We start from the raw sequence: 144,179 nt of genomic DNA, 5'->3' as shown, positions 1-144,179 counted from the left end.
CCTAGCAAATTGCAAGGAACTGAATCACTCAAGAGCAGGGAGGCTTCAGTTTGAAAGGGTCCAATTCAAACTTTAGTGGGAGTTGTTTCCAATAGGGGGTATGATATACCCCCTAGACCAACTCCCCTAATTGTATTTTGAACGGGGAGATTAACTTCACTGGATTTAAGAACGGAACGAGCTGCCCCGGTGTCTACTAAACAATTTAGGGTCTGATTATTCAGTTGCATTTGTACATAAGCACTTCCTTGCTCATTTTTCGAGATTACAGGTAACACCGGGAGCTCTCCCTATCACTTGGGGTCTCTTTCAAATTCCTTCCCAGGCCGCAATGGCCTACTTTGTCTTGGAGCTCTACACTCCCTCTTGAAGTGTCCTGGTCTGTTGCAGTTGAAGCAGACAGGTTTCCTTTTCTGTTTTAGGCCAAGATCTGCACTGTTCAACTTATCAGTGACAATGCAAATCTTGTGAGGTTTCTGTGACTCCCAATCAGCTATATTCCTTTCAATAGCAGTTGCAAGTGACAACAAAGAGGAGAGGGGCTTATCTCTCCAGTCTGGATTTGCAGTCATTAATTTTTCCCTGATCTTTCCTCTCAACCCAGTAATGAAGCTATGTACCAACATAGGTGATAGGGCACTGTTAGTAATGTCCCCACCAGCTGATTCCACAGTTTGTTTAAAGTGATTGTAGTAAGTCATACAATCTTCCTTTGACCCTTGGGTCACTCCAGACACCTTGGTCCAAGACTGGGGAGGATAGACTGTTTTAATCAATTGTGCCAATTGTTTGGTGAATATACATCCTTGTTGGCTGGAGTCAACATACAGGGTCTGAGGAATATTAGTTTTACTGAGGATTTCATCAAAGTCCCCATCTCCACAAACCCTTTTCATTATTTGAAGCATATCACCCCAATTTGCATTGTAGCTTGCCTGGATGTCCAGAAGCTCTTTGGCAAATTTAATGGGATCAGTCCTTGGATGGGGGATAACGCTCAGAAATCCCTTCATCTCAGAAGGAGTCCATGGTACATGATGCGTCATCTTTCCAGTGGAACTCCCACTGTTATCATAAATTACCTGCTCTCTTACGGGATATACAGATAGGTCATCTGAAAAAGATATCAACTGTTGATTGGTCTTTTGGGGTTCTGTCACAGAATCCCTGTAAGACTGGTGGTGATTGTTGCTTCCAGGTTGGGGCACTTTATCTAACTGCAAAATGCCCTGAAGGGTGGCATTAACAGTCCCATGGTACACAGGTGTGCCCACGTTGGGTGTCATTTCCCTGTTAGAATGACACCACACAGGTCTTTGCTGTGGGGTACTAGTCACATGGGGGCGTAAGGGTACGTACGCAGTGTACCCAGTAGCAGAGCTGCCAGTATTGCACTCAGCAGCAGAATTGCTCTTTAACTCTTCTCTAGGAGAGAATGCTGGTTCGCAGCCAGTAAATGGGGGATAACTGTATTTCGGAGGATCTTCTGTCAGAGGGGCAGAAAGTATCCCTTCTGACTGTATATGGTCTTTGGTACCAGGGAGTCTTTTCTCCCTTAATGCCTGCATTCCCTTCTCCTGCCTTGCTGCACTGTCTCTCCCTTCTTGTTCCAGTGCCCAACAGAAAGAGTCTTTCTGTGCTTCATTCAGGGTTTTAACTGGGGTGTCAAACTTGGCTGCAAGATGTAGCTTTCCCTTTTTGTTATCTGCTGATAGATGACAATTCATATCAGCTTTTGAGTAATTTGTTAACAAGGACCTGGCAACTGCATAAGGCCCCAATCCTGATAATTCCTCATCATCCCCCTGATCATCACTGTCACTGTTCTGGGGTTTTGGCTCTAGTGGCTGTTCCTGCTTGTCTCTATTTCTAAGGGTCATTTGGTGTGTCTTTTCCTTAAATCTCACAGGAAGAACTTTCACATCATCAGCCCTATGTGTGGATTCTATCATCCATGCACTCCAAGCATCTCTTTCTAATGGTCGTGTCATCTTTTTATGATGATCATACCAGAGGTCTTCCCAAGTCTTAGGTTTAAAAATACCTCTTTTAGAAAACTTAATTCCAGTCCAGCGCTCCCAATCATGTATATATTTAACTACCCAGGGTCCATATTTACTGATCATCTCTTCCCTTGGGGTCATTTGAATGGGCTTACCATACTTAGACACCCTTTTTGAGTTGATACAGTTTCCCATCCTTACGGATACCGGACCCTGAAATAGTTTCCCAACCTTAAGCGGTTGCCCCAACCTTAAGCGGTTGCCCCCAGAGGTAACTAATCTCTGGCCAATGATTGGGTTGACAGGTACCGCCCCTGTCACCGTTGCTGCTTTTCACTACTTCTCAGAACAAACTTTTAATTTATCCCTGTTCTGAAGTCCTTCAAACAGCCTGGGGATCACCCGAACTTGATAGTTCAATCCCCCCCGTGAACTTTTCTAAAGTATTCTAAAAGATTGCTCAGAGTAGAGCTATTACTTGTATTATTTAAAAAAATTAAAGCAAACTTGGAAAATCAAAACATTTATGAGTGCTTGGAGTTCATTAGACAGTTAATTGAGGCACAACTACTTGCAGTATAGTTTGTGTAGTTACAATATAGCTGTTCACAGGTCTAAATATTCACTTACAGTCCCCAGTTAGTAAATTACAAAGGATAGATTCATACACAACAAGATAATTCAATGTGATTTAGGCCCACAGGTGCGTTTCAATCGCAAAGATTGGGAAGCGTCTTGACCAAAATCTCATTCGAGAGTCAACTGAAAACCTTTTGGCAGAATGGCACAGATCCTACGTTTTATTTCACTGCCTCCAAGAATCCAGTCAGATCTCTTTCATTCAAACTTACACTCTGCTGCAATAGGCGCACCAAGCAGTTAGGATTAGAGATGAGCGAATCGAAGTAGGCGAAGTGGAATTCGTTTCGAATATTAGGAAAATTTCAATTCGCGCCAAATCCGAAAATTAGTAGACTTCGGATGCGCGAATCGAAATTTTTCCTAAAATGGCGGCGACATGTGCGGCGACGGAGCGGGGATGTCTGGGAAGGCGCGCAGACAAGGCGCGCTGACCCATAATGCATTCATTCATGACATGTGATCGCATTAGCCAATCAGCAGCCAGCCAGCACTGTGTAATGGTCGAGCTATAAATAGCGGCCATTTTAGAATTCTCCATTTGCCTCCAGTCATTCAACAGAGGCAGACCTGGCTGTATTCAGGGAGAGAGTTAGGGACACAGAAACGTTACTTAGGGACACAGAAACGTTAGTTAGGGACACAGAAACGTTACTTAGGGCCACAGAAATGTTACTTAGGGCCACAGAAACGTTACTTAGGGCCACAGAAACTTTACTTAGGGACACAGAAACGTTACTTAGGACCACAGAATCGTCACTTAGGGCCACAGAAACGTTACTTAGGGCCACAGAAACGTTACTTAGGGCAACAGAAACGTTACTTAGGGCCACAGAATCGTTACTTAGGGCCACAGAAACGTTACTTAGGGCCACAGAAACGTTACTTAGGGCCACAAAATTGTTACTTAGGGACAGACACAGAATTGTTACTGAGGGACACAGAATTGTTACTGAGGGCCACAGAACCGTTACTTAGGGCCACAGAATCGTTACTTAGGGCCACAGAAACGTTACTTAGGGTCACAGAATTGTTACTTAGGGAGAGACACAGAATTGTTACTGAGGGACACAGAATTGTTACTGAGGGCCACAGAACCGTTACTTAGGGCCACAGAACCGTTTCTTAGGGCCACAGAAACGTTACTTAGGGACACAGAATTGTTACTTAGGGACAGACACAGAATTGTTACTGAGGGACACAGAATTGTTACAGAGGGCCACAGAACCGTTACTTAGGGACACAGAACCGTTACTTAGGGCCACAGAAACGTTACTTAGGGCCACAGAAACGTTACTTCGGGCTACAGAAATGTTACTTAGGGCCACAGAATCGTTACTTAGGGCCACAGAAACGTTACTTAGGGCCACAGAAACGTTACTTAGGGCCACAGAATTGTTACTTAGGGACAGACACAGAATTGTTACTGAGGGACACAGAATTTTTACTGAGGGCCACAGAACCGTTACTTAGGGCCACAGAAACGTTACTTAGGGCCACAGAATCGTTACTTAGGGCCACAGAAACGTTACTTAGGGCCACAGAAACGTTACTTAGGGCCACAGAATCGTTACTTAGGGCCACAGAAACGTTACTTAGGGCCACAGAAACGTTACTTAGGGCCACAGAAACGTTACTTAGGGCCACAAAATTGTTACTTAGGGACAGACACAGAATTGTTACTGAGGGACACAGAATTGTTACTGAGGGACACAGAATTGTTACTGAGGGCCACAGAACCGTTACTTAGGGCCACAGAAACGTTACTTAGGGACACAGAATTGTTACTCAGGGACAGACACAGAATTGTTACTGAGGGATACAGAATTGTTACTGAGGGACACAGAACCGTTACTTAGGGCCACAGAAACGTTACTTAGGGCCACAGAAACGTTACTTAGGGCTACAGAAACGTTACTTAGGGCCACAGAATCGTTACTTAGGGCCACAGAAACGTTACTTAGGGCCACAGAAACGTGACTTAGGGCCACAGAATTGTTACTTAGGGACAGACACAGAATTGTTACTGAGGGACACAGATTTGTTACTGAGGACCACAGAACCGTTACTTAGGGCCACAGAAACGTTACTTAGGGCCACAGAATTGTTACTTAGGGACAGACACAGAATTGTTACTGAGGGACACAGAATTGTTACTGAGGGCCACAGAACCGTTACTTAGGGCCACAGAAACGTTACTTAGGGACACAGAATTGTTACTCAGGGACAGACACAGAATTGTTACTGAGGGACACAGAATTGTTACTGAGGGCCACAGAACTGTTACTTAGGGCCACAGAAACGTTACTTAGGGCCACAGAAACGTTACTTAGGGCTACAGAAACGTTACTTAGGGCCACAGAATCGTTACTTAGGGCCACAGAAACGTTACTTAGGGCCACAGAATTGTTACTTAGGGACAGACACAGAATTGTTACTGAGGGACAAAGAATTGTTACTCAGGGACAGACACAGAATTGTTACTTAGGGACACAGAATTGTTACTCAGGGACAGACACAGAATTGTTACTGAGGGATACAGAATTGTTACTGAGGGACACAGAACCGTTACTTAGGGCTACAGAACCGTTACTTAGGGCCACAGAAACGTTACTTAGGGCCACAGAAACGTTACTTAGGGCTACAGAAACGTTACTTAGGGCCACAGAATCGTTACTTAGGGCCACAGAAACGTTACTTAGGGCCACAGAAACGTTACTTAGTGCCACAGAATCGTTACTTAGGGACAGACACAGAATTGTTACTGAGGGACACAGATTTGTTACTGAGGGCAACAGAACCGTTACTTAGGGCCACAGAAACGTTACTTAGAGACACAGAATTGTTACTCAGGGACAGACACAGAATTGTTACTCAGGGACAGACACAGAATTGTTACTGAGGGACACAGAATTGTTACTGAGGGACACAGAATTGTTACTCAGGGACACAGAATTGTTACTGAGGGACACAGAATTGTTACTGAGGGACACAGAATTGTTACTCAGGGACAGACACAGAATTGTTACTGAGGGACACAGAATTGTTACTGAGGGACACAGAATTGTTACTGAGGGACACAGAATTGTTACTCAGCGACAGACACAGAATTGTTACTCAGGGACAGACACAGAATTGTTACTGAGGGACACAGAATTGTTACTGAGGGACACCGAATTGTTACTCAGGAACACAGAATTGTTACTCAGAGACACAGAATTGTTACTGAGGGACACAGAATTGTTACTGAAGGACACAGAATTGTTACTGAGGGACACAGAATTGTTACTCAAGGACACAGAATTGTTACTGAGGGACACAGAATTGTTACTGAGGGACACAGAATTGTTACTCAGGGACAGACACAGAATTGTTACTCAGGGACAGACACAGAATTGTTACTCAGGGACAGACACAGAATTGTTACTGAGGGACACAGAATTGTTACTCAGCGACAGACACAGAATTGTTACTCAGGGACAGACACAGAATTGTTACTGAGGGACACAGAATTGTTACTCAGGGACACAGAATTGTTACTCAGGGACACAGAATTGTTACTGAGGGACACAGAATTGTTACTGAGGGACACAGAATTGTTACTCAGGGACACAGAATTGTTACTCAGGGACAGACACAGAATTGTTACTCAGGGACACAGAATCGTTTAATTAAAGAGTATGTCAGACAACATGCAGAGGAGTGGCAGAGGAGGCAATGTTTTAGGAGCGAGCAGACGTGGCAGCAGAGGAAGGGGTCGAGGCAGCACTAGTCGCAGCCAGAGGCCAGTGCTCCCGGTGTCATCCAGCGGTCGTGTCTCCACCGACAACCCTGCCGTCATCGATTGGTTGGCTCGGTCGTCTTCCTCTTCCCAGGTCACCTCTGACACCTACAGCCAACGGTCGGTGGGTACGTCAGACACAACCATTAGTTGGCATGGCCCGGGAGCAAGCCCACTGAAATCACGTGTCCTCTACCTGTCCCTGTCCTTTGGTGTTCCCTCACCAAGCGAAGTATCACATGCTGTGGGCTCAGCCCCACTGTACAGTGAGGAAGAGCTAACAGAGGGCGGTCAGGAACGGGGGGAGACATCCGCCTCTTCAGCAGCCAGGCGAAGAAGTAGTGGCGAGGAGAGTGGCTCGGTAGCCGGTCTAGAGACAGGTCTGTCTCCTGACCCACACGCAGCCGAGGGGGCTAGTAGTGAGGCGGAGACCCTAATTGATGATGATGAGGCTGATCGTACTTGGCAGCCTCGTCGTCATCAGGCTATTGCTTCCGCATCATCAGGAGAAGAGGGTGGCAGCTTGGCAGCGAGCAAAACAGTCGGTGGGTTGCCCAGGAGGCAGCAGGGTCGCAGCAGTGTCAGTGGAGGCAAACGGCCACGGAGTACAGCACCAGCTCCACTGCAGCCTACCACCACGGCCAGTAGTGGTGCCGGTGTGCACGGAGGAAGCAGCAGTCAGCCAGTGAGGAGTATCGGGGGCAAAGTTTCCTACTCGGCGGTGTGGCAATTTTTTGTCAAGCCGCCCGAGTAAGTAAACGTAGCCGTATGTCGACTATGTGGCCAGAAAGTCAAGCGTGGCCAGGGGGCCATTGTTGGGACTACAGCGTTGCGTCAGCATATGCAGCGTCGCCATTTGGTGGCCTGGGAAAACCGTGATAAAGATACGGCGGTTCTGCCTGCCCCAGCCCCCGCTCCATCACCCGCTCCGTTACTTGCTCCGTCACCCGACGTCAATCGCCCTCTATCAGCCAGTCAAGGCTCCAACACCTCTGCTGAGGGGAGTTGTCGCTCGTTGGCATCTTCCGCTCGTTCAGATGTTCCTTCTCCTGCTACTCCTCTTCACGGATTCCGTCAGCAGTCTTTCTTGGAATCCGTTTCCAAGAGACAACAGTTTGCGAGCACGCACCCGACGGTGCAAAAGCTGAACGTCCTCCTGTCCAAGTTGCTGGTGCTGCAGTCCCTCCCTTTCCAAGTGGTGGACTCAGCACCTTTCCGAGAAATGATGGCTTGTGCCGCGCCGCGGTGGAGAGTGCCAAGCCGTCATTTCTTCGCCAAAAAGGCAGTGCCAGCCCTGCATTCACATGTAGAAGAGATGGTGGGCCAGTCTTTGAGCATGTCGGTCTCTGCCAAAGTGCACGGCAGCATCGACGTGTGGAGCTGTAACTACGGTCAGGGACAGTACATGTCATTTACGGCCCACTGGGTGAACGTGGTGCAGTCACAGCCGCACCAGCAACTTGGACAGGTCACGCCGCTTTTGCCTCCACGTTTGCACGTCCTTGGTCCGGCAAAGATGTCCGCCTCTACCACCTCTTCTTCCGCCGTGTCCTCAGCCGCCACCCCCGTGCCAAGTCCCATTACCCGACCGGCATATCACATGTGCAGGGCGCAACGGTGTCACGCTGTGCTGCACCTGGTATGCCTTGGTGAACGTAGTCACACAGGGGAGGAACTTCTGAGTGTAATGAACAGAGAAATCGACAGATGGCTGTCTCCGCGCAAACTGAAAATCGGAACCATGTTGACCGACAACGGAAAGAACATGGTGTCTGCTCTGCGTCAAGGAAGGTTGTGCCATGCGCCATGCATGGCTCACGTGTTCAATCTGGTTGTCAAGCGGTTCCTAAAATCCACCATCCCACTGCAAGACATCCTTAAAATGTCACGTAAACTTTGCATGCATTTCAGCCATTCCTACACCGCAAAGCACACCCTCCTTGAGCTGCAGCGGCAGAACGGAATTCCACAGCATCGCCTGATCTGCGACGTTGCAACAAGGTGGAATTCAACCCTACACATGTTAGACCGCCTTTACGAACAGCGAAAGGCCATCACCGATTTCCTGATGTTACAAACGGATAAAGGTACTCCCCTGTGTAACTTCGATGTCAGCCATTGGCAGCTCATGCGTGACACCTGCCGCTTGCTCAGGCCCTTTGAGGAGGCCACGCTATTCGTGAGTCGGCAGGACTATGGGATGAACGACGTCATTCCTCTGTTGCACGTCCTGGAACAAATGCTGTTAACAATGGCTGGTCAGGGTGCGGTAGACGTGGCGCACAGATCTCAACGCCACATGACCCCTGTGGGGGCAGGACAGGAAGAAGAGGAGGAGGTAGAGGAGGACATTTGTGCTCAGGAATTATTGAGTGAAATGGGTGGTTTTTCCACTCAGCGGACAGGAGTGGAGGAGCAGGAGCATCTGGTAGAGGAGGAGGAGGAGGAGACAGAGGACCCAGACGCACCGTGGCAGTATGCTGTGGAGATGGAGGCAGGGAGTCCCTCGCATTCCTTGGCACAAATGGCCCATAGCATGCTCGGTTGCTTGCGTAGCGACAGCCGAATAATAACCATCAGACAGAGGGATGACTTTTGGCTGTCCACCTTGTTGGACCCTCGCTACCGTTCAAAAATGGTGGCCTTTTTCACACCTGCTGAGAGGGAGGCCAAAATAACGTACTATAAAAACCACCTATGTAGTCAGTTGGTCTCTGCCTTTGTGCGCCAACGTCCATCCTCAGACACTGTGGGCCCTGTGCGCTCGCGTTCCGCTGCCATGGCAGCAGGGGAGGGGTGGGGTGGTAGGAGCAGTGGCAGCTCCACCAGCAGCGGCTGCCTCAGTCTGCAGTCGATGATGAGTAGCTTTCTTCACCAGCACAGTGAGGAAACTACTAACCAGCCGCAGCAGCAGCAGCATCAGGTGGACCTGGAGCAGGACCTCAAACAACAGGCTTGGGCCTACTTGGACAGCACCCTGCCAACCGAGGTGGACAATCCCCTTGACTACTGGGCAACGAAACTTGACCTTTGGCCCCAACTAGCTGAATTTGCCCTTGAAAGGCTGTCATGCCCGGCCAGTAGCGTGGCATCGGAGCGCGTGTTTAGTGCGGCAGGAGGTATTGTAACTCCGCGGAGGACACGACTGTCCACCCAAAGTGTGGAGAGACTCACGTTTGTGAAAATGAATCAGGCGTGGATTAGTCTGGATTTCAAACCACCAGTTCCTGACACAACTGACTAAATCCACCATGAATCATGCCCCAAACATGTGCCACTTTCAGGTCTCCTCACACTGCTGGTGTGTTCCATTTTTTGTCATAGGGTGCTGGCAGATTACGGGCCTCCCATAGCTGCTGCCAGGCCAATAATCTGCCATGGGCCCCTATACCGCCTCCTCATGCTGCTGCCAGGTCCAGAGTCTCTCATGGGTCCCTGTACGGCCTCCCATTGCTGCTGTCTCCATCGCCACACTCTGCCATGTGCCACTTTCAGGTCTCCTCACACACTGCTGATGTGTTCCATTTTTTGTCATAGGGTGCAGGCAGATTACGGGCCTCCCATTGCTGCTGCCAGGCCCCTAATCTGCCATGGGCCCCTGTACCGCCTCCTCATGCTGCTGCCAGGTCCACAGTGTCTCATGCCATGTGCCACTTTCAGGTCTCCTCACACTGCTGGTGTGTTCCATTTTTTGTCATAGGGTGCTGGCAGATTACGGGCCTCCCATAGCTGCTGCCAGGCCCCTAATCTGCCATGGGCCCCTGTCAAGGTCCTACCTTTCTTCAGAGCTTGTGCATCTCCATGAGCTGGCCTCCATCTTGGTTTTCTGCAAAGCATGGTGGGAACCTTTATGCCTTCAGGCTTCTGTGGCTCCTCCTCAGAAGGGTGTGGTTGAGCACATTTAAACCTGCTGTCTGCAAGTGTGCTCTGCACTTGTGTCCTGTATGTTGCCCTGTTGCAAGCTCTTGTGTTGTTCCCATTGCTCTCCTGGTAACCGACTCGGCTTGGACAAGACTACTCTCTGCGTTAACCCTTTATCTGACCTCCCGTTGTTGAACCCGGCCCGTGACCTGAGTCTTCTTTGCCTACCGTCTAGTACTGTCTGCTCCATTGTTATTGACCCGGCTTGTCTGACTACTCTACTCGTGATCCCATCTAGCTCCCACCAGCTGTACGCCATTGGCGGCAGTCGTTATCGCAGCTGGGGTCACTCGGGGGCCGCGACCTGGTCTCAGGCTGCGTCAAGTCCATCCCCACCATCAGGGGCCCTGGTGAAGGGTAGCCTGGGGCTTAGACTCCGCGCCTTGAGGGACTCTGGTCTGTGGGTAGTGGCTGTCGTCAGTCGCAGCGTGACCGTACCATAGGCCTGCCTGCCCATTCCATCGTTCCTGCCCTGACATTACACAAGTGCCATGAATCCTGACGGTGCAGGTACGCCTTCGATCCCTATGTTACTCGCCAGACTCGACCAACAGGATCGCTTGTTGGATCAGTTCGCTCAGGCGTTGCGGGCTCTGCTTGCACGCACAGCGCACCTTACCCCTGGGGCTATTAGGTCAGTTGTTACTCCGGTGGACTCTCCCACTGTTGCTCCGGTTGTTGCACCTACCTCTGCATCTGTTGCGGAACCCGCGGTACCCAGAGGTATGACTGGTTCTGCCTCTCTTCCTCAGCGCTTTGGGGGGGAACCGAGTCAGTGTCGTGGTTTTCTTAACCAAGTGGGGATTTACTTTGAATTAATACCTCACGCTTTCCCTACTGAGAGGGCAAAAGTGGGCTTCCTAATCTCGCTGCTCTCTGATAGGGCCTTGGCCTGGGCTAATCCCTTATGGGAGAGGAACGACCCGGTGATTCACGTGTTTACCCGTTTCGTTGCCTCCTTCCGTACGGTATTCGACGTACCCGCTCGCTCCGCTTCTGCTGCCAAATTGCTCATGTCCATGCATCAGGGTTCACGAACCGTTGCCGAGTACGCCATCGAATTTCGTACTTTGGCGGCAGAGGTGGGTTGGAACAATGAGGCTCTAGTGGCTGCTTTCTCTCATGGTCTCTCTGATGCGTTGAAGGACGAGATTGCAGCCAAAGAACTGCCTGTGGAGTTAGAGGCACTCATCTCCTTCCTAATCTTGATTGACACCAGGCTCAGAGAGAGGCCTTCATTTAAGGAGCGGCTGCGGAGGCCTCCTAACCGTTTGGCGCCTACGTTTTCTGTCCCGCCCGTGCCTCCCTCTCCTCCCACGCCTCCTGGGGATGGTTTGTCTGGTAGTGAGCCCATGCAGCTGGGGTTTGCTCGCCTTTCCGAGGGGGAGCGGGCCTCTCGGCGTCGGGAGGGTCGCTGCCTGTACTGTGGACTCGGGGGGCATTTTCGGCAGTCCTGTCCGGTCCGTCCGGGAAACGCCCGCACCTGAGATCCTGTCGGGGGCAGATCTTGGGTGGAGTTTCCTCGTCCCCGGTTTCCCGTACAGATAAACCGCTTATCACCGTTGTCCTCTCTTGGGCAGGAGGCTCGGTGACGGCCCAGGCGCTGGTAGACTCTGGGGCTGGCGGTTTGTTTATGGACAGTTCATTTGTGGCCCAGTACTCCATTCCTCTGCAGGCTCGAGAGACTCCATTGGTTCTCGAGGCGATAGATGGCAGGCCCTTGCAGCCATCGCAGGTTACCCACGAGACCCTGCCGGTGGAGGTAGCTATTGGGGCTGTTCACAGGGAATTGGCCTGTTTCCAGATAATTTCTTCCCCGCACTACTCCGTGGTTTTGGGCTATCCCTGGCTTCAGGCGGTTAAGGTGCTGGAACTTGCAGCCATCGCAGGTTACCCACGAGACCCTGCCGGTGGAGGTAGCTATTGGGGCTGTTCACAGGGAATTGGCCTGTTTCCAGGTAATTTCTTCCCAGGTAATTTCTAAGGTTAAGGTGCTGTGCACCTCCTCGGACTCTGTGCTGCCCACTGAATATGGGGAGTACCTGGACGTGTTTGACAAGGTGCGCGCCGGTGCCCTGCCTCCTCATCGTCCATACGATTGTGCCATAACCTTACAAACTGGTGCCACTCCTCCGCGTGGCAGGGTGTATCCTCTTTCGGTGGCAGAGAATCAGGCCATGGAGGAATACGTTGCGGATGCGCTTTCCCGGGGGCACATTCGCAAGTCTACGTCTCCAGCAGGAGCGGGGTTTTTTTTTGTGAGGAAGAAGGGAGGTGAGCTGAGACCCTGCATTGATTTTAGGGGTCTCAATCGGATCACGATTAAAAATGCTTATCCTATTCCGTTGATCACCGAGTTGTTTGACCGCCTCAAGGGAGCAACGGTCTTTACTAAGATCGACCTTAGGGCTGCCTACAACCTTGTACGGATCAAGGAGGGCGATGAGTGGAAGACCGCGTTCAACACCAGAACCGGCCACTATGAATACCTGGTTATGCCCTTTGGGTTGTGTAACGCACCCGCGGTCTTTCAGGAGTTTATTAACGATGTCTTACGTGACTTGTTGCAGCAGTGCGTGGTGGTTTACTTGGACGACATCCTGGTTTACTCTGCGTCTATGGAGACTCATATCCAGGATGTTAAGCGGGTGCTGCAACGGTTACGTGAAAACGAGCTTTTCTGTAAGCTCGAGAAGTGTGAATTTCACCAATCCCAGGTTGCCTTTTTAGGCTACATCATTTCCCCGATGGGTTTTTCTATGGACCCTGAGAAGGTTTCAGCGGTTCTGCAGTGGCCTCGTCCCAGTGGTCTTCGGTCCATTCAGCGCTTTTTGGGATTTGCCAACTATTATCGGAAGTTTATCAGGAACTTTTCCACATTGGCAAAGCCTCTCTCAGATCTGACCAAGAAGGGCAGTAACCCTCACGAGTGGTCACCCGAGGCCATCTCAGCTTTCAAGGCTCTGAAAGCCGCCTTCACTTCGGCCCCAATTCTGTCTCATCCCAATCCTGGGTTGCCTTTTGTTCTCGAGGTTGATGCATCTGAGACAGGAGTAGGCGCCCTCTTGTCCCAGCGTCGGTCACCCGAGGGACCCCTACTTCCTTGTGGGTTCTACTCCAAGAAGCTTTCCTCTGCAGAGTGCAACTACCAGATTGGAGACAGGGAGTTGTTGGCCATTATTCTGGCTCTCAAGGAATGGAGGCACCTGCTTGAGGGTTCTGTGGTCCCGGTCCTAGTTCTCACTGACCACAAGAACCTCACATATCTCTTGGAGGCTAAGAGGTTGACACCCCGTCAGGCCCGGTGGGCTCTGTTTTTGTCACGTTTTAACTATGTGGTCTCTTACTTGCCTGGTTCCAAGAATGTCAGGGCTGATGCCTTGTCGCGGCAATACTCTGAGCTGTCCAGGGAGGACACTGAGCCGACCTCGGTCATTCCTCCAAACCAGATCCTGGCTGCCATTCGTACCAACCTGACTTCTCCCCTTGGGGAGCAGATTTTGGCGGCTCAGACTAACGCTCCCCCTGAGAGACCTGCTGGAAGATGTTTTGTACCTGAGGGATTGCGTACCCGCTTGCTACGTACCTACCATAATGCCAAGACTGCCGGTCATCCTGGTAGGAACCAATTGTCCTGGGTTGTTTCTCGGTTATTCTGGTGGCCATCTCTCCGTTCTGACATCGCCTCATATGTAGCAGCTTGTTCGGTCTGTGCCCAGAATAAATCTCCTCGGCACCTTCCATTGGGCCTTCTGCAACCCATTCCCAATGGGGAGCGTCCCTGGTCACACCTGGGAATGGATTTTATTGTGGATCTTCCTGCGTCTCAAGGTCATACGGTCATTCTTATGGTGATCGATCGTTTTTCTAAGATGTGCCATTGCGTTCCATTCAAGAAATTACCGACTGCACAGGAACTGGCTACGGTTTTCGCCAAGGAGATCTTTCGCTTGCACGGGTTGCCCAAGGTGATTGTCTCGGACCGTGGGAGCCAGTTTGTGTCCAGGTTCTGGCGCGCCTTCTGCTCCCAGTTGGGTATCGAGCTTTCCTTCTCTTCGGCCTACCACCCTCAGTCCAATGGGGCTGCGGAGCGTTCCAACCAGGCCCTGGAACAATTCCTTCGTTGCTATATATCGGATCATCAGGACAACTGGGCCGATCTCCTGCCATGGGCAGAGTTTGCGAGGAACTCGGCTGTCAACTCCTCCTCTGGGATGTCCCCCTTCATGGCCAACTATGGGTTCCAACCCGCTGTATTGCCTGAGTTGTTCTCTCCACAGGACATTCCGGCTGTGGATAACCACCTGGCTGCTCTGCGCTCCTCATGGGGGCAGATTCAGAGGTCCTTGAAGGACTCAGCACAGCGCCAGAAGCTCCAGGCTGATCGTAGACGGTTGCCCGCTCCCTCATACCAGGTCGGAGATCGGGTGTGGTTGTCCACTCGCAACCTCAAGCTTCGGGTGCCCACACCAAAGCTGGCCCCCCGTTTTGTTGGTCCTTTCCGCATTCTTCGCAGGGTGAACCCGGTTGCCTATGCCCTTGCTCTTCCTCCTGGGATGCACATCTCCAATGTCTTCCACGTATCCCTGTTGAAACCTCTGATCTGTAATCGCTTTACTGCCTCTCTGCCTCGTCCTCGTCCTATCAGGGTCGACGGTCATGAGGAGTATGAGGTGAGCCGCATCTTGGATTCTCGGTTGGTCCGCGGTCGGGTACAGTTTTTGGTCCATTGGCGTGGTTATGGTCCCGAGGAACGTTCCTGGGTTCCTTCCGCGGATGTTCATGCTCCTGCCCTCCTCCGCGCTTTTCACGCCCGATTTCCTCAGAAACCTTTTGTGGAGCCACGGAGGGGGAGGGGTCCTTGAGGAGGAGGTACTGTCAAGGTCCTACCTTTCTTCAGAGCTTGTGCATCTCCATGAGCTGGCCTCCATCTTGGTTTTCTGCAAAGCATGGTGGGAACCTTTATGCCTTCAGGCTTCTGTGGCTCCTCCTCAGAAGGGTGTGGTTGAGCACATTTAAACCTGCTGTCTGCAAGTGTGCTCTGCACTTGTGTCCTGTATGTTGCCCTGTTGCAAGCTCTTGTGTTGTTCCCATTGCTCTCCTGGTAACCGACTCGGCTTGGACAAGACTACTCTCTGCGTTAACCCTTTATCTGACCTCCCGTTGTTGAACCCGGCCCGTGACCTGAGTCTTCTTTGCCTACCGTCTAGTACTGTCTGCTCCATTGTTATTGACCCGGCTTGTCTGACTACTCTACTCGTGATCCCATCTAGCTCCCACCAGCTGTACGCCATTGGCGGCAGTCGTTATCGCAGCTGGGGTCACTCGGGGGCCGCGACCTGGTCTCAGGCTGCGTCAAGTCCATCCCCACCATCAGGGGCCCTGGTGAAGGGTAGCCTGGGGCTTAGACTCCGCGCCCTGAGGGACTCTGGTCTGTGGGTAGTGGCTGTCGTCAGTCGCAGCGTGACCGTACCATAGGCCTGCCTGCCCATTCCATCGTTCCTGCCCTGACAGCCCCTATAACGCCTCCTCATACTGCTGCCAGGTCCAGAGTCTCTCATGGGTCCCTGTACGGCCTCCCATTGCTGCTGTCTCCATTGCCACACCCTGCCATGTGCCACTTTCAGGTCTCCTCACACTGCTGGTGTGTTCCATTTTTTGTCATAGGGTGCTGGCAGATTACGGGCCTCCCATAGCTGCTGCCAGGCCCCTAATCTGCCATGGGCCCCTATACCGCCTCCTCATGCTGCTGCCAGGTCCAGAGTCTCTCATGGGTCCCTGTACGGCCTCCCATTGCTGCTGTCTCCATCGCCACACTCTGCCATGTGCCACTTTCAGGTCTCCTCACACACTGCTGGTGTGTTCCATTTTTTGTCATAGGGTGCTGGCAGATTACGGGCCTCCCATAGCTGCTGCCAGGCCCCTAATCTGCCATGGGCCCCTGTACCGCCTCCACATGCTGCTGCCAGGTCCACAGTGTCTCATGCCATGTGCCACTTTCAGGTCTCCTCACACTGCTGGTGTGTTCCATTTTTTGTCATAGGGTGCTGGCAGATTACGGGCCTCCCATAGCTGCTGCCAGGCCAATAATCTGCCATGGGCCCCTATACCGCCTCCTCATGCTGCTGCCAGGTCCAGAGTCTCTCATGGGTCCCTGTACGGCCTCCCATTGCTGCTGTCTCCATCGCCACACTCTGCCATGTGCCACTTTCAGGTCTCCTCACACACTGCTGGTGTGTTACATTTTTTGTCATAGGGTGCTGGCAGATTACGGGCCTCCCATAGCTGCTGCAAGGCCCCTAATCTGCCATGGGCCCCTGTTCCGCCTCCTCATGCTGCTGCCAGGTCCACAGTGTCTCATGCCATGTGCCACTTTCAGGTCTCCTCACACTGCTGGTGTGTTCCATTTTTTGTCATAGGGTGCTGGCAGATTACGGGCCTCCCATAGCTGCTGCCAGGCCCCTAATCTGCCATGGGCCCCTATACCGCCTCCTCATGCTGCTGCCAGGTCCAGAGTCTCTCATGGGTCCCTGTACGGCCTCCCATTGCTGCTGTCTCCATCGCCACACTCTGCCATGTGCCACTTTCAGGTCTCCTCACACTGCTGGTGTGTTCCATTTTTTGTCATAGGGTGCTGGCAGATTACGGGCCTCCCATAGCTGCTGCCAGGCCCCTAATCTGCCATGGGCCCCTGTACCGCCTCCTCATGCTGCTGCCAGGTCCACAGTGTCTCATGCCATGTGCCACTTTCAGGTCTCCTCACACTGCTGGTGTGTTCCATTTTTTGTCATAGGTGCTGGCAGATTACGGGCCTCCCATTGCTGCTGCCAGGCCCGTAATCTGCCATGGGCCCCTGTACCGCCTCCTCATGCTGCTGCCAGGTCCAGAGTCTCTCATGGGTCCCTGTACGGCCTCCCATTGCTGCTGTCTCCATCGCCACACTCTGCCATGTGCCACTTTCAGGTCTCCTCACACACTGCTGGTGTGTTCCATTTTTTGTCATAGGGTGCTGGCAGATTACAGGCCTCCCATAGCTGCTGCCAGGCCCCTAATCTGCCATGGGCCCTTGTACCGCCTCCTCATGCTGCTGCCAGGTCCACAGTGTCTCATGCCATGTGCCACTTTCAGGTCTCCTCACACTGCTGGTGATTTCCATTTTTTGTCATAGGGTGCTGGCAGATTACGGGCCTCCCATTGCTGCTGCCAGGCCCCTAATCTGCCATGGGCCCCTGTACCGCCTCCTCATGCTGCTGCCAGGTCCACAGTGTCTCATGGGTCCCTGTACGGCCTCCCATTGCTGCTGTCTCCATCGCGACACTCTGCCATGTGCCACTTTCAGGTCTCCTCACACACTGCTGGTGTGTTCCATTTTTTGTCATAGGGTGCTGGCAGATTACGGGCCTCCCATAGCTGCTGCCAGGCCCCTAATCTGCCATGGGCCCCTATACCGCCTCCTCATGCTGCTGCCAGGTCCAGAGTCTCTCATGGGTCCCTGTACGGCCTCCCATTGCTGCTGTCTCCATCGCCACACTCTGCCATGTGCCACTTTCAGGTCTCCTCACACTGCTGGTGTGTTACATTTTTTGTCATAGGGTGCTGGCAGATTACGGGCCTCCCATAGCTGCTGCCAGGCCCCTAATCTGCCATGGGCCCCTATACCGCCTCCTCATGCTGCTGCCAGGTCCAGAGTCTCTCATGGGTCCCTGTACAGCCTCCCATTGCTGCTGTCTCCATCGCCACACTCTGCCATGTGCCACTTTCAGGTCTCCTCACACTGCTGGTGTGTTACATTTTTTGTCATAGGGTGCTGGCAGATTATGGGCCTCCCATAGCTGCTGCCAGGCCCCTAATCTGCCATGGGCCCCTGTACCGCCTCCTCATGCTGCTACCAGGTCCAGAGTCTCTCATGGGTCCCTGTACGGCCTCCCATTGCTGCTGTCTCCATCGCCACACTCTGCCATGTGCCACTTTCAGGTCTCCTCACACACTGCTGGTGTGTTCCATTTTTTGTCATAGGGTGCTGGCAGATTACGGGCCTCCCATAGCTGCTGCCAGGCCCCTAATCTTCCATGGGCCCCTGTACCGCCTCCTCATGCTGCTGCCAGGTCCACAGTGTCTCATGCCATGTGCCACTTTCAGGTCTCCTCACACTGCTGGTGTGTTCCATTTTTTGTCATAGGGTGCTGGCAGATTACGGGCCTCCCATAGCTGCTGCCAGGCCCCTAATCTGCCATGGGCCCCTGTACCGCCTCCTCATGCTGCTGCCAGGTCCACAGTGTGTCATGCCATGTGCCACTTTCAGGTCTCCTCACACTGCTGGTGTGTTCCATTTTTTGTCATAGGGTGCTGGCAGACTACGGGCCTCCCATTGCTGCTGCCAGGCCCGCAATCTGCCATGGGCCCCCGTACCGACTCCTCATGCTGTGACGTTGCAACAAGGTGAAATTCAACCCTACATATGTTAGACCGCCTTTACGAACAGCGAAAGGCCATCACAGATTTCCTGATGTTACAAGCGGATAAAGGTACTCCCTGTGTAACTTAGATGTCAGCCATTGGCAGCTCATGCGTGACACCTGCGCTTGCTCAGGCCCTTTGAGGAGGCCACGCTATTCGTGAGTCGGCAGGACTATGGGATGAACGACGTCATTCCTCTGTTGCTCGTCCTGGAACAAATGCTGTTAACAATGGCTGGTCAGGGTGCGGTAGACGTGGCGCACAGATCTCAACGCCACATGACCCCTGTGGGGGCAGGACAGGAAGAAGAGGAGGAGGTAGAGGAGGACATTGGTGCTCAGGAATTATTGAGTGAAATGGGTGGTTTTTCCACTCAGCGGACAGGAGTGGAGGAGCAGGAGCATCTAGTAGAGGAGGACGAGGAGGAGGAGGAGACAGAGGACCCAGACGCACCGTGGCAGTATGCTGTGGAGATGGAGGCAGGGAGTCCCTCGCATTCCTTGGCACAAATGGCCCATAGCATGCTCGGTTGCTTGCGTAGCGACAGCCAAATAATAACCATCAGACAGAGGGATGACTTTTGGCTGTCCACCTTGTTGGACCCTCGCTACCGTTCAAAAATGGTGGCCTTTTTCACACCTGCTGAGAGGGAGGCCAAAATAACGTACTATAAAAACCACCTATGTAGTCAGCTGGTCTCTGCCTTTCTGCGCCAACGTCCATCCTCAGACACTGTGGGCCCTGTGCGCTCGCGTTCCGCTGCCATGGCAGCAGGGGAGGGGTGGGGTGGTAGAAGCAGTGGCAGCTCCACCAGCAGCGGCTGCCTCAGTCTGCAGTCGATGATGAGTAGCTTTCTTCACCAGCGCAGTGAGGAAACTACTAACCAGCCGCAGCAGCAGCAGCATCAGGTGGACCTGGAGCAGGACCTCAAACAACAGGCTTAGGCCTACTTGGACAGCACCCTGCCAACCGAGGTAGACAATCCCCTTGACTACTGGGCAACGAAACTTGACCTTTGGCCCCAACTAGCTGAATTTGCCCTTGAAAGGCTGTCATGCCCGGCCAGTAGCGTGGCATCGGAGCGCGTGTTTAGTACGGCAGGAGGTATTGTAACTCCGCGGAGGACACGACTGTCCACCCAAAGTGTGGAGAGACTCACGTTTGTGAAAATGAATCAGGCGTGGATTAGTCTGGATTTCAAACCACCAGTTCCTGACACAACTGACTAAATCCGCCATGAATCATGCCCCAAACATGTGCCACTTTCAGGTCTCCTCACACTGCTGGTGTGTTCCATTTTTTGTCATAGGGTGCTGGCAGATTACGGGCCTCCCATAGCTGCTGCCAGGCCCCTAATCTGCCATTGGCCTCTATACCTCCTCCTCATGCTGCTGCCAAGTCCAGAGTCTCTCATTGGTCCCTGTACGGCCTCCCATTGCTGCTGTCTCCATCGCCACACTCTGCCATGTGCCACTTTCAGGTCTCCTCACACACTGCTGGTGTGTTCCATTTTTTGTCATAGGTTGCTGGCAGATTACGGGCCTCCCATAGCTGCTGCCAGGCCCCTAATCTGCCATGGGCCCCTGTACCGCCTCCTCATGCTGCTGCCAGGTCCACAGTGTCTCATGCCATGTGCCACTTTCAGGTCTCCTCACACTGCTGTTGTGTTCCATTTTTTGTCATAGGGTGCTGGCAGATTACGGGCCTCCCATAGCTGCTGCCAGGCCCGTAATCTGCCATGGGCCCCTGTACCACCTCCTCATGCTGCTGCCAGGTCCAGAGTCTCTCATGGGTCCCTGTACGGCCTCCCATTGCTGCTGTCTCCATCGCCACACTCTGCCATGTGCCACTTTCAGGTCTCCTCACACACTGCTGGTGTGTTCCATTTTTTGTCATAGGGTGCTGGCAGATTACGGGCCTCCCATAGCTGCTGCCAGGCCCCTAATCTTCCATGGGCCCCTGTACCGCCTCCTCATGCTGCTGCCAGGTCCACAGTGTCTCATGCCATGTGCCACTTTCAGGTCTCCTCACACTGCTGGTGTGTTCCATTTTTTGTCATAGGGTGCTGGCAGATTAGGGGCCTCCCATTGCTGCTGCCAGGCCCCTAATCTGCCATGGGCCCCTATACCGCCTCCTCATGCTGCTGCCAGGTCCAGAGTCTCTCATGGGTCCCTGTACGGCCTCCCATTGCTGCTGTCTCCATCGCCACACTCTGCCATGTGCCACTTTCAGGTCTCCTCACACACTGCTGGTGTGTTCCATTTTTTGTCATAGGGTGCAGGCAGATTACGGGCCTCCCATAGCTGCTGCCAGGCCCCTAATCTGCCATGGGCCCCTGTACCGCCTCCTCATGCTGCTGCCAGGTCCACAGTGTCTCATGCCATGTGCCACTTTCAGGTCTCCTCACACTGCTGGTGTGTTCCATTTTTTGTCATAGGGTGCTGGCAGATTACGGGCCTCCCATAGCTGCTGCCAGGCCCCTAATCTGCCATGGGCCCCTATACCGCCTCCTCATGCTGCTGCCAGGTCCAGAGTCTCTCATGGGTCCCTGTACGGCCTCCCATTGCTGCTGTCTCCATCGCCACACTCTGCCATGTGCCACTTTCAGGTCTCCTCACACACTGCTGGTGTGTTCCATTTTTTGTCATAGGGTGCTGGCAGATTACGGGCCTCCCATAGCTGCTGCCAGGCCCCTAATCTGCCATGGGCCCCTATACCGCCTCTTCATGCTGCTGCCAGGTCCAGAGTCTCTCATGGGTCCCTGTACGGCCTCCCATTGCTGCTGTCTCCATCGCCACACTCTGCCATGTGCCACTTTCAGGTCTCCTCACACACTGCTGGTGTGTTCCATTTTTTGTCATAGGGTGCTGGCAGATTACGGGCCTCCCATAGCTGCTGCCAGGCCCCTAATCTGCCATGGGCCCCTGTACCGCCTCCTCATGCTGCTGCCAGGTCCAGAGTCTCTCATGGGTCCCTGTACGGCCTCCCATTGCTGCTGTCTCCATCGCCACACTCTGCCATGTGCCACTTTCAGGTCTCCTCACACTGCTGGTGTGTTACATTTTTTGTCATAGGGTGCTGGCAGATTAAGGGCCTCCCATTGCTGCTGCCAGGCCCCTAATCTGCCATGGGCCCCTGTACCGCCTCCTCATGCTGCTGCCAGGTCCACAGTGTCTCATGCCATGTGCCACTTTCAGGTCTCCTTACACTGCTGGTGTGTTCCATTTTTTGTCATAGGGTGCTGGCAGATTACGGGCCTCCCATTGCTGCTGCCAGGCCCCTAATCTGCCATTGGCCCCTGTACCGCCTCCTCATGCTGCTGCCAGGTCCAGAGTCTCTCATGGGTCCCTGTACGGCCTCCCATTGCTGCTGTCTCCATCGCCACACTCTGCCATGTGCCACTTTCAGGTCTCCTCACACACTGCTGGTGTGTTCCATTTTTTGTCATAGGGTGCTGGCAGATTACGGGCCTCCCATAGCTGCTGCCAGGCCCCTAATCTGCCATGGGCCCCTGTACCGCCTCCTCATTCTGCTGCCAGGTCCACAGTGTCTCATGCCATGTGCCACTTTCAGGTCTCCTCAGACTGCTGGTGTGTTCCATTTTTTGTCATAGGGTGCTGGCAGATTACGGGCCTCCCATTGCTGCTGCCAGGCCCCTAATCTGCCATGGGCCCCTGTACCGCCTCCTCATGCTGCTGCCAGGTCCACAGTGTCTCATGGGTCCCTGTACGGCCTCCCATTGCTGCTGTCTCCATCGCCACACTCTGCCATGTGCCACTTTCAGGTCTCCTCACACACTGCTGGTGTGTTCCATTTTTTGTCATAGGGTGCTGGCAGATTACGGGCCTCCCATAGCTGCTGCCAGGCCCCTAATCTGCCATGGGCCCCTGTACCGCCTCCTCATGCTGCTGCCAGGTCCAGAGTCTCTCATGGGTCCCTGTACGGCCTCCCATTGCTGCTGTCTCCATCGCCACACTCTGCCATGTGCCACTTTCAGGTCTCCTCACACTGCTGGTGTGTTACATTTTTTGTCATAGGGTGCTGGCAGATTACGGGCCTCACATTGCTGCTGCCAGGCCCGTAATCTGCCATGGGCCCCTGTACCGCCTCCTCATGCTGCTGCCAGGTCCAGAGTGTGTCATGGGTCCCTGTATGGCCTACCATTGCTGCTGTCTCCATCGCCACACTCTGCCATGTGCCACTTTCAGGTCTCCTCACACACTGCTGGTGTGTTCCATTTTTTGTCATAGGGTGCTGTATGGCCTCCCATTGCTGCTGCCTCCACCGCCACACTGTGGCTCCACACTCTGGTTTTGGCCCCGTGACTGCCCAAATGAGTGAAGTGTGCGGTGATTCTAAGATCGACGGCACTCATCTGCATGTCATACTGACTGTCAGTATTATTTCTCTTCCCCAGCAGACTCCAAGGGCATTTAAATTAAAGGTACAGTGTTCTGCACTAATATAAAGGCTCTCTGAAGCCTAGAAACACCCTTTTATAAGTTAAATTCGCAGCGAATATATTCGACTCGAATCAAAATTTTTTCACGAATTCGCCGAATCAGTCGAATCGAATTTTTGAATAATTCGCTCATCTCTAGTTAGGATGTTTACTCATACACTCTCAGAACAACAGAACAATTTCATTTCAATTATACTGTTTTTAATCAGTCTCATCAAAAGTGTTAGTGCAGACAAAAGGTTAAAAAAAAAAAACAATGTTCAAAGAAGCTTACTTGTCCAGGTGTTCAGGCAGGGGAGACAGAGGTGAAAACATTCAAAGGCATAAATAAATGCTTACCGTTCTGGAGTTAGAATTGCCTGGCTCAGCTCTGTCTTCCACACAAGACGTACCAATCACCCAAACAGTCAGGCTTCCTCACCAAGGGGCACCAAATGTTTTGGCGGTTTTTCTCTCCCACACCTTTTTACTTGGTTCTATCGATTACAAATACAATAAGTGATTACAACCTTTTGCCACAACAGAATCAGGCCTTGTTGCCTCTCTCTCAGTTGTAGATTATTTCTAACCAATAACCACTGTGCCAAATAAAAAGAAAAAGTAAATCTAATTTATTTATACAGAAGACAAATAGTTACTAATATAGTCAATCAATTGATGTTACATGAAATAATATATTAGATGTTACAGTATAGAGAGATGACTATAAGAAAGGAAGTTATAGAAAATAAAAGATAGAGCATGGCTTATACATTACAGACACCCTGATGTTGTTAGGTCTGGCTCCTGGAAGGCACACACGATAAAAAGAGGGCTTATCCTTTGTCCTAGGTGTTTTATGCACTTTACAATAGACCATCCCAAGAACCACCCACCCAAGTTATCTTCCAATGGGTAGGCTTCAGAGCAAGGTACACAAAGAAGCTGTTGCCTTCCCCCTCACCTCCATTGAGTCTTTTGTGTACTCCCCCTCCCCCCCACAGTCACAGTAACATACATGGAGGTGTGTTGAGGTGATACAACAGATGGTAAATATGTTGAAAATTATTATAGGCCCAAAATAGCCACCACATCACCCATTCAGCTGTATGTTTTTCCTATCTTGCAAAGCAAGATTTACTCACCTAGGTATATCGTCTGGATCTCTTGCTGGTGCCAATTCCTGGAAGCTGGTAATCAAGCGCTGCAGATATGCTCATGCTTGCCAAGCCCCCCCTTTGGTCCCCTTGCAATGGTGTGAACACTGAAACCCCTCTTTCGGTTTCTGAGAGAGCCCCATCACTGGACAGCCATCAGCAACCAGACATCAGTTTTAAGTAAAGCAAGCTATTCCTAGCATGTCGAAAGAAATACAAAAGCCAAAAACAATGGTCTTCACATCCTATCAACAAGGTAGCATGTGCGGATTTCTAACTGGGAGTTTTACAGCCAGGCTTCTGGGGGTCCCAAATGGCATACAGATAAAACTTTAAAATTAATTAACATTTTCCAAAGCTGCAAAAGCCCCTTAACTGCATAGGCTATTTTCTGGAAAATGTGAATTTAGCCTTTAAACAGGTTTGTCTCAACCCTTTAACATGCCACTTTTGCTGGACAGCTTGGTCTTTTAAAGCGGGACTAAAGGGGTTAATATTAACCTTTTCCATTGTTCCTTCACTGGCATCTTCTCCTGTGTGCCAGCCTTCGGCTGTCTTCATTGGCTGGCGCGAGATGGCTTCACTCCTGCACATGTGCTGGAGGCTGTCATTCCAGCACATGGAGACTGGCTCAGTGCTGTAAGCTGAGCTGCACATATGGTGCTCAGTTTTTAGTGCTGGAGAAAACAGTGAACAGGCAGGTAGGGGCATTTATTTGCAGAAGAGAACTTCCGTTCCGCTTTAAAGAAAGTTGAAAAATAAGAGCCTTACTGGCTTTTTGATCACCAGGTGATATTAAAGGAAAAAAAGTCTAAAAAAAAGAAAACAAATGCAGACACCACATCTAAGAATAGGTAAGCTGCTCCCTTACCACCAAACTGTGTTGGGATTTGATGTGGAGCACAACTCTTTAGGCTGTATTTCTTATGATATAACATATGACTTTGTATCCCCATTAGGTAAGGTAAGTGAAATATATACAGCTGATACTTTGCAGAATATGCATTGTATTAGTTTCTAATAAGTGTTTTTTCTTTGTATGCATGTATTTTTACATTCTTAGATAATAAAAAGCAATTTGAAAAAAGAACAGGAAAACAGCAAGCAGGATAGTGAGGGAAAATATTCTTTATGCTGGCTTCTGCTAGTTAAACAGATTACCATATTTCTTTCTTATTGCCTTATTTTTTCAGTGCTGCTCATTGCCTTTAATCTTTTTATGTATTTTTTTCCTCTGAACTTCTATAATGGATATTTTGAGAATAATATTAAATGTGGTGCTAGTAACTTTTAAGGGAACATTGAAATGCACAAATGTGGAACCAGTGATTTTGAAAGGCTGTAATGGCAGCAACCTCTAGCAGTCTCAACTAACAAAATTTAATCTGGGAATAATTTTATGTAGGCATTTAGTGGTAATTGTGCTTTAACCACTTGCCCTCCCAAGGACGGGTAAATCCTGACCAGGCTATACAGCGCTGCACTATTTCAACTGGTAATTGTGCGGTCATGCAATGCTGTATCCAAGCAAAATGTATGTCTTTTTTTCCACACAAATAGAGCTTTCTTTCAGTGATATTTAATCACCTTTGCGCTTTTCATTTTTTGTGCAATAAACAAAAAAAAGACAGAACGTTTTGAAAAAAAAAAAACAATTACAAAAACAAAACAAACAATATAAAAAAATATATAGTAAACTTAGTTAGTCATAAATTTATGCAATAACCAAAAAAACGTATTAAAGGAATACAATATAATAATCTATTGCTGCCACCTCTATAATATTTGATATAAACAACGTATCCCTTAAGTGATTCAGTAGCGCAAAATATCACAAACATATATTTCAAAGTGAAAACTCATAAAAGTGAAAAAAGTCCAAAGAAAAGTCCTTTTTTTATCCCAAGATGATTCAGATTCTTCAACTAAAATCACCACGTGAGTAAAATATATAGTGTCCCCCTCTCGGGTGTGCACTCACCACATGGATATGCCTTCCATTCTCATGGTTGGCCTAATGGCTTAAGAGATGTTATCCACAAGAAGATCAACTTATATACTGTTTGACAATCACCTCCTCAAATTCACCACAATATCTCTTGTTCCAGGGTATCCCAATGACATAACATACAGTTGCAAGAAAAAGTATGTGAACCCCTTGGGATTACGTGGAGTTTTGCATGAATTGGGCATAAAATGTGCTCTGAATGTCATCTAAGTCACAACAATAGAAGAACACAGTCTGCTGAACATAATACTACACAAACATTAGATGTTGCCATGGTTTAATTGCACATAACATGTAAATATTCACAGTGCAGGGAGGAAAAAGTATGTGAGGCCCTAGCTTAATGACTTCTCCCAGAGCTAATTGGAGCCAGGAGTGAGCCAACCTTGACTCCAATCAGTGTGATGATATCGGATGTGTTGCTGACAGCTGTCCTGCCCTTAAAAAACACACACCTGTTTTGGGTTTACTGGTTTCAAGAAGCACTGTCTGATGTGAACCATGCCTCGCAGAAAAGAGCTCTCAGAAGACCTACGATCAAGAATTGTTGACTTGCATGAAGCTGGAAAGGGTTACAAAAGTATCTCCAAAAGCCTTGATGTTCATGTGTCCACGGTAAGACAGACTGTCTACAAATGGAGAAAGTTTAGCACTGTTGCTACTCTCCCTAGGCGTGGTCGTCCTGTAAAAATTACTGCAAGAGCACAGCGCAGAATGCTGCATGAGGTAAAGAAGAATCCCAGAGTGTCAGCTAAAGACCTACAGAAATCTCTGGCACATGCTAACATTTTTGTTGACACATCTACAATAAGGAAAACATTAAACAAGAATGGAGTACATGGGAGGACACCACGGAGGAAGCCATTGCTGTCCAAAAAGAATATTGCAGCACGTTTGAAGTTTGCAAAAGAGCACCTGGATGTTCCACAGCACTACTGGCAAAATATACTATGGACAGATGAAACCAAGATTGAGTTGTTTGGGAAGAACACACAACACTATGTGTGGAGAAAAAAAGGCACAGCACATCACCAACATCAAAACCTCATCCCCACTGTAAAACATGGCGGAGGGAGCATCATGGTTTGGGGCTGCTTTGCTGCCTCAGGGCCTGGACGGATTGTTGTCATTGATGGGAAAATTAATTCCAGAGTTTATCAAGACATTTTCCAGGAAAACGTATGACTATCTGTCCGCCAACTGAAGCTCCACAGAGCATGGGTGATGCAACAGGACAATGACCCAAAGCATACAAGTAATTCAACAAAACAATGGCTGCAACAGCACAGAATACGCCTTCTGGAGTGGCCCAGTCAGAGTCCTGACCTCAACCCGATTGAAATGCTGTGGCATGACCTTAAGAGAGCGATTCACACCAGACATCCCAAGAATATTGCTACACTGAAACAGTTTTGTGAAGAGGAGTGGTCCAAAATTACTCCAGATCGTTGTGCAGGTCTGATCTGCAACTACGGGAAACGTTTGGTTGAGGTTATTGCTGCCAAAGGAGGGTCAACCAGTTATTAAGTCCAAAGGTTCACATACTTTTTCCTCCCTGCACTGTGAATGTTTACATATTATGTGCAATTAAACCATGGCAACATCTAATGTTTGTGTAGTATTATGTTCAGCAGACTGTGTTCTTCTATTGTTGTGACTTAGAAGACGTTCAGAGCACATTTTATGCCCAATTCATGCAAAACTCCACGTAATCCCAAGGGGTTCACATACTTTTTCTTGCAACTGTAGCCAATTGAAATAAATAAATAGACACCTTTTTGTACCAGTGTCGAGCTTTCTGGGAAACTGAGCTGTGTAAATACAGGCACAGGATCTAGCTGGTTCTTCTCTTCCTGGAACCATTTTGTTCCAGAGACAGAAGACATCACACGTGAGTAAAAGCAGCACACTGCACCCACACATGTTAGATAGAGACATTTTAACCCCTTAATTGCCACATTTAACCATTTGCTTGCCCCCTGCCAGTGCCACTAGTACAGTGTCAGTGTACAGTATTTCTCACTGATCACTGTATTACTGCCACTAGCGACGTAAGATAGCATCAGGCTCAGTTAGCGTCCCTCCCAGCTAGGGTCAGCTAGCGTTAAATTGCCCGGACACTATTGCACTCATGCTATAGTTCGCTGATAGGGTACGTTGCTTTGCCTGCAGCTACCTCCCGTTTGCAGTACATTGCGGGCAGACAGGTGAGAAGTGGTTAAGCAATATCTCCTCAGTCTTCAATAAACAAGATTTCAATATATTTTAAAATTAAACTAAAGACAAAAGTTTTTACAATTTTGGAGCGAATGTTAAACTACTTACCCGATGGTACTTGGTTCCTACGCGGCTAGCTAAAATGTATCCATCGGTGTCTCCTCTCTGTTTCAGGGGATGTGGTATGAATGAATCCATGTTTCATGTATGATGTGAATGTCCATGGCTGAGAGGCTTTTGGAATGGTGTATTCGCTATTTTACATAGAGTTACGGGGCTATCCATTCCTCAGACTCCTTCAGTGACTCTACTTAATGCAGGAATTAAGGATGCCCCTCGATATCTACAATGCTTGATTTTCTTTGTTCTACTGGGGGCAAAGATAACCATTGCTAGGGCATGGAAGCAGCCCTTCATTTCTGTGGCCCATTCGAAAAAGAAGATCACCTGGATTATGGTGCAGGAGAATGCTGTTAGTATACTTCATGATACCGTGGCTAGATTTGAAAGTACGTGGGAACCGTGGGTGAATTTTATGAAAGTTACTGTATAATTGATCTGTAGGGACGAGGGATGTAGGTCACTTACTCATCATGCTCCGGACATGTCTTTCTGTCTCCCTTCTCTCCGGTAGTCTGTTACCAGTCTCAAGGAGTATTTGAAGCAGGCATCTGAGGTTTCTGGTGCCAGAGGTTCCCTTTCTTGGAGATTGTGAAGTGATACATAGGGGATGATGAACATTGTTCTTCTTTGATTTTGTTTGAATTTAGCTATCATAGCTACACACTTGAGGTATGTATGCACCCCTATGCATTCTTATAGGCTCCTTATCTTCTGTTATCCTGTATTACTCATTTTTTAAATTGATGATGGTTATTTTTTGTATTTTGTTAAAACTTCAATAAAAACTTATCGAAAGTAAATTTTGGGTGAAGTAGAGAGGATTAGAAAACTTGTTTTTATTGCTGTTTGTGTCCCCGTTAGGGAGATTGTTAGGTATCCGGGTGTGACCAGAAATGTGTGGACTGACACAGGGAAGTAGCAGGCTTCAGGAACACAGGCGTAGTCAGGACTGGAGAGATGGAATGATCAGGCGGGCCGTAAGGTACTGTCAGGCACCGCCCGGCGGGATCTCTAGTGACCCACAGACCAGGATTCCCGAGGGCGCGGAGTCTAAGCCCCAGTCTGCCTTTTCACCAGAGCCCCCGATGGTGGGGATGGACTTGGCGCAGGACTGAGACCAGGTCGCGGCCCCTGAGTGCACCAGACTGTGGTAGAGCGGTCCGCCGAGGGTATGTACTGGGGGAAAGCCTGATGTGAAGGGGCTGGTAGGTTTGGACAGTAGTGACTGGATCCGTGCGGGATGGATGGATCGTCTGGGTAGCGTCAGGCGTGGTCAGGCAGGCCAGGTCAGCAACGTGCGGGCAGTGAGGTACCGGAGGAGCAAGCAGAGAATAGTCAGGGTCACAAGCCGGGTTCAGTAACTCACGGGCAGCGCGGTACAGAGGATCAGGCAGAAGGATGGTCAGGCAAACCAGGGGTTCAACAGGAGACGGTCAGCAGAGGTCAGGATCAAAGCAGGGTCAGCAACTAGGCAGATAGGCAGGAACACAGGATACCAGGTACAGGGGCTCATGGGAAACATACACCAAGGCACTGACTGCAGGTTTTGGCCACTCCTTAAATACACCTCCTGCAATCAGCCCCAGGTGTTGGCTGATTGCAGGAGTGAGCTTCTGGCTGCTGAGAGCACCCGCTGGTCAGCCCTGGTACTGCAGCCCACACGTCAGGTGAGTCCCACCACCAGTGCTGAGTCCATTCCTGACAGAGATTCACCCTCTCTATCTCTCCTGTTTACCATTATCACTTAGAGTGGAGGTAAACTAAAATCCCACTATTTAAATTGTCGCCAGAACAGGAAAAGAGGGGAGATCTTCCAATGATGACACCAGTTCTGATGACAACCAGGTTTTTTCTCCATTTAGAGGGATTTCCTCTCTCTTCTTGTTTTAGCTATGGGACAGGAAGTGAAGGGAAATGTCTATAACTGGACACAGATAGCATATATAAACTGACAGGAGTTATTAGTTTTGCCTTGAATTCTATTTTATACTTAATATGGCATCTATAGATACCTACAGTGTCGTTTTCTTGAAATGTCCAGCTTAAATCTGTTTGGGGTAGATTTACCCTTTTAAATATGTTAAGTGTTATGACACCTGTGAGTTTCAAGCGTATCACATTCTTTACTGCTAATGTAAAGCATGTGATTTCCTCCTTTGCAAAATTTAAACAGATGTTTAGTTTTAAGTTCTAATGCAGTCACAATGCGCAAATAATTAGAATATAGAAATCATACAGAAAGTTGCTTCAAGGGCAAGAAAATCTGTTTATCCGCTTATATTTTCGATATTATTCCCAGATTGATTTTATATGTGTCTGAAGATGAATGTCTCTTTTCCTTGCTTTCTAGGAAAGGCAGCAACCTAATAACGTTCAAATTTATTAGCTACACATAATAAGTTATGTATTTGTACACAGGTCTAAATAAGGAAACATTATTTCCTATCTTTCCCTAGGCTAATATTTAAGCCCATGACTGCCAGATACTTTAAAGCTATTGTACAACCTAGGCTCATTGGTTTATTGCATATGAGCATAATTACAGAATGCGGAGAGACATGTAGAACGGGATTTAGTAGAAACCTCATTGCACGCAGGAATGCAGAAACAGGTCTCATATCAAGTATAGCATTTTTTAGCACTAATATTCTTTCACTAGGTCATTGTATCTCTGTAAAGGGGCAAGCATCACCAAGGGAGCGATAGCACACTCACATTGTATCGATATGGATGTTTGTTATTGCGAACTTGTTCTTTGCCCTAATTGACAATCAAGCTTAAAGAGATTCTAAGGCTCCATGCACACGGGGCGTTTTAATAACGCTGGTAATGTTAGCTGTGTAAAGTCACGTTAAAACATGAGTTTTTCAGCGTGTTTGCATTAGCGTTTAGCGACGTTTTGCAACGTTAGCGTTTTTTTTTACCAAAAAAAATATTTTTTTGTGGTTAAAAAAAACACCCAAAAATGTCAGTTTGCCACGATTTACTGCGGTTTACCACGTTTTACTGCATTTTTCAGAGTTAGAGCATTTTTACAGCTAAAAAATTCCTCTAGAAACCCACTAGTCCTGGGTTTTTTTCCAGCAAAAAAATGCCCCTGCCAAAAAACATGGTTACAGTCTACAGTGAGGAACAGAAGTATTTGAACACCCTCCGATTCTCCCACTTAGAAATTCTTTGGAGGGAGCTGAAACTCCGTGATGCTCAACGGCAGCCCCGAAACCTGACAGATCTAGGGGAGATCTGTGTGGAGGAGTGGGCCAAAATCCCTGTTGCAGTGTGTGCAAACCTGGTCAAGAACTACAGGAAATGTTTGACCTCTGTAATTGCAAACAAAGGCTTCTGTACCAAATATTAACACTGATTTTCTCAGGTGTTCAAATACTTATGTTCAGCAGTGCAAGACAAATACATTCTTTAAAAATCATACAATGCGATTTCCTGAATTTTTAAAAAAAATTCTGTCTCTCAGAGTGGGAATGCACCTACAATGTGAATTTCAGACCCCTCCATGATATCTAAGTGGGAGAACTTGCAACATTGCAGGGTGTTCAAATACTTCTGTTCCTCACTGTATGTGTGCATGTACACATAGGTTCACTGGCTGTAGAAAAAAACGTCAAAAGCCAAAAACAGCAGCTGTAAAAACATTAAATGTGCATGAGGACTAAAGGTTTTTTTTTGGAAAATAACAAACATGCTATACTTACCTACTGTGTGCAGTGGTTTTGCACAGAGCAGCCTGGATCCTCCTGTTCTCAGGTCCCCTGGAGGCTCTTCTGGCCCCTTCCTCCTGTCAAGTGCCCCCACAGCAAGCAGCTTGCTTGCTTCGTGTGTCCATTCACACACGGAACCGTGACTTGGCCCCACCCCCTCTCTCTCATTGGATGCATAAAGGTAAAAAACCTTCAGCCTTTACAACCACTTTAAAGTGTAATTCCAGTAAAAACCTAACTAAGCTAAAATCTACTCCCACCCTCATTCTAAGCCTATTCTATCTACCCTGTAAAAGGAAAGAAATCTATACTTACCTATTCTGAAGTGGCTGCTGTTCGGACATATTTGATCCCAGTGCCGTCGTCAGTGTAGAGGAGGGACAGCCGACAACGCATGCCCCATAACAAGCCTAAAGGTGACATCATCTCCCATACTTTGCAGCTGTTGTTGTTGCTCTCTCCTTTACATTGAAGCTGAAGAGATCATGTGACCAGACTAGAGCGACTTCAGAATAGGTAAGTGTACAGATCTTTCCTCTTACAGGGTGTAAATGCAATGTCAAAGAGGAACTCTAGCCAAAGGTTTATTTGAGAAACCTGACAGATTCTAACCTTCCCATGCTCTATCTATAAAGACAGAAAAATATCCTGGCTGGATTTACACTTTAGCTACTTGACCTCTGGAAGGTATTACCCACTTCATGACCAGGGTATTTTTTTTGCTATTCAGCACTGTGCTACTTTAATGTATTACTAAACCCAAGACTCTTCATTCACTATATCTGGTCTCCCACAGTACACAGAACATGGAAATGCAATTATTTTAGTAAATATAAACTGCTAAATACCTTTTCTCATCAGCAGTAAGAGCAAGCTTATAGCTTCTATTAGTGTCCAGCAGAGCACTGGTTTTCATTCTCCCCTGACTGTCCTACGAGGCTGCAGTACCCCTGATCCTCTGTCTGAACAGCTCTGATTGGTCCTGTGCTGATCATATGCACTCTCAAGAAAAAAAAAACAACTCTCTAGCAATACATACCAAACTGAATATGTGCAACTTACCCCCAAGGCTCTTTTCTATCAGCAGATGGATTGGGGACAGTAGAAGAAAGGGAGGATCAGAGAAGATAGGATCAAACATTCTTTTTACACAATGCAGAGGATTAACCCCTTAGGTTCCACAGTTAGTATAAGAAGCATGCTTTACTGCATATAAAGACTGATTTTACTGTTATGGATTTAACACTTTAACTGGCACTTGCTTGGTCTTGCAACATTGTACCACAATGAAATTTATTTATTTTTTCACACAAATAGAGCTTTCTTTTGGTGGAATTTGATCACCACCAGGTTTTTTATTTTTTTATTGTATAAATGAAAAAAGGCCAAACATTTTGGAAAAAACAACAACAATATTTTGTGTTTTCTGTTATAAAACATATCCTATAAAAAAAATCAAAAATTTAAATTTCCTCATTTTGTAGACCAAGATGTATTCTGCTACATCTTTGGTAAAAAAAAATCCAATACATGTACAATAAGTGACTTATGTGAAAGTTATAGTGTCTACAAACTATGGTATACATACTGGAATTTACACAGCTATAGACGCTGTACTGGCTGTGATCAGCGACTTATAGTAGGACTGTGATAGTGTGACAGGCAATCTGCTGCCAACAGACACTGTCTGGACAGGACACTAACTGACACTGAAGTTGCTAGTGACAATAATACAGTGATAAGATATAATACTGTACACTGTACTAATGACACTGGCTGGGCAGGGGTTAACATCAAGGGGCTAACTGCATGCCTAACAAGTGTAATGCATGCTGCTTTCACTCACAGATCTGGCAGTTTTTTCTCCCTGCTTTTCAGGGAGAAGAAATAGCCAAATCGCTATTCTGTTTACACAGTTTTGTTTGTAAACACAGAACTCTGTGCTGTGATTGGATACAGCCAATCAGCAGCTTTTAACCAAAATCATTAGCTGAAACCTGCTGACAAACTCATGTCCAATCACAGCAGGTGGCAGGGGCACGCATGGCAATGTACATGTACATTCTGGATTTGGGGTGCACATAAGAGGCGAGCCATCCCCATATCTTTCCAGGTGTCAGTTTTAGTCTCCTCAGAACACCAGGGAGTGCAGAAACATACCAAACGTAGCACAAATGCTTTCTACTGGTGATCTTTTTTCAAGTTACTGATCACATTGTTTTTCATTTTTCTACTTTACAACCACTTGACCTCCGGAAGGTTTTACCCCTTTCATGATCAGGGCACTTTTTTGCTATTCAACACTGTGCTACTTTAACTGGTGATTGTGCAGTCATGCAGCATTGTTCCCAAATGAAATTTATTTCATTTTTTTCAGGCAAATAGAGCTTTATTCTTGTGGTGTTTGATCACCAATGGGTTTTTCTATTTTTTGCTACATAAACAAAAAAAGACCAAAATTTTGAAAACCAAACATATTTTCTGTTATAAAATATATCCAATAAATAAATCCAAAAATCTAATTTCTTTATAAATTTAGGACAAAATGTATTCTGCTGCATGTCTTTGGTAAAAAAGAATCCAATAAGTCTATGTTAATTGATTTGTGTAAACGTTATAGCGTCTACAAACCATGGTGTATATATACTAGAATTTACACAGCTTTTACTTTCTGACCGCCTATCACATTTCCTGAGGTGCTAAAATGCCAGAACAGTATAAAAAAACCCAGATTATCCCTTTATGTAAAGTAGGTACCCCAAGGTATTTGCTGAGAAGCATGTTGAGTACATGGAAAACTTTATTTTTTGCCACAAGTTTTTGGAAAAAACTTTCACAAAGTTGTCACTTTAATAAGAGTTGTCAATTTAATGTCAATATTTTTCACACATGCCATGGGTATGTGTGGAATTACACCCCAAAACACATTCTGCTACTTCCTTCAAGTATGGGGATACCACATGTAAGAGACTTTTTGGCATCCTAGTAGGGCTGGATCTAGCCTGATCTGATCTAGGGGTGCAGTAAAAAAAAGGTCAGGGGGCATAATGTCAATAGTGTGACAGAGATGCATGGAACAAGTGTTCCTTGTTCACTCAGCACGCTTCTGTATCACAAAACCCGAAAGTAACGTCTGGCAAGTAGTGCAAAGGAGGTGCAGGAGTGAACAGAGAACACTAGAATGTATTAGGATGATTAAGCAGTACCTGCGCCACCTTATATTGGGTGATCCTATAAGTGTCCCCCCTTACATCAGGTGTCCTCATCAGAGTCCTACCTTACATCAGGAGTCATCCTTAGAGTTCCCCTTACATTGGGGTTCCTATAATTGTCCCCGTTTACATAAAATGTCCACATCAGGGTTCGCCCTTAAATCAATTCCTCCCCTCAAAGTGCCCCCTTACATCAACTGTCCCCATCAGATTGCCCCCTTTCATCAACTCTCCCAATCATAGTGCCCCCTTACATCAACTGTCCCCTATCAGAGTTCCCCTTAAATCAATTGTCCCCCTTAATTCCCATGGATCAGTTTGATCTCAGAGATTGGGGGGGGGGGGGGCGGGGGGCATAGCCTGCCTCAGAATCCCCCTAGATCCGGGCCTGCATCCCAGTGACATACAGGCCCCCAAAATCCAATGACCACCTTCAGGCTTTAAAGGGGCAGTAATTACATATTGGATTTCCTTATTACCTATTACATTTTTGGAGACCCTAAAATGCCAGGACAGTATAAACACCCCATAAATTACCAAAGTTTGGCAAGCAGACACCCCAAGGTATTTGCTGTGAGGAAAATTGAATCCATAGAAGATTTTATTTTATATTTTGCCACAAGTTTTTGGAAAATGCCAAAAAGCAAATCTTTTTTTACACAAAGTTGTCACTATAATGAGATATTTCTCACACACACCATGAGTATATGTAGCATTACACCCCAAAAACCATTCTGCTACTTATCCTGAGTATAGGGATACCATATTTTTGTGAGACTTTTTGGGAGCCTAGCTGCGTACAGGGGCCCAATATCCTATGAGCATCTTCAGTCTTTCAAAGGGTGTAACTTTCGCATTTGATTTCCTGACTACCTATCACCATTTCGGAGGCCCTAGAATGCCAGAATGAAAAAAGAAAATAAAAAATACATTTTTGTTTTCTTTTTTCCTTTCCCAAAATCCTGTGGAAACAAATGTGATCTGAAAAATATGCACCATTCCATTTAGCAAATACCTTGGAATGTCTACTTTCCAAAAAGGGGTAATTTATGGGTTGTGTATAGTATCCTGGCATTTTAGGGCCTCCGAAACTGTGATAGGTAGTTAGGAAATCAAATGCGTAAGTTATCACCTTTGAAAGTCTGAAGCTGCTCATTGGTTTTGGGCCCCTGTATGCAGCTAGGCTCCCAAAAAGTCTCATGCATGTGGTATCCGCATACTCATGAGAAGCAGCAGAATGTGTTTTTGAGTGTAATACCAGGTATACCCATGATATGTGTGAGAAATATCTCAGTAAATTGACAACTGTGTAAAAAGAATACATTTGTTTTTAATTTTTCAAAAACTTGCGGCAACAAAGAATCAACATGCCTTTCAGAAAAATACATTTGGGTGTTCTTTCCAGAGGAGTCCAAAGGGGTAACCTGGGTGTTGTTCAGACACTATACTAGTAATAGTGGTGATCAGCAACTTATAGTGTGACTGTGATAGTGTGGCAGGCAATCTGGCACTGACACTGGCTGGGAGGGACAATAACTGACTCTGGTGCTATCTGTGATAAATACTGTATACTATACTAATGATACTGATGACAGGGCAATCAAAAGATTAAATGTGCCCAACAAGTGTATGCAGGGGTATATGTAATGTTTTTACTCACACAATATCTTGCTTTCTTCTCTCCCAGAATGAAAGTAGCTCAAGGAGCAAGAAACAGCAAGATACTGTGTGTTCTGTTTACAAACACACACGGCTGTGCTGTGATTGGCTAGAGCTTATCACACTGATCAGCAGGTTCATGGTCAAAATCATTTGCCAAAATCTGCTGACAAACTGGTACTGTAGCCGATCCCAGCAAAGGTCAGCAGGACCCGGAAGAATGCCATCAACATACATGTACGTTGCCGTGCCTGCACCTGCCGCCCGCACACAGTACATTTACTGTGAGCGGGTTGGCAAGTGGTTAACCAGTTATAGAATGTGGTCTTCCCATGCTAGTGATTAACACTAGGTGTAGTCGGCATGATAGATTCATTGTAAGGAGGAAGCACCTGAACAAGAGTATGACCAGAGATGTGATCAAGATCAAGACCAGCATGTGACCAGATGTGGTGCTGTGTTGCTGGCATGCTATGGACTCCAGATGATTAATGGGAAGCTGGAGGCTACATCACCATATTTCAAAAACTACCATGGAAACCCAACTGGAACCAGCATTGTTGCCTGAAGGACTGTGGTGAAGGAGCTGTTGTGCCCTTCATGCACAAATGCCAGAGGTTGTGTAAGCAAGTACATGCCTGGGCATAGTGTAACGAATGCAGGACTTTCCTATTTGAGGCACTGGACCTGGAGCCCTGAACAGGATGGATTGGTGAGGCTGTGTGCTGATTCCCCCAAGCTGCAAGGTGGTTGTGTTTGTGTGTGGTGGATCCACCAAAACACCAGCTTTGCCAGAGCCTTCTATGGACCCTGATCTGAACCATATTGAGCAGGAACCCACTCTGACCCAATTCCAGTTTACTGCAGAACAGAACTTTACAGTGGCAGGAGAGATTGTAGCCGTCTCCGCCTGCCACTGCCTCAATGCATGAACCAACAACCCAGGGCTTTCAAACATGTACAGTGAATTGTTGTCAGGGCTCCCAGGTGTGACCAGAGGTGTGTGACTGACGCAGGGAAACGCAGACTTCAGATATGTGATAAACAATATAATTTATTAACACTAACCATACAAACATAAACGCAGTGCAATACTAAAAAATAATACAGTGCAAACAAACCAAACCAACCACCCACAGATAACAGTACATACAAGCAAGCGTCGTCAGGCAGGCCGGGTCAATATCAATAGGGCAGGTAGGTACAGGGGGAGCAAGCGGAGATGGGTCGGGGTCACAGGCCAGGTTCAGCAGGTAGCTAGCAGCGTAGTACAGAGGGTCAGGCAGAGGGATGGTCAGGGTCACAAGCCAGGGATCAGAACAGGTAGCAAGCAGCGTGGTACAGAGGGTCAGGCAGAGGGATGGTCAGGGTCACAAGCCAGGGATCAGAACAGGTAGCAAGCAGCGTGGTACAGAGGGTCAGGCAGAGGGATGGTCAGGAGCGAGCCGGGATCAGAGCAGGAGAAGTCAGCAGCGGTTCAGATCAGGCAGGGTCAGCAAAGGAACAGAAACAGGATGCAGGACAGAGACAGGGCCCAGGACAAACACAACACCAAGGCAGAGTCTGCAAGTCTGGCCATCCCTTAAATACACCAGTATCATCAGTTCCAGGTGTTAGCTGGCTGAAAGGTTGAGTCTCTGATTGCTGGGAGCACCCGCTGGCCAGCCCTGGTACTGCAGATCAAAAGGCAGGTGAGTCCCACCATTGCTGGCCAGTCCATTCCTGACAATTGTACTTAGGTACATAAGTTTATGGACAGTATTGAGCTGAGCTGGTATGTCCCAATGAGAGCCCAGTCATTCTCCAAATAGAACTGAGGAATGGGTGAGCTGGCCTGATACTTCTTATTATTATAATACAGGACTTATATAGCGCCAACAGTTTGCTCAGCGCTTTACAAAATGAAGGTAGACATTACATTTACAATACAATTTGGTACAAGAGGAAACAGAGGCCCCTGCTCATTAGAGCTTACAATCTAGAAGTAATATTGCCCCATCATCAATGTCAGTTGGAGGAATGGTGCCGCATCAGTGGGAAGAATAGTGCCCTATCATTGGCGTCATTAGAAGGACTAGTGCCCCCTAGTTGGTATCAGTGGGAGGAATAGTCCCCTGTTGTTGGTGTTAATGGGGGGAATATTGTCCCATCATTGGTGTCAGTGGAAGGAATAGTGCTTCATCTTAGTGTCAGTGAGAAGAATAATGCCCCATAGTTGGCTTCAGTAGGAGGAATAGGGCCCCATTGTTGGTGTCAGTGGGAGGAATATTGCCCCATCATCAATGTCAGTTGGAGGAATGGTGCCTCATCATTGGCATCAGTGGGAGGAATAGTGCCCCACCATTGTCATCATTAGGACTAGTGCCCCCTTGTTGGTGTCAGTGGGAGGAATAATGCCCTGTTGTTGGTGTTACTGGGAGTTATAGTGTCCCATCATTGGTATCAGTGGGAGGAATAGTGCCCCATCATTGGTATCAGTAGGAAGAATAGTGCCCCATCTTAGTGTCAGTGGGAAGAATAATGCCCCATCGTTGGCTTCAGTGGGAGGAACATTGTCCCATCGTTGGTGTCATTGAGAGGAATAGAGCCCCAAGTGCCAAAAAATAGGCCAACAAAGGCCTGATACTGACTATTATATTTAATTATATAACATTTTAATGCTTTCCATTGTATATGTATAGTTATGGAATGTCAGGTTTTCCTGTTTGACGCTGTTCACTTACTGTCGATGCCTAAGTTATTGCACATTTCCCTTCTAAATGTGTTGCTGTGTAATTAAGTGTTCTTGCATGACAAGACCACTTACTGTTATCTCACATAGATATTCTTATTATTATAGCCAAATGTACCACCCTAACTCCTCCCACAGTTTTTACACTACATAGACAGTAATATACCGAAACGTGCTGATTGTTCCCAATTGGTGTGCTATTACTTTGTGGAATGTTTCGCCGAATAGTTCACAAAATATCTGAGTTTTTGTGGTGAAATTGGTCCCATGGGAATGAATGGCGGAATGTTCAAAACTAGAGTGGGAGCTGACAAAAGCTAGAGTGTGAGCTGAAAAATCAGGACATAATTTCTAAACTGCCATCACTCCCTCATTTTCAAGCCCACCTACACAAATCTTATATAAAAACATTCAGCTATCCCTGCTGCCACTAAAAATGTCCACGGCTAAGCCATAGTCCTGATAGTTTTCACAATATGACCATTTGTTTGCAACTCACGCCGCCCTTTGACATTTATTGAAACTCCACTCTAGCCACCTCAAATTTGAAGGGCAATTTCTAAACTGCGACTGTGCCTTCATTTGTAATATTTCAGAGACATACTATGCATCAAAAGGTAAGTCTGGGTCTTGTGATTCTCACAATATAAAGCTCTTCGGTGTAGGATTTATAATTTGTAAACTACAACCGTTTGAAGATGGCAACCACCAGTGAAGTGAGCAAGTTGGAGCAGTTTGTTTTTAACCGCTCTTCTTTACCCTTGCTGTAGAGTGAGCTACCATAGGAACCCAGGTGTATGAGCAGGCAGCAGAGTGACAAGCCACTCCACCCAGTTACTCCACCCACTCCAGTTGTAGACTACTGGTGGAGGCAAGAACACTTCACACAATTTCCCCAGAAATTGTAGATTTTCTAGTTACAAGGTTGTTATACAATATATTGTTGGGGATTGTTTACCGAATGTAAACTTGTGTACTGTCATTTATATTTTTCATTCAAGTCCATGGTAAGTGAACAGTTTTCAAGCATTGCACTAGGTGAAAAGAACACACAGCATTTTATGAATGGAGGGAGTGCCATGATCCTGTGATGTCTGTACTACAGTCGGAAATACAAGACTCAGTGCCAGGTGTTTAGTGCCAACAGAGGAGTGAAAATTGAATAAAAGCAAAAGTTTTACAGCCTATTCACACTTGTGCAACTTTGGGGTCCAAACCAAAAGACAAGTCGCACCCCATGTTTCCCATTGAGTACCATTCATATCTGTATGACTTCAAGTCGCAGCAACTTGAAAGTTGTTCCTGAAGTACTTTGGTCCATCTTTCATGCAACTTGAGGGCCATAGACTTCATTGTGAACCCTACAAAGTCGCATGAAAGTCACACCTGAACAATATACATGTGACTTGTATGCAGCTTTGTACAGCACAGATAATCATCCTTGGTCAAAGCCAAAGTCACACTCATCAAAAGTCACACAAGTGTGAATGGAGCCTTAACAAATGCTACAGCATCCAGAGAGGACACACTTTATTGGAGCTAACTTGCTTTTACTGTGGACCATACTTCAGCCCCCTTACTGCCCAATTGAAGCTTACAATAGTTGGAGAGAGCTGTTCACATGTCATAGCTGTGATGCGTTGTGTTGTGGCTGCAGAGAATTTAACGCGGCATGTCAGGTTGACAGGCAACACCATCTGTCAATCTTTCTCATTCAAATCCATAGGGCTGAGCCACAACCGGGAGACAAGCCCTTAGCTCACAGATGTGGCACATTAGTCCTAATAACATTTCATTCAGCGAAAAACAAACAGGCAATCAAGAGGTGACAGGAGTGCCTCCTGAATGCCTGACAGTGGCTGCTTACCTGTCCTTTAAAAAGCAATGTGCCAGGGAAGTGTGAACTTAAAACAGAGCTCCACCCAAAAGGGTACATTCCGCTCTAACAACTCATCCCCCACTCCGTTAAGAAGGATTGGTACCTTTGGAGAGCGGGGGGAGCGGGTACCCTGATTTTCTCAGGTACCCACTCCCATTGCCTAAGTGATCGGAATCAGAAGTTCTCCTCCCTTCCTCTCCCGTCTTGTGACCTTCTAGGACACGGGACAGTCAGTCAGATTGCGAGGGCCTCTCCTGTGCACAGCCCTCTTCAGATCACCCCACAGATTTTCGATCGGATTCAGGTCTGGGCTCTAGCTGGGCCATTCCAAAACTTTAATCTTCTTCTGGTGAAGCCATTCCTTTGTTGATTTGGATATATGCTTTGGGTCATTGTCATGCTGAAATGTTCATGTTCAGCTTTCTAGCAGAAGCCTGAAGGTTTTGTGCCAATATTGACTGGTATTTGGAACTGTTCATAATTCCCTCTACCTTGACTAAGGACCCAGTTCCAGCTGAGGAAAAACAGCCCCAAAGCATGATGCTGCCACCACCATGCTTCATTGTGGGTATGATGTTCTTTTGGTGATGTGCAGTGTTGTTTTTTTGCCAATAATATATTTTGGAATTATTCCCACATGCTTTTGGGAGGCTTCAGATGTGTTTTTGCTAAATTTAGCTGGGCTTGGATGGTTTTTAGTAAGAAAAGGCTTCCATCTTGCCACTCTACCCCATAGCCCAGACATGTGACAACAATCTCCCGTATTCTTCATATGTACCACACAGCCAGTACTGGCCAGATATTCCTGCAGCTCCTTTATTGTTGCTGTAGGCCTCTTGGTTGCCTCCCAGACCAGTTTTCTTCTCATCTTTTCATCATTTTTGGAGGGACGTCCAGTTCTTGGTAATGTTACTGTTGCGCCATATTTTCTCCACTTGATGATGACTGTCTTCACTGTGTTCCATGGTATATCTAATGCCTTGGATATTCTTTTGTAACCTTCTCCTGACTGAGACCTTTAAACAATGGGATCTCTCTGATGCTTTGGAAGCTCTCTGCGGACCATGGCTTTTGGTGTAGCATGACTAAGAAAATGTCAGGAAAGACCTACTAGAACAGCTGAACTTTATTTGGGGTTAATCAGAGGCACGTTAAATGATGGCAGGTGTGTGCTGACTCCTATTTAACATGATTTTGAATGTGATTGCTTAATTCTGAACACAACTACATCCCCAGTTATAAGAGGATGTACACACGTATGCAATCACATTATTTTAGTTTTTTACTTTTACTTCCTCCCCTAAAAGATTTCAGTTTGTTTTTTAATTGAGTTGTACAGTTTATAGGTCACATTAAAGGTGGAAAAAGTTCTGAAATTAATTATCTTTGTCTCATTTTTTTAATCACAGAAACCTGACATTTTAACAGGGGTGTGTAGACTTTTTATATCCACTGCAAATTGCAGATTGCATACTTTAACCTAAAAAAAAATTGTAGCTAAGCAAGATTTTAAATTTAGAAGCGATATACTATTGGGTTGATTTACTAAAACTGGAGAGTGCAAAACTGAACAAGCTGAAGTTAGAAGCTGATTGGCTACCATGCACAGCTGCACCAGATTTTGCACTCTCCAGTTTTAGTAAATCATCCCGTCTCTTTTGCATGAAAGTGTCTTACCTGCCTGCCCACACTGTACAGTGAGTTGAGTATGCGCAGCTCAATTTAGAATTTCGCAACACCAATCTCAACTTGGCCTAGCCACTGAAAATGGCCATTGATTGATACTCAGAGCATCACAGTGCGGGAGCTTTAGCATACCTGTGTAAGAGCTGTGTTTGACCATGCAGGGATGCCCAAGTGTTCTGTGCATCACTGTGCATGCATTCCCATTCATGTCCATTGGGGACGCATCACACGCCTGGATCTAAGGAGGGGGGGGCTAGGGTGGATTGTACTCCTCAAAAATTAAGTTGTGCCCCTACAGTTCTCTGAGAATGTATCCACTAATCCATGAGACTTAATGAGGGCAGTGGTTGTAAGGGGGCACTCTAATGGGGGCGATTGATGTAAGGGGGACTCTGATAGGGACACCTGATATAAGGGGACACATGTTCTGTTTAATCATCCTAATCTAAAGATAGCCTTATACATAAAGTGCCTTGAAAAAGTATTCATACCCCTTGAAATTTTCCACATTTTGTCATGTTACAACCAAAAATAAATGTATTTTATTGGGATTTTATGTGATAGACCAACACAAAGTGGCATATAATTGCAAAGTGGAAGAAAAATGGTCAACGGTTTTCAACATTTTTTTACAATTAAATCTCTTAAAAGTGTGGCCTGCATTTGTATTCAGCCCCCTTTACTCTGATACCCCTAACTAAAATCTAGTGGAACCAATTGCCTTCAGAAGTCACCTAACTCGTAAATAGAGTCCACCTGTGTGTAATTTAATCTCAGTATAAATACAGCTGTTCTGTGAAGCTCTCAGAGGTTTGATAGAGAACATTAGTGAATAAACAGCATCATGAAGCCCAAGGAACACACCAGACAGGTCAGGGATAAAGTTGTGGATACATTTAAAGCAGGGTTAGGTTATAACAAAATCCTAAGCTTTGAACATCTCATAGAGTACTGTTCAATCCATCATCCAAAAATGGAAAGAGTATGGCACAACTGAAAACCTACCATGACATGGCCGTCCACACAGGCCGGGCAAGGAGAGCATTAGTCAGAGAAGCAGCCAAGAGGCCCATGGTAACTCTGGAGAAGCTGCACAGATCCACAGCTCAGGTGGGAGAATCTGTCCACAGGACAATTGTGCACTCCACAAATCTGGCCTTTATGGAAGAGTGGCAAGAAGAAAGCCATTGTTGTTGAAAGAAAGCCGTAAGAATTCCCATTTGCAGTTTGCGATAAGCCATGAGGGGGGATACAGCAAACATGTGGAAGAAGGTGCTCTGGTCAGATGAGACCAAAATTTAACTTTTTGGCATAAAAGCAAAACACTATGTGTGGCAGAAAACTAACACTGCACATAATTCTGTATAAACCATCCCCACCGTGAAACATGGTGGTGGCAGCATCATGTTGTGAGGATACTTTTCTTCAGCAGGGACAGGGAAGCTGGTCAGAGTTGATGGGAAGATGGATGGAGCCAAATGCAGGGCAATCTTAAAAGAAAACCTGTTAGAGTCTGCAAGACTTGAGACTAGGGTGAAAGTGCACCTTTCATTAGGACAATGACCCTAAACATACAGCCAGAGCTACAATGGAATGGTTTAGATCAAAGCATATTTATGTGTTAGAATGGCCCAATAAAAGTCCAGACTTAAATCCAATTAAGAATCTGTGGCAAAACTTGAAAATTGCTGTTCCCAGACGCTCTCATCCAATCTAACAGCTAGAGTTGTTTTGCAAAGAAGAATGGGCAACCTCTCTAGATGTGCAAAGCTGGTAGAAACATCCCCAAAAAGACTTGCAGCTGTAATTGCAGCAAAAGGAGGTTCTACAAAGTAATGGTTCGGGGGGAGGGGGGTGGGGGATGAATACAAATGCATGCCACACTTTTCAGATATTTATTTGTAAAAAAATTTGAAAACCATTTAGCATTTTCCCTCCACTTCACAATTATGTGCCACTTTGTGCTGATCTATCACATAAAATCCCAATAAAATACATTACATTTTTGGTTGTAACATGACAAAATGTGGAAAATTTCTAGGGATAGGAATACTTTTTCAAGGCACTGTACTAGTGAATCTTGTTAACTCCTGCACTGCACCAGATGTTACTTCCAGTTTGTGACAGAAGCATGCCGAGTGAACAGTGAATACTGGCTCCCTGCATCTCTGTCACACTATTGACATTATGCCCCCTTATTTTACTGCACCCCCAGATCAGCTAGATTTGCCCCTGACACAGCAGCTGCTCCAATTTGACAGTTATGTGGGTGGGTCTCCAAATGCTAACAGTGTGATAGCAGGGACCTACCTGCACAGATGTCGACATGGGAGCAGCTGGCGAGACTTCAATGGGACTATCTGTAATATGTATTGCACCCCCTTGTGGGCAAACACGGCCCTTGCATGAGTGTGCGCTGTATTGTGCCTGTGTGAGTGAGGCCTTAATGCAGGGGTGTCCAAACTATGGCCCTCCAGCGGTTGAAGTACTACAAGTCCCATCATGCCTTTGTCTCTGGGTGTCTTGCCTGTGGATGTAAGAGTCTTGCAAGGCCTCATGGGACTTGCAGTTCCTCAACACCTGGAGGGCCATAGTTTGGACACCCCTGCCTTAATGTGAAGAAAACAACTCTCCTGACAACAGCAGTCATTTACTCACATACTGTTATTGGAATTCAATCTTTTTTTTTTTTGTTATTAGTGGTCCTTTACATTGAATGGTGAAAAGAAATAATAAGTACGGTTAATAACGCCTCATGCTCAGGGATTTTTTTTTCTCAGGGAATAGGTGCAGGAACTCCCCTTTTCTGCATCACCCCTTGTCTCCGCCCCTACCCAACGTCCAACCAAGTATCAGAACCAAGTATCATTTTGTGGTGCGAAGTAATTTTTAATAATATGAAAAACAGTAAGATAGATCCCCTCCAGTTTGCAACAATTTAACTCCCCCAGCAACAATAGATCCCCCAACAATACACTCCCCCAGCAATGATGGACCCCCCAGCAACAAAATACCACACTGGCAACAACTGACCTCCAGCAGCAACAACAGATCTCCCAGCAGCCAGCATCAATAGACCTCTCCCTCAACAGTAGATGCCTCCCAGCAACAATTGACTCCGGGAAGATAAGACCCCTCTCCCCAAGAACAATAGATTTCCCACCAACAATAGACCTCCCCAGAAATAATATATCCCCCAGAAATATTGGACCCTCCTCAACAAAATACTAGTACAGTAACAACAGACCCCCCAACAGCAAAAACAGATCTTCCAGTAGCCAGCATCAATACACCTCTCCCTCAACAGTAGATCCCTCCCAACAATTGACTCATGGAACTTAAGACCCCTCTCCCCCAGGAACAATAGATTTCCCACCAATAGACCTCCCCAGAAACAATAGATCTCCCCCAAAAATAATATATCCCCTCAAGAACAATAGATTCCCCCAGCAACATTGGACCCTCCTAAACAAAATACTAGCCCAGCAACAACATATCTCCCAGCAGCGAGCATCAACAGACCTCTCCCTTAACAGTAGATTCCTCCCAACAATTGACTCTGGGAACATAAAACCCCTCTCCCCCAGGAACAATAGATTTTCTGCCAACAACAGACCTCCCCAGAAAACATTGACCCCCCCCCAGCAATAATATATCCCCTCAGGAACAATAGACTCCCCCAGCAACATTGGACCCTCCTCAAGAAAATACTAGCCACCAACAACAGATCTCCCAGCAGCCAGCATCAATAGACCTCTCCCTCCACAGTAGATCCCTCCCAACAATTGACTCCGGGAACATAAGACCCCTCTCCCCCAAGAACAATAAATTTCCCACCAACAACAATAGACCTCCCCAGAAATAATATATCCCCCAGCAACATTGGACTCTCCTCAACAAAATACTAGCCCAGCAACAACAGACCCCCCAACAGCAACAACAGATCTTCCAGCAGCCAGCATCAATACACCTCTCCCCCAACAGTAGATCCCTCTCAACAATTGACTCAGGGAACTTAAGACCCCTCTCCCCCAGGAACAATAGATTTCCCACCAACAATATACCTCCCCAAAAATAATATATCCCCTCAAGAACAATAGACTCCCCCAGCAACATTGGACCCTCCTTAAGAAAATACTAGCCACCAACAACAGATCTCCCAGCAGCCAGCATCAGTTGACCTCTCCCTCAACAGTGGATCCCTCCTAACAACTGACTCCGGGAACATAAGACCCCTCTCCCCCAGGAACAATAGACCTCCCAGCAATAATAAATACCCTCAAGAACGAGACTCCCTCAGCAACATTGGACCCTCCTCAACAACATACTAGCCCAGCAACAACAGACCCTCAGCAACCAGCATCAATAGACCTCTCCCTCAACAGTAGATCCCCCCCAGCAACAATTGACCACAAACAACATAAGATCCCTCCACCCCAGAAACAATAGATCCCCTCCGACTACAATAGATCCCCCAGCACACCCCAGTATCCCTTGTCATTGCACACATTCAGTGCTATTAGTGTCACAACTATGTTCCTTCCTGATGGAAAAAATCCCTTGTCATGCTAATAATATTGTGCTCAGCAAGCCCTGTTCATGTTTCCTCTATAGGTATTTAGTAAACACTGCGGTAACATGGCCCAGCACAACCCGGTGCTCACTTCCTCAGCCTGACCCGTCCCCTGCCCGTGTGAACTCACTACCAGAATGATAGAACACAGCACTTCCTGAAAGACGTGGAGGCGTGCTATGTGAGCGCACCAATCAGACGCCGCAGCTGGCTAGGCCCTCCTCCATCACGTATCCAATCACGGTGTGTGTTTTGCGGCCCACGGCGGTAGCGGTGTGGAGATCCCGTGTCCAGTGAACACGGGGTCATGTCACATGCTGGTCAGCTGTCTCTTCCAGGAAGATGAGTGCTACTTCTCCTTCCAAACCTGCCGCTTCTCCGGTCACGCCGAGCCCCAAACCCCGGGACAACGTCTATTCTGTGGGACCAGCAACGCAACTTCTTACCAAGGGTATGACAAGGGAAGAGCAGGGGGGATGTATGAGAATGTCCATGTGTTCACTGTGACTCGGTACACGTCCTGCCATTGGTGCTGTGGTAGAACACATTGGCCTTCAAGTCTTCCGTGTGGGAGGGTTACCCGCTCCTGTCAGCGTCTATTACTGGTGCTGCCCCCATGCGGAATGTTCTCTTTACTTCCTGTCCTGGAGATGCAGCAGGTAAGAGGAAATCCTTTATAGGCCAGGTTCACAGTTGTGCGGGCCGCGTTTTGCGCTGGCACAAGAGCCCATTCATTTGAATGGACTCCCGTGCCCCGGGACGCGCAGAGAAGAAGTCCCTGCACTTCTTAGGAAATCGCAGTCCGCACGGGAACCGAAGTTTCTGTACGGCTGCGATTTCCAGTGCGGATGGCATGCCATTAGAATTAATGGGTCCCGCATTCCTCTGTGTGGGTGGTGCGGCTGCAGGTATTTGTGAGGGTCCCGCAGCGGCACCACCCACACAGATATGAGCCAAGCCTAAGGGCCTGATCTAAAGGATAAGTTCACCTTTCATAACGTGTTGCAGCCATATTCACGGTGTAACGTAACCTGTTATGATCAGACTGGCCCCCGCTTTTACAGCTAGCAGGGGATCTTCTCCCCCCTTGCCAGCTGTCAAAAACGCCCACCCGGCCGCATCACTCATTAAACCAACAACAGTAAAATCAGTCTGTATATGCTGTAACAAGGAGAGAAGAAGAAGCGCCTCTAAGTGCAGCAGACCACTTTAATATATAATAACAAGTAGGAACACTCACATGCTAGTAGAGTAATAAAAGCATGTAGGGTGTAGGCGTCGACGTTGCAGTTCGGCATGCATTCCAGCCGCCATCTTTAGGAGTACATGCATGCCGGTCGGCTCCACATCTGTCTCACTCCTGAACCACGCTCCCTACTATTGAGACGCGGACGATACAGGCACCAGTGACAGCCGTTCCACATGGTGTTTCTACACCACAATACCCTACATGCTTTTATTACTCTACTACCATGTGAGTGTTCCTACTTTTTATTATATATTAAAGTGGTCTGCTGCACTTAGAGGCACTTCTTCTCTCCTTACTACACAGAGTCTGCTACAGTAATGCATGGAGCTTGCCCTAAGTGCCACACGGACCCCCCCCTTATCCAAGTCACCCGGACTATTTCTAAATACTACTAGACTTTTCAGGCTTTGGTCTAATATTTGCACTGATTATCATTACTTCTATTGTATATGTAGTAACGCATGCTTGATATACTCACTGTGGTACCTAAGGGGTTAGTCCTCTGCATTGTGTAAAAATGCTCTCTGATCCTGACTTCTCCAATTCTGCCCTTATCGTAAATCCACATATCATGTGGATTCACTGCACATGCTCAGTTTGGTGTGTATTGCTAGTGAGATACAGGGCCAATCAGTACTGTCCAGACAGAGTTCAGGAAATTTGCAACTTCCTAAAGCAGAATGAAGTGATCAGTACAGGGCCAATCAGTACTGTCTGGACAGAGGTCAGGGATTCTGCATCCTCCTAGAGCAGAATGAAAACTCCTCCTGCAAGCTTTTCAGTTGAACACTGATAGAAGTCACAAGACTGCTCTAACTGCTGATGAGAAAAAGAATTTGGCAGTTTATATTTACTAAAATAATTTCATTGCATGCTCTGCGTACTGTGGGACACCAGATATAGTGAATGCAGGGACCTGGGTTTAGTAACATTTTAACTGTGTTCTGTGAATGAGAAACTACAAGTCCCGACAGCCTTAGCAGCTGTTGGCTTGTAGTTCTCAATGAACTAATGGAACGCTGTGGTAGTTTATAGATTCTTCTTGTCAGTATATCTGCTTGCCCCTACATCCCGTACAGGCAGTCAGATATACTACCAGATCTGCAGGAGACCTGCATGGCACCAGCAAAAAGCTCATCACTGATGCAATGGCTTTAGTGCCCACTTCTCTCTGACGCATGGGTCCACAATTTTTGTTCCTATCCCCCGTGTGGTTCTTCTTTCCCCTCTTCAGCCTTCCCCATTTTGCCTGCTGACTCCTTATGGGGCAGTGCAGGACCTCTTGTCCCAGGGAATGATGGCTTCAGTTACGGCTTGGAAAGGTTTTGGGAGTTTCTCTCCAACCTGTTGATGGTGTTCAAGAAGGAATGGAAGTCTCTCCTGCTCTGGACCTCATGGACCTGCATTGTTACATGAGGGTGTAGCAGTCGAGATGAAATTCTGCCGGGTGCTGGTGGCCCCCTTTCCTCAGGGTGATTTCCTGGCCACTATAGACATCAAGGATGCCTATCGGCAAATGACCGTTTGCTCTGGATACCGCTGCTCCCTTCGTTTTGCAGTGCAGGTGGCACGTTATCAGTTTGTGGTGCTGCCCCTTAGTCTTGCCTCTGCTTCGTGGGTCTTCTAAAGGGTACTGGCTCTGGCCTGGCTCAGACGATAGGGGATTGCCGTGATGGCTGTCTGGATGATTTCCCCTGAGGGTGGAATCTCCCCTGGCACTGCTGGATACCGTGGTGACCTCACTACACACCCTGTGGACTTCGGATGGATCCTGAACATCCAGAAGTTCTCCCTGACTCTGACCAAATGTTTTGAATATTTGGGTCTACCTTTTAGATTGTCGCGGGTCAGGATGTTTCTTCTGATGGACAAGTTTTGGAAGCCCCCATTGGCAATTTGTCAAGCTGAGCCTTTAGCTGAGCAATTTGGCAAGCTGAGCCTGATGATGATGTCTACTATGGAGGCTGTTCCGTATTTGCAGTTCTACACGAGGGTCCTGCAGATGGAAATCTTTTCCAAGTGGGATACGTCCCCCTCATCCTTGGCTGCCTGAGTTCACCCAGGTGAAGGCCAGGGTATCTCTGCATTGGTGGAGGTGGTCACTGGAGTAGGAACCCTTGGCGGACATGATCGATATCTTGGTGGGGATATGGAGTCGGTATCATCACCTTTTATGCCTTCCCACCTCTCCAGCCTCTGTGTAGGTTGGCATCCGAGGGATTCTGGTGACCGTGGTGGCTTCTAGAATAATTGTAGGCTGACGTACCATATGATCGTCACTGGCTTGCGGCTTGGCTTTTGACAACCTAGTTTGGAGGACTAGAAGCTGTCAGGGTTGGTGCTTCCTACCATGCTCAAGGAAAGGAAATCTCTCTAAGAAGGTCAAACATCACACTTGGCAGGCCTTCATCTCGTGGGATGGGCGGGGCTGTGGAAGTCTGTCCTCGTTTTTACTAATTTTACACTTATGGCTTAGATTTGGCTTCTTGAGTGGGAAGTAAAGCAAAAGCTTGCCTTCAGTATTATCTACGGCAGGTTTTTTCTGGCCTTGCAGTTTTCTTTTAACATCCCTTGGCCATGAAGTATTTGATTTGGACATTCAATCAGGGGTTCCATATGGCTTCATCAATACATTTTCTGTTGCAACAGTGGGCATGGTATCTGGTTCTTCCAGACACTTCTGTTTGTGAACATTAGGTTTTCTACTGTGCCCGCATTGTCTCAAGAAGTTGCCTGTTGGTGGCTATGACTTCTCTGCGCAGGATGATGGAACTGGTGGCTTTGCTCTTTGATCTTACAAATGGTTGAGGTGGTTCTCCGTTGGTGTCTTTCCTTCATTTCGAGGTTGTCTTGGTTGTGCAGGTTTTGCATGCGGCTGTTTTCAGTGTTTTTGTCCCTCTTGCAGGGTGTTCCTTTTGGGTGGTTGTTTCCTGTTGCCCTGTTCTGGGGTTTGTTGGCTACTTTTAGCTCTTGTTTCCTCACCCTCTGTGTTTTTGGCACTGCTTTGGGACATCCCTATGGTCAAGAATAAGAGGCTGAGTCCATCAATGAACAAAAGAAAAAACTGGACTTTTTGTTACTCAACGTAAAATCCCTTTCACTTAGTTCATGGATGGACACCCACCCACCCACCCCTCTTTTGGACTCTTTCTGCTTGACAATGCTTGTAACTAACTGGATTGTGTATAGCAGAGAGGGGGTTAATGCCAGCCAGGACTGTCCATAGGCAGTGCCGAGTTTCTTTTTTCTGCCTAGTGTTCTACTCCTGTAGGTGGCACTATAAGCCCTATGGTCAAGAATAAGGAGAGGCTGTGTCCATCAATTAACTCCGAGAAAGGCATTTTACGGTAACAAAAAATCCCATTATTTTGTATATGTCCTTGCGGTGACTAGCATTGATCTAATGCAGTAAAGGGCACGTTACAGCATGTAGTGTAAACAGGTCCTGAGATCACCTTTTAGGACCTTATTCTCCTCCTCGTCCTCCTCCTCGTCCTCCGTCCTCCGTCCTCCTCCGTCGTGATTCTGGGGATTGGGGTGGAAATGAAAGTAGAACTAAAGGCAAAACTATTTTTTTTTTTTTCTTTTAATTCGGGATAACATAACGGAGGGTTACAACCCCATCTGGTGTTTTTTTTTTTTTTTTTTTTGTCATCTATGTCCCATTAGAGAAGTTTTCTGTTTGTTTCCTGTCCCATAGCTAAAACAGGAAGTGAGAGGAAATCCCTATGTGAGGGAATTCCTAGTGGGCACCAGAACTAGTGTCCCCATTTGAATATTTCTCATGTATTCCTGTTCTGGTGACAACAGAAAACTTGGGATTTCCTTTTACTTGGTAATAATTGTAAACCAGAAGAACACCTGGCAAGCGTTCTAATCCCACCCAACTCTATCCCCCCCCCCCTCCCAAAAAGGTTTTGCCTTTAGTTAAACTTTAAATGATTTCATTGTGAAAGTAAATGTATTCTTTAAAATGCTTGTTAAACAATGGCCCTGTGTAGGGAGTGTGAAACCAGCACCGTGGGTAGGTTTGATAGGAATGGGAAAAACGAACATATCCACGACCCTTTAATATGCTCTTATTAATTGATACACTCATTTTACAGATGTTGGAGAGATCCATTGTAGACTGTTGGATCACCGGCCTGTTATCCATGGAGAAACACGGTATTTCATTAGGGAGTTTGAGGTAAGTCTGTTGATTGGGTGCCATGGACATCTTTTACAGATGTGTTTGTCTTACTTGGAGTGCTTGAAAGACTATATTATAGATAAAGTTACAGAAAGAATTCCTAGGCTAAAAAGATGAAAATTACATGTATACTTTTACAAAGATTTTATTAGTTTAAAGAGGAATTTTGCCCCACCCTAGCCATAAATGTAAAATCCCTAACACTTGTCCCTGTATGAAAGAAAAAAAGTCTAGCGTTGTCTTCGCGCAGGCAAAGTTCTCCTTGTGCCTCTCTGCTCCTGTGCCACCATCTTGAGATGAGATTGGATGCAAGTGCAGACTTGACATGGTTTCCTGGCAAGTCCCTTAGCACCTTTCTCTGCTATCACTTGGGTAACTACTCTAACCCCCAGGTCCCTTTGTTCCCGCCATCTCCATGTTTTTGCTAGTGTCCTTATGTAATGGATCTCTTCTCCGAAGGAGAAGTTTTTCTAAACCATTCTGTATTTTTTTCTTCGACTGACATTTCTATCAAGATTCAACTGATTATTGCCTCAAGACTCGCTAGTAGTTTCTGGTTCAAATAACTCTTGATGTATATCTTGGGAATTGTACCCAGACCCCAGCCTGTAATATTTTTTTTTTGGGCGCTCGATCTCCATTCAGCACTTACCTTGGAATGTGGTGTGTTGGACTGGGTAACATTTTCCATATCCATATCCGGCATTTATGTATAGCTACGCTGTTTGGTTAACAGCCATCTGACCGCTGCAGAATGCAGGACTGAAAGGGATAACATCTGATGAGCTGTAAATCACATTGAAATCAATGGTCAGGCTGTGGCCTGTGACTAACCTATGTCAGAGAGCTTGCCTACAGTGTGACATCACCATCTGCCGGAGGAGATCAACAATTGTGGTAGAATCTCTTAGATTGTAAGCTCCAAGGAGCAGGGCCCTCCTAACCCTCTTGTATTGAACTGTATTGTTGCTGTTTTGTCTCCTCTTATATTGTAAAGCGCTGAGCAAACTGTTGGCACTATAAAAATCCTGTATAATAATAATGTAAAGAAATATGCAGATTGAACAAGAGATCATTCAGGGGTGGAATGAAAACCTAAAGAGGGGTCTTTTATATGATAAAAAGGGCAATCTGCCAATATTTTCTCTCTCCCTCCACCTCCCTTACTATGTAAGATATCATGTTTGTTCTTTTATTACACACATTATATAGATCTATTTATGTACTTGTTATTGATTTCCTTTTCTTTGTAATTAAAGAGAAGCTTTTAATAAAAGGATGCCTGTCCAGGAATCCAGTGCTGTCCTCACCCGGCCTGGTTCTTCACCGATCTTCAGGTCCCTGGTGCCATTATTTTTATAAAGCTTCCCGTTACGCTTCTTTGAGCACTGTTAGGCTTCTTTTTTATATTATTAGGGCTCTAACAAATTAGCCTTATTCAAAGACTGACACAATAGAATAAATATTTTGTGGTGCAATGCGTGTAACAGTAGGGTTCTATACGGTCCATGACCGTGTTCCAATCCTAAGGCACCCAGACCCTGAAGACAGCCTTGAGGGTATGCTCATCATGATGGGTGAAGTTTGGTTCCCTCTGGGAACCTGCAACATGCATAAGGTAAGTCAGGGTTTTCCTAATTGATGACCAAGTCCTGATTTTATTTGCGGTGCGTTATCCCCTTCTGTAAAAGTCTCTATTATGTTGATGGTAGATAACTTTTTTATAACGTTTACCTTTTTAATTCTCGTGGGTTTTTTCCATTCAGCATTGTTGCTTGGGTGGTAATTGTTGTTGCACTATGCCTTTCACCTGATCTCCTGATTGCCTGTTTTTCTGGAGGCACAGCAACAGGTGTTTGGTTAGCACCTGGGTTATTTCCTGGACATGCAAATACCTTCTCAGTCCGCATCCTTTTTGTGAATACCCCACAGGCGATCCCATCATTTAGCAATGGTGGTGACAAAGCACAGAGCTAAGAAAAAAGAGCGTAAAAAACACCTAAGCGCTCAAGCTGACTGACACAGCAACCTTCCTCTAATTCTAGCTCCCTCTTATTCCTGCAAAAGATGGCCTATCTGACTAAGGCCAATTTCAATGCTTCCATGTCTGATTTATTTTGGAAAACTCTGTGCCCTTCTAGAACCATTTTCTCTACAGGACCCAGAAGCTCTCTTTTGCCTCTCCACCACCTAATTCTATTCAGGACTATAAACCTGAACCTCCTAAGTTCTTTGAAGAAGATATTGGGGAAGGAAAGGTAGGCGCTGAAGAGGATCTTGCTAAGGAATTTTCACCTCCTGCATGCTATGAGACATAAGCCAAGGCATCACACCATGCCAGGGCTCCGGGTATGACCAGAGGTGTGTGGACTGACACAGGGAAACACAGGCTTCAGGTATAGTGTAAATAAGACAATTTATTAAGACTAAACAACACAAACGCAGTGCAAGGTAAACATAACACAGTGCAAACAACCCAAACCTCCAACAGATAACCATTTATACAAATCAAACGTAGTCGGGCAGGCCGGGTCGGTAGCAAACAGGGTACCAGGAGCGAGCGGAGGAGTGGTCAGGAATAGCCGAGGTCAGGACAGGCGGAGTTCGTTCAGCGTCAGGATCAAAGCCGAGTCAGGATCAGGCAGGAAGCAGACAGGATGCAGGTACAGGGCTCATGGGAAACATACACCAAGGCACTGACTGCAGGTCTGGCCATTCCTTAAATACACCTCCTGCAATCAGCCTCAAGTGATGGCTGATTGCAGGAGTGAGCTTCTGGTTGCTGAAAGCACCTGCTGGCCAGCCCTGGTACTGCAGCCCACACGACAGATGAGTCCCACCACTAATGGTGAGTCCATTCCTGACAGTACCCCCCCCCCCCCTCAAGGAGCGGCCTCAGGACGCTCCAAACAGTCCTTCGTGGGCAAAATGTTCCGCCGCCCGGGTCAGGTAACTGGCTGGATATCCTATTGCCGGAGTCAACCGGCTGGCTGGGTTTCCTGCTGGTAGAATTCTCCTTGTGTAGGAGAACCCAGGAAGGCAGGTTACTGGACACAGGATCTCCCGGAGCAGGCTGGGAATCAGTTACTGGCCAATTTAGCTGGACATCAGGGGCTGGCACATCAGGCTGGGCAGCGAGCGGAGGCACATCAGGCTGGGCAGCGAGTGGAGGCACATCAGGCTGGGCAGCGAGCGGAGGCACATCAGGCTGGGCAGCGAGTGGAGGCACATCAGGCTGGGCAGCGAGTGGAGGCACATCAGGCTGGGCAGCGGACGGAGGCACATCAGGCTGGGCAGCGGACGGAGGCACATCAGGCTGGGCAGCGGACGGAGGCACATCAGGCTGGGCAGCGGACGGAGGCACATCAGGCTGGGCAGCAGGCATCGGGCCATCAAGCGGAGCAGCAGGCACCAGCCCGTCAGGCGAGGCAGCAGGCACCGGGCCATCTAGCAGAACAGCGGGCACCGAGTCACCTGGCACGGCAGCGGGCACCAAGTCACCTGGCACGGCAGCGGGCGCCGAGTCACCTGGCACGGCAGCGGGCACGGAGCTATCTAGCAGAACCGCGTGCATCGGGTCACCAAGCTCGACAGTGGGCACCGAGTCATCTGGCAGGAGGGCGGGCACCGAGTCATCTGGCAGGAGGGCGGGCACCGAGTCATCTGGCAGGAGGGCGGGCACCGAGTCATCTGGCAGGAGGGCGGGCACCGAGTCATCTGGCAGGAGGGCGAGCACCGAGTCATCTGGCAGGAGGGCGGGCACCGAGTCATCTGGCAGGAGAGCGGGCACCGAGTCACCAAGCTCGACAACGGGCACCGAGTCATCTGGCTGGACTATGGGCACCGAGGCACCAGGCCGGACAACAGGCACCAGGCTGGACCGGGTCTTCAGGCTGGATTGGGTCATCAGGCTGGATCGTGAACACCGGGCCATCAGGCTGGGTAGCGGGCACCAGGTCATCAAGCTGGATCGGGTCATCAGGCTGGATCGGGCCATCAGGCTGGATCACGAACACCGGGCCATCAGGCTGGATCGGGCCATCAGGCTGGGTAGCGGGCACAAGGTCATCATGCTTGATAGGATCATCGGGCCGGATCGGGTCATCAGGCCGGGTAGCGTACACTGGGTCATCAGGCATCAGGGCACCAGGCTGAACAACGGAAGGCGGGATCTCAGACAGCAGGCTGACCGGTTTGGATACTGGTAGGATGGTACTGGTTGGAAAGAATTTTCGCTTCTTCTTGGGTTTAGTTACTGGGGCACTGCAAGTAAATGCAGGTCTGTAAATGGATGGAGTAGCTGGGGACAGAGAAGAGCTTGAGGGTGGAACAGAGGAGGGAATAGTTGTTACAGTGGCCTTTTTTACAGGGTTAAAGGCAGGGTAGGTGGAGCGAGTGGGAACAAGGTGCTGACATGTGGTAGATAGCAGGGTATATTGTGCTGTAACTGGGGGTGCTTTCGGGAATGCAGGAATAGAGCTTTGAGCAGAGGAATGATTAGAAGCAGGACGGGTTTGTTGCAACCTGACTGAGGCTGGGTGTAACAAGTCTGACCAGGACTGTAGTATCGGTTGAACAAAACTCAGCTTACACATAGCCTGTCTGACCAAAGACTGTACTGCGTTTATACACTCCACTAGCACATGTGGTGAACATGCTGAATAATGTTCCCAGAAGCAATCCGGATCATCCTCCAACAACCATACCAGTGATTCTATTTGATCCACACTGAATGGTGGAAGAAAGTCATCCCTGCTTTCAGGGGTACTAGATGAAGCCAACTCAACACAAGCCTGAATCAATGGTTGCACCTCAGAGAAGTCTGTGCCCTGATCTACTAGGGAATGAGCGACCCGTATGCATTCTAGCAGCTGATCCCTGGTATACTCCTGCAGAGTCTCATAGGCATATTCTCTGTCATCTAAGACAACCAGACACAAGTATATAACCTCCTCTGCATGCATCCTTCACAACAACAAGCCAAGATGGCTTCCCTGTGCAGCCACTTCTGGTCAGGAATGGCCTTGGTGTAATGTCAGGGCTCCGGGTATGACCAGAGGTGTGTGTGGACTGACACAGGGAAACACAGGCTTTAGGTATAGTGTAAATAAGACAATTTATTAAGACTAAACAACACAAACACAGTGCAAGGTAAACATAACACAGTGCAAACAACCCAAACCTCCAACAGATAACCATATATACAAATCAAACGTAGTCGGGCAGGCCGGGTCGGTGGCAAACGGTACCAGGAGCGAGCGGAGGAGTGGTCAGGAATAGCCGAGGTCAGGACAGGCGGAGTTCGTTCAGAGTCAGGATCAAAGCAGAGTCAGGATCAGGCAGAAAGCAGACAGGATGCAGGTACAGGGCTCATGGGAAACATACACCAAGGCACTGACTGCAGGTCTGGCCATTCCTTAAATACACCTCCTGCAATCAGCCTCAAGTGATGGCTGATTGCAGGAGTGAGCTTCTGGTTGCTGAAAGCACCCGCTGGCAAGTCCTGGTACTGCAGCCCACACGGCAGATGAGTCCCACCACTAATGGTGAGTCCATTCCTGACACACCATATGCTTTCTGCTGTGAGATAGGTAACTGATACAGTGCATACTAGCCTTCCAACTCCGGAATCTCCGCAGCCTAAATCAGGTCCTTCCCTCACAGAACTGTTCAAAGGAGAGCTCAAGAGACTCAAAAAGCCCCCCGCTATTGACCAGGTGACGAAGTTGTACTCCTTCTAGAATTGGTTATACACCGTGTTCCAAATTATTATGCAAATTCTATTTAAGTGTCACAAAGATTAAATATTTTGTTTTTCAGTTTAACTCATGGATGGCATTGTGCCTCAGGGCTCTTTTGATCACTGAAAACAATCTCGGACACCAGTGATAATTAGATTGGCCGGTGAGCCCAATTTACCATTTGACGCCCGGCCTATGGCCAAATGGCATCCGCACAAATGTATTAGCTTTCCGGGAGGCCGCCATATGGCGTCCTCCCGCACATGCGCAGTTTGCGTGCTTGCAGAACCGCGCAGCGGCACGATCTGTCACCGGCCGTGTACCTCGCACACGGCCGATGACAGATCTGAGTGCCGGCCCCCGTTGCCGGTACCATGTGACCTGCTGTGACCAATCACAGCAGGTCACATGACAGTTGTATACAGTGGATGGCTTCATTCATGCCATCCATTGTATACTAGTGTCTAGCTGTGAATGGTCACAGCTAATCACATGCACATGTCATGTGATTAGCTGTGGCCAAATCACAGCTAAGCACAAAAAAAAAAAAAAAACCCTGAATGAATCGATGTCATTCAGGTAAATGCTTACTTATAGCAAAGTAATTCTTTGCTATAAGCAAATTGTGTAAAAAAAAAAAAAAAAAAAAAAAAAAAAAATACTGACCACTTCCCCCAAAGTAAGTACAATGTTACTATGGTAACATTGTACTACTTTGGACATAGTGAAATATGAAAAAAAAATCTTAAAAAAAAAAAGAAAATTTAATAAAAAATTTAAAATAAAAAAAGTATATTTTTTTTTTTCACACTGTCACCAGTCAGTGTCCCTGATCACCGCCATGCCAGTTATATGATGACGCTGTACTGCACTGGTGACAGTATGTAAAAAAAAAAATAGTGAAATTTTTTTTTTTTCATTTTCCGTAAAATTATGACAAAAAAAATAAAACTTCAAAAAACTCACCATGCCTCTTATGAAGTACGTTGGACTGTCTACTTTGCAAAAAGTGGTCATTTGGGGGATATCTGTACTGTTCTGACATTCTTGGACCTCAAGAAATTAGATTGGCTGTCAGTGTTTCAGGATTGATCAATATTCAGATCTATACCATAGTTTGTGAACTCTATAACTTTCCTACAAACTAAATAATACATCCTAATTTGGGCTATTTTCACCAAAGACATGTAGCAGAATACATCTCGGCCTAAATTTATGAAGAACAATTATTTATTTGCAAACTTTTATAACAGAAACTAAGAAAAACGTGTTTTTTTCAAAATTTGTGGTTTTTTTTGTTAATTTAGCAAAAAATAAAAACCCCAGCGTTGATTAAATACCACCAAAAGAAAGCTCTAGTTGTGTGAAGAAAATGATAAAATTTTAGTTTGGGTACAATGTTGTATGACCGCGCAATTGTCATTCAAAGTATGAGAGCGCTGAAACCTGAAAAATGGCCTGGGCAGGAAGGTGTAAAATTGCCCGGTATTGAATTGGTTAAGGAAAAACTTACTAAAGGAGGGTGTTCCACATTATTAAGCAGAGCACCATTTTCAAGCAATGTGGAGAAGAAAAAGGATCTTTCTGCTGCCAAAAAGAGTGAAATAGTTCAATGCCTTGGACGAGGTATGAAAACATTCGATATTTCACGAAAACTTAAGCGTGATCATCGCACTATTAAGAGATTTGTGGCTGATTCAGAGCACAGACGGGTTCGTGCAGATAAAGGCACATTGAGGAAGATTTCTGCCAGATCCTGCATGGGATCAAGAGAGCAGCTGCTAAAATACCATTACATAGCAGCAAACAGATATTTGAAGCTGCTGGTGCCTCTGGAGTTCCACGGACATCAAGGTGTAGAGTCCTCCAGAGTCTTGCAACTGTGCATAAACCTTCTATTCGGCCACCAATAACCAATGCTCACAAGCAGAAATGGCTGCATTGGGCAGAAAAATACATGAAGACTAATTTTCAAACAGTCCTGTTCACTGATGAGTGCCGTGCAACCCTGGATGGTCCAGATGGATAGAGTAGTGGATGGTTGGTGGTCGGCCACCCTATTCCAACAAGGCTGCGACGTCAGCAAGGCGGTGGTGGAGTCATGTTTTGGACCGGAATCATGGGAACAGAGCAGGTCAGCCCCTTTAGGGTCCCCAAAGGTGTAAAGATGACCTCTGCAAAGTATGTGGAGTTTATTACAGGTTGATGAGTGCATAATAGGATGAAGACAGGAGTGAGGGTGATTATATATAAGTTGTGGGATGGAGAAGAGGGGTGAAGGAAAAAGAGCGTGAAAAGAGAGGATACAACTTTGAAAAGGAGGAGTAGGGAGTGTATGTTACAGAGGGGTGAGATTACCCACTTGCCGTCCGCCTGCTGTTTTTAAACGGCAGGGCGGTGGCACTCCAGGGGCGGGTTGCTGTTCATAAACGGCACCCGCTATTTCTAGTTGTGCGCGCTCCCTGGGAGCGCGCAGCACCGCGATCCGGTGCCCGATGTGTCCTCTGGACACAGTGAAACACCGATCGTCGGACGGGACCTCTGTACGAGGTCCCGATCATGTGATCACTGATTGGCCAATCAGTCATCACATGCAAAGTAGTAAGCAAGATGTCACTTGTGACATCATTGCTTACTACGTGTGAAATCTGTGAATGATCACAGAGGTCACATGGTACAAGGCTATTCACAACAGCCTTGTACCATGTGACAAGATGTGACCAATCACAGCTCAGTATTTCTCAATGGCTGCAAGAATGCAGACAGAGAGAAAGAGAAATGATTGCTTTTACATCCTTTATGGGTGTAAAAGCAATCACTGTAAAAAAAAAAAAAATCTTCATCACCCCCCACAAGTAGTACAGTGTCACCATGGTGACACTGTACTGCTAAGGTGACGGTATGTAAAAAAAAAACATAAATAATATAAAAAAATAAAATAAAAATGTAAAAAAAAAGTTTAAAAATTATATTTTTTGGTTATAACTAATTTGGCGTATAATTTTTTTTTTTTTTTTTTTCACTTAAAAGCGGAATAAATTTTGGCCAAGATTTATGATGAAATATTATTTATTTGCAAAATTTTATAAGAAAAACACTTTTTTCAAAAATGTTTGGACTTTTTTTTATTTATATAGCAAAAAAAAAATAAAAATCCCAGCGGTGAATAAATATCACCAAAATAAAGCTTTATCTGTCTGGTAAAACATTCATATGGGTACAGTGTTGCATGACCGCGCAATTGTCATTCAAAGTGTGATAGCTCTGAAAGCTGAAAATTGGCTGGACAGGAAGGGGGTTAAAAGTGTCCGGACAGGAAGTGGTTAAGAAGCAGACTGGATCAGAGATGAAAAAGCTGGATGGAGAAACGGGTCACCTGTAGTCTGCTTAGTATTTGGAGTTGTCTGCTGTGGCTTCTCGCTTTGTGCATTCGCTGAAGTTCAGAGCCGAAGTGCAATGCTCAATACTTAAAGGATAAGTTCACCTTTTAGACAAAAATAATAAATGCACATTTGTTTTTTGCAGGTAAAAAAAAATGTGCATTTATTATTTTTGTCTACAGGAGCCTTGAAAGCATTGCACTAGCGATCAGTAGATCACTGATGCCATGCAGGTTGCCTGCAGACCTGTCCGAATATCTGCTTGCCGTACGGGGATGTACGAGCAAGCAGATATTCCGACAGGAAGCTTCAATGGACTACCATGCCGCTCCACAGCGCTGCGGTAGTTCATTGAAAACTACAAGCTGACAGCCGCTAAGGCTGTTGGGACTTGCAGTTCATTCATTCATTCAGGCTGTTTTCAAATTTGACATAGTACAGGGAAGCTTCTCTAATGAATCAATTAGGAATGCATAGGAGAGACAAATGGCTAGCAGGGCAAACTTCTCCCACCAAAGAAGGACAACAAGAGAGCAGGAGGGCAGTGTTGTAAAGATTAAGATCAGCTCATAAATTTTGCTTAGACAATAAGAGCAAAATAAACATCACAGTAATATGGACAGAGCTAAAGATTTGGTAAGCAGCAAATGTTACCAATAAGAACATTGATGGTAACGAATCTGCTTCAGTTAGAGCTGGAGTTTGAAAGCAGTATAGATTACTATATAGCACAGCAGTGTCAATTAGCAGTCATACATGGCATGGGTGATAGTACAGATGGATATTGCTAATGATTATTGTTGAAACAAATTATTATCTTCACTAAAACATGCAGTTTGTCAGTGCTGTATGAACTGTATGTAGCCTCACCTACATACAGTATACAGAGCTGTGTTCCCGCAGCAGGGCAGAGACTTCCTGCTCCCGAAACAAAATCAATCTGCAGTGAGCGCTGCTCAGCCATTCATAAGCAACTTTGTATTTTTAAATGAATACAAAGATTCCTCTAATTGGCGGAGGTGGAGAAGAGGGCAGATGATGTTGTGATCTCCGCCTCATCCAATCAGAGGAAGGTTTGTATTCGTTCAGAGAATACAAAGCTTCTGTAAATGTCTGAGCAGCGCTCAGCCTGACTCGACTTTGTTCCAGGAGCAGGACAGGAGGTCCCCATCCCACTTCTAGAACAGAGCACTGTATACTGTATGTTGCTAATGCTATATACAGTGCTGACAGCATCTGGATGTGTTAGTGAAAGTAATAGTTTGTTTGGACCAGCTTGTTCCAAACTAACTATTTAAAGGCATTCTAAACCTTTCTACCTGCATCTTGTGTTTTTGACCTACATAAGATATGTATTGATCATGTAGTCTCGTGGTGCCATTTATTGGCCTGTACGCACAATCTATAGTAGAGTAAATCATCACATTCCTGTGTCAGAAATTTCTATTTGTGGCATGGCACTATATGTGGCTTGGGTGGGGATCACTTTTTGATTGAATTGCTGTGAGGACAGTCAGGGGTACACTTCTACTATAAGTTCATGGTCACTGAAGCGACCACGAGATTACAGCAGAGGGGAGAATGCAATCCATGTAAGGCATTATGACTTGGTCAGCTGGAAATGGTGCTGTGACGTCGTATGTCAGTGGCAGTGAAAGGGTTAAACTAGTCAACTGCCCTTTCTGTAAAGTTAAAGATACTTCTTTATTCATGTAGATCCATAAAAACAAAGGAAGACAAGAGACCATGTTATAAGTAATCATTTTTTTGAATAGCTTCTATCAATGGCAGTGTGTACTATTTTGATAGCTGTCAGAGCAATCATACGGTATTGGGGGTGGCCCAAAACAACAACCTGTCATCCGCTGTGTCCAGTGGACATGGTGGCTGACAGATTGAGCCGTTGCGCGGCTGCTAGAGCACCACGCAGGAGACACATGCCTGGAGTACATCATATGACGTCCACCCAGGATAACACTTATCCGCCCAGGGTAACACAGTGAAGCACAAACACAGAACATCATGTAAAACGGCACAACGTTAACCCTTTAATCGCCCCAGATGTTAACCCCTTCATGCCCAGTGCCATTGGTACAGTGTCAGTGCTTTTTAATACTGACAACTGTGTCACTGGGGATGTCCGTGACACAAAGTCAGTTTCCCCCAGTGTCAGAATGCCTGCTGCAGTCCCGCTAAAAGTTGCTAATCGACGCCATTAATTTACACGTATTGGGATTTTTTTTTTAGCAAAGACATGTAGCAGAATACATTTTGACCTAAATTTATGACGAAACTTGATTTTTTTTTTTTTTAAATGTTTTTGCTGGACATGTTTAACAGCACAAAGTCAAAAATATTGTTTTTGTTTCTCAAAATTGTTGGGCTTTTTTTTATAGTGTAAAAAATAAAAAAACACAGGCAATCAAATACCATCGAAAAAAATCTTTATTCGTGGGAAAAAAGAGGACGTAAATTTCATTTGGGCGCAGCGTTGCATGACTGTACAATTGTCAGTTAAAGCAACGCAGCGCTGTAATGCAAAAAATGGCCTGGTCAGGAAGGGGGGGGGGGGGGGAAATCCTCTGGAGGGCAAAGGGTTAAAACACTTGTTTTTGTGTACTAACATGGGAGCTGGATCTGCTAGGCCATGACAGAGTCCTAGTATGCAGTGGATTAGACTCCTCTTTAATAATAAAGCATCTACATGGATTTCTCCTCATGCTTTTATATGGCATTACCCCAATGATCTTGTTCAGAAAAGATCCAGGTTGTGGTGGGACAAATTAGATTGGCATTAGTCCCCCTAGTTTTTTAATGATGATCCTGGAGTGAAAAAAAGAGTGGTTATGGTGCTTCTGCCAAAATTCTGCTGTAGTTTTCCACCATATGGGTATATCTCTATTTTTGGCCTGTGGTGTGTGTTCCTTTTTTCTCTCTCCGGCTTCATTCCCATAGGTCGCTTGTGTTTTGCTTATTTAAAGATGAAATTATTTGAGAAATAGACAAACGTTATGCTTCACAGATCAAGCTTCGCAATAGTTAAATGTACTTCCGTCTGTGTGCATTAACATGCGTTTAGGTGTTCTTAAATGATCCAATCTGCCCCTGGACGCACAGAATTCTATTTTCTCTAAACAAAATCAAATTGAATGGTAAACGCATGTCTTTTTTTATTTGAGACATGAAATAATGCTACAATTTCTAAGAGTGAAGTGTTTGTGGTTTCATGTAATCTTCTCATTAAAAGGGTCCATGAACCTGTTTAAATCTGACTTTAACACTTACATAAGCACTAAATAAAGACAACCATTCCTCCTATTCAGATATATCTTGTAATAACGAAGCAGACGGTGCGTCACCCGGTTTTATCTACACTGTCTGTACTTGTCCTTGCAATTAAAGATTCTAGACAGAGCTGTCTTATTTTTTTGAAAAATATGACTACCTCTTGAGTACTGATTTCATCATGTAGTAGTTTTTAGAGTAGTGACTTTTCAGCTTTAACTGTTTTGTTGTTGGACTAGTATTCCATGTAGTATGATTTACGTTTTTATTGATAAAAGGTTTGAGATGATTTGTGACGGTATTTCTTCCACTCCGCTTCAGCTGATTCCTTGCTGTATCTACTTCTATGGTCTGTTAGCTGGAGAGTGATCAGAGGTTGCACAATGCATGTTTCAGCACTAGGTGGAAGTAGACAACTGTGTTTAGTACATTTCTGTTTTATCTGGATAGCATGACTTTTTCTATATGTGGGTTTTAATGTTGTTCACCTCAGAAAGGCGGGTCATGCATAGCAGACACGACAAACACATGTTCCAAACAGATGTCCTTTGAGCCGCTTGTGTGAGGTGCTGTTGTGAGCTAATATCTTCCAGTATTCAGCTGTGTCTGTGTTTCATTCCACTAAGGGTTTATTAAAATGCTCATATTCTTTGTAGTGGGGATTCTTTTGAACCGTTTTCCAGGCCTGCAGAACTCATCTTCTGCAATATGCCGGGCTCCAGAGTGTGACATCAATGTCCTGATGAATAGCACTTTATGAACCTGCTCTGATGATTTACCTTTCTCCAACAAGCCCACATGTTACTTGCAAATTATGTTCAAATTTAATTGGGCACACTTTTATCCCTGGTTACAGAAAAAAGCAAATGCACATCCTGACTTTGTTTAAAAGTAGGTAACATACATTCATGTATATATACACCATAAAGGGAATACAGAGATATTGTATACAAGTCTTGCAGGCCATGTAGTGTAATGGATAATTACACTGTACTTTCTGGCAATAAAAAAATCTGCATACAGCGATAATCCAGTATCCTTAGGACCAGACAGGTGGCTCATTATGACAAACTCTACATTACTGGACTGCTCTAGAATACATTGGAGCATTAAAGTGGTTGTAAACCTCAGAATTAAATGTGAACAAAGCACACTTTTTATGGTGTTTACTTGCCTCTCTCCAAAGCACTAAGTGTCATTTATTTCTCCTGTCTAGTTCCTCTGCTATCTGCATGAGTCCCTTCTGACAAGTTTTCCTGGCACCAAGAACTAAAAAGGTGGCAGGGGAGGGAGCTCCAGCTGATTGGCAGCCTCAGCTCTGTTCCTGTGTACTGTGTGAAGGGGTGTGTCCCTTCCTTTCTTCCAATCAGCTCTCGGAGCTCTTGTACACTGTGTAACTGCATCTCCCCACCCCTGCTTTGTGAGTCTGTGGAAAATTATTTTTAGCTTTGAGTTTTATAAGGATGTGCAGGACAAATGGCTGCAAATAGACAAGTACAACTGATGTAGGAGGATTTGTTTCATCTCCGTGTATCACCTGAGGTCAGTCACATCACTGGGTATAGGTAAGGGTTTATAACCACTTTAAAGAAAACTGCCAATCCTATTGCTGTCTCATCAAACCATACCTGTGCTATCTATGGATTGCTAGAAATTTGTCACATGAGAGACTTAAAAGTCCCTTATATGCACAGGTACTGTTAGACAGAATTTAAGAGGGGTGGCATGCTTTACTTTAAAGGAGAAATACAGCCAAAGCTCGTTTGGCTGTACTTCTGTGGATCACAGGAGTGCAGTTCATTCTGCACTCCTGTGACCTGTTTTCAGCCAACAGTAGGCTAAAGTCTGTTGTTGGCTGATGTCACTCAGCCGGTCCAGGCTAAAGAAAGATCCCGACTTTAAAGTCTGGATCCACCCAGATGTCGGGACAGGCATTTGGCTCATCCTCTTAGCAATCCGATCCCTCCCCCACCACAGCCCAGCGATCCAGTGAGAGCTGGGGGAGCAGAGCAGACAGCGGTGACTGACAGTCGCCAGTATCTGCTCTGAGCGTCAGGGAGAACTGAGCGATCAGTGGAGTTTGATTGTGGAGTTCTCAACCCTAGAGCTGGCAAGGGGGGACAGATGCAGCATCAATACCAGCACCTAGGTAAGTATGATTTGGGGGGAGAACCTTAAGCAAGAATTAGTAATTTTTGGGGGTTTTTTTGTTTTTTATTCTGTCACTGTAGTTTTGTCTCACATTGTTCCCAAAATATATATATATATATATATATATATATATATATATATATATATATATATATATATATACATACACAGAGAGAAAGAGAGAGAGGGGATCCCCTGCTGATTTTGAATGTTTGCCCACTCACAAAGAAATGATCAGTCTAAAAATCGAATGGTAGGTGTATTGTAACACTGAGAGACAACAGCAACAAAAAATTCAAAAGAAATGAATGTCTAACATAAGGGAAATAAGTGTTTGATCCCCTTCACAAAACATTACTTAGTACTTGGTGTCAAATCCCTTGTTGGCAATCACAGAGGTCAAACGTTTCCTGTAGTTGGCCACCAGGTTTGCACACATCTCAGGAGGGATTTTGGCCCACTCCTCTTGGCAGATCCTCTCCAAGTCATTAAGATTTGGTGGCTGATGTTTGGCAACTCAAACTTTCAGCTCCCTCCACATATTTTCAATCGGATGACAGTCTGGAGACTGGCTAGGCCACTCCAGAACCTTCTTCTTGAGCGACTCCTTTGTTGCTTTGGTCGTGTGTTTTGGGTCATTGTCATTGTGGAACACCCATCCATGACCCATTTTCAAAGCCCTGGCTGAAGGAAGAAGGTTCTCACACAAGATTTGATTGTACATTGCCCGTCCATCGTCCCTTTGATGCAGTGCAGTTGTCCTGTCCCCTTAGCAGAAAAACACCCCCAAAACAGAATGTTTCCACCACAATGTTTGACAGTTGGGATGGTGTTCTTGGGGTCATAGGCAGCATTCCTCCTCCTCCAAACACAGCGAGTTGAGTTGATGCCAAAGAGCTCGATTTTGGTCTCATCTGACCACAACACTTTCAACCAGTCCTCCTCTGCATCATTCAGATGTTCAGTGGCAAACTTCAGACGGGCCTGGACATGTGATTTCTTGAGCAGAGGGACCTTGCAGGAACTGCAGGATTTCAATCCGTGTCGGCGTAGTGTGTTACCAATTGTTTTTTTGGTGACTGTGGTCCCAGCTGCCTGGAGATCATTGAAAAGATCCTCACATGTAGTTTTGGCATGATTCCTCACTGTTCTCATGATCATTGACACTCCACGAGGTGAGATCTTGCATGGTGCACCAGACCTAGGGAGACTGACAATTATTTTGTGTTTCTTCCACTTGCAAATGATTGCACCAACTGTTGTCACCTTCTCACTAAGCTGCTTGGCGATAGTTTGGTAGCCCAGTCCAGCCAGTGTAGGTCTACAATCTTGTCCCTGACATCCTTGGACAACTCTTTGGTCTTTTCCATGATAGAGAGTTTGGAATCTGATTGTTTGATTGCTGCTGTGGACAGGTCTCTTTTATACAGGTAACAAAATGAGATCAGCAGCACTCCCTTTAAGAGACTGCTTCTAATCTCCGCTTGTTACCTGTACGAAAGACACCTGGTAGCCAGATATCCTGCTGAATGATAGGGGATCAAATACTTATTTCCCCCATGAACATGCAAATCAGTGCATAATTTGTTAGAATAGCAACAAAAAATTCAAAAGAAATGCATGTCTAACAAATTATGCACTGATTTGCATGTTCATGGGGGAATAAGTATTTGATCCCCTGCTAATTTCAAATGTTTGCCCACTCACAAAGAAATGATCAGTCTAAAAATCGAATGGTAGGTGTATTGTAACACTGACAGACAGAATAGCAACAAAAAATTCAAAAGAAATGCATGTCTGTCTGTCAGTGTTACAATACACCTACCATTCGATTTTTAGACATCATTTCTTTGTGAGTGGGCAAACATTTGAAATTGGCAGGGGATCAAATACTTATTTCCGCGTGTGTGTGTAGATATTCAGGGGTATATCTCCTCAGGACCATGTGCAAAGCCGTTTTACTTAAACATAAAAGTATTTATTGACCTTTAAATGCAAGCCAAGCAGCAGCACAAAATTCATATAACACAAAAGTCTGCTTATCTTCAGCACAACAGCATACAGAAAACATAAAGTTCATAGATGGGATTTACGCCAAGGTTAGCCCAGTCAAACTCCTGCTGTTTGGCAGCTCCCAGCACACATCAACATTCCAACAGGTCTCGCTCAAAAACTCCTGCTCTCCGCACCTGACATTCAGTGCTTCCTGTATTTGTGCTGCATCCTGGAGGCTGCTTCACACTTTGGGGACTGGAGTCCCCATAGTTACAAGTGGAGATTTTCTTCCCCACCTGAATGCCACTCCGAACCTCCAAAATTCCGGGTTCCCGAATACATCTCTGCTAATACAGAGAGAACTTCGAGTCAGTCCTCTCCTCTACATGGCTACCCTAGAATACCTCACTCATGACGGGTAAGACCCCTGAATACACACACACCTGTTTTGTTTTTTTTTCCCTTAAAGAGACCGTAATCCAAATATTGGTGCCACATAACACCCATCCAGGACCTATCCCTGGCCTCCTGTACAATATATAAAATATTCTAAAAATTGTAACTGATTCAAGTACATTAGGATACATGTAAGGGTTTTGGCAGTCACAGCTGCAACTATGTCACAAACAGGTAAGGATCCTGAGTTCCAAACGCCTGTTCCTTTGTATTACTGCCAGACTTTCGCTGCTTCCACTCTCTTTAGCCTGCTGGTTCTTGTGTGCAGCTGTATTGTAATTGAGATGCAGAGGGGTTATTTTCTGTAGTACTTTACACAAGCCAGGTTTCATGCAAGTCTGCTTAACTATCTGCACATACAGTGGGGCAAAAAAGTATTTAGTCAGCCACCAATTGTGCAAGTTCTCCCACTTAAAAAGATGAGAGAGGCCTGTAATTGGCATCATAGGTAGACCTCAACTCTGAGAGACAAAATGAGAAAACAAATCCAGACAATCACATTGGCTGATTTGGAAAGAATTTATTTGCAAATTATGGTGGAAAATAAGTATTTGGTCAATATCAAAAGTTCATCTCAGTACTTTGTTATATATCCTTTGTTGGCAATGACAGAGGTCAAACGTTTCCTGTAAGTCTTCACAAGGTTGGCACACACTGTTGCTGGTATGTTGGCCCATTCCTCCATGCAGATCTCCTCTAGAGCAGTGATGTTTTGGGGCTGTCGCTGGGCAACACAGACTTTCAACTCCCTCCAAAGGTTTTCTATGGGGTTGAGATCTGGAGACTGGCTAGGCCACTCCAGGACCTTGAAATGCTTCTTACGAAGCCACTCCTTCGTTGCCTGGGCGGTATGTTTGGGATCATTGTCATGTTGGAAGAAGTAGCCATGTTTCATTTTCAATGCCCTTACTGATGGAAGGAGGTTTGCATTCAAAATCTCACGATACATGGCCCCATTCATTCTGTCCTGTACATGGATCAGTCATCCTGGTCCCTTTGCGGAGAAACAGCCCCAAAGCATGATGTTGCCACCCCCATGCTTCACAGTAGGTATGGTGTTCTTTGGATGCAACTCAGCATTCTCTCTCCTCCAAACACGACGAGTTGTATTTCTACCAAACCGTTCTATTTTGGTTTCATCTGACCATATGACATTCTCCCAATCCTCTTCTGGATCATCCAAATGCTCTCTAGCAAACTTCAGACGGGCCCAGACATGTACTGGCTTAAGCAGGGGGACACGTCTGCACTGCAGGATCTGAGTCCCTGGCGGCATAGTGTGTTACTGATGGTAGCCTTTGTTACGTTGGTCCCAGCTCTCTGCAGGTCATTCACTAGGTCCCCCCATGTGGTCCTGGGATTTTTGCTCACCGTTCTTGTGATCATTTTGACCCCACGGGGTGAGATCTTGCGTGGAGCCCCAGATCGAGGGAGATTATCAGTGGTCTTGTATGTCTTCCATTTTCTAATTATTGCTCCCACCGTTGATTTGTTCAAACCAAGCTGCTTGCCTATTACAGATTCAGTCTTCCCAGCCTGGTGCAGGTCTACAATTTTGTTTCTGGTGTCTTTCGACAGCTCTTTGGTCTTCACCATAGTGGAGTTTTGAGTGTGACTGTTTGAGGTTGTGGACAGGTGTCTTTTTATACTGATAACAAGTTCAAACAGGTGCCATTGATACAGGTAATGAGTGCAGGACAGAGGAGCCTCTTAAAGAAGAAGGTACAGGTCTGTGAGAGCCAGAAATCTTGCTTGTTTGTAGGTGACCAAATACTTATTTTCCACCATAATTTGCAAATAAATTCTTTCCAAATCGGCCAATGTGATTGTCTGGATTTTTTTTCTCATTTTGTCTCTCATAGTTGAGGTCTACCTATGATGCCAATTACAGGCCTCTCTCATCTTTTTTTTAAGTTGGAGAACTTGCACAATTGGTGGCTGACTAAATACTTTTTTACCCCACTGTATAGTCCTTCGGTTTGGTAAAGAAAGTAAAGGAAGCTAGGGTTAGAATGGTATAGTCAGGTTTTTAAGAGAACAGTATCTGTTATCCAAATTACTATTACAAATGTATAATCTTATTAGTAAACATTTTTGTTGGTATTAGTTGCAAGTGAGTATGCAAAAAGATTGAGAAGAAGGTTGTAAATTGCATAATGGCACTTTTTTTTTTCCTTAGGAAAAGAGAGGATATAGAGAACTGAGAGTCCTTGAAAATGTGAAAAACAGCATATCTGAATCCAATGATCCTGTTCTTCCAAAATGTGTGGATACAATGCAGGACCAGCTGGGGTTGGTGCTAAAAACCTGTAAGTCAATACATACCATTCTTATTATTCAGTCCAAGTTAGACACTGCTGGGGGCCTGCAAAGATAGGGGGCAGTGAAAATAAATGTGCATGGAGTGCCTGGCACCGCCTAGACTAGTAATGGCGAACCTTTTTGAGCCCGAATGCCCAAACTGCAGCACAAAACGTGTTTATTTCAAATTGCCAACACTGCAATTAAACCTTAATACTGAGGTTTTCCTTTAGAAAAAAACAACTCGTACAGTTGTCCAAACTAATTAACATAATTTGTCTTGAAAAACAAAAAAACAAAAAAAACACAATTGCTTTTGTGGTTGGTGTCAAAGTGCAGCTTGACACTTGATATGCGAAACACAACACTTTCACTGCACAGAATACATAATGCTTTCCCACTGTGTTCAGTCACTCCAAATTACTCTGTACAGGCCTCTTGGAATGATCTTCCACTATCTGTTTTCAGTTTTGCTTTTTTTTCTGTGTTCTTGTTTTGATGATCAACATTTTGAGTCTGGAAAAACACAAAAATTAAAAAAAAATATTTACTAACCCCACCTATATAAGACGTGTGTAAATGTTCTCAAAATATGGCTATATACCAGTCCGAGCGAGAGCAACTTAAATTTTTGTAGACATATATAGGCATAGTCATAGTCCAATGTCCTGTGGAACAACAAGGCGCACTGTGCTCGGGTAAGAAATCCTCATGGATACCGCTGTGCTGCAGGTGATACTGCTCTGCTGGGTCTGGAAGCTGGCTCTGTGTGTGAAGGATCCAGAAGAAAGGGCTGGAACGCTCATGCGCCAGGGTCAATGACGTCACTGGATGAACCACGACTCGGTTCCGAGCATGCACATTGGCGATGGCTGCCGGGAGGTAGCGATCCGCTCGCGTGCCCACAGAGAGGGCTCTGCGTGCCAGCTGTGGCACGTGTGCCATAGGTTCGCCATCTCTGGCCTAGACAATGCAGGGAAGATTTCATGAACACTGCACTTTGCATCCATGTGTCTTTATTATATTCTTCGGGTACAGAGTTTTACATATTGTGTAAAGCAACAACTGGTGTATCTTATTTTATGTTCTTGTATGGACTTTTCGCATCTAAGTATATTTAGATAAATAGTAATGGTCAGAATGTATGCAAAGGAAATCTAGCAAAATGAAGAACCGAGTCAGCAGATGGCAGCAGGTCATCATTTAAGACCAACATAAATGCATTGTCGTGTTTCAGTCTTTGCATATTAAATGTTCCATTTTGCTGTGAGGATCACTGTGTGAAGGGATTGCACCCTGTAGTACTGCCAGTCTGGATCAGAGGTTTTATAAGAGCAGGTCATGTACTTGGTTTTCTTGTTAAAACAAACTCTTCAGCAATGTGAAATAATACTCCTGACTGTAGGATAGTGTGTTTTTCAACATTAATTACGAAGCCTAAAACAACAGGTAGACCTCCTAATGCTTCGTTTTCTTCTGCCAGTGTCAATGCGCAGCTGTTTTATACAAACTTTCCTAAATGATCTTCTTGTTTTAAACTTTTTTTTGTTTTTTTGTTTTTTTCTGTGGCAAAGCAAATCTTTATATATATATATATATATATATATATATATATTCCTAAAGTATGGTTGCTCTTAATTTTCCTTATGAGAAAGTGCTCGTTCACACAGGTTCAGTTGAGCTGCATTGATCTGTACAGACCAATGTCAGGGCACATATAAAAGAGGATTATTTTCTTTGTGTCCTGTTCACACCACAGTGCTGACTTGAGGTGGATTGCATAAAAATGCAAAAACTAATGCTGCCATCTTAGACTCTATTTTGTTTGCAGTTGCAATGGTGCTGCACAGGTGATTAGTTATGTAACTGTTTTGGAAACTTTTTCAGGGGTGTCTAACCTGTGGGCCAAGATGGAATGCGGCCCAAAACTAAATTGTAAACTTACTTTTTTTTTTTTTTTGTAATTCCTTTATTTAACTAAACTTTCATTGTACTAACACAGGGGATCCTCAAACTACGGCCTGCCAAAGACGTTTATCTGGCCCGCAGGGCCAGCAAATATCTAGGCTGCTCGCTGGGTCCTCGGCGATTGCAGGAGTGAGATTCTGGCTGCTGAGAGCACCCGCTGGCCAGCACTGGTACTGCAGCCCACAAGGCAGGTGAGCCCCAGCACCACCTGTGCTGAGCCCATTCCTGACAGTATTATTATTATTATTATACAGTATTTATAAAGCGCCAATAGTTCGCTCAGCGCTGTACATTACAAAGGGGGACAGAGCATGTGACAGAACAATACCAATACAATGTGATACACGAGGGGTTCGAGGGCCCTGCTCTTTCGAGCTTACAATCTAGGAGGGAGGGGGTGGTGGCACAGGAGGAGATAGCTGTGGGGGATGGGGTGGTAGGAAGAGTGGAGGAGGTTGGCAAGTTAGCAGGGGGTGGGGTAGGCTTCCCTGAAGAGATGGGTTTTCAGGGTGCGCCTAAAGGAGAGAAGAGTAGGTGATAGTCTGATGGGTTGGGGCAGGGAGTTCCAGAGGATGGGTGACACCCTGGAGAAGTCCTGGAGGCGGGCATGGGAGGAGGAGACCAGGGAACTAGAGAGAAGGAGGTCTTGTGAGGAGCGGAGTGTGCGTGCTGGGCGGTACTTGGATATTAGGTCAGTGATGTAGTTCGGGGCAGTATGGTGGACAGCTTTGTACGTCAGCGTTAGGATTTTGAATTTGATCCGTTGCGCAATCGGAAGCCAGTGGAGGGATTGGCAGAGGGTGGTGGCGGAGACAGAGCGATTAGAAAGGTGAATGAGTCTGGCAGCCGTATTCAGGATGGACTGAAGCGGGGATAGCCAGCGGCGAAGCAGGCCAGTGAGGAGGGAGTTGCAGTAGTCGAGTCGTGATATGATGAGAGAGTGGATGAGCTGTTTAGTGGTTTCTGGGGTTAGGAACGTGCGGATTTTGGCGATGTTGCGGAGGTGGAGTCTGCACGAGTTTGTTAAAGATTGGACTTGGGGCTGGAAGGATAGGTTGGAGTCCAGAATGACACCCAGTACTCTGGCCTGCAGGGCGGGTTTGATGGTAGCGTTGTTGGATGTGACGGAGAAATCAATGGGGGGTGGTATCCGGGCTGGGGGGAAGACAAGAAACTCGGTTTTGGAGAGGTTCAGTTTAAGGAAGTGGAGCGACATCCAGTCTGATATGTCGCTCTGTAGGTGTGTGATTCGGGCTGAGACCAAGGGGGTGAGGTGGGGGATTGAGAGATAGATTTGTGTGTCGTCGGCATAGAGGTGGTAGTTGAAGCCGTGAGAGTGTATGAGTTGGCCAAGGGAGGAGGTATAGATGGAGAAGAGAAGGGGCCCAAGGACAGAGCCTTGAGGGACCCCAACAGAGAGGGGGAGTGAGGGGGAGGTGGTAGCATTATAGGTAACGCTGAAGGAGCGTTGTGACAGGTAGGATGAGAGCCAGGAGAGAGCAGAGTCTCTGAGGCCGAGGGAGTGTAGTTTTTTGAGGAGGAGGGGGTGGTCGACTGTGCCGAAGGCCGCAGAGAGGTCAAGGAGAAGGAGCACTGAATAGTGGCCATTAGCTTTGGCGGTTAGCAGGTCGTTGGAGAGTTTTAGTAAGGCAGTTTCGGTGGAGTGTAGGGGACGGAAGCCGGACTGTAGGGGATCGAGGAGGTTGTTGTCGTTGAGGTGAGAGCATAGGCGAGTGTAGACTAGGCGCTCGAGGAGTTTAGATGTAAATGGGAGCAGGGAGATGGGTCTGAGGTTGTTTGGGTCATTGGGGTCCAGGGAGGGCTTTTTAAGTATGGGGGTGATGTGTGCATGTTTCAGAGGGGAGGGGAAAGTGCCTGAGGAGAGGGAGAGATTGAAGATGTGGGTGAGGGAGCGTAGGATGAAGGAGGAGGAAGGTCGTAGGAGTTGTGAGGGGATAGGGTCGAGGGGGCAGGTGGTGAGGCGGGCATCAGAGAGGATCTTGGAGACTTCCTCGATGGTAGTAAGGTCAAAGGTGCGGAGTGTGGGGGGAGCTTCAGTATGAGGAATGTAGGGTGGGGTGGAAGAGGAGGTCAGAGCAGTGGTGGGGCCATGGGAGAGGGGTGATGAGGGAGTAGCTGAGTGAGGGTGAAGGGAGTTGGAGAGAGTTTGAGCAGCGACGAAGTCCCTGCGGGTTATGTCGAGGGGGAGGGGGGATAAGGGGGTAGTTGTGTGAGAGGGGACGGGTTGAGAGGGCGTGTGAGTTGCGGCAATGTCCTTGCGAATTGTGTCAATCTTGTTTTTGAAGTGATTGGCAATCTCAAGGGCAGTGAGTGATGTGCTGGGTGGAGGGGGGGGGGTGGAGAGAGTAGAGAGTTGAAGGCAGAGAAGAGTCGGCGAGGATTGGAGGAGAGGGCCTTGATGAGGGTCAAGAAGTAGGCCTGTTTGGCAGCATAGAGGGAGGAGGTGTAGGTGCGGAAGGCAGATTTGTAGCGGGTGACGGCTTGTTGGGATTTGGTTTTGCGCCATAGTCGCTCCAGGGCACGACTTTGTCGTTTGAGGGTTTTGGTGTGATCAGTCTGCCAGGGCTGGAGCGGTTGGGGTCTGATGTTGCGTGTGGTTAAAGGCGCTAGTGAGTCAAGGGCTGTTGAGAGCGCATTGTTGTAGGCGGTCAAAGCCAAGTCGGGGCAGGACAGGGGGAGGATGCGGTCGTGGAGTTGATCAGCTGCAGAGTGGAGGGAGGCAGGGTTAAGGTTGCGGAGGTTACGGCTGGTAGTAGTGTGACATTTGGAGGGGTAGGCGTTGGAGGACGAGGAGATAGAGAAGGTGATCAGGTTGTGGTCAGAGAGAGGGAAGGGGGTGTTAGTGAGGTTGTGGGGAGCGCAGCGGTTGGAGAAGACAAGGTCGAGGATATTTCCGTCGGAGTGGGTGGTGGATTGTATGCACTGTGCAAGTGCAAAGGAGGAGGTTAAGTGGAGGAGACAGGCTGTGTCTGGGTTGTCGAGGTTGACAGGGATGTTGAAATCCCCAAGGATGATGGTGGGTAGCTCAGAGGAGAGGAAGAAGGGTAGCCAGGAGGAGAAGTCATCCAGGAAGCGGGGTATGGATCCAGGAGGCCGGTATATCACAGCAATCTTCAGGGGGGTTGGGGAGAATAGTCGGACGCAGTGGGCCTCGAAGGAGGAGAAGGATAGGGAGGGGGGGTTTGGGAGGACTCGGAAGGTGCTCAGCGGTGACAGGAGCAGACCAACCCCACCACCTTTACGACCGTTAGGCCTGGGTGAGTGGGTCCAGGTGAGACCTCCGTAGGAGAGTGCAGCAGGGGAGGTAGAGTCAGTGGGCTGGATCCAGGTTTCCGTGATCGCTAGGAGGTTGAGGGAGTGGGAAACAAAGAGGTCGTGGATGGCGGTAAGCTTGTTGCACACCGATCGGGCGTTCAGGAGTGCACATGAAAACGGGGGGGAGATTTTAGGGAGCAGGGGGACAGATACTAAGTTGTGGGGGTTGCAGTAGGACGTGGAGGCGGGAGGGTTTTGTGCGGGTGAGGGAGGTGGTGGAGGGCCAGGATTCAGGGAGATGTCCCCCGCGGCTATGAGGAGGAGAAGGGTGAGAAAGGTGGCATGGGAGCGGGATGTGCAGGAGCGTGAGAAACTACTAGTGGAGGTGTTGGGGTCAGTGGGAGAGCGGAGTGATAGGAGGAGGTGGTGGGTGCCATAGAGGGGCGAGGGAAGCAGTGAGGACACAATATACAATTGTTTGGGAGGGGCAGAGGGATATAGTGAATGGATTTTGGGAATGGAGGAGAGGAAAATGAGAAGGAGGAGTGGAAGAGGCATTTTGGGGAGGTGAAGAGAGCAATAGTAGGGAGATGATAGCAGTGAGGGGGAGATGTACAGGTTGTGGGGTGGAGCAGAGGGGTAAAGAAATGAGATTTGGGAACAGAGGATAGTAATATGATAAGGAGAAGAGGGGCGTATTATATAAAGGTACACAGAGTGGGTCTCAGGCATGTAAGATGTTTCCCAGGGTGTTTGCTTGCAGTCTTCCAGCATGCAGTAGAGCTTCTTGCTGTTGTGTCTTACTGCTGCTTAAGTTCTCCTGCTTTAGTTCAACTGCTTCTTCTATGCACTCCTTCTAAGCCGCACTCACTCTGAAGCAGCACCCCCATCAGAGACAGTACCCCCCCCCCCTTCAAGGAGCGGCCTCAGGATGCTCAAAACAGTCAGTAATGGCCCCAATGTTCCACCGCCTGGGTCTGGTAACTGGCTGGACATCCCACTGCCGAGGCAGCGGGCACCGGGCCATCAGGCGGAGCAGCGGGCACCGGGCCATTAGGCGGAGCAGCGGGCACCGGGCCATCAGGCGGAGCAGCGGGCACCGGGCCATCAGGCGGAGCAGCGGGCACCGGGCCATCAGGCGGAGCAGCGGGCACCGGGCCATCAGGTGGGGCACCTGGGCCATCAGGCGGGGCCCCGAGTCACCTGGCACGACAGCGGGCCCCGAGTCACCTGGCACGACAGCGGGCCCCGAGTCACCTGGCACGACAGCGGGCCCCGAGTCACCTGGCACGACAGCGGGCCCCGAGTCACCTGGCACGACAGCGGGCCCCGAGTCACCTGGCACGACAGCGGGCCCCGAGTCACCTGGCACGACAGCAGGCCCCGAGTCACCTGGCACGACAGCGGGCACCGAGTCACCTGGCAGAACAGCGGGCACCGGGTCGCCAAGCTCGACAGCGGCCACCGAGTCATCTTGCACGACAGCGGGCACCGAGTCATCTGGCAGAATAGCTGGCCCTGAGTCATTGGCAGAACAGCGGGCTCCGGGTCACCAAGCTCGACAGTGGGCATAGAGTCATCTGGCACGACAGCGGGCACCGAGCCATCTGGCAGAACAGCGGGTACCAGGTCACCAAGCTCGACAGCGGGCACCGAGTCATCTGGCAGAACAGTTGAGCACCTTGAGAATTGCTACTACATCCATGGAACCGGGTATTGATGCCTTAGTTTAACCACTTGTCATCTATGCTATAGCCAAATGACGGCTACAGCGCAGTTATCCAGTTCTGAGAGGGTGTCTTATGACTTCCTCCAAGAACGCGCCCTCCTGCGCACCCCCAGCGGTGCACGCTCAGTGATCGCTGTATCCTGTGGACACAGGTGGTCACATGCTGAGGTAAAAGGCCACTCACAGCGGCTTTTTACCACGTGATCAGCTGTGTCCAATGACGCAGCAGATCACAGAGTAAATACAGTTGCTGGTTACCGGCTGCACTTTCTTCATGCTGTCCAAGCGTGATCAAAGTACTACCGATAACCGGAAAATGATACAAAGGACAACTGCACTGATCATCAGGGCACTGATCATCAGGGCACTGATGATCAGTGCCCAGCAGTGCCACCCATAAGTGCCCAGAAGTGCTGCCTGCCAGTGCCCATCATTGCTGCATATCAGTGCAGCATCATCAGTGTCTCCTTATCAATGCCCACCAGTGCTGCCTCCTCAGTGCAGCCCATCAGTGCTGCCTCTCTGTACCACCTCATCCGTGCTGCCTATCAGTGCAACCTCATTAACGCACATAAGTGAAGGAGAAAAATTACCTGTTTGAAAAATTTTCTTTTTTTAATAGAAACAAAGAAAACTTCTTGTTTTTCAAATTTTTTTGCATTTTTTGTTTATAGTGCAAAAAATAAAACACCCAGTGGTGATTAAATACCACCAAAATAAAGCTCTGTGTGTGAAAAAAATAATAATTTAATGTGGGTACAATGCTGCATGACTGCACAATTGTCATTCAAATACAACAGCACTGGAAGCTGAAAATTGGCCTGGGCATGAAGGGGGTAAAAGTGCCCAGTAGTCAAGTGTTTAACAAACACCGTATCAAATATTGCACTAGTTTTATGTTGCCCTCTTATATATATATATATATATATATAAATTAAAAAATCACACAAAATTAAGATTTGTTATTACTCAGATAGGTACATCATCAGGGATGCTCAATTCCTATCGCCCGATGCCCAGGACATGCATTTCCAAGCAAGTAGTTCTCTTTCTACATTTAGCCCTGCTGCAGGCAAGCAGCAGGGCTTGTCAAGTGGAAGCATTCAGGCAGCTCCACTGCCGCCCGAATGCTTCCACACACACACCAGTGAAGTGCCCACCCCTGCTATATCCCAGGCTCCGCTTGTCCATCTGCGGGCCCAGGACCAGCATAATGGGTGTCGGTGGGTAGAGGGGAGGGAAGAGAGCAAACACACATCCAATCTCCTCCCCTTCTTGTTCCTGACCGAAAAAGGATGTGTATGACATCCATCACTTCTGGTTCCCCGTTGTCAGTGTCCCAGGAAAGAATGTAACGTGGTGCGATCTGCACTGTATTACATTCAGAGAAGCACAGTGGCCTCTGCATGTCTCATTAAAGAACAACGGGATCATCGGGAACAATCCGCAAGTTTCGGTATATTACTATGTAGTGTAAAAACTGTGGGAGGAGTTAGGTTGGTAAATTTGGCTATAAGAATATATATGTGAGATAACAGTAAGTGGTCTTGCCATGCAAGAACACTTAATGAATTACCACGGCACTTCTGAGCTCTCTGGTAGTTCATTGATTCTTCCTATCAGTGTAAAACGGATTGTTCCCGATTGGTGTGCTATTACTTTGTGGAACGTTTCGCCGAATGGTTCACGAAATATCGGCGTTTTTGTGGTGAAATTGGTCCCATAGGAATGAATGGTGGAATGTTCAAAACTAGAGTGTGAGCTGAAAAATCAGGACATGATCTCTAAACTGCCATCACTCCCTCATTTTCAAGCCCACCTACACAAATCGTATATCAAAACGTTCAGCTATCCCTGCTGCCACTAAAAATGTCCACGGCTAAGCCATAGTCCTGATAGTTTTTACAATATGACCATTTGTTTGCAACTCACGCCGCCCATTGACATTCATTGAAACTCCACTCTAGCCACCTCAAATTTGAAGGGCAATTTCTAAACTGCGACTGTGCCTTCATTTGTAATATTTCAGAGACATACTATACATTAAATGTAGGTCTGGGTCTTGTGATTCTCACAATATAAAGCTCTTTGGTATAGGATTTATAATTGCCTGTGAAGTGAGCAAGTTGGAGCAGTTTTGTTTTTAACCGCTCTTCTCTACCCTTGCTGTAGAGCGAGTTGCCATAGGAACCCCGGAGTGTGAGCAGGCAGCGGAGTGACAAGCCACTCCACCCAGTTACTCCGCCCACTCCAGTTGTAGACTACTGGTGGAGGCAAGAACACTTCACACAATTTCCCCAGAAATTGTAGCTTTTCTAGTTATTATTATTATTATACAGGATTTATAAAGTGCCAACAGTTTGCTCAGCGCTTTACAATATAACAATACAGTTCAATACAAGAGGATTAGGAGGGCCCTGCTCTTTGGAGCTTACAATCTTAGTGCTTTTCTTTTCTCTCACTGGGGCCGATGCCTCATTTACTCGCTCAGCAGATGTGGTTCTGCTGTGTTAAGAGGGTCCGACACTCCCCTTTCCAGACAAGCACCCAATCGGTGCTGGTAACACTGCAAAGTCTCTCCCCTCCCTGCTAGTCTCCTGAGTGCGGTGCTGGAGGCAGGCAGGGAAGTGAGTAGGACATGAACAGAGTAGGACATAAACAGCTCAATGTAAAAAATATTAAAAAGTTAAGTTGCCCTAAAGCCCAGATATTCCTAAAAGCTCCTACGATTTAAATATGGTTTTCGTTAAACAATTTTCAGGAGATAGTAGATTGGGAACCCGCTTTAGTCCCTTGGACAAGATGTGTTTGAAAAAAATTCCACACCCCTTATTATCTATATCCGTGATTAACTTTTGCTGTGCCCGACTCTGCTTGTCAGCTCTCATTATTGTTAGTATATTTTATGTGTGGCCCAAGACCAGGGATGTGTTTGGGTTTCGTGCTGCCCTAGGCAACACAAAACTTGGCTCCCCCCCACCCATGGAGAGACCCTGACACCGACCAACACCTCCCTCCCCCTCGAAGTGAGCCTGACATTGACCAACAACACCCCAGACCTTCATACACTGGCAGCCTACCCCACCCCGGCAAGAGATAAGACACTCGCCTTCACAGCTCCGGACATCCCTGGGAACAAGAGTCAGGCTCTGCATACACCATCAAGCAGCCTGCAACCTCTCTCAAATGCCACCTGGTCCCCATGCTGAGTGTGTCCCTTCTTCCATCCCTTCTTTCAGGGGGCAGCTCTGCCCACCTGAAAAATGCCGCCCTAGGCAAATGCCTTGTTCGCCTTGTGGTAAATACACCCCTGCCCAAGACAATTTCTCTGCTTCCAATGTGGCCCAGGAAACTGAAAAGGTTGCTCACCCCTGTCTTATATCGATCGGTTTAGTTCTCTTTAAGAGAGATTTTTTTTTACTCTGTTGTGTTTCTGGACATGAAGAGAAGGGATCTTTCCCCAATAGGGCAAAAAAGAGAAACGTGACTGAGCTGTTGACCATTTCTACTGTATTCAAAATTAAAGAAAAAAACAATTGGTTGTACTTTTACCAAAATAATTCATCCTCATAATTCTTGACTTATAGATGTTCTATTTCAGACAGGTACTGTGAGGGATGTTCACTCAACGGTCACTTTATTAGGTACACCTGATAAATTGCTTGGTAACACAAATGGCTAATCAGCCAATCACAGGGCCCGCTACTCAATACATTTAGGCCTCTAGACGTAGTGAAGACGACTTGGTGAAGTTCAAACCGAGCATCAGAATGGGGAAGAAATAGGATTTAAGTGACATTGAATGTGGCATAGTTGTTGGTGCCAGACAGGCTGGTCTGAGTATTTCAACAACTGCTGATCTACTGGGATTTTCACGTACATCCATCTCTAGGGTTTACAGAGAATGATCCGAAAAAGAAAAAATATCCAGTGAGCGGCAGTTGTGTGGACAAAAATACCTTGTTGAGGTCAGAGGAGAATGGCAGACTGGTTCAAGATGATAGAAAGGCAACAGTAACTCCTGTCCAGGGGCGGACTGACAACTCATGGGACCCCCGGGCAATAGGGGATCATGGGGCCCCTGTGTCCTTGCCCAAACTCAAAAAAGCCTATGAAAAAGGTACCAGGGGCATCTCATGGGGCCCCCTACTGACCCCAGGCCCTCAGCCAGTGCTCGAGTTTCTAAATGGTCAGTCCGCCCCTGCTCCTGTCATTTTTGCACCAAAATATCTGAGGAATGTTTCCAACACCTTGTTGAATCTATGCCATGAAGAATTAAGGTGTTACTTAACCGAGGACCCTGCATTCACTATATCTGCTTTCCCACAGTACACAGAACATGGAAATGCAATTAGTTTAGTAAATATAAACTGCTAAATACATTTTCTCATCAGCAGTATATAGCAGTCTTGTGACTTCTATAAGTGTTCAACTGAGGACTGGTTAATCTTGTAGGAGGAGTTTGCATTCTTCTCTGACTGCCCTGTGAGGCTGCATAACCCCTGACCCTCTGTCTGGACTTTGATGATTGGCCCTGTGCTGATCACATGCACTCTCCCAAGAAAAAAAAAAAACAACTCTAGCAATACACACCAAACTGAGCATGTGCAGAGTGACTTATAGAACTCTGTACTTTCAGACAGTACTCAGATATGTATGTACTATCAGACTATTGGGGACAGTAGAAAAAGGGGAGGATCAGGGAAGACAGGATCAAACAGCCTTTTTACACAGTGCAGAGGATTAACCCCTTAGGTTCCACAGTGAGTATAACAAGCAGAGAGCAAGTGTACCCAGTTTTACCACGTTTAGGGTGCATTTTTCATAGGTCATGTGACTCAAACCCCTCAAAATGCAACACTTGTGCGGTTTTAATGGGTTTTCAATGCTTTTCAGACCTGGTTCACACCAATGCAGTTTGCGTTTTGTCCGTTTTGCAGTACATTGTGTGGCTTTTTTGCACACGTGCTTAGGAAGCATTTTTTTATGCTTTTTGTATTTGGTTTTTTTTTTGGCCAACTTGTTGCTGGACAGATTAAAAACACAACACGTGCATTTTTTTCATGCTTTTTTGCTGTGTTTTTAATGCATTTCAGGCCTGTATCACACCGATGCAGTTTGCATTTTGTCCGTTTTGCAGTGCTTTTTACAATGCTTTTTGGACGCGGTTTTTGATGCAGTTTGCGGTTTTTGAGTGAGTTTCATTTTTTTTGCCAATTTGTTGCTGGGCATGTTAAAAATGCAAAACTTGTGTTTATGTATTTTCAATGCATTTCAAGCCTGCTTCACACCAATGCATTTTTTGTTTGTGTTTTTTTTTTTTTTTTTTTAATGTTTTATGGTTTTTTTGTTGGCCAATATGTTGCTGGGCAGATTCAGAACACGTGAAAACATTCCAAAAATGCACTACGTGCTTTTTCTACGGTGTTGCCATTAAAGTCTATTGAAACACAACGCAACATTTTGCTTTTAAAAAGTCCCTGACCCTTTCCAAAAACACAGTAGCTCAAAAGAACATAGAGGTGAATGTGTCCCATAAGAAACTATGTTAAATAGATTGTAGTGCAAAAGCCCTAAAAAACACACTGGTGTGAACCCAGGCTTCAATGGGGAGGTGCATTTTTTGGTGCAGTTTTTTTTGTTTTGTTTTTTTTTTTTAACTCCCCAAAAATGCGGAAAGCAGGATTTTAAACAGCACAGTGGCTAAATGGTTAGCACTTCCGCCTGGCAGTACTAGGGTCATTGGTTCAAATCCCAACCACGGCACCACCTGCCTGGAGTTTGCATGTTCTCCCTGTGTCTGCGTGGGTTTCCTCCGGGTACTCTGGTTTCCTCCCACATTCCAAAGACATGCTGGCAGGTGAATTGGCTCCTGTCTAACTTGTCCCTAGTATGTGTATGTATGAATGTGAGTTAGGGACCTTAGATTGTACACCCCTTGAGGGTTAGGGACTGATGTGAATGTACAATATATATGTGAAGTGCTGCGTAAATTGACAGCGCTATATAAGTACCTGAAATAAATACATTTTAAACACTGCAAGGAAAGCAAAACCGGACCAATGTGAAGACATACCTTGAATTTAAAGGGATGCATTTTTCTTGAGCTGTTCTTGTCTTATTTGTTTTGTTTCTTTTAATGGAAAATCGTTACAAAAACTGCTCAGTGTGAAAGCAGCCTATTGGCCGAAAAATGTGCTGAAAATAAACTCATATTCATGATATTGATTAAAAAGTTGAATATAATAGAATTATATATAAAATAATGTTTTTTGTTAAAAAAAACTGTACGTTTCAGTTTTCGGCCAAATGCATCCTGAATTTTCGGTTTTCGGTCCAAGAATTTTTATTTCGGCGCACCATTAAAAAGTACTTCAAAATTGTACTGGACGTAAGGTTAAATTATACATCTTCCACATTGCAGGGTGAGACATCACTATCCTTTCCATGAGATTCATGAGAAACAAGGAGGACCCCAGATCTCAGAAAAAGCAATTACAGTCCAGTGCAGGATCTTTTCTAGTGAGATTTGGGCTGCTCTGCATTCCACAGGATCTCGCTGAAGTGACTGAGGCAGATGTGGTTATGGTAAGTATATAGTCTCGGTGTTTCTCAGCCTTTTTTTTTTTTTTTTTTTTTTTTTTTTAGTCAAGGCACCCTTTAAAAAGCTGCACAATCTCAAGGCACTCTTAAAAGTTCTGTACAATCTTGAGGCACCCGTTACAAATTAAAAACGAGTCTAATAGTTTTACAGGAGGCAGCAACATCTGCACATGTAGGACACCCAACATTTAGAGCTGATTTATTCTTCCAAAGCACATACACCTTTGCACACTGGTGCTGTCTAGTATACCAGTGTCTGCCTGTCTTTCTCTCTCTCCCCCCTCCCTCTCTCCCCCTCCCCTCTCTCCCCCTCCCCCCTCCCTCTCTCCCCCTCTCTCCCCCTCTCCCCCTTCCCTCTCTCCCCCTCCCTCTCTCCCCTCCCTCTCTCCCCCTCCCTCTCTCCCCCCTCCCTCTCTCCCCCCTCCCTCTCTCCCCCCTCCCTCTCTCCCCCCTCCCTCTCTCTCTCCTCCCCTCTCTCTCCTCCCCCCTCCCTCTCTCCCCCTTCCTCTCTCTCCCTTCCTCTCTCTCTCTCTCTCTCTCCTTCCTCTCTCCTTCCTCTCTCTCGCTTTCTCCTTCTCTCTCTCTCTCCCCTTCCCCCCCCTCTCTCTCTCCCCTTCCCCCCCCCTCTCTCTCTCCCCTTCCCCCCCCCTCTCTCTCTCCCCTTCCCCCCCTCTCTCTCTCCCCTTCCCCCCCCTCTCTCTTCCCCCTCCCCCCCCTCTCTCTCTCTCCCCCCCCTCTCTCTCTCCCCTTCCCCCTCTCTCTCTCCCCTCCCCCCCTCTCTCCCCCCCTCTCTCTCCCCCCTCTCTCTCCCCCCTCTCTCTCCCCCCTCTCTCTCTCTCCCCTTCCCCCCTCTCCCCCCTTCCCCTCTCTCCCCCCTTCCCCTCTCTCCTCCCCCCCTTCCCCTCTCTCTCTCCCTCCCCTTCCCCTCTCTCTCTCCCTCCCCTTCCCCTCTCTCTCTCCCTCCCCTTCCCCTCTCTCTCTCCCTCCCCTTCCCCTCTCTCTCTCTCCCTCCCCTTCCCCTCTCTCTCTCTCCCTCCCCTTCCCCTCTCTCTCTCTCCCTCCCCTTCCCCTCTCTCTCTCTCCCTCCCCTTCCCCCCTCTCTCTCTCCCTCCCCTTCCCCCCTCTCTCTCTCCCTCCCCTTCCCCCCTCTCTCTCTCCCTCCCCTTCCCCCCTCTCTCTCTCCCTCCCCTTCCCCCCTCTCTCTCTCCCTCCCCTTCCCCCCTCTCTCTCTCCCTCCCCTTCCCCCCTCTCTCTCTCCCTCCCCTTCCCCCCTCTCTCTCTCCCTCCCCTTCCCCCCTCTCTCTCCCTCCCCTTCCCCCCTCTCTCTCTCCCTCCCCTTCCCCCCTCTCTCTCTCCCTCCCCTTCCCCCCTCTCTCTCTCCCTCCCCTTCCCCCCTCTCTCTCTCCCTCCCCTTCCCCCTCTCTCTCTCCCTCCCCCCTCTCTCCCTCCCCTTCCCCCCTCTCTCTCTCTCCCCTTCCCCCCTCTCTCTCTCTCCCCTTCCCCCCTCTCTCTCTCTCCCCTTCCCCCCTCTCTCTCTCCCCTTCCCCCCTCTCTCTCTCTCTCCCCCCTCTCTCTCCCCCCTCTTTCTCCCCTCTTGCTCTCCCTCTCTCCTTCCTCTCTCTTTCTCTCTCCGCGCGCCCCCCCCCCTCTCTCCTTTGTGGAATTAAAGCTGGCTTGATCCACCTGCTGCCTTGTATACAACTTTTGGACAATTTTTAGGAATTTTACCAAGGCACCCTTGTTGAGGGCTGCTCTAACTGTTTAACCTTTATCCTTACAGATAATAATATATTTGTTGTTTTTTTTGTATTAGGCAGAGGTAGGGGTCTGGACCTAATGCCCCAACTTTGCATTTTACTGCATTGTCCATCTTTTTAGCTGGCCTGTGTGGCCTAAGCCTGGGCTTTCTTATACTTGTTTGTCCTCAGCCAGGTGCCATTGCTCTTTTATTTTTTATATGTATATTTTTTTTACTCTTTTGTCTGCATTACTTTACATGGAACTCAAGGAATAACAAAACACAAAATAGTCAATTGTTTCAAAGACATTATTAATCTGCAGGGACTGCAGTCCAGCACTCTTGTTGGCAGTTTTTTAATTAAAATATGGTTTCATTCCCACAGTAGAACAGTGGAAAGTTGTGGAATATTGAACATGGTGTTAATTAATCTACAAATACTTCAAAGCTGCTGTTTATTTAGGATGGGGAAAGTTCAATTTTCTCCAGTTTAAAACCACCTGTGCCTATGTGGGGGATCAAGAATTCAAAGTGGGGTCAGCTCAGACGCAGAGATGGCCTAAAGCCTGCTAGCAGTGAAAGCCAAAGTATTCAATTTCTGTCCTTCATGATGTTCACATGCTGTAAAGTATTAATTGTTTCTGCATAGTCTTGCATTCCTGGGATCAACCAAAATATACTGCATATGTGGAAAAAAGCAAAAAAAAAAAAAAGTGTCTAGGTTTTTTTTTTTTCCATGCGAGCTTGGCTCTTGCCAAAAGGAGAAGAAAGTGACACAAGTTGGCAAAATATTCCTGAGCTATGTAAAATCTGGTCCTGTTGTGGTTTTAAATCTGGCCCCTGGCAAAGTTTTCACACTTGAGAAGTTGCTGGGAACTTTTCTGCTTTTTCCGTGTGTTGGCATTTATCCAGAGAATGATTTCTTTCCATGAGGTAGAACCTGTCTATGCACCTGTATCTTCCAGGAGATCTATGGATATGAAGTGTGTCGCTGAATTTTATAAACGTGGCCAGGACCGTATACATCTTCATGAAGCCTTTAACTGTCCCTCAACAAACTTTTTTTTTTTTTCTTGCAGCAGTGTTTTCAAAGTGGAATACAATCTCTTGCAGAATATCTGTTGAGAGAAATATGTTCACTACCATTGCTGTCCTTTGACATGTCACTTTTTGAATATCTTTTGGCCTCCATACTTTCCATGTCACTGGCCTAGAAGTATGCATATTAGGTATTCTGATCTCACTTGTTTGTGACTTCGAAGGCATTGAAGCCAGAGCTTAGAATCTTCTGAAGATCGGCAATGGCAGCCTACATATTTCTCTTATTACAGGTTTTCTATGAATTACACATATGATGCCGTCTGTCACTAACATTAAAGTGGTTCTAAAGCTTAAACATTTTTTTACCTTAATACATTTCTTGCCAGTGGTCAGCAGCGGCAGGACCCATACTTCTTTCAGTACAAAGGCAAGTTTAAACAAATCTTCATAGCCCATTGTCATGGTTTGTAGGCAATGTTCCTGGTCAACCAGGGAAATGAGTGGCAAAAATCTTCTCCTTGCACAGTGAGTTTCTGTCCTCTTTTCCCCAAAGGCTATTGCTCATGCATTAATTGGGATTTACACTGCAGCACCTTTAAACAAACTGGATGTCTTTTTGTGAGACACTTGAAAAATGTATTAAAGAGTACACAGTAATGAAGATTCCAAAACTTCACTCCTCCAGTCCTCTTCTCAATGAATGGACACCCTCACTCCTAAGAGTGTGGGATGTCTGTTACAATTTTCCCAGGCCTGTGTGTTCAATCAGTGGCTTCTAAAGAGTACAAAATAAAGTTGAAAACTCTACCCCCTCAATGCTTTCACCTCTCAAATCAAGCCTGCCTTAGAACAGTCAGATTTGCAGAGATGCCCTGAGTATTTCTTGTCCCATGGAATAGTTGTGCCAGTACCTTCACAATTCAGGTTAAAAGGGTTACTTTCATACCTATTTATGGTACGAAAGCCCAGTGGGGGTATTTATCCTTTTCTAAACCTGAAATCCCTAAAATTCCTTCAAATTTGTATATGTATAATTTTGTACGTAATTCACAAGGTTGGTCGATGCCTCTCTGAGAAAAGGGGAATACCTAGCATCCACAGACATCCTGCATGTTCCCATTTATCCACCACATCAGTGTTTTCTGCACTTTATAGCCCAAAACATTTCTTACCAGTTTGTTGCATTGCCTTCTGACTTCTCCTTCTGTTTCCAGAGTATTCACTGAGGTGCTAGCGTCACTTCTTGCCCTTATAAGAACCGAGTATCAGGTTACTGGTTACCTGAATGATTGTTTCCTGAAAGATTCACCTCCCTTCCAGGGCCGGATATACATCTCAGGACTTGAGAGCAACCCATTCTTTCACAAATGTTTGTAGAAGCAGTCTGCATGCCTAGGTGCTTGATTTTATACACCTGTGGCCATGGAGGTGATTGGAACTCATGAATCCAATGATTTGGAGTGGTGTCCCAATACTTTTGGCAATATAGTGTGTGTGCCCTCTCCACCACAGCAGAATGAATACTCAGCCTGTATCTTTTACTGTGCAGTACAATTAAACAAAGAGGAATTTTGGATAACCTGTAAATTCCATATCTTGGAGCACAGTACGAGACACAGGCCACCCTTCCTTCTACTCTGCTTGCTACAAAACCAAAGACACATGGAGAAATTTGTCCTGCCCTGCACTGAGACTTCTGTAACTCTCTGCTTAGGAACTCAAACTCAGAACTAATATTGTATGAGCAGCTCTTTATTACATTCTTACATTAAAAATATGGAGGCTGTTTATAAAGCAGTTGGCAAATTCTAGTTTTTTATTTTTGCCATTTTTTATTCTGGTTTTCAGTGTGTTTTTAGCAGTTTTTTTTTTTTTTTTTTTTTTGTAAAGGAGAAAAACATATTTTTTTTAATTTTATGTCCTTTTGGTACAAAAAAAGTATGCATCTTTAGCAAGATCAGCTTTACCTTTTTGGAAACATAGTTTTGCTGGGAAAGCATACCGAAAAAGGCATCAAGTGAAAATGGGTGAAATGGTTTCCCTCTGTTTATAAATAACCAAAAGGAGCAAAAATGCAGAACCAAATTTTTACAAACAGGCAAAAGATAAAGATATTGAATACAAAGTATTTAACCACTTGCCTCCCTCTCACAATGCATTTATTATGACCAGGAGGCAGCTGCAGTATCAGTGGTGTAAATAAACGTTTTTTGATTTCCGGTTTTGGAACATGTGTGCACGTGATCCCTGCTGACCTGCGTTGTGGTTGGACACAGCGTGATTTTGTCAACAGATGTCAGACATGTGAAATGATTTTTGGCTGAGACCTGCTGTTCAGCCTTGTCTACTCACAGCACAGAGTCCTGTGTTTACAAACACACAGGATTTTGTACACACAGCACCAATCTGCCGGTTTCACAGCCAGATCTTAGTAAAAGCAATATATATTACACACACTTTACACTTGTGAGGCACACAGTTAACCCTTTAATTGCCCCTTAATGTTAACCCCTTCCCAGCCAGTGTCATTATTACAGTGGAAGTGTATAGTATTATATCTGATCACTGTATTAGTGTCGCTATTCATGTCAGTGTACCTCCCAGCAAGGATCTGTTAGTGCCAGATTGCCCGTCACATTATCACAGTCCCACTATAAGTCGCTGATCACTACCATTACCAGTATAGCATAATAGCTGCGTAAATTCCAGTATTTATACCATAGTTTGTAGATGCTATAACTTTCACACTAACCAATTAAAATGCACTTATTTAGATTTCTTTTTTTTTTTTTTTTTCCAAAGACATGTAGCAGAATACATTTTGGCCTAAATTTATGAAGAGATGTGATATTTTTTATTTTATTGGACATGTTTTATAACAAAGTTGAGAATATTGGGTGGTTTTTTTTTTTGTTTTTTTTTGAGTGTAAAAAAAGATATAAATGTAATTTGGGTACAGTGTTGCATGTCGGAGTAATTGCCAGTTAAAATAGCGCAGTGCTGGAAAACAAAAAAATGTCTTGGTCATGAAGGGGGTAAAACCTTCCTGAGGTCAAGTGGTAAAGCAGTATTATACCCAAAAGTAAATATTTATTATATTGCAGCTTACCAATTCTTAGATGTGGTGGCTGCATTGATTTTCTTTTTTGGGCTTGCTTTTTTTTCTTATTTCATCAGGTAATCGTGCCAGTAGGTCTGTTGTTTTTCAACAGATCAAGACAGTTTTTCTCAACCCTTTTTCAGTCATGGCACCCTTTAAAATTATGGACAATTTCAAGGCACCCTATAGATAGTCTTGAGACACCCCATTCTAAAATGTAAAAACCTATTCTAATAGTTTCATATAACACAGCAACATCCACACACTTAGGACACCCAACATTAGAGGTGATTTATTCTTCCAAAGCAAATGCACTTTTGCACACTGATGCTGACTAGTATTCTAGTGTTTCTCTTCTCCCTCAGTTTTTCTCCATCACTGAGCTAATGTGACCCCAGCACTGATGGAGGGGGGGGGGAGGGGGGGCAAACAAGGATGCTGTGCAGGCAACCAACATCCCCCTTATCAACTGATGCCATTGGTTGTCAGGATGCACAGTGGCTAGAAGGTCATAATGGTGCACAATGAAAACCTGTGGCTTTGTGTAACTAAAAGGCAGGCTTGTTCCACCCGCTGACTTGTATACAAGTTTTGGGCAATTTTTAGACATTTTGCCAAGGCACCCCTGAGGAAATCTCAAGGTCCCCAGGGTGCCAAGGCACCCTCGTTGAAAAATGCTGGATCAAGCTGTCCTGCAGATGTAACAATTAGAGAATTGAGACAAACCGTTTAACACTGACAGGTGCTTTCAATTATCAGCTTTTATTTATTTATACACAACCTTTATCCCTAAAGGAAAAAAACGGTTACTGTAACTGCTTAAAAATGGTAGCTTCAATTTGTTAGTATATTTAAATATGCTAGTACATCTAACACCTCCTCCCAGACTGACAATGCTGCTGTCCAATGGGATCTCTGTGCTGATTCATCCAGAGTGGGGGTACTTTACTACAGGATGTATATTACTGGCCAGATCACTGGGTGAAAACAGAGAAGAAGAGGCTAAAAAAGAAAACTAATTCAGCTACCACATCTGAAGATTGGTAATCAGCAATATATTACATCTTGGTTTTGGCTTTAATACCACTTTTACCTATTGTACACAGGACCTCGGTTTTCTTATTTCGGGCAGATTTCAACAACATGAATAAGCCTCATGAAAAAGTTGAGTAAACATTTTATGAACCAATTGCCACTTTCAGAGTACACAATGATGTTAAAAGGAAAAATATCCAGTCAGGCAAAGTCCTAGCATTCACTTGGGTATTTTTTCAGTCACCTTCAATCACAGTTTTTATTGTGTACTTTAGGCATAATTCATGTATTTTCAGGCACAGGATCAAACTTGTTAATAGAAATTATAGTGAGGAATGAGTGCCATGGATCTTTAACACATCTTCTGTATTGCCAGCAACAGGTTGATTGTATGCAGCAACTGTTCAGCCAATAATTTTCAGTCGTAGAATATTGGGTAGGAGGGGGCCAACAGGGTCACCCATGTAGTAAATTTCGGACAGTTCATCAGGAAATGTCCGAAATTCACATAGTGTATGGCCAGCTTAATTCAATGACCTGGAGCAAGTATTAATATCAGGAAAGAAAGAAGTGAAAAGTTCTTAGTTACATACTTGGTCTGGGTCAGCAACTCAAAGTACTGAAGCTAGATGGATTAGCATTACAGCTAAATGGTAAATACATTTACAGAATGAGAAGTCAGCAGAATGCATGTTTGCCTCAGGAAAGGTTTCCTTTAATATTCCATAAGGACAAATAGAATATGCTGATATGGAATGGGTAATGTGTCAGGAACATAAGGATGCCCCATCGTTGAATGGAAATGAAACTTGGCAACCTACAGAGGACTGAATTCAAAGACACCCCTAAAAGCAAAGTGAAAAAATTATGCAGCAGGCTAGTCCATTTTGCTGAAATTTCATTGCAGCAACTCAAAATGGTACTCAGTAGTTTGTATGACCCACACGTGCTTGTATGCATGCCTGACCACATCGGGGCATGCTCCTAATGAGACAACAGATGGTGTCCTGGGGTTTTTCCTCCCAGATCTGGACCAGGGCATCATTAAGCTCATGGACAGTCTGAGTTGCCGTCTGACCGCATCAAATGACATGATATCCCAGAGGTATTCTATTGGATTTAGGTCAGGCAAGCATGGGGGCCATTCATTGGTATCAACTCCTTCATCCTCCAGGAACTGCTTGCATACTCTCACCATGAGGCCGGGCATTGTTGTGCACCAGGAGGAACCCAGGACCCACTGCACCAACGTAGGGTCTGACAATGGGTCCAAGGATTTCATCCCAATACCTAATGGCAGTCAGGGTGCCATTGTCTAGCCCAAGGGTATCCAAACTATGGCCTTCCAGGTGTTGAGGAACTGCAAGTCCCATGAGGCATTGCAAGACTGACAGCCACAGGCAAGACTCCCAGAGGCATGATGGGACTTGTAGTACTTCAACAGCTGGAGGGCCATAGTTTGGAAACCCCTGGTCTAGCTTGTAGAGGTCTGTGCGTCCCTCAATGGATATGCCTCCACAGACCATCACTGACCCACCACCAAAACGGTCATGCTGAAGGATGTTACAGGTGGAATAGCGTTCTCCATGGCTTTTCCTGACTTTTTCATGTCTGTCACATGTGCTCAGAGTGAACCTGCTCTCAACAGGGCACCAGTGGTGGACATGCCAATTCTGGTGTTTGCTCTATGGTGCCGGGCGGTGAGCACAGGACCCACTAGGGGACGTCGGGCCCTCTGGCTACCTTCATGAAGTCTGTTTCTGATTGTTTGGTCAGAGACATTCACACTAATGGCCTGCTGGAGGTCATTTTGTAGGGCTCTGGCAGTGATCATCCTGTTCCTCCTTGCACTAAGGAGCAAATACCGGTCCTGCTGATGAGTTGAGGACCTTCTACGGCCCTGTCTATCTCTCCTAGAGTAACTGCTTGTCTTCTGGAATCTCCTCCATGCTCTTGAGACTGTGCTAGGAGACACCGCAAACCTTCTGGAAATGGCACGTATTGCTGTGCCATCCTGGAGGAGTTTGACTGCCTGTGAAACTTCTGTAGGGTCCAGATATTGCCTCATGCTACCAGTAGTGACACTGACCCTAGCCAAATGCAAAACTAGTGAAAAACAGAAAAGATGAGTAGGGAAAAAATTGTCAGTGAGTGGCCTCCACCTGTAAAGCCATTCCTGTTTTGGGGGTCATCTCATTGTTGCCCATCTAGTGCACCTGTTAATTTTATTAACTCCAAAGCAGCTGAAACTGATTAACAACCCCCTCTCCTACTTAACTGACGAGATCAATATCCCAGGAGTTTAATTGACTTGATGCTATACTCTGATTAAAAAGTGCTCCTTTAATTTTTACTTCGCCCCTGTCGATAACCAAGCAGTTTGTAATGTATTATTGATCACTCTACTGTCTATATGACAAAAATGAACTGCCTGGTGAACCTGTGTTTTTTGCGGGCCTATACACATGAAAGTATCAGAGTGACTTGGTTCATCATGTAGTCTACATGCATTTTGTCTGCAGGGTGAGAAGTTGCTTGCTCCCAGTGAAATTTAGTCATGTAGTTGTATTCTTGCAAGGACTGATGAATTCCCATTAGTTTTTAATAATTAGACCAGAATTGTGTTTAAATGACATTTTCACTGTCTTGAAGAATTCCAAAGCCATTTATAACCATCCTAACTGTTTGGAATTCACTCTATAAAGTTTTTTTTTTCTGGTAAAATGCCTCAAATTGCTACATTTGATGATCAACTGTCTTAAAGACGGAATTTTCCATGTAGGCAGGTGGGAGCAGCAAGGGGAGGAGGATGGCAGAAGAGCTTCACAAAGCTGATCTCAGCACTACTGCAAATGCATAACATATTTACACATAGCCTGACGCCCCTTTACTCTTAACGAAAAATGTAATTGTTTTTTAAGTGGATGCATTTGATACCCAAGGTTTATTTGTCTGTAGATACTGAAATGTCTATATTTGATACAATATTTAATATACAAGTGTTGCATATTCAAAGAACAATGGAAGAGCTTTGAATCTTGTACGGCTGTTCTGGAATATGTAAATAAAGGAAATATTTAAGTCCCTCTGCCCATCTGTTAGCAATCTGACTTTTTGTCAAGCCTTTCCTTGCATATGTACAAAGTGCTAGCAATTCCCATTGCTTGTCAGTCAGGGGAAACTGATGAGCCCTTCATATCCTTTCCTGCTTTGGCGTCTCATAGCATCGGCATGCAAAATGCTAAACAGGCCTTCGCAGCGATCACCCAGGGCACTTCCTGAGCATAGTGCGAACATGTTTTACTAGAGTTCGTTTTTAGTTCTGTCACACACGCTGTTGTATGTACAATTTCCCTTTGCGGATAGAACAGCTGATTAATCAATTCAAATTTTTCTTACAGTGGAAACTGCCAATCATACCATCCACGGGCTCCAGCAGCGAGAGCAGGAACATGCAAAGGTAAACACTGATCACAACACATTCCTAATGTTACTCTGAGACATCCAAGAACTGGAATCTCAAAACTTCCAAGAACTGGAATCTTGGAATACCTATAGAAGATGGAAACTTTGGGGCAGCTGGTACATTCTGCAGAATTCACAAATGTCAGAACCAAAGAAGCTGTTTTAGTTAAAGCTTAAGTGCAGCCAAGGAAAAAAAGGGATGTAACTTAGTTAGTTGAATGTGTCTCTTGTGCTGATGCCTCTTTTAGTTGAAATCCTAAAGTCCATGTCCCCACCCCTGCAATCTTCTGGTGTTGTGGGATGTTAATTTAATTAAGGAGTTGTCACAGGCTGTCCTCAAGAGAACCTGTCTAGGACCCGCCTTTCTGCCAGCTACTACATTCATAGAGGGCGTACTGCAGCTTCTGTAATTGAAACAAGATCTAAAAATGGAGGACTGGTGGAGAATAGATCCGCCTCCTCCATTCATAGTTCAGGGTTCATTCATAGAAGCTAGAGTACAGCTTCTATGAATAACGGAGCTGGGTGGAAAGGGCAGTCATAGTTGGGGGTCTCTTGATGAGAGTATGTGATAGCCCCTTTGATGTAATAATCCCCTCTGCAAGGAGGATTACGATGGTGGAGGTGTGGGGGTATGGATGGAGAAATATGTCAACTGAAAGATGAGGCATCAGCACCAGAGACACATCCTACTAACTGCAAGCTATATGTCTTGCGTTGAACTTCCTGGGTTTTTTTTATTTTGGCTGCATTTTAAAATGACTTCCAAAAGTGTGGCACCTTTTCAGTTTAAGACATATACTTAAGGCAATACAAACAGCAATGATGTGCAGCCTTTAGCAACTAACCACATCATAGCTGTATCCATTTATAGCAACCAGAACATGAAAGATGAATTTTGATTGATTACTAAGAGTTGCTTGATTTTGTGCATTGCTTTGACTTTAGAAAGCCAAAAAACTCACTTCTTACAAGTTGTGTGTTTAAAACTGGTTTATTTATTAATTAATTTGCATTTAAAAATTAATTCCAGCCAAACCCTTTTTTCTCTTTTTAGCTTTGGACACACTTAAGAAGTATAAATGCCTAAATTTTTATTGCTGGGGAGATTTCACTTCCTTTTCCTGTGACCGGAGGACACGAAATAAAGGGGGTGGTTGCCACTGGGATGGGAAGACACAAACAGTAAAAACATGATATAGGTTCTATCTTTCTCTCAGTTTACTGAAAGAATGTATTTTTTTTTTTTTGCCGCTTGTGTCCCTACTGGAGAGATTTCTTATCACTTGTACGGAGACTGACAAAAACTGACACGGGTTTTATTCTTCCCCTACTCTGACCAAATCGAAAGGATATTAAACGCTTCCCGACCGCACTATAGCAGAATTACTACAGGGCGGAAAGGCTGTGCAAAATCATGTGTGTATATATACATGATTTTGCATTTCCAGGTAGGGGGCGCACACACTGCCCTACCCGCACCGCCATTGACAGCTACAGCTGTCGATCACCGGGTCCCGGCCAGTGATGCCCCACCTGCACCCGGTTATCACCGGTGATATGCAAACAACACAGACCTCTCCCCTGTCAGCACCAGCATGCTGCTTTGTATTGCTCTGCATAACGTAGCGCCGTATCACAAAAAATGGCATGGTCAGGAAGGGGGGGGGGGGGTAAATCATCTGGCGGGCGAATGGTTAAAGGGTTTTTTTTGTTTGTTTTTGTTTTCTCGTTTCAATAAAAATTATGTTATACTTGCCATGCTGTGTAAGAAAAATTAATAATAGCGCCTATGGTCAAAATTGTATAACTTACTAATAGTGTACCAGCTGCAAAAAAACCACCATATATAAAGTGTACCAATTAATAAATAATTTGCGCTAGTAAATATATATAAATATATGTAAAGAAATCATCAAATCATAAATCCAGAAAAATATATATACAGTCATGGCCGAAATTGTTGGCACCCTTGATATTTCTCCAGGAAATCATGTATTTCTCACGAAACGTATTGCATTAACACATGTTTTGCTATACACATGTTTATTCCCTTTGTGTGTATTGGGACAAAACAAAAAAAGGGAGGAAAGAAAGCAAATTCGACATAATGTCACACAAACCTCCAAAAATGGGCTGGACAAAAGTATTGGCACCCTTTCACAACTGCGGATAAATAAGAATGTTACAAGCATGTGATGCTCCTGTAAACTCACCTGGGGCAAGTAACAGGTGTGGGCAATATAGAAATCACACCTGAAAGCAGATAAAAAGGAGAGACGTTCACTTAACCTTTGCATTGTGTGTCTGTCTGTGCCACACTAAGCATGGACAACAGAAAGAGGAGACGAGAACTGTCTGAGGACCTGAGAACCAAAATTGTGGCAAAATATCAACAATCTCAAGGTTACAAGTCCATCTCCAGAGAACTAGATTTGCCTTTGTCCACAGTGCGCAACATTATCAAGAAGTTTGCAACCCATGGCACTGTAGCTAATCTCCCTGGTCGTGGACGGATGAGGAAAATTGATGAAAGATTGCAACGCAGAATAGTCCGGATGGTGGATAAGCAGCCCCAAACATGTTCCAAAGACATTCAAGCTGTCCTGCAGGCTCAGGGAGCATCAGTGTCAGCGCGAACTATCCGTCGACATTTAAATGAAATGAAACGCTATGGCAGGAGACCCAGGAGGACCCCACTGCTGACACAGAGACATAAAAAAGCAAGACTACAGTTTGCCAAAATGTACTTGAGTAAGCCAAAAGCCTTCTGGGAAAACGTCTTGTGGACAGATGAGACCAAGATAGAGCTTTTCGGTAAAGCACATCATTCTACTGTTTACCGAAAACGGAATGAGGCCTACAAAGAACAAAACACAGTACCTACGGTAAAATATGGTGGAGGTTCAATGATGTTTTGGGGTTGTTTTGCTGCCTCTGGCACTGGGTGCCTTGACTGTGTGCAAGGCATCATGAAATCTGAGGATTACCAAAGGATTTTGGGTCGCACTGTAGGGCCCAGTGTCAGAAAGCTGGGTTTGCGTCCAAGATCCTGGGTCTTCCAGCAGGACAATGACCCCAAACATACGTCAAAAAGCACTCAGAAATGGATGGCAAAGAAGCGCTGGAGAGTTCTGAAGTGGCCAGCAATGAGCCCAGATCTAAATCCCATTGAACACCTGTGGAGAGATCTTAAAATTGCTGTTGGGAAAAGGTGTCCTTCCAATAAGAGAGACCTGGAGCTGTTTGCAAAGGAAGAGTGGTCCAAAATTCCGGGTGAGAGGTGTCAGAAGCTTATTGATGGTTATAGGAAGCGACTGATTTCAGTTATGTTTTCCAAAGGGTGTGCAACCAAATATTAAGTTAAGGGTGCCAATACTTTTGTCCAGCCCATTTTTGGGGTTTTGTGTGACATTATGTCATATTTGCTTTTCTGCCTCTGTTTTATATTTGTTCCAATACATACAAAGGGAATAAACATGTGTATAGCAAAACATGTGTTAATGCAATACCTTTTTTGTGTGAAATACTTGATTTTCAGGAAAAATATCAAGGGTGCCAACAATTTCGGCCATGACTGTATATACCAATACCACAGAAAAATATAAAAAACTTTTTAGGTGCAAAAAAACTTTTGTGCAAAAGGAGTGTCTCAATATAAAAAAAGTGTCTCAATATAAAAAAATTTCACCAAAAAACCTTAATATAATGGCAGATCATCCATAAAAATATCTTCAGAAACGGAAGCTCTCCAACACACCGATCCTCATCGATCGAAATAACAGGACGAAAAACTTTGTAGTTAATCGAAAATCCACTTCTCCAATAGAAAAAGGACCACCTTCAAACGTATCCATGGGGGGAAATGCCAAGCACTCGAGAGAAACAGAAAGACTTCATGGTGCAATATTATAAAAACCAATTCCTTTATTAGATACTCATTGCACTTACTCAAGAGGTGTCCCAGCCGACACCAGCATCAACAGCAATCACATAAACGAGCCTGACTACTCAGCACATGTGCAATAGCTGGCAGTCAAAAACGTAATGACATCACATCAATCAAGCTCCGCCCTACGCGTTTCGTCATCGACGTCCTCACGGAGCGGATAGATGTGAGACGTCTCACCCTCATTAAATATACACTCACAGGAAACGAACAGCTGACATCAATGGGGAATCAAGCAAAGCAAGCCGCCCCAAGGATGACAGAAGTCCACAAAAAGTATACAATATATCCAATATATTTGCCATCACAAGCAAAAAACTTTAAAACAAGGGAACAAAAATAAAAAGAAATTTAAATAAAACAATGATAGTAAATAAATTAAATAAATAAATACATTAACGGGCCAATACCCTCTAAGACTGTGTTTCAAAAAGGGAACTTAAAGGGCCAGTAACACATTAAGCACAAATAAAGGGGAACTCTAGTGATAATACAAAAATAATGCAGAAATTGTATAAAAAGCACACAATCTTCCATATATCATCTTTAAACAGTTGCCTATATGAAAATATACTTAAAAAGCATAAAAATTAAAATTTAAAAATTTGTGAGAAAACAGTTCAAATCTATATCGACATTTAACCCGAATGGTTGCAAGGAATTTAGTTCATAAATCCAAAACGTCTCTTTTTTGGAAATCTCATTAACCAAATCCGAGCCCCTCCAATGGGGTTTTACCATCTCAATCCCATAAAAGGTAAGTAAGCTCGGATCACAATTATGTACCAATTTAAAATGTTTGGATACACTATGTTTATCAAATCCTTTTACTATGTTTCTTATATGTTCGCCTATTCTTGTTTTTAAACATCTCCCAGTTCTCCCAATATATCTCAAATGACATGGACATTCTAAAACATAAATCACATGTGTAGAATTACATGTAATCAGGGATTTAATATCATATTCTTTTTTGGAAAATGAAGAGCAGAATGACTTTCTTTTTTTATTACTACCGACTTTTACAGTCCTACATACTTTACACTTCCTACAAGGAAAAAAACCATTTAAATTTGGAAACAGATCGAACTTTTTTGGGGGTTCGATGACATTGCGAGCCAATTTCATCCTAAGAGACTTATTTTTCTTATAAATGAATTTAGGAGTTTTAGATAAGAATTTATTTAGTATATCATCTTTTAGCAAAATGGGCCAATATTTTTTAAAAATTCGTTCAATATTTTTATATTGCATATTATTTTTTTATATTGAGACACTTTTTTTATATTGAGACACTCCTTTTGCACAAAAGTTTTTTTGCACCTAAAAAGTTTTTATATTTTTCTGTGGTATTGGTATATATATATTTATCTGGATTTATGATTTGATGATTTCTTTACATATATTTATATATATTTACTAGCGCAAATTATTTATTAATTGCCATGCTGTGTGCCTATGGCTCCCACTGACCTCAGTGTCTCCTGTGAGACCAATACGTGAGAGGAGCAGTGCTGCAGCCAAGACAGCACTGGAGTGCTGACAGGAGACAGGTAAGTGTTTAGGAATAGGGCTGGGCAGGACAAGTAGTGGAGCATTTTTAACTTTAATACAGAGAATGTATTAATGTAAAAAATGTAGACTTTAGAACCACTTTAAGATCACTTTATTGCTCAGTGTAAAGCTGGCCATAGATGGTTAATTTTTCACGGGTTTCAGGAAAGAAAATCGCTGTCTGGGTTGATGGGGGAAACCTAGCTAATGCGTTCTCCAGGAAGGGAGGGGGCATGAGGGGAGCTGTCCCTGCCAGGAAAACACAGTGATTTCTGCTAATGGCTGTAGCCCCTGGCAATAATCGCATGAAAAGTCCCAGGCTGGTTGTATCCAAAATGATTGTTGTCCGACTTGGGTACAATCAACCTGTCCATAGATGTTTTGAATCTCGCCCCGTCCCTACTGAACTTGCTGAGATTCAAACCATCTATGGCCGGAGAAAGTCAGTAGCAAATGGCCTAGAGTGAAAAGCTGATTTTCTTTAGGAGTATAGTATTGTTCTTAGGTTAGGATGCATACTGAGTGCACATTTACATGTTTTAGCAATTTTAAAGCACTTTATACTTTAGATGGCTTAATTTTCCACACACTCCCAGTGTTTGCTTATGTTGCAAGTTTTTTTTTTCTTTTCAAGGTTTTGTAAAGGACAAAAAGCACTTTTATTATACAAAAATCCCATAGTGGAAAGGTAAAGGTTACAGCTGTTGCTCTTTTATACCTCAGACATGTTGTCGATTAAGTCTTCTTATGGAGTGGCTTTTCATCATGACATGCTGAGAGAGCTTGTGAATCACTGAAGTGTACTATTAACTTGTTAGAGTTGCCTGTGGAACATACCGGCTTTTATGAGTGTGCTGTGTATACTGTATAAGTCTATAGAGGAGTTGTTCTTAAAGTGACCCTATCAGCAATAAAAGCTATTTTAGCCAGCAGTATTCTGTAACATACGTTGCATACATGCAGAGAGGCGAGTGAAACTGTGCTGTGGTTACGCTATGAGGAACCACAATTCCCAGAAGGGAACATGCTATCTGACACACCTGGAATCTGTTTTGTGTTTTTGGTGGAAGCTGATGGTCTTGCCTGTTTGAATTGAATTTTGCTGTTCCTGCACGTCCTGAAGTCTGTTTTTGCACATGCATCACTCCATCGTTAGGAGGTTACTGCACTTGCATGCCATGTCTCATCCTCTTTGGAATCTGGACAGTGGCCAAGCAACATCTCCTGATTCTCCTACCATTGTAGAAGTGTATGCATGCAGTTCCAAGGTTACAGCAGCATGCAGGTGCTTGCACCAAGGCATCCCTTCCTACTTCGCTGCTGTGGAGGTCATGAGGGCATGGTTTACCATGAGTGCAGAGATAAGGGGTCATATGGGCCCAATAGCTCAGCCTTTAGTTCCCTTAAGGGGTTGTATATCTGTGCAGGGCCCTAGTTCCCTCTCCTCTGATGGTTGCCTTCATTCTGACTCATTCATCATGTTGGCTACACCAGCCTCATCCTCCTTTTTTTCTAGAGGAATTTTCTGACACAATGTTGGAATTCATTGACAGAATTTTAGACCTTGTTTAGACCCCAGATAGTAGGGGTTGCAGCCCAACCTCTCCTCCTGAATTGGTATTTGTCTTTGCCATAGAGCCTTTCAATGTGCAAGATGAAGAGGTGTCCATTGAGGAGGATGCCACATTCATGGAAAGTTCTCATGACATATGCCAACCTGTTGGGCTGAGGAGCAGTCCCAAATACCTTGTTGTCAGAGAAAGCTACACTTTCGATCAAAATTACGGAACTTCAGTGCTGGACCCCTATTAGGAGGATACCCAACATCAATCATCAAGGAGGCATCCGGAGTTAACATCGCTCTTAATGAACCTGACTTAAACCTCTCTTGGTTGGCTCATGTTACGGCCCTGTCAGCTGTCCACATCCCAGGCATGAAAATTTAGCAGGTGGGCTTTTGAAATCATCTGTATCCTCAGGAATGGACTCTCCATCCAAAAGTCTTTCAAGCCATTTGCCACAGGTGGGGAAATGCCAAATGTGGACCTCTTTGCCTCCAATTTCAACAACACACTAGACTGATTTGTTTTAGGTCCAGGGACCCTCTGGGTTTTGCACTAAACACTGTGGGATCAGTTCAGCCTGGTCTATGCCTTTCCGCCCCTCCAAATTCTTCACATGCCCTGCAGGATCAACATGGAAGGCATTCCAGTAATTCTTGTCGTACTGAAATGGCCCAGGAGGATGTGGTACTCCAGCATACTCAAGCTTGTCACAGATGCTTTGTGAGCTCTTCTGGATTGTCTGGACTGCCTGTCACAAGGGTCAGTGTTCTATCCTGCTTCTCGAGCACTGGCTTTAATGGCATGGCTAAAGCCATGGTTCTCAAGAGCAGGGACCTTTCAGACTTAAGTCATCCCTACCCTCTTGAAGGCTAGGATGTTGACTGCTCTTAAAGTCTACCATCTAACCTGGAAGGCATATTTTGCTTGGTGTAAGTCAATACATTTTCATTCTATAAAGTACTCTATGAGATGTATTCTGTCCTTCCTTCAGTCTGGTCTGGACCAAAATGTGTCTTGAGTACCATTATGGAATAAATCTTGGCCCCTAATGGTTGTTACAGTATATATATATTTTATCTTCTCATTTTATTGCATTTCATTAATTTCAATACACTTGTACACAGACATTATTATTTTTGCATTTACTATGGTTTTTAATAATTTTTAGTATCTCACCTCATCGTGACCACTATGCATGGAAATGCTCAAGTATATACTGTCTTTAGCTATACACAGTACTTAAAGTTACATATACATTATCTATTCCATTTTATGATATTTGCATTATTTACTACTTTGAACTTTGCAATTGATGCACCTGTCTGCTCTTATTCTTTTTTTAGAGACCTATGGCCCCTCACCTTTTAGTCAAAGCCTTATGGGGGGTAGCTTACCTCTCTCTCCCTGTTTCACCCAGGGATCTTAATTTGGTTCTCTCATCTCATCAGAAGTCTCCCTTTGAACCTATTAGAGATATTCCCTTGCCTGATTTTACCAGTAGGGTGGCCTTTCTTGTGGCTACCTCTGCAAGGAGAGTCTGAGTTAACAGTCTTGTCTTAGTGTTGCTTTAAGGACAAGGTTGTCTTGAGCTCTAGTATAAAAGAACTGACGTATGTATAAAGTTACCTGTTATACTTACATATACAGTGCCTTGAAAAAGTATTCATTCCCCTTGAAATTTTCCACATTTTGTTATGTTACAACCAAAAACGTAAATGTATTTTATTGGAATTTTATTTGATAGACCAACACAAAGTGGCACATAATTGTGAAGTGGAAGCAAAACGATGAATGGTTTTCAAAATTTTTTACAAATATCTGAAAAGTGTGGCATGCATTTGTATTACAGCTGCAAGTCTTTTGGGGTATGTCTCTACCAGCTTTGCACTTCTAGAGAGGGACATTTTTGCCCATTCTTTGCAAAATAGCTCAAGCTCTGTCAGATTGGATGCATCCTAATTGGCCACAAATTTACATCCCCAAAAAAGAAAAAACCTATTTGTAAACAACAAAAAACAAGTTTATGGTGCTTTTCTGACTGTGTCAGACATATGTGGGAAATTCAAACAGTAAGGACCTACAGTATGTATGACCACTTCTCATCCTTAATGTGTCATAGCTAACTAGGTCTAAGTAAAAATAAAAAATAAAGTTGTTCACTTGACACAAAGCTAGAGCTGTGGAACAATACAATGCATAGGAGCTGAACAAAACACAAAGACAGTGATAAAATAGACTGTCAGCTGGTTTGTCATTGCAAGGAAAAGACAAATATATATTTTCCTCACTGCGTATATTTTAGATACTAGATTCCTTGGAAAAGACTTAACACACAACATTTAGTTTAAGGCTCTTTTCCTTTTTTCAGTTCTGTAAATTTACTTTGGTAACCTTTTTTAGGGGTGTTGTGGAGCTGCCAAAACTGCTTTCGTGAAGTGATGGGTATATTTTATTCTTTACACTAAGAAGATTAAACCGTACTTGTTTGTGTTCACATCAAGAGCTGGAAAACCACTGTGACCTATACACTCCCACTAAAAATCAACAGTGGTCTCCACTCTGTGGCTAAGACTGGAGTGGTGAAAGCCCATAGGACCTGCTCATACAGTGCCTCTCTGTTTACAGGAAAATAGGGGAACATGTTTAGAAAGGTCAGAGCACAAAATAGCTCTGGAAAAGGACTGGATCATCCATAGACCCTGCTTTTTTAGAAACCAAATCAGACATTTTGAAAAAATTGCTTATTAAAACCCCAGAACTAGCCGTCTTTTCAGTTTGAAAATCTGTTTTGTAAAGAACAAGCATTGGGCAGTTTTTACTTTGTTTTATGTTTAGCCATGGCTGTATTTGTTGTATGTGCATGTAGTTTAGAAGCTGCTGAACCATATGTGTCTAACAGATGGATTTTATATATTCAACCCTAATCCAGATATATTGGGGATGGTCAAAACTGGCCTAAAAAGTCCCTCTAAATAATACAATATAGCAGGTGAAAAGGAAACACAAATAGCTGTTCATACTAGTGGACTAGTCTTTGAATTTTATCATGCACTATGCAAGCCCTCTGTCAGGAATCCCAGGGCTCGCGGCGGTGCATGCGCAGAACGCCGATGCGCATTAGCCAGGACATAGGCAACAGCGGCGGCCTCGCATGCGCACTCGCGATCGTGGACACCCACCTAGCACCCATGACAGCGCAGGGCGCACTATTTAAACTGGCCCTGTGCATACTCAAATTGCCGTATGGTCTTTGTTCCTGTGTTCCTGCCCGTTCTGTTCCTGTGATTGCCTTGTTGCCGACCCAGCCTGACCCTGATTCTGTTGACCATCTCCTGCTCTGACCCATGGCTCGTTTTGACTATTTTCTGCCTGATCCTGATTATCTGACCTCCCGTTGCTGAACCTGGCCTGTGACCCGATTACTCTTAGCCTGCTGCTCTGTACCGTCTGCCTCCGCTGTTACTGACCTGGCCTGTCTGACTTCACTGATCCTGCTCTGATCCATCCATCCTGCTAGGATCCATCCATCCTGCTCGGATCCATCTGCTTCTGCCTAGGTCTGCTCTGCCTCTTCACAGCAGGCTCATACCCGCTACGTACTACTGGCAATTATCTCTACCACAGCTGGGTGTACTCGGGGGCCGCGACCTGGTCTCAGTCTGCTCCAAGTCCATCCCCACCATCGGGCTCTGGTGAACAAGCAGTCTGGGGCTTAGACTCCGCGCCCTGGGGAATCCCGGTCTGTGGGTCTCTAGAGCCCTAGCCAGCTGGTACCTGGCACCCTGCCTGTGTACTCATATCAGTCAAAAAATAGACTAGATAGATGGTGTGGCCCATTATTGATGTTCTGGGGTCATCTTTTGCAAACATATTTCAGGGTGTCACACTGAACCTAGGAGATCATATCTTCAGGTAAACCGCTAAATACACAGTAGATATGTCTAAGTTGGAGAGCACAGAGACTTGTGCTTGTCCATGGTGTTCAATAACATGGTATGGCTATTTTCCACTTATGCACAAGTCGTACCTTACATTTTTATACATACAGTTGCTGTAAAACAAAATGGGGAAACAATGTCTTTGCTTGTTAGAGTTAATTTCAGTTGGCCTGTTTATTGAATGCTGTTATGAAATTAAAGGTGACTTCTTTTTCTATCTGTAAGCCTTACTCAGACTCTCCAGTGACATCATCACCTGTCCTGTCCCGCACAGTCTGAGTTGCACATTAATACCCAAAAGAGCTAAAGCTCCACCCAAAAGGGGAAGTTCCGCTTTAAGCCTTTGTCTTCCGCTCCCCTTTAAGGATTGGCACCTTTGGGGAGCGGATACCCGAATTTGACACATTTCCATTGATACACACAGCCTGGCTGGGGAGTGCGCCTGCACAGGTGCCTCCAAAGCAAGCAGCTTGCTGTGGGGGCACACAGAGAAGGGAAGGAACGGAGATTGCCAGTGGGGCCCCCAAAGAGGAGGTTCAGGGTCGCTCTGTGCACTGCACAGTACATTGCACAGAGCAGGTAAATATAAAAAAATTTTTTATTTGAATTAAAAAAAAAAAAGTTTACAACCGCTTTTTAGATGCCCTGCAGCTCAATGAATTTATTAATTTTCATTGGATTAAATTTTTTTCATACATGAATTTTCCTAATACAAATAGCGCTGAACATTCTTTTTAAAGGACACCTTTCCTGAGGGAAACTTCTTGGAGGCCACTATTGCTGACTTCAAATGTTAGTTGCTTGACAGCCATGCCGATTATTTGAGTCACTGACTCCAAGTTCTATTCAAGTGATAATTTAACAAATATGGCATTCTGACTTAACGCTGATTTTCCTGATCTGCATACTTGTTCTGGGTTAGTGGCTTAGTACGTATTGAATTGTGCAAGATGATTCTCCTCTATCCCGCTATGCCCCTTTGGGTACAAAGAGACCTGCAAAACCCTGGAAAATATTTCCTCTTCATGAACAGATAAAATATGGTGTCTGTGACAATGGGGGCAGTTCTGAAAATTTTCAAATCTTTACTGAACTTTTTCTAGTGGAAAGAATTCACAAAGAAGTGGGCTATTCCTGTAGCCAATCCTGTTCTTTGTGTCCTAAACAAACATCTCACTGTTCCTATTTGAAGATGTTTTTCTTTCAAAGATTCTGCAATTAGAAAGTTTGAGATGCACCTAAAAGCTCTTAGGTGCATCTCAAACTTTCTAATTGCAGAATCTTTGAAAGAAAAACATCTTCAAATAGGAACAGTGAGATGTTTCAGTCTTGCAGGTCCAGCCTTGCAACCAGCTCTTGCTGCAATTTCAGTATGCCAAGCTGCAACTAACAGGACTGGGACAATGAATAACCAACATAACCCTGTATTTTAGACTCGTGCACAGCAATTGCTCTGCTTATCTGTGTAGATGCCATAAAACGTGTCATAAGACATATTTACAGAATGGATCTAATCTCCATTCACATTCACAAAATCTTATAGCTAAAAGCTTGGACAGCTGAAGGTGCCTGCAAAAGGCGCCTCATACTTATACCTTTCCAGTGAAGACATCTGTTTGGTGAGCCACTTGGCCGATTCATTAAAAAGGTCACGGGTGGGAAGGTTTTACTTCCAAAGCAGAAGGTCCTAAAACCGCCCTCTTCGGGAGCCCCTAGCTCCTCTAAAGAGCTAAAGGGGCGTCCTATGCTGTATGAATATTCTGCCTGTGTCCTATACTGTATGATTAAGATAAGAGGAATTCTTACCTGTAAATACCATATCTTGCCGTACAGGACACCTGCCTTTACTTTCCTTGGATTACTCTTTGACTGCTAGAAAACAACTATGTGTGGTAGGGTTATAGGGGGAGCGCACAGAGAGCGTTTCCTCTAAAGCTTTGTCACTGTCAAATCACCTGACAGAACACATCTATAACCAGTGGCATCACTAGGGTTTGTGTCACCTGGTGTGATAATACATGATGTCCACATCCCCCACCCACCCCCACATTCCCAAACCAGCCCCTGGAAATGATGCCGTTGTTACCGGCTTGCCAATCTGTGCACTGTCACAGATGGGGGTGACACTGTCGCAATCAGATATCACATCCTACTTGATAGTGTCACCCAGGGCTGCCGTACCGTGTCACAGGGTCCCATACAACCTACCTTACAGACCCCCAAATTACAAAAATTAAAATGTTTTTTAAATTATTTTTAATTATCTAATTTAATTATTTAAAAATTATTTTGTACAATTTATTTTTTAAAATTTTTTTAAATGATTTTGTAAATTTTGTTTTTTTTTTTGGTGGAGGTTAACTGATGTTTTGGGGGTGCTTTGCTGCTTCAGGCACTGGATGTCTTGACCGTGGGCATGGCATTCTAAAATCTGAAGACTACCAAAGAATTCTGGGGTGCAATGTAGGGCCCAATGTCATAAAGTTGGGTCTCCATCAGAGGTCATGGGTCTTACAGCAGCAAATCGCACGTCAAAAAAGCACCCAGACAAGGTTTAAGACAAAGCGCTGGAGAATACTGAACTGGCCAGCAATAAGTCCAGATCTAAATCCCATAGAGCACCTGTGGAGAGATCTTAAAGCAGCAGTTGAGAAAAGGAACCCTTCCAATCTGAGAGACCTGGAGCAGTTGGCAAAAGAAGAGTGGTCCAAAATTCCAGTAGAGAGGTGTAAGAAACATTGATGGTTACAGAAAGTGATTGATTTCAGTTATTTTTTTCCAAGGGGTGTGCTACCAAATATTAAATTGAGGGTGCCAATAATTAATTTTGTCCAAGTCCATATTGGGGGGTTTGCGTGGAATGCGTGGAAATTTGGCTTTTTGTTTCTCCACTTTTTTTGTGTCATGCCAATGCAAACAAAAAAAAATGAACATGAGATTGCCTAAATATTTGTAATTGCAACAATTTTCTGGGTGAAGTGGTGCATTATCTGACAGAAATGTTTGGTCGTGACTGTATGTGCTGATAGTATGTTCCTTTGGGATGCATACACCTTTTCTCAATTGTTTTTATTGACATTTTAAGTGATGCAAAGAATCACTGGAAATAAAACCCCCTTGTCAAAATGTCACAAAACATAGTGTAATAAAACTGAAACAAGTGTCACAGCTAGACTGTGTTAAGAGCTGGGTCTGCTATCAGCATTGAGTATAGCTCTTATAGATAAAAAGGAACTGATAATTGCTCATGGTGAAAAGAGATTTACAGCTGGAGGAAAAATACATTCTGTGAAAAGTGTTATCTGTGAGATAATTACTAATTGGCCAGTATCATCCAATTACAGTATGGTTTGTACTTTTTACTATATGTAAAATATAGTTGAATGGGCATGCTGGAAAACCAGCAGCCTTTCAGAATCCAATCAGCGCTGGCAGCCCTTTTCGGTGTGTCCCCCTGTCAGAACACAGTAGTTCAATGGGGAGATAGCCGCACTAACACTAGATGTGTTAGCACAGCAATCTGTATGTTTTTTTTTTTTTTGCTGGGTTGAATGAAAAAAAAAAAAAAAACCTTCCTGAGTGTATCCAGCTTTAGTCTCCATTCACTCATGCAGGTTCCAATGCAGCTCATGAATGAGTGCCTTAGGGCAGTCCATTCATTTAAATAGAAGGTAAATGCACCGCAAAGGACATACAAATGCATGATTTTTGCCAACAAAGAGCACTCTGTTTTGTGGTGCACTGCAGTACAGATGTGTTGGGTGGCATTCAAAATGAATGACACTGCTAGGCAATGCACAGTATATTCATTTCAACAACTACAATAGTTGGCAGAGTATAATTAACCACTTCCAGTCCAGACACTTTTACCCCCTTCCTGACCAGGGCAATTTTCAGCTTTCAACGCTATCACACTTTGAATGACAATTGCGCGGTCATGCAGCACTGTACCCAAATGAATGTTACCATTTTTTTGACACAGATAAAGCTTTATTTTGGTGATATTTATTCACCGCTGGGATTTTTATTTTGTTTGCTATGTAAATAAAAAAGTCCAAAAATTTTGAAAATGTTTTTTTTATAAAATTTTGCAAATAAATAATATTTCATCATAAATCTTTGCCAAAATTTATTCCGTTATCTTTTTAGTAAAAAAAAAAATCCAAATTAGTTTATAACCAAAAATTATAATTTTTAAACTTTTTTTTTTACATTTTTATTTTATTTTTTTATTTTATATTTATTTTTTTTACATACTGTCACCCTAGCAGTACAGTGTCACCATGGTGACACTGTACTACTTGTGGGGGGTGATGAAGATTTTTTTTTTCACTGATTGCTTTTACACCCATATAGGATGTAAAAGCAATCATTTCTCTTTCTCTCTGTCTGCATTCTTGCACTCATTGAGAAGTACTGAGTGAGCTGTGATTGGTCACAGCTTGTCACATGGTACAAGGCTGTTGTGAATAGCCTTGTACCATGTGACCTCTGTGATCATTCACAGATTTCACACGTAGTAAGCAATGATGTCACATCTTGCTTACTACTTTGCATGTGATCACTGATTGGCCAATCAGTGATCACGTGATCGGGACCTCGTACAGAGGTCCCGTCCGACGATCGGTGTTTCACTGTGTCCGGAGGACACCGCGGGCCCCGGATCGCGGTGCTGCGCGCTCCCAGGGAGCGTGCACAAGCAGGGTGCGGGGAGGCTGTTTATAAACGGCCACCCGACCCTGCACTGCCACCGTCCTGCCGTTTTTATATGCAACGGCCGGTCGGGAAGTGGTTAAGATTGTTGGATTGCTTATGTTAGATGTTTTAGGTGGCCCTTCAGCTAAACCTCTTTTTACATTGCCTACGTATGTACTGTACATTACAATTTTTACCTGTCAAAGAGTTTATAAATGATGTTCAACCAGTCTTTTACTCCAGGCAACCCTGCCAAGCAGCACAGCCAGACTACACAGTAGTTCTTTAGCTTCACCTGTAAATATTAGCACGTTTTTGATGCCATGTTATCTCTTTGATTTGCAGAGTGCTGCAGAGAAAGCTGGGAAAGAGAAACTTTGTGCAAGGTGGGAAGCATTTCTGAAGGAGCAGGAACAAAGACGGCTGGCAGTTGATGAAGAGCAGCGTAAAGCAGTCCAGCGTCTGAGGGAACAATATGCGGAGATGAACCAAGAACTTGCCAAAATGGCTTCCTTCTAATAACTTTCCTATGCACATCAAGTTGGCCTAGTTACCCGTTTGCCATTCTGATGAGCTGTAAAAAAAGAATGGTAGAAGCTTTCATTACCTCATTTGTCAAGTGCCTGAGGATGTCTAGGATTGAGATATGATAAAGAGCTAGTGGAGCAGAACATGTATGTTTGCTCTGATCATCTGCAGCTAGTACTCTGATAAAATGGGTTTTATATGCACAGTGTGCTCGCCCACAGATATATGCATTTTTTTTAAAGACTTTTTATGTTTTTCTTGTTACTGACTTTTTGCTTAAACTGGATTGGTGTTGCATTCTGTCACAATTTTTAATGAACGTTTTTTGTACCATGTACCTCTATCACTGTGCATAGTCCATGGCAATATACATTGTAGCTCTCACTGTACCATTGAAAATAGTTCAGCAATAAAAATAGGTTAATTGTGCAAACAGTACATATGAACAAATGTAAAATAGATTTATATGTTCTAGTTTATTATAGTTTTCAGGATTTATATTGTTAGAGACACGACTTAAACTTCAGCAAAGTTTTTAGAATTCATCATCTGTAAGGGCTTGTTCACATGTGCTTTGGTCTTTGAAGAGCGATCCACAGAGAGCATTTGACAGGCAGTAAGGAGGCATCATCTCCTCATTGCCTGCTTTTAACCCCTTAAACCCCACACTAGCATGACGCAACTTTAATTTTGGTTGCGCTTCATGGTAGCATTGCTCACCAAAAGTGACAGGGCAGAATTCCTGCTGCAGCATATAAACTCTCTTTCTCCCAGCCACTGCTTCTGCAGCTAAAGGAGGGGAGCATTTGGGGGGTTAAAAACGCAGCTCAATTGTGGTGTTTTACCTCTCGACTGCTACTGTAAACTGGCACCCGGCGATCTCCAAGGATTTCTGACAGGGGAGAGACCTGCATGTAAACAATACCGATCTCTACCCTGTCAGCTCCTGCACACTGTTTTGTATGGCTCTGCATATCCGTACAGTGAGCGCACACAGGCAGTAAATGCGGGCGCCGTTTATGAACGGCCACCCACTCCTGCACTGCTCCTGTCTGGCCGTTTATGTACATGGGCTGGACGGGAAGTGATTAAGTGGGGATGAGCTGACCGTTTGGTCCAAACCTAGGTTTGGGCCGGACTTTAGCTGCTCTGGCAATCAGACAAACACCTGAAACTTTACCTGTCTCTCCCCCTGTTCAGCAGGAGCCGAGCATCATATGTAGATGTGGTATTTCTACCACTTCTATATATGACAGCTTCCTGCTGTCGCTGAGGAAACAGTTGTAGTTTGCACATGTCATGTCCCTAGGAACTGCGGACTGTTTTTTGTGATTTTTCTTTAAATGTTTTTTAAGGGTCTGGCATGGATTTTATATGGGGTCTCACACACAATTGGGAGGGCCTGAGAATACTGTTTGGTATTCCAGTGCAGCGGAGGAACTGTGTTAGCACAGGAAGTTAGGAGCTTACTGAATTTCTGGAAGATCAACAGTCCTTTTTTTTCTGTACTTGCTGCATATTTAAGAGGTTAAACCTTAGAAGAAAAAAAATAAACTATTTTTGTAGTACTTGCTCATGCCCTGTGCTGATTGGAGTACAATAGTTGGGACTGTGGATAGGGAGTACTGGACCACTGAAGATCGATTGCTGCTCTCACAGAGTATTGAGGTCCTTATCTTCAGCATTTTAATAGGGGTGGGGTGTTTGGTGTGGCAGTGAAGTACTAATTAAGGAAAAAAACACAATTTTTAAAAAGTAATTGTTTGCCACTCCACGACTTTTAACCTTTAAAATGGGAGAGTATATTTGTGTTTTAAAATAAAAAAAAACTGTTGAAAATATTGGGAATGAACATTCATACTTGCAGTACATTGCAACAGGAAAACTGTATATTAGTAGCCCTCTTGAACCTGACACATTTCTAAACAATGATCTAGTTATAAAATCCAGGAGAGTAGAAGGCTGGCTCATGTGAGCAACTTGCTCATAGTGACCTTGATTTATTCCAGATATTAAAAGATGAATTTGTTTGGCCTCTATGGTCCAACTCCTAAACTTTGCAGAGGATATTTTTCTCTATGCCTTTGTCCTTTTCCTCATGCTGGTTAACCGCTTGCCTTCCGCCCTATAGCAGCAGTACTGCAACAGGGCGACAGGGTTGCTCAAAATCACGTGTATATATATATATGTAATTCGCAGTTCTGGGTAGGGGGCGCGCACCCAGCCCTGTCCGTGCCGCTAATGGTGGTTTGAGATGTCAATCACCAGGTCCCAGCCAGCACTCCCCGATCATCGGGCAAAGCTGACGGGAGAGACCTTTGTGTAAACAACACAGGTCTCTCTCCTGCCAGCATGGACATGCTGCTTTGTATCTCTCTGCACAACAGAGAGATACAAAACCGCATGTCTCCTTAGTAAAACACAAAGTGCACACAGTAAAAAAAAAAAAAAAACACAACACACTGTTAACAGTTTGATCGCCTCAGATGATAACCCCTTCCTGCCCAGTAGCAGTAGTACAGAGTCAGTGATTTTTATTACCACTGATTACTGTATTAGTGTCACTGGAGATGTCAGTGGCAGTTCCCACCTACAGTCAGAATGCCTGCCGCAGTCCTGCTGTAAGTCGCTGATCGCTGTGATTACTATTAATATATATATATATATATATATATATCATTCCAGAATACATACCACCATTTGTGGTGCTATAACTTTCACATAAACCAATTAATTTACACGTATTGGGATTTTGTTTTTGTTAGCAAAGACATGTCGCAGAATGCATTTTGGCCTACATTTATGAAGCAATTAGATTTTTTTTAAAAATTTTATTGGATATGTTTTATAGCAAAAAATGTTGGGGTTTTTTGTCGGTCTTTTTTTATAGCGCAAAAAATAAAAACTGCAGAGGTGATCAAATACCACCGAAAGAATGCTCTTTGTGGGGAAAAATTTAATTTACGTACAGCGTTGCATGACCACACAAGTGTCAGTTAAAGTACCGCTGCGCCGTATTGCAAAAAATGGCCTGGTCAGCAACGGGGGTAAATCCTCTGGAGGGCAAGTGGTTAAAGAGACCTCATCACCTGGCAATGCAGGCTAAAGTGACAGTATCTCTGCACATAATCACATTGCCTGAGCTCACTTGCCTCTCCTTCTGTTTCAGCTGGTGCTAATTAAATAGTGTCAGCAACATCAATCCCAGCATGTCTGCTACTTTTTCCTGCTTGAGAGTGAAGATATATTGCCTTCTACGCTTCCAATGCTGCAGATTTGTAGTTCAGGAAGGTTAAGGCTAATGGCACTCTGGTGCCTTTTGGATGTCCTTTCAGAAGGCACCTGTGGTGGCACTGTTGTTATCACGTACCTGGTGATGGAGGCCAATGGAGAGAAGGCTTCCCTTGCGGCTAAGTTCCAGACTCCCCTGGATATGGGACAGCAGGAGTCGGGCCCAAAGTAGCACAGGTTGCCTGTAGGAGTGCTGGTTAGTGGTACACCCAGGAGCAAAGCTGATGCACTGGATTAGAGTCTGCTGACAGATGGCACCTGTGAGAGGTAAGCAAGCCTTCAGGGAAACAGAGGACCACAGGATAGTTGGTTCAAAGCCAAGGTCAAGTGTCACGTGGAAATTGGAGCAGACGTAGTCAGTAGAATAGCCAGGGTCATACACACAGGAGCGGGAGAGAGTATCCGTTAACCAAGCCAGGGTCAGGTCAGGAGTCAGGCAGAGTAGACAGGTCCAAGAGAAAGCCGGGTCGGTAACAGGAAATCACTATAGCAAAGGAACACAGACAATGGTACTGGGGAGCCAGGGATCAACCAGCAACTTGAGGGAGTCATAAGCCTCCTTATAAAGGCCGTCTGGCGCCAAACTGAGCTAATGCGTGCGCAACTATGCGCCAGTGCGCATGCGTGTTCCGGCTTGCGTCCGTGCGCCAGTGCGCATGGATCTTCCCAAATGTGCACTTCTACGGCCATGCAGGGTATTGGCAGGAGTGCCAGGTGTCCTAGAACTTCTGTGGACAGAACCCTTACAGTTGTGCTGTGTTCTCCTTGCTTGTGGCACAATACTGTGCCTGGTCAGAAGAAAGTGTGTACTGTGCTTGCACCTCCTTGTTCAGAATATACTTCTGCACTTGCTAGCTGTGCGTGTTCTTTAGATATTTTACCAGTCAAGCAACATCTCCTGGCTATCCTCTTGTAATAGCTGTTTACACTCCCTGTTCCTGGGTTGTAGCAACCTACAGGTGTTTAGACCAAGGCATCCCCCCTCCTGTTGTGCTGTTAAGGAGTTGTGAATGCTCCTTTGGGGATAATTTATTCACAGACCTGGTGGACAATAATCATAAAAATTAGAGGTTAAATGGGATCAACAGCTCAGGTTCAGCCTTAGCTTTGCTATGAGTTGTGGTGCATCGATTCTGCACCTAGTACCCTTTCCTCTGATGGCTGTCCTTACTATGGCCTTGTTAAGGCCTTAAACAGCAGGGGACACAGCTGTGTCTCTTCTGCCTCCCCCCTGGGACTGATCTTTGACTTTGGCCTTGAGCAACATGTAGTGCAGGAGAAGGAGGTCTCAGTTGAGGAGGATTCATCAACTCCTGAGACATCAGGTCAAAATGTGTGCTACAGGCATTTCTCCTAAACATAAAGGGACTATTGCTAAACTTACTGAAGCTGGATACTTTTAGCTAGCATTGAAGCAGACTAGAGTCTGCCGACCCCAAGATATCCAGTATGGGTTCTCTAAGACTCCCTATGCCAGCTAGGACCTTCCCAGTTCATGTACTGACAGAGGCTGTCCTCGATGGGGACTGGCCTCACCTTGTAAAAGATGTTTGCTCATCATACATATCTTGCCCAGCAATATCCTAGTGAGGCAATGTGGTGGATCTGGCTATTTTTTTTAACAAGACCCTCCCAGCCCCAGTGGAGGGTAATCATGGTTTTATAGACCTGGTGGATGAGAGATTAGGGACCCATCTTAAAGCAGTCTTTGCCTTGGCATGCAGCTGTGTTTATGGCAGTCTGTCAGATCATTGCTGCCTGGACCAACAGTAATCCAGGTTCCATTTGTACAGATACCTCTGTCCGTAGTCAGCAGAGAACCTTTTGCCTTCAGCCTTAAATTACTGCTTTCTCATCCCTGTTCCAATAGGAGAATGTTTTCAAGGTTTCTGCTTGAAATTCTTCATGGTTCCCAAACTGAATGGAAAAGTTCAACCAATTCTGGATCTGAAGACTCTCAACTTGTTCCTATGAGTTCAGACGGTTTACATGAAAAATGCTAGGATGGTCATTGCCTCCCCCCTAGCGGAGGATTGTATGGTCTTTATCTACACATTCTTATTTTTCCACCTCATCAATGATCTATGCATTTTTTTAGTTAGCAATGGACATTACCAATTTTTCACACTTTGGTCGATCCACGGCCCTTTAGGTGCTTTCCCCAGGTTTGGCTCTATTGTGTTTTCAATTTCACATTGTGGGGTACCTGGACAATCTCCTGTTAAAAGGGCCAACCCTTCCTTCTTCAGCCAACATACAGAACAGGTTCTGCAGAGCTTCACTTGGATCCCTAACCTCAAGGAAGACCAGCTGGACTCATCTCACAGATTGGAGTACCTGGGTCTGACACTGAACACACCCTTTTCTAGGACTTTTTTTTGTGCCTATGTGCTCATGTCAGGGCCCTTCAGGTCCAGATGATCCAATCGGTTCATGGTTGCATGAGGGTCTTGGGTCTGATGGTAGCCTTCTTAGAGGTAGTGAGATACGTCCCGTTGCACTTCCAACAATTTGGCTGTTTAGGTCAAACAGTCTCTGAACCCCAACGTTAGACTCTCCCTACCATGATGGTTTTCCAACTTAGTGCTGGAGTTAGGGAAGTTGTTTCCTCTACAGTCATGGAAAATTCTCAGGACTGATGCTAACTTGTCATACTGGGTTGCAGCCCTGAACACTTCATTGCCGGGGACTTTGTCAATCGAGAAAGCTTGATTTTCAATCAGTATTCTGGAACTTGGGCAATTTTTAATGTTCCTTCATCTCTGGACTGAAAATTGGTCAGGCAATGCCTCTGCCATGGTCTATAACCGCTTCAGAACTGGATTCGACCCTGTCCACATCCCCTGGTGTGAAAAATTAGCATTTTGACTTTGTCATCAGCATCTGGGAAATGGGCTCTCTCTGGAGATCTTTTAAAGCCCTTTGCTGTGAGCGGAAAATGCCAGATCTGAACCTCCTGGCTATCTATCCAGATATCTAATACTACTCTGTCCTCAGGATGACAATGCTGCTTTCCAAAGGTGTCCCTGTTGCTCCTTCATCCTGAGTTTAGGCTCTCTTACACAGGAGGTGTGTCACGGGCCAGGTCACCAGGTAAAAACAGGGAACGAAAGACTAAGAAAAAAATATATATATATACATATATATATATACATGTATGTAGCCACCACATATGATTGTTAAGCAACATTTATTACATTTTTGGGTTTAATTTCACATTTGATCTGAAGTGCCACCTATGGGTGAAAAGCTTGTCTATTCAGGTAGGATGAAGGTTCGATTTGTTTAGGTGTTTGCTGAGACACGAGTGAGACTTATAGTCCAATATAGTAATTAGGGAGAAGTAAAAAGAACTGTCATCCCCCAGTAGATTTTTGCAACTTTAGTGAAATGCAATGAAGAACAAAATTAAGCAGTTTTTTTAAGGGGGCAATAGGCTTTAAATTGCTATTGAGGATTACTGAAATTCTTTTTCAACTGTCCTGGGCCAAAAACAATCTTCAAAGCAACAGTACAGGAAAAAATGCAAATACCAAAAACACTTAAATACACAAAACCGCCTAAGTTTTTTTTTTTTTTTTTTTTTTTAATTTTGTCAAAAACTCCCTAATACCAAGTAGTAATATGCAAGTCAGAAAACTGGGGGCAACTATATATATATATATATATATGCACATTGCAGTAACCTATAGCCTAAACTAGATATTAAAGGATATATCTGATTGTTTTCTTATAGCTCTTGCTTTAGCATATTAGTTCTCATGCTTACACACGTTGCGCTCTACTATTTCCTACAGGGCAGTGTGCCAGCCCTAGCATAGATGATGTCAGATTTTGCTGTGGTTTCATCTATATGAAATCAATCTGTGGAAACCATTTTAGGCACTCTGAAATAAGCAAATTAAGTGAAATAAAAGGATGTTTTTATGAGCCTTGCATTTAAAATGACATTTTATTCATTTTACTTCTGCAGGTAGGAAAATATATAACAATTTAATATTATTTCAGTGTTTTCAATTGCAAAAGTGCAACAATGGTAGCCTGTGTCAATTTATGGCTTCATGTCAAAGCTCCCTTCCTGGCAACATGGTGAAAATGTGATTACAGTGAGTGCAGGAGATGGAATAAATATTTGAGATTTCTTACAATAACACTGAACTGCAGCCAAGCTTCCCTATCCGCTACTGTCGGTCTGAGTCTCATCAATCATTGCTGGGTTACTGGCCTGAAAAAGGACTTTGCCATCACTGAAACGTGTTGGAATGCTGCTCATTGCAACTGAGATTTTTCTACCTGACGGGTGGAAAAGAAAGTGGCTATGACTATAACAGACCTTCCCCAAAGATGTGTTACTAGTTGGAAGCTTTACAATGGGTCTTTCACAGAGTGACGTCATTCCATGTCTTCTCCATCTGGACATTAAAAGGGGATTGTGCTGCTTCTTTCTGCACTGTAACCTAATTTCATTTTCACAAGACCAATGTAATCATGCAGAAGAGTGGAAATGTGTATGTATGAGCTTAGTGCTTTAACGTCTACTTAGATTTTCTAGACTCTTAAACAGAACTGACCGCTCAGTGGATAGTTATGTAAATGGATTTTCTTCTTAAGATGTACATTTAAAATACTTGTAAATAAGTCCATTAGAATTTTTTCCATACAGATGAATCACATCCTGTGGCTTTCAGGCTTGGTTGATAAAAAACAAGTAAACCTGCAATACATGGCATTATTTGCACAGAAAATAATATAAATTAAAAAGTCCTTGTGGGAGATCATTAGGGGCAGCATTTTAATTTTAAGTGATAGGGAAGGGTATTTTTTTCACTTTATTAAAATAAAAAAGAGCCTTTTCTTTCTCCCTATCCCTATATTTTCACTCTTCTTTAAAGTTATGCGCACCTCAGCTATTTGATACTTCTACAGTTGGTTACTATATGTAATCCCCTCCTAGACACTGAATAGGTAAATATTAAAAGTGGTTGTAAACCCTTACAAATCCCCAGAGACTGGACACAGAGATTAACCTCCTCGGCGGTATGATTATTTCCGATTTTTTGTGCTGAAAGCGGTACCATTTTTTTGCATGGAAATATGTAGTTTTTTATTGTAGGCTGTAATTTTTAGGAATAACTCACTGAAATCTGTCCGAGCAAGAGTCTAGTAAACATCCCGGGTATGATAAAACTTGAAACACGAAATCATAAATTATAATTTAATAAATAATCATAAAAAATAATATAATAATAAATTTGATTCAATAATATAATCAAACCAAAAACACTGAAATTTGAAATACAGAGGCAAATTCGCACATCACTGAGCAAAGTCGCAACATCGTTTTCAGTGTCTGATGACGAATTTCCCCACGAATCATTATCACTCAATTCTGCAAGTGGTTCTGATTTACTATCGCTGTTCTAAAATCGCTTTTGACGTAAAGGGACGCTTTTTGGACGCCATGGACTTTTCTAAGTTTCCAGGCAGAAAGAACAGTCAAAATGTAGGCAGGGCACAGGACAAAGCAGTAGGGACAAAATATATGTGAAATGCATTGAAACAGCAATGACAGCAAAAATTAACTTTTTTAAAAATTTCAAATATCCCGCCGGTTCCGGCGCCCGTACGTCCTGACGTCACAGGGACCAGAACACAGAAGCCGGATGCCAGCATCGGCCGGAGGAGATGGCCGGGGATGCTGCAGGGGACACATCGCGGGAGCAAAGGACAAGGTAAGTGCTGCAGGGACTCCCTGAGCAACGCCGCATGGTAAGCCCGACTGTAGCTCGGGGTTACCGCTCTTGGTATTGAAATTTTACCCCAAGCTACACTCGGGAATACCACTAAGGAGGTTAAACAAATCCTCATATATACTGTAGATCATACCTGTTTGTCTGTAGTCTTCTCGTCTCTACAGCAGTTCAAAGTGCAGAATTTATACAGTTTGTCTGAGCTTTCAGAAAAAAGGAAGAGAGCTGAAATTACACACTTCAGAGCTCAGTTAGGAGAGCTCTGGGAACTGATTGGAGGGAGGGGACACATCCCCCTCCACATAGCATACAAGAACAGAGCTGAGGATGTCAATCTGCTGGAGGTCCCGTCACCTTTTTACCACTTGGTGTCAGGAAAACATGTCAGAAGTGACTTATGCTAATAGATGAATTAAACAGCAGCCAGAAACTTAGTGGGAGATTTACTAAAACTGGAGAACTCCAAATCTGGTGCAGCTGTGCATGGTAGCCAATTGGCTTCTAACGTCAGCTTGTTCAGTTAAGCTTTGACAATAAAACCTGGAAGCCGATTGGTTTCTATGCACAGCTGCTCCAGATTTTGCACCATGGAGGTTTAGTAAATAACCTGCATAGTGCTCTTAATTGAGGTAAGTACACACTTTAGAGGGATATGCTTTGTTAATATTGTTTACATTTCAACTTATACGTTTTACCCTTTTAAAATACTTCTTGGGAAAGTAATGCCAAGACATTCTTATCATGGTTTCTGCTCAAATCAAGAACTATTATTCTGGTAAAACTGTTGTTTGACTGGGGCCACACAGACTTCATTTCTCCTAACTTCTTCAACAAAGATTACATGACTAGGTCTTGGTTCACACCGGTGCAACTTCAGGTGCGACATGCAATTTGCAAATCGCACCTGAAGTCTCATCGAATGTATTGCTATGGCACTGTCTTAATCAGTGCAATTGAAATAGTGCTATTTCAAAAATAGTTCCTGCACTACTTTGTACCGATTTCATTGCGACTTGCATTGACTTCTGGTAACTAAAGTTCCAAGCTGCAGTGAAATCTGAGGTACAAATCACACTGATCTGCATCTTTAAAATCGTGATCTTTCAAGTGAAGTAGCGCGATTTTACAGTTGCATTTAGTGTGAACCAGGGCTAATGAACTGTTGAGTTCCAAGTAGAATTACCAATCCCTAGACGATCCAATGAGACTTGAGGGGCCAACAGATGCATCCTAAGCTAATGCCCACAGTTTTGAACCCTCATAACTGTGTAGGGTTAGGAGATACAAATCATAACTATGATTGGTGACCTTCGCATTAATTTATTTGTGCTTAAATACCAAACACTAATATTGAATTTAATATCAGTACAAAGCTACCCAAATTATGAATAACTCTCTGAGATGCCAGGCTATGTCTTGTCAATATAGCCATTACAACTCCTAGAAATGTTCTAGCAAGGTTTGGATTAAATCTTGATTAAAACCGATCTAAACCCAACCACTGCAACCTGTAACAGAAAAATCTTTTCAGGAGTATGATCCTAAACCTCGTAACCTCTTCAAGGAAGATACTGAGGAAGGTGAGGTGGACACAGAATAGGATCATGCAGAGACATTTTCACCTTCTGCATTTTTTGAAGCACAAGCTAGTTTTATGCCATATGCTTTCTACTAAGAGCTCACTTGTTGATGCAGTGCATGCTAGCATTTGCCAATTAGCACCAGAATCTCCTCAACCTAAAGAAGCTCCTATAGGCATAAAATGGCTGGCAAAGTCTAAAAAGACTTTTCCTTTGTGCACACAAGTTAAAGTGACACCAAACCATATCCTAATTATCCAAAAATAATCCATACATATCCACTACTTCAGGACTTGAAAAAGTCTCTCGCCCGCTCGCCAAATGCGAGGAGAAATTCCTCTGCGGCGAGCATAGATGGAGCGACTGCACCTGCGCCCCAAGCCTCATTGTGAAACTGGGCAAGGTTGGGTGGGGCAACTGGTGGAGAGTAAGTTTTGTGACCGGCTAGTAGGTCTGGACTCGAAATTTTAACCCCTGCACTACTTAATGCCCTGACATCTATTTTTGATGAACTAGTTTCTAACCATGTTTTCTGCCTCCTTGTAGAGTCCTTTGTGAGCTCCTGAACCTCTCCCCTCACCTCTTTTTGGAGCAAGCAGTTCGTATTAGTTGCAGCCATGTGCATTGCGCTATACACACTACACATCCCATATTCTATAGGCCCTAGTCCATCTTGGGAGAAAGCAAGAGTGGGTGACTATGCTCCTACATACAATAGTTCCATGGAGCTTATATCAATAAAAACCAGCGCGGGGGGCGCTCGTGAGCAGCAACCAGGATGGCTGCTTCCTAAATTAACTCCTCGGCCGCCGGACACATCGGCCGATTTTCACTCCTCAGGGGGGGTCCCTCTGTTTCCTCCCTGGCCCCCTGTCTCTCCAGTGCCCTGATGGGCAAAAAAACGCTGGCCGCCCGTGCCTCCAGCTCCCGGCAGGCTGCTCCGGAGTTTGCGGCCTACCCGCCGGCGATCGCGGCTGAAGCCGGGGCCTCGATTTTGGGCCGGCCGCCGCGGACTTCCAGGACCCCGGCCGCGGGTTCGCGGCTCTCCCCCGGGACCTCAGATGGAGCCCCAGCCGCGATTTTGGGTCCCCCGCTGTCACCATCCATAGGTGGGTCGGACCCTGGCAGTGTGGAGGACCTGGCACCAGAGCCATCCCTGCAGTCTCCCATCCCATCTCTGCGGGATGCTGAGCTCCTGCGCCGATTCAAATGTATGCTGCAGTCGGAGTTGTACTCCGCTACCTCCAAGCTGGCCGACCGTCTTTCGCAGGAGATTCGCGAGTTGGGCAACCGGACGAACGACCTCGAAGATAAGATGGACGCTGCGGTCACGGTCATAGAGAATCACGAGCAGGATTTGTGCGACCTCAAGAAAGAATTGGCGGACGCGCTGCTACGGCTTGAGGATTTCGAGAATCGTTCCCGCCGTGGCAATCTGCGGTTAAGGGGTATCCCGGAAACGGTCGCGGATCTTACTTCCACTGCTACAGCTCTGTTTCAGGAGCTGACACCAGCTATTCCCATTGACCGGCTTGAATTTGACCGCATCCATCGTGCGTTGGGCCCCAGACGACCGGATGGGCCCCCGAGGGACATTATCATCAAATTTACGTATTACCGCACTAAGGAAACTATTCTCTTGGCGGCCAGAAACAACCTTGACCTCAGCTTCCAGGGGCATCGCTACCAGCTCTTTGCGGACCTCTCTCAGACCACTCTTCAGAAACGACGCCAATTGAAACCCTTCACTTCGGTCCTAGTGAACCACAGTATCAAATACGCTTGGGGCTTCCCGTTTCGCCTCACCTTCACCTACCAGGGCCGCAGTCATTCTGTGGCTACGCCGGAGGAGGCCCATTCTCTCCTGGAATCTTTACACCTTCTTTCGCCTGAGGCTGCGGATCGGAGCCTGGCACATTCATCAGGATCCCCGGCAAGGCCGCTTCTTCCAAGCCGCATCTGGGAGCGGTCGTCCAATAGGAAGAGGGCCCTCCCTCAGACCCCTTCACGATCAAGTCCTTCCTGTTCTTCTCCGGGCTGAAGATGTGTCTTGGACTTCCCATGTATCATCTCACCGATGGACTTCCTTGACGGGACCGTGAGTTTGGCCCTTAGGGCTCCCCCAGTTTGTCAGCATTACGGGTTGGGACTGATATAGTGTGCCCCCTTGGGTTCCTTCCCTGGTTGGGGGGGGTCTCCTCATGGACTCAAGAATTATGACTTTCTGCTGTTGCAGCCTATTTTGGGCCTGGGAGATGGTATTCCAGTTTTTGTTGGTAGCACGGAGTGAGGGCTCCCTCTGGTTTCGGGGTGGGAGGTTGATCTGGTAGGCCCGGCTGGGTGGGAGGGGGTTGGCCCCATGGTTCTCTGGGTTGCTATGGGGAGGTCATCACGGTTGCCTAGCTCCTGGGACCTTTAGTTTTATTGCTTTGTTACCCCGTTCTATTGTGTTTATTGCCTTATTGCCCTTTTGCCCCCTGGGGACTTATGTTTCTGATGTTTCCATTTGCAGCCATGTGTCCGGTGGTAGAGCCACCCCTAACTGGTATCCTTCATTTGTAGGATGCACGTCACCATTGGCGTGACACGATTGCACTATTGTATATTCTTTTTGTGTCCTTTTCCTTCTTTCTTTCTTTGTTTTTTTTTCTTCTTTGGTTTTTTTTTGTTTTTGTTTTCTGCAGGGTTCCGGGATGCCACGGTCCGATCGCCATTGGGAGCGGAAATTGCTAGCTGCTTTATGGTTTGTTCTGCTGAGCGTGTTGCTCTGATGCCGCCATGGCCTCGCCCCTTTTGAAAATTCATTCGCAAAATGTTCAAGGCTTCAATTCGCCTCAGAAGCGGGCTAAAGTTTTTCATCACCTCAAATCGCAACAAATTGACGTGGTATGTTTACAAGAGACCAGGTTTTCTCAGTCCTCCGCCCCACGTTATCTTTCACCTCGCTATCCCACCTTTTACACGGCCTCGGCTCCTGAGAAGCGTCGGGGTGTCCTGATCGCTTTTAAACGCAATCTCCCCTTTGTCTGTGCTAGGAATATAGCGGACCCCACGGGCAGGTATCTGTTTCTGCAAGGCACCCTCTGGGACCAGGAGGTTACTTTTGTCTCTTACTACGCGCCTAATCGTTTTCAGGATAAATTCTTTTCACATCTTTGCACCATTGTTTCCCGACACTCTAAGGGTCTCCTTGTTGTTTTGGGGGATTCGAATGTTACTTTGGATTCCGCAATGGATAGGCGCTGCGCACGGGGGGCGGCCCCTTCTCATGACTTGGCGCTGGAGGAACGTATGCGCTCTCTCCTGCGGACAGCGGGGCTGGCGGACGTCTGGAGGGAGCTTCACCCAACGGAACGGGACTTTACATTCTATTCCAGTCCTCATGATAGTTTTTGTAGAATTGATCATATATTTATGCAGGTTCAGCAGCTTCCCTTGGTCAGGCGGATAACTATTCCCTCCTCGCCTTGGTCGGATCACGATCCCTTGGTACTTCTCCTTGCCCTCTCTGGGTCAGAACGGCGCCCTTTTCATTGGCGCATCAATGATTCTTTATTGACCACTCAGGCTACCTGCCAACAAATAGAATTTTTTTTACGAACATACTTTACGGAAAACGCGGGATCGGTCTCCTCTGCAGTGCCCCTATGGGAGGCGCATAAGGCCACGGTGCGGGGTCATGTTATACAGCTGGCGGCGGTCCGGAAGCGGGAGCGGGAGCGCCGACTTTTGGAGCTTCATTCTCTCCTGGCCTCTGCGGATGCGCGTTGGAAGTCATCTCCATCCGCGGCCCATAAACGCGCTCGGGACGCTCTGGCGGCAGAGTTGGACTTACTTGCCTCTTTGGAGGCAGAACGGGCCCTGCGCTGGACCAAACACAAATTTTATTCCTGTGCTAATAAGCCGGGCCCGATGCTGGCCAGGAAACTCAATTCTGTGGGGAAACCCCATAAACCGATTCGACTGCGACTTCCTACAGGTGGCTGTACTTCTAATCCCCAGCAGATTGTTTCCCGTTTCTCAGACTTCCTTTCACGCCTCTACGCTAAACCAGATCCCTTCCCCGTGGCTCAGGCAGAGGCATTCTTTCAAGATCTCCGACTTCCTGGGTTATCCGAGGCGGCACAGGTGGCACTCAACGCCGGTGTCACTGTACCAGAAGTGCTCCAAGCTATCAAATCTTTACGGTCCACCGCGGCCCCAGGTCCCGACGGCTTTTCCGGTCTTTATTATAAGAAATTCTCAGCCTTGTTGGCGCCCTTTTTGGCTGAGTATTTTAATGCGTTACGACAGGGCTCCTCGCCCTCTCCAGATGCGCTTAGAGCGCATATCGCCATGATTCCTAAGACGACTGATGATGTACAGGAACCGCAAGCCTTCCGGCCTATTTCTCTTCTTAATGAAGACCTGAAGATACTGGGCAAGATCCTTAGTTTTCGCATCAATAAATATTTGCGTAGCCTGGTCCACAGGGACCAGGTGGGGTTCGTCCCCGGGAGGCAGGCGGGTGATAACGTCCGTAAGGTGGTCCATCTTATACATTTTCTGCAACAACGGAAAATCCCAGGATTCTTACTGTCTTTAGACATCTATAAAGCTTTTGATTCTCTATCCTGGGAATATCTGCGGTTTGTGCTGTCTCGTTGGGGTTTTGGGGATTCTATTCTTTCTTGGATCCAGGCCTTGTATTCTTCTCCTTCGGCCTCCGTCAAATACGCTGGGTATTATTCAGATCCCTTTCCTATTGGGCGAGGGACAAGACAGGGTTGTCCCCTGTCCCCAGCGCTCTTTGTCCTGGCGCTTGAGCCGCTGGCTTTAGCGCTTCGGACCGATTGCAATGTATCGGGGGTTCCTTACGCGGGACAGGAATTCAAACTGAATCTTTTTGCGGATGATGCCCTCCTGACTCTTACTAACCCCCTGACGATGCTTCCTAATTTGCAACAGGTTCTTGAGCGCTTCTCCTTGATTTCGGGTCTCCGTATCAACTTGGATAAGACTATAGCCCTCAATATTACTTTGGCTTCGGATTTGATTTCGCGCCTACAATCCCACTTCCCTTACAAATGGGCTTCCTCTTCTCTTGAATACTTAGGCGTTCGCTTGACCCCCACTTATGACTCCTTGTTTGCTGCAAATTATTATCCATTGCTTAGCTCTCTATCCTCTCTTATGCATTCTTGGCAATTTCCGCACCTGGCTTGGATAGGACGGGTTAATTCGGTGAAAATGACCATCTTGCCGAAATTGTTGTATTATTTTCGCACACTCCCGGTGCGGGTTCCCCCTCATTTTCTTAGGTTGCTTCAGGCGAAGTTAATGCGTTTTATCTGGGCCGATAAGCACCCCAGAGTATCCAAAAGTACGCTTTTTGCCCATAGACTTCAGGGTGGTCTTGGGGTGCCTAATGTGACTAAGTATTATCAAGCGAGCCAGATTGCCCCGCTGTCTATGTTGCACGCCTCTTCCGACGTCCCCCTCTGGGTCCTGTTGGAACTACCTAATTGTGCCCCTATCGCACTGTCGACGCTTCTATGGCTTCCCCCTGCCCTGCGCCCTTTGGCACTGAGTCCGATGTTACTTCATGGCCTACAAGTTTGGGACTCGGTACGTTATTCTGGTGGTCTGATGTCACCTTTTCTGCCTTTGCTACCTATTATTAACAACCCTCTTTTCCCGCCGGGTTTGGATCACCCAGGGGCGTTTTCTTGGTGGGTGACTAATGGTTTTTCGCAGGTGCGACACTTTTTGATTTTTCGGTCCTTTCCCACCTGGAACTCTCTTCGGGAGTCCCGGAATATCCCCCCAGTGGAATTTTTTCGATATCTTCAATTGCGACACTGGCTGCTCTCGCTGCGGGGTACTTCTGCGTTCCCGTACCAGAAATCTGCCTTTGAACAGCTTTGCCAACAGCGTCCGGGCGCTCCGGGCCTTATATCCCTTCTTTATGCAGCTCTGAACAGACGCTCATCGCATACTTCTCTTTCATATGTTGTTCAGTGGGAGCGCGACCTGGGAGTGGCTGTGGATCCGGAGGACTGGAATAAGGCCTGGTCACTCATAGCTAAATGCTCATTTAATACGACCACACTGGAGGCAGCCTATAAGGTTTTGTTTCATTGGTACTGGGTTCCGGCTCGGTTGGCCCGGGCTAACCCTGCCTGTAGTGATCGATGTTTTCGGGGTTGTGGTCATCGTGGTGATGTATTGCATATCTGGTGGTCATGCCCGAGACTGTTTCGTTTTTGGTCTCGTGTATTTGGCCTCCTTTTCACTTTGTTCCATCTCTCCATACGCCGGGATGTTCGGTATGCTTTGCTTCATTGCCCCATACCGGGCCTCTTGGCTCACCAGCAGAAGTTGGCTTCCTATCTGTTTTTATCCGCCACTAGAACAATTGCTCAGGCCTGGAGGAGTCCGTTTGTCCCTCTTCAGGGGGTGCGGGATCGTATGACCACTATGATGCTCAACGAACAGATGTCGAGTATCCGCAATGACTCCCAACGTACATTTTTGAAAATATGGGAGCCGTGGTTGCAATATGCCCTTCCCTCACTCTCCCCGGCTAGTCTGGGGATGTAATGGCGTTCGGTGTTGGCGCTCTTGAATCCCTGCTCTTTGCCCCCCCCCCTTTTTTTTTTTTTTTTTTTCTTTCTTTTCCTTTTTCTCTCTCTCTCTGTTTTTGGTGTGACTAGGACAGCTGCATTTAGTTGTTATAATCAGTTACATTAATGTTTTGTAACTTATGTGCCTTTGATAGCCCCTGCGTGGGTGTACCTTTTGCCCTGTTGGCATTAGAGCATTGTTTTTCCCCTTTTTTTTTATTTGGCATTTTGTTTATCTGTGCAATTGATAGCCCTTGCGTGGGCGTGTTTTACTGCCTCTGTTTATACTGTTTAAAAAATTTAATAAAAACCATTGAAATAGAAAAAAAAAAAAAAAAACCAGCGCAAACCCACTTAATCAATTGCATTACTCAACTTATTAAACAAACTTAAAGACCGTGACAAAAAAAAAACTTTTGTGCTAATAAGGATTAAATTATAAAATATATATAAATAAATATAAAAAATTATTAAAATTCATAAGTCCAGTGACACAAAAATCCCAAAAAAATTATTAATTGACAGTCCCGTGACAAAATAAATCAAATTTAAAAAATTTTTTTCATTGGATTCTTCCGTGCCTTTGATCCCTTCACCATCCACCAGTGCAAAAACCAACATTAACCGCACTCACCAGATATTAGTGAGTCACACGCCTTTCAGGAATATTAAGGGCTCCTGGACCCCCTTTACTTTTTATGAGACCTCCAAATGCTGCTTCCTCTTATGTCTGGGTACCTCTTCTGCTTACTCCTCTCACCGGATCCCCCAAGGAAAATCAGGAAGAAGAAAAGACCATAGCGTGATACCGTAGTGGTTTCTCCTCAAAATAATCTCTCCAGACCACTCACATTTTAGCGGGATGTAACCCGCATTTTATTTGAAACAACAAAGATTTTCCTTCAAAATGATCCACTTTCCAAGTACAGCGACTTTGCATGAAGACCCCACAGCCTAGTATACAGCAGGATGGCAGACCTCAGATGCAAACTCATCCACTATGCTAAGATGGCCCCTTGGAACGCACCGCTCAGCGTGCGTTCCACTCACCGGAAATGACGTCAGACGCCGGAACAGGCAACCGGAAGTGCGTCAACGCGTTTCGCCCCACCCACAGGGCGTTATCAAGACCGTTATCAACACCCACCGTGTGGGTGGGGCGAAACGCGTTGACGCACTTCCGGTTGCCTGTTCCGGCGTCTGACGTCATTTCCGGTGAGTGGAACGCACGCTGAGCGGTGCGTTCCAAGGGGCCATCTTAGCATAGTGGATGAGTTTGCATCTGAGGTCTGCCATCCTGCTGTATACTAGGCTGTGGGGTCTTCATGCAAAGTCGCTGTACTTGGAAAGTGGATCATTTTGAAGGAAAATCTTTGTTGTTTCAAATAAAATGCGGGTTACATCCCGCTAAAATGTGAGTGGTCTGGAGAGATTATTTTGAGGAGAAACCACTACGGTATCACGCTATGGTCTTTTCTTCTTCCTGATTTTCCTTGGGGGATTCGGTGAGAGGAGTAAGCAGAAGAGGTACCCAGACATAAGAGGAAGCAGCATTTGGAGGTCTCATAAAAAGTAAAGGGGGTCCAGGAGCCCTTAATATTCCTGAAAGGCGTGTGACTCACTAATATCTGGTGAGTGCGGTTAATGTTGGTTTTTGCACTGGTGGATGGTGAAGGGATCAAAGGCACGGAAGAATCCAATGAAAAAAATTTTTTAAATTTGATTTATTTTGTCACGGGACTGTCAAATAATAATTTTTTTGGGATTTTTGTGTCACTGGACTTATGAATTTTAATAATTTTTTATATTTATTTATATTTTATAATTTAATCCTTATTAGCACAAAAGTTTTTTTTTTGTCACGGTCTTTAAGTTTGTTTAATAAGTTGAGTAATGCAATTGATTAAGTGGGTTTGCGCTGGTTTTTATTGATATAAGTTTTTTTGGTTTTTGCACCTGTGTACAGCAGCATCTCACGGGGAATTGTGTGTCTAATAGGAGAGTCCTGGGCGCTGAGGCTTTGTCTTTTTTACATTTTTTAAATAGTTCCATGGAGAATTATCATAGCCCCCCCTCGATCAGGAAGTCGGATCACAACAATAAAAAACAAATTAATTTGGAGGAGGCTTAGAGTAATAGTGGCACTTTTTAAGTTAAGAATGCACCAGAGTTTGTCACTTTAGTTAACAGTCATTTAATTGTGTTTTGCATGAGGACAGGCCAGATCCTGAAAAAGTATTAATTCCTCCAAAACGTCTTGCTGAGATCTACCTTTGGAAAAAATAATTTATGAAACGATCTGTCCAAGTAGTGGATCCTGCCATTTCTGTTGCAAACAAGCTCACTGTTCTGTTAAAGATATTCCCCCCTTTATGGACTGAAAAATGATAAACACTTTGACCATTGAAGACAACCTTTGCCTTTTTGCTAGTCCTGCCTTACAACCAGCCATTGCAGCTATGTCCATTAATGAAAATGGTCCCCACCATCGTAGCTGCTCTTAACTGCCTCTGACCACCAATGTGTGTTTACCATAAAAATGCATGGCCCTCTGGAAGTGTCAGGTGCAATGCTTGAGGCCCTCTATAATTTTCCAGTTAACCACCAATGTCCTAGAGAATGACGTTTTCAAGGTTTGTAGGATTCTAGTAGCACTCATTATAATGCTGGGTTGTGCAGAGAGTGGGAGCGGCAGTTGGCTCAGGTGAGGCTGAGCCAGCTGCTGGTCCAGGCATCTGGGTGGATCCTGACTTTAAAGTCAGGATCTTTCCAGAGCCTGGACCAACTGTGTGACATCAGCGGCAGTGGACTACAGCCTGTTGTTAGCTAAAAACAAGCCACAGGAGTGTAGAACAAAATGTGATCCATGCGAGAAGTATAACTAAAATAGCTTTGACTATACTTCTTTAAAGTTTGGTGTGCTGAGCCTGCTTGCAAAAGGTCTGTTCTGTATATGGCATGCACATATTGCCTGTTGTCACCCCCCCTCCACTCCTCTGCTGCACATACTGTCCTGTTACACCCTCTGCTCTCCTCTGTTGCACATACTGCCTGTTGTCACACCTTGCCCATTCCTCTGCTGCACATACTGTACTGTCCCCTGTTACACCTTCCACACTCCTCTCCTGCACGTACATCCTGCCGCCATACTTTCTGCACTCCTCTCCTGCACGTACATCCTGCCGTCATACTTTCTGCACTCCTCTCCTGCACGTACATCATGCCGTCATACTTTCCGCACTCCTCTCCTGCACGTACATCCTGCCGTCATACTTTCCGCACTCCTCTCCTGCACGTACATCCTGCCGCCATACTTTATTCACTCCTCTCCTGCACGTACATCATGCCGTCATACTTTCTGCACTCCTCTCCTGCACGTACATCCTGCTGCCATACTTTCTGCACTCCTCTCCTGCACGTACATTCTGCTGCCATACTTTCTACACTCCTCTCCTGCACGTACATCCTGCTGTCATACTTTCTGCACTCCTCTCCTGCACGTACATCCTGCTGCCATACTTTCTGCACTCCTCTCCTGAACGTACATCCTGCCGTCATACTTTCTACACTCCTCTCCTGCACGTACATCCTGCTGCCATACTTTCTGCACTCCTCTCCTGCACGTACATCCTGCTGCCATACTTTCTACACTCCTCTCCTGCACGTACATCCTGCTGTCATACTTTCTGCACTCCTCTCCTGCACGTACATCCTGCTGCCATACTTTCTGCACTCCTCTCCTGCACGTACATCCTGCCGTCATACTTTCTACACTCCTCTCCTGCACGTACATCCTGCCGCCATACTTTCTGCACTCCTCTCCTGCACGTACATCCTGCTGCCATACTTTCTACACTCCTCTCCTGCACGTACATCCTGCTGTCATACTTTCTGCACTCCTCTCCTGCACGTACATCCTGCCGTCATACTTTCTACACTCCTCTCCTGCACGTACATCCTGCTGCCATACTTTCTGCACTCCTCTCCTGCACGTACATCCTGCTGCCATACTTTCTACACTCCTCTCCTGCACGTACATCCTGCTGTCATACTTTCTGCACTCCTCTTCTGCATGTACATCCTGCTGTCATACTTTCTGCACTCCTCTCCTGCACCTATATCCTGCTGTCATACTTTCTGCACTCCTCTCCTGCACCTACATCCTGCTGTCATACTTTCTGCACTCCTCTCCTGCACCTACATCTTGCTGTCACACTTTCTGCACTCCTCTCCTGCACCTACATCCTGCTGCCATACTTTCTGCACTCCTCTCCTGCACCTACATCCTGCTGTCATACTTTCTGCACTCCCCTCCTGCACCTACATCCTGCTGTCATACTTTCTGCACTCCTCTCCTGCACGTACATCCTGCCGTCATACTTTCTGCACTCCTCTCCTGCACGTACATCCCGCTGCCATACTTTCTGCACTCCTCTCCTGCACGTACATCCCGCTCTCATACTTTCTGCACTCCTCTCCTGCACGTACATCCCGCTCTCATACTTTCTGCACTCCCCTTCTGCGTATACTGACCATTAAGACAAGTCTTTGCATTGTTTATTGTATCCACAATGCTATGTTACCTGTTCTGTGGTTATTCTTTTTAATACAATGCTCATAAGCATTAAATATGTATTATTTCTAATAATCCACAAATAAATTAGACTAAAACATCTTATAAATGTAAATTTGTACATTTCCATATAATCTTATTCTCCTATTGATGTTTGATGGACTGCAGTCCATATTGTTAAGCAATGACATTTCCCCTCCTTGCTGGAAATTGGTATCAGTCAGCACAAAAAAAAACGGCAACATAATTTCTGTAGCACGGAAATGGCTATCTGTTCCAAATGCTATGTAATCCACTCTTTGCCAGAAAACTGTCTAGACACTAAAACCTTATTTCATTTCTTTTCCTACCGTGCATACGTATGTTTCATGCTACCCCAGTTGCTGCTGTTTCCATGCTTTAACAATGACAAGTTCACGTCATTTCCTGAATAATTGGATTTGGAAAGCCATAATCTGCCCTGTAAATGTGTTGGAAAACAGTTCCTGATATTCTTCTTAAATTCTGCAGACTTCCCAGGAATCCGGAAAAAAACAAGCCACATGAGGTGTTTTGAATGAAGGTAAAACATTATAACTTCCTGTACTGAGCACCAGACATCCAGCATTCATATCAGTGTGTACTTTGCAGGTCTATGTTGGCAGAATGCCTTCTATTATGCTCACCACCAAGCTGTCCAAAGGCTTACAGCAAATCCGTATACATGACTTCAAGCCTAATGCCTGGATATTTAGCCAGCTAGATAACTCACTTGGATAGATCCCACACATGTTGTTTCCCTTCCATCATGAATTTGAAATCCAAGCAGAAAATGCCATGTCAACTGATAATTTGCAAATTTGTCTTTTAAAGCACTTTCTTTTTCAGTCATGTGGGTAATGTAACAGGACTATTGAAATATTGATGGTCTCTATCTGACTTGTATTTTAGCTACAGATCCAAAGTTTTACAGGCAACTGATTAAAGTGTCATTAATCCCACATCATTAAAAACTGTTATTAAATACTGTATTACATGCTGTTCATATGTACTCAGTCACTGTAAGATTCATCTTCTGTATTCTGCAAAAAACATCTCCCCCACCTATCCATGTTCCCACTGCAGTTGGGGATTTTGCAGAGCAATGTTGGCAGCTAGTGCATATGCTCAGTTTTCAGTGTATTTTCTGCCCTGTGCACTTCCTCCCTACACATCTGGGCAGCCCATGTAACTATAGAGTCACACATATGGGAATATATACTCTGGTAAATGACAGCCCACTAACTCCCTCCTTCTTCAAGCCCATTATCCAGCTAAACACAATGAGGGTGGGATAGTACATCTTGATTGATGGAGACTTCACCTCCGTCTTATTCTAAGACACAGGCTGGAGGGGTGCGACACAGCCTGTGACTGGCAGAAACCTGCCCACACCAAGTTATTGCCAAAAAATAGTAATTATGTAATTTAACCACTTGAGCACCCGAGGATTTACCCCCCTTAATGACCAGGCCTCTTTTTGCTACTCGGTGCTGCACTAATTCAACTGATATTTGCGCGGTCATGCAATGCTGCACCCAAACAAAATTTACGTCCTTTTTTCACACAAATAGAGCTTTCTTTCGGTGTAATTTTATCACCTGTGCGCTTTTTATTTTTCACGCTATAAACAAAAAAAGGCCAAATATTTTGAAGAAAAACAATATTTTTTACTATCAGCTATAAAAAATATATAGTAAACTCAAAGTTGGTTATAAATTTAGGCCAAAATGTATTCTGCTACATGTTTTTGGTAAAAAAATTCCAATAAGTGTATATTGATTGCTTTGTGTGAAGGTTATAGCGTCTACAAACTATGGTATAGATACTGCAATTTACGCCATTTTTCTGCTATACAGCGCTGCGCTAGTTTAACGGACAATTGTGCGGTCATGCAATACGGTACATAAATGAAATTTACATTCTTTTTTTCCCCACAAATTGAGCTTTCTTTCGGTGGTATTTGATCGCCTGTGCGGTTTTTATTTTTTGCGCTATAAAAAAAGGCTGACAATTTTGAGGAAAAAAAAACAATATTTTGGACTTTTTGCTATAAAACATGTCCAGTAAAAAATAAATGCAAAAATCAAATTTAGTCATAAATGTCTGCCAAAATGTATTCTGCGACATGTCTTTGCTAAAAAAAAATCCCAATACGTGTAAATTAATTGGTTTACGTGAAAGTTATAGCGTTTACAAATGGCGGGAAAGATACTGGAATTTTTAATTTTTATTTATACTAATAATGGCGCCGATCAGCGACTTATGGCAGGACTGCGGGACAGCGGCGGACATTTTGACACTGACTTGGGGTCACTGACATCCCCAGTGACACCAATACAGTGATCAGTGAAAAAAAAACACTGAAACTGTACTAATGTCACTGGGGAGGAAGGGGTTAACATTTTTAGAATTTGCAGTGTAAGGGGAGTGTTTTACTAGGGGGCGGGGGTGTGTACTGGACAGGGGGGGGAGGGAGGGGGGAGCTGATCGAGGGAGAGAAACTCTGCAGCTTCTCACAAGCTGTCAGAGAACTGACACAAAACAGGGCTGTGTGTAAACAATGCAGCCCTGCTCTGTGTCAGCGATCACCGGCAATCGCGGGAAAATGGCCGGTAAAAACCGGCCGTGACCCGTCGGCTGACACCCGCGGGACAGGTAGGGCGGGCGCGCGCCTCGCACGCGCCCCCTACCTGTTTTGAAGGCAGCCGTTTTAAGACGTGCTTTTGCCTACGAGCGCCGCCCTGCCACCGTTTATATGCGGTGGCTGGGCGGCAAGTGGTTAAAATATATATTTCAATGACAATTTTAAACAGTTTATTGATTTTAGTTATTTATTTTCACTCTGTATCCCAAAGGCTGTTTTTTTTAATGTGACCAAAAGCAGAGGACTAAATGCTCCTCCTGTCACTGTTTTCCTGCAGACAGGCTGGGAAAGAGCTGGGTCATGTGACCGCTGTAGATCAGTTATGTAAAAAGGTCATAAAACAAAGTCATAAAAGCAGCACCTTAATTGTGCAAATTGTTTTCTAATTCCAACTTACTATACCCCTATAGTCCTGCATGCAACACTATTTTGTTCTTGTAGTTTGTTTTCCCTAAACTGAAAGCATAGCTTCACCCAAAAGTGGAGTTCTGCTTTAAGAGCCCCCTCCCCTGCTCCTCTTTAAGAAATTGCAGTTTTTTGGAGGGAGAGGGAGCAGGTGCCTACTCCCACTTGCGCTCTGAGCACGTAGGCGATTCGAGTTCTCCCCTTCCTCCTCTCAGTCTTCTGGGACATGTCACAGGACCCAGAAGGCTGCGGGATCATTCACAATGCGCAGGATGGCTCACACGTTCACAGGGGGCACCCGGATTTGAAGTCACAAGCTGTCACAGTCGGGTGCCCAAAGTTAAGATTCCAGCACTGAGAACCAAAGATGGGTGGGGAAAAAAACATCTCAGGTGAGCACAGTGCTGGACCCTGGGACAGGTGAGTGTCTGTATATTAAGAGTCAACAGCTATAGTTTTTGTAGCTGCTGACTTTGAATTTTTACAAATATGACTGGAGCTCCTCTTTAAAGCTTGAAGCACCACAAGCTTGCAGGTTTTGCAGAATCTCCAGAGGATCAGAATTTTGGTCAGTCAGAGCAAATGAACACAAGCTTTTACCCTCTACAGCCCTGGTGCCGCACCTATGGACCTGCAGCTCTTTGATACCCCTTGTGCAGCCCTTGGACCCCATTAACCAGTATTGAGAGCATTAATCTGTAAACAGCAATGGCTTCTAGCAGTCTCATGTAACATATTCCCCGTCTACAACAGTTTCCCACCACATATTTCTAGCCTTCATGTATACATGTAGCAAATCGCCTCCGATTATCTCCAAACAATCCTCTGTAGCACTACATATACTGAATATTATGTGCAGCCCCCTGGGGCTGTGAGTTGCCACAGTTGAGGCCCCTATATCTAATAAAGTGACCACCACTGCTCTACAATAACAGATTAATAGCAACATATACACTATATTGCCAAAAAAGTATTGGGATACCACTCCAAATCATTGGATTCAGGAGTTCTAATCACATCTATGGCCACAGGTGTATAAAATCAAGCACCTAGGCATGCAGACTGCTTCTACAAACATTTGTGAAAGAATGGGTCGCTCTCAGGAGCTCAGTGAATTCAAGCGTGGTACCGTGATAGGTTGCTACCTGTGCAATAAGTCCATCCGTGAAATTTCCTTGCTACTAAATATTCCATGGTTAATGGTATTATCACAAATTGGAAGTAACTGGGAACAACAGCAACTCAGCCACGAAGCAGTAGGCCACGTAAAATGACAGAGCGGGGTCAGCATATGCTGAAGCACACAGTGCGAAGAAGTCTCCAATTGTCTGCAGAGTCCATAGCTAAAGAACTCCAAACTTCACGTGGCCTTCAGATTAGCACAACAACAGTGTGTAGAGATCTTCATGGAATGGGTTTCCATGGCCGAGCAGCTGCATCCAATCCTTACATCACCAAGTGCAATGCAAAGTGTCAGAATCAGTGGTGTAAAGCAAGCCGCCACTAGACTCTAGAGCAGTGGAGACGTGTTCTCTGGAGTGACAAAGCACGCTTCTCTGTCTGGCAATCTGATGGATGTGTCTGGGTTTGGCGGTTGCCAGGAGAACGGTACTTGCCTGACTGCATTGTGCCAAGTGTAAAGTTTGGTGGAGGGGGGATTATGGTGTGGGGTTGTTTTTCCAGGGTTGGGCTTGGCCCCTTAGTTCCAGTGAAGGGAACTTATAAGGTGTCAGCATACCAAGACATTTTGGACAATTTCATGCACCCAACTTTGTGGGAACAGTTTGGGGATGGCCCCTTCCTGTTCCAACATGACTGCGCACCAGTGCAGAAAGCAAGGTCTATAAAGACATGGAGGAGCCAGTTTGGGGTGGAGGAACTTGACTGGCCTGCACAGAGTCCTGACCTCAACCCCATAGAACACCTTTGGGATGAATTAGAGCGGAGACTGTGAGCCAGGCCTTCTCGTCCGACATCAGTGCCTGACCTCACAAATGCACTTCTGGAAGAATGGTCAAACATTCCCATAGACACACTCCTAAACCTTGTGGACAGCCTTCCCAGAAGAGTTGAAGCTGTTATAACTGCAAAGGGCGGGCCAACTCAATATTGATCCCTACGGACTAAGACTGGGATGCCATTAAAGTTCATGTACGTGTAAAGGCAGGCGTCCCAATACTTTGGTAATGTAGTGTACTTCAGACAACACAATTTACCAGACTCCACCAATACATGCACACAATGTTTCAAATGCAGATCATGTGACCTATACCCTGTACACACGTTAAGAAAATCGGACGAACATAGTCATACGATGAACAATCATGCAATTTTGTGATGGTGTGTACATAATTTTCATCAGCCGATTCAGACCTTCCGAATGAAAATTATCGAAGGGACAAACTGCAAAATTTTAGTTGTACGGGAACAGAACGAACGATTTTCATTTAATTTGTACTGTTTTCATACGAGAAAAATTGGATACGAAAGACCAAGCATAATCGGAAGCTGCCTATGACCTGGAAGAACCTGAAGAAAATAAACACCACAACATAATCCTAAGCATAATAGCCATTAATGTCAGTAAACAGTGTTGTTCAAACCCCACCCCACCCCCAAAAAACAAAAATTATATATGCCACTGTATCACAATGAATGTGTGTGTTTACATTAAGTAAAAAAAAAACACAAATAAAAATTGTATATTTTCAACAATAAATGTTATTATTAACTATATACCTTGTTAAAAAATAACCATTAAAACTATTTGCACATCCACAACAAAGTGCATTATATCAGGTCAAGAAATTGTAGCAAACAGACTGTACAATTCAACTAAAGATTTGTGTTATGATAATCCTTGCACCAAGACGAGGTTTGACGATCAGGTGCAGGATAATGCCATTGTGGTGTGTGCTGCAGTGATGACGGAGGAGGTGGTGCTGGTGGAGGTGGTATTGGAGGTGCAGGTTGTGATTCAATTGCTGCATTTTGATAACATTCGGAAATGGTATCCATAACTATTCTGACAATTTGTCACGAAAGATCCGTCGATTGGGAGATAACAATTTTGGCACCTAAAGGTGTGGTTACAGGGTCACACGGACATTACAACACTTCCGCAGCTACACTACGATGTTTGGAAGCAATGCCTTTTTCATACAATATTTTTCATGCAGCAAAAGCGCATCACTTTCTACCAGCTGCGAAAAATCGAGGAAAATTGGGCGATCGTTCATCCGATTTACTTATAGTGTGCACAGGACATTAGTGCTGCCAAAAAGTTAAAGTAGAATGCACATAGATGCAAAAATGCTGCTTTCACTGGCAGTTGACTTTTTTTTCTACCTCTAAATGCTCCTGCATGTTAGCTAATGTGCCCAATGCGCATGTAAATGTTTTTGCGAGTTTTTGCCTGCAGTGTTCAAAGACAGACAAAATTGGCCCATTTTTTCTGCGCAAACACACCTAAACATGCATATACACTCATCAACCACTTTATTAGGTACACCTGTTCAACTGCTTGGTAACACAAATTGCTAATCAGCCAATCACATGGCAGCAGCTCAATACATTTAGGCATCTAGATGTGGTGAAAGCGACTTGCTGAAGTTTAAGCTGACCAACAGAATAGGGAAGAAAGGGGATTTAAGTCTTTGAACATGGCATGGTTGTTGGTGCCAGATGGGGTGGTCTGAGTATTTCAAAAATTGCTGATCTACGGAGATTTTCACATACAACCATCTCTAGGGTTTAAAGAGAATGGTCCGAAAAAGAGAAAATATCCAGTGAGTGACAGTTGTGTGGACGAAAATGTCTTGTTGATGTCAGAGCAGAATGGGCAGATGAGGTTCGAGATGATAGAAAGGCAATAGTAACTCAAATAACCACTCATCACAACCAAGGTATGCATAATACCATCTCTGAACTTACAACATATTGAACCTTGAAGCAGATGGGCTACAGCAGCAGATGACCACACCAGGTGCCACTCTTGACAGCTAAGAACAGGAAATGGAGACAGGCTCACCAAAATTGGACAATAGAAGATTGGAAAAACGTTGCCTGGTCTAATGAGTCTCAATTTCAGCTGCAACATTCAGATGGTAGGGTCAGAATTTGGCACAAACAACATGAAAGCATAGATCCATTCTGCCTTGTATCCGTGGTTTATGGATGTGCAGCTAACAAATCTGCAGCACCTGCGTGATGCTATCATGTCAATATGTATCAAAACCTCTGAGGAATGTTCCAACACTTTGTTGAATCTATGCCATGAAGAATTACGGCAGTTCTGAAGGCAAAAGTGGGACCAACTCGGTACTAGCAAGGTGTACCTAATAAAGGGGCTGGTGAGTGTATATGCACATATGCGCATTAAAGTATAACTAAAGGGAAAACTTTTTTTCTGTTTTGGATAGAGTGGAGAGGGATTAGAACACCAGTATGTTTTTATTGCAATCTGTGCCCCCCGTTAAGGAGATTCACCCTCTCTATTTGTCATGTCTACTATTATCATTGAAAGTGAAAGTAAACGAAAATCCTAAATTTTGAGTTGTAGCCAGAAAAGTAAAGGTGAAATCTTCCAATGGAGACAATAGTTCTGCTGACTTGGAGGTCCCCAAGGAATTCTCTTAATTTGCAGGAATTTCCTCTCACTTCCTGTTTGGCTATGGGACAGGAAGTAAATGCAAATCTCCACAATGGGACACAGATGGCAACAAAAAAAATCAGGAGCATAAACTTCCCTTACTCTTTCCAAAATAAAATAAAAAGAAGCCTTTTGCCTATAGTTATACTTTAACACACTCTAATGGTTAGAATATATGAATATTCCAGCCAATACAGTAAATTTATGCTCAAACGCTTCAAAACGCAATTCGCATGTAAATGTGCCTAACTGCAAGTGAAAAATATGAATTTAGGCATTTTTTCATCCAGCATTAATAGGTGTGCATGCGTCCTTACTAAAGGAAAAGTGTTAAGTATTGGATAGCATGGGGAGGCATTAGAACCCCTGTCAGGTTTTTTTTTATTGATGTAGGTGCTCCTATTACAGAGATTTACCCTCTCTATTTGTCCTTCCCACTATTATTATTGACAAGGGCAGTAAAAGAAAATCACAAATTTTGGGTTGTCCCCAGAACAGAACTGGGGGGGGGGTATCTTCCAATGGTGCCACTAGTTCTTGTGACCCTGGTGACAACCAGGAATTTTCCTCACTTTGGAGAGATTTCCTCTCACTTCCTACTTTGGGTATAGGACAGGAAGTGAAGGGAAATTCCTCAATGGGAAAACAGATGGCAACAAAAATTTACAGGGTTTATAAACCTCCATTACTTTATCTAATATATAAAAAAAAGGTTTTGCCTTTGGTCTACTTTAAAACTGCAGCAAAATATAGTATATAGGTATTTTAACAAAATATAACAATAAGAAATCATTTCTAATCATACACAGTCTAGAAGATTAGCAGGCCATTTACAATTCTTCTTCTAGTAGAACGGTGCTGTGAAGCAGTTGCCTGTTGAACCGAGGAGGCTGACTCATGGACCAGAGTGTCACTCTGAACTGAAGATAGTACATACCGGTGAAACTCAAAAAATTAGAATATCTTGCAAAAATTAATTTATTTCAGTAATGCAACTTAAAAGGTGAAACTAATATAGGAGATAGAGTCAATACATGCAAAGCAAGATAGTTCAAGCCGTGATTTGTCATAACTGTGATTATTATGGCTTACAGCTCATGAAAACCTCAAATCCACAATCTCAGAAAATTAGAATATTGTGAAAAGGTGCAATATTCTCGGCTCAAAGTGTCCCACTCTAATCAGCTAATTAAGCCATAACGCCTGCAAAGGGTTCCTGAGCCTTTAAATGGTCTCTCAGTCTGGTTCAATAGGAATCAAAATCATGGGAAAGACTGCTGACCTGACAGTTGTGCAGAAAACCATCATTGACACCCTCCATAAGGAGGGAAAGCCTCAAAAGGTAATTGCAAAAGAAGTTGGATGTTCCCAAAGTGCTGTATCAAAGCACATTAATAGAAAGTTATGTGGAAGGGAAAAGTGTGGAAGAAAAAGGTGCACAAGCAGCAGCGATGACCGCAGCCTGGAGAGGATTGTCAGGAAAAGGCCATTCAAAAGTGTTGGGGACTTTCACAAGGAGTGG

General features: G+C 45.3%; 1 protein-coding gene across 1 annotated transcript; it reads left to right on the top strand.

Annotated features, from left to right (window-relative positions):
• The first annotated feature begins 48,435 nt into the window (after positions 1–48,435).
• On the top strand, positions 48,436–114,705 carry BLOC1S5 (biogenesis of lysosomal organelles complex 1 subunit 5). Its single transcript, XM_089682168.1, has 5 exons — positions 48,436–48,654; positions 53,559–53,641; positions 72,832–72,961; positions 96,845–96,903; positions 112,955–114,705. The coding sequence occupies exons 1-5, from the start codon at positions 48,546–48,548 to the stop codon at positions 113,126–113,128; spliced, it is 555 nt and encodes a 184-aa protein (XP_089538294.1). The 5' UTR covers positions 48,436–48,545; the 3' UTR covers positions 113,129–114,705.
• Positions 114,706–144,179: the final 29,474 nt, after the last annotated feature.

This window comes from Staurois parvus, unplaced genomic scaffold (genome assembly GCF_062004578.1).
Source record: "Staurois parvus isolate SC_StPar_1 unplaced genomic scaffold, SC_StPar_1.0 ptg000287l, whole genome shotgun sequence".
Lineage (NCBI taxonomy): Eukaryota > Metazoa > Chordata > Amphibia > Anura > Ranidae > Staurois > Staurois parvus.
The sequence above is the reverse complement of the archived record's forward strand: the minus strand, read 5'-3'. Positions and strand labels throughout refer to the sequence as shown.

What these genes read in the sequence shown, in the direction of transcription:
- BLOC1S5 (XM_089682168.1), top strand. Translation starts at nt 48,546, where the DNA reads ATGAGTGCTACTTCTCCTTCCAAACCTGCCGCTTCTCCGGTCACGCCG. An exon ending in AACGCAACTTCTTACCAAGG is followed by an intron (nt 48,655 to 53,558) that starts GTATGACAAGGG and finishes CTCATTTTACAG; the next exon opens with ATGTTGGAGAGATCCATTGT. An exon ending in GGGGTTGGTGCTAAAAACCT is followed by an intron (nt 72,962 to 96,844) that starts GTAAGTCAATAC and finishes TTTTTCTTACAG; the next exon opens with TGGAAACTGCCAATCATACC.